General features: G+C 42.9%; 1 protein-coding gene across 4 annotated transcripts; it reads right to left on the bottom strand.

Annotated features, from left to right (window-relative positions):
* Positions 1–44,483: 44,483 nt before the first annotated feature.
* On the bottom strand, positions 44,484–104,397 carry si:ch211-161h7.5 (uncharacterized). 4 transcript variants are annotated; one of them, XM_048529960.2, is made up of 9 exons: positions 103,966–104,397; positions 99,648–99,694; positions 86,372–86,486; positions 81,104–81,248; positions 74,317–74,421; positions 65,192–65,336; positions 61,676–61,824; positions 59,897–60,036; positions 44,484–44,610 (listed from the first exon to the last, which is right to left on the bottom strand). In XM_048529960.2, exons 2-9 carry the CDS (start codon positions 99,669–99,671, stop codon positions 44,543–44,545), a joined length of 891 nt encoding a protein of 296 aa, XP_048385917.1. In that variant the 5' UTR covers positions 99,672–99,694; positions 103,966–104,397; the 3' UTR covers positions 44,484–44,542. The 4 variants fall into 4 exon arrangements, with proteins under 4 accessions (XP_048385917.1, XP_048385915.1, XP_048385919.1 ...); XM_048529958.2 differs by lacking the exon at positions 44,484–44,610 and adding an exon at positions 51,418–53,606 and having other exon boundaries at positions 103,966–104,389; XM_048529962.2 differs by lacking the exons at positions 44,484–44,610; positions 74,317–74,421 and adding an exon at positions 51,418–53,606 and having other exon boundaries at positions 103,966–104,392.
* Positions 104,398–105,884: the final 1,487 nt, after the last annotated feature.

Here is a 105,884-nt window from a genome sequence, read left to right as displayed (position 1 = left end):
TGAATAAAACAGGTGTGAAGATTCCAAAGATGAAGCTGGAAGAGTGGCAGCCTTCGTGATTTCTCAATCAGTTCAATATTATGGCAGCATGGTGGCTCAGTGGTTAGCACCGCTGCCTCACAGTGCCAGGGATCCAGGTTTGATTCCACCCTTGGCTGTCAGTTTGTGTGGAGATTGCACATTCTCCTTATATCTGCGTGGGTTTACTCTGGATGTCCTGGTTTCACCCCACAGTCCAAAGATATGCAGGTTAGGTGGATTGGGCATGCTAAATTGCCCATAGTGTCCTGATATGTACGGTCTAAGTGAGTTAGCTGTGGGACATGTAGGAAGAGGATAGTGAGGTGGGTCTGGATAGGATGCTCTTTAGAGGGTTGGTGTGAATTTGATGGGCTGAATGGCCTGTTTCCACACTATAGGGATTCTATGATTATTTTAACCTGCATGGACAAGAGCAGGGACTCCATGGAGAAAGAGCAATATGACCAAACTCATAATACAGATGCCTTTCAAATGAGGGAGGAGTAAAAAGGAATGCAATTGTAAAGAAAGATTGCATAAACAGTGGGATTGGCACTATTCTCAGCAGCTAGGAATGTGTGTGCTGAAGCATGTGTTGCTTACCCAGAACCAAGACTAAGGACATCACCAGCACGTTGGAGGAGGAATTTGAATTTGGATGGAATAGTTAAAAAAGAAATTCTGTAAATGGAGCATGCGTAGCTGATCAACAAATAAGAATATAGAACAATAAAGGGAATAAACTATTCATTACAGAAGGTGAGTTGACAGTACGGAACTTGAGTATCGTTGAAATAGAAGGCACACTTTGCTGAAGTTTTTCAACCTTCCACTCATCAAGACAATTCTCATGAATTCTAATTCAAGGAAAAAAAACAACATTCATACTACATGAAAAGAGAGTGCTGTTTGGTTGATAAGTGGGCTTTGGTAGAAATATGCCTTTGAAAAACTTTGAAAAAATGTGCCATTTATCAGCAATTATCTCTGGATTACTGCCTGAGCCACAGGCTAATGAACAGAGGGTAAGTAAGATCAGAAAGTTGAATAAGTGTCACAAAAGTGTGTTATGCAAAGAATAGATTTTGATTCATGAGACATTGAGAACAATACTGTGGAAAAAGTGAGCTACACCTTAACACAGCCTTCACTTGAATATGACTGGGACCACTGCCCTGCTGATTTGTACAAATGAGCTTTAGATAGGTCTGAATACCAAAAGGGAAGGAGGGGTCTTTAGAAAGCTAAAGAGAAAAGATAAAGCAACAGTGCAGATTAATGATAAAGGGAAAGATAACCAGAATGTTACAGATAAAAAAGAAAATACATAAATGTGAGAGAGGCACCAGCAAATAGGTTCAAGGAACAGAAAATGGTATAAGAAAAAAAAGCCTTGAATTCTCATGTATCCAGAATTCAAAGCAAGGTGGATGATTGATAGTCTAAACTGACATAAATAGACATGGTAGATATCCATTATAGAAATGTGTTTGCAAAGTGATGAAGGCTAGGACCCACCTGATTATTCAAGGGTACATTTGACATTTCAAAGATGGGAAGAAAGAAAAATAATGTTGGGTAGCTCTGTCATAAAAGATGAAATCTGCATAGCAGTGAGAAAGGATCTTGGCTCAGAAGATCAAGATATAGAATAAGTTGGGTGGAAATATGAAATAGCCAGGGAAAGAAGTCAACTGGGAGCAGTGTGTTTACTGTACACCGTGCTACTCCATCCCCTTACAGTAGCTCCACTAAAGGGAGAAGTTCCGATGAAAAATAATGGGGCTTGTAAGAAAGGGAAGGTGAAAGACTGGCCTCCTTCTCTGGTCCTTGGGATCCTGAATTTCTCTGCAGAATATTGGAAACCACAGGATCACCAGGGAGTTGAATTAGAGAACCAAGGGCTGCATTCCTATATCTTGAGATGTTAATGTGATAACATCCCATTGATTTCTAAACTTCTATAAATTAAAATCTTTTATCTGCATTTGATTCCTATACAGAGACATTAATTTGTAGAAGTAAACTCTTATCTACCTACACATAGGTATGCAGGCACTGCCCTGAAGCTTTCTGCCCAGCTAGGAATTCAGTGTAAAGCTTTTGTAACTCCTTATCTTCTCACACATCGGTTTGCAGACACTGTCTTAAGCTTCCTGACTGAATTAAAATTAGAATCAAACTGTTTCAAATAGGGTTAGGTGGGGAAAATTTGTAAAGGTGTGAAACCTCTAAAGCATGTAACTTCTGTCCCTGACAAAGGGGCCAGGGCACTGACTTTGTTCTAGCCAGACACACTGGCAACTTGAAATCACAATCTGTCCGGGACAACAACTCGAAATCGCCTCCTGCCATTAGCAGCTACTTCATTAGCAATCGATACTATATCCTGGTCTTTTATGTTGTTGATGTAATAATTGTTTGGTATCCTGTTTTTGTCTGTTGTAGTAATTGTTTTATGTATCATGCCATTGTAAATTGTGAAATTGTTTTATGTATCATGTCTTTTGTAAAGTATAAAAAGCGGGGACTGTCCGCTGCTTGGGGAGAATTAATTGCGAGACTCTGCACTCTGTGCCGGATTAAGTACAGTGATTCTCCACAGCTTGTACTTGCTTGGTAATAAAAGGATTTGTGTTTTTCTAAACAGGTCAGTGTCTTGTTATTAGAGATAATGGGAACTGCAGATGCTGGAGAATTCCAAGATAATAAAATGTGAGGCTGGATGAACACAGCAGGCCAAGCAGCATCTCAGGAGCACAAAAGCTGCCGTTTCGGGCCTAGACCCTTCATCAGAGAGGGGGATGGGGAGAGGGAACTGGAATAAATAGGGAAAGAGGGGGAGGCGGACCGAAGATGGAGAGTAAAGAAGATAGGTGGAGAGAGTATAGGTGGGGAGGTAGGGAGGGGATAGGTCAGTCCAGGGAAGACAGACAGGTCAAGGAGGTGGGATGAGGTTAGTAGGTAGATGGGGGTGCGGCTTGGTGTGGGAGGAAGGGATGGGTGAGAGGAAGAACCGGTTAGGGAGGCAGAGACAGGTTGGACTGGTTTTGGGATGCAGTGGGTGGAGGGGAAGAGCTGGGCTGGTTGTGTGGTGCTGTGGGGGGAGGGGACAAACTGGGCTTGTTTAGGGATGCAGTATGGGAAGGGGAGATTTTGAAACTGGTGAAGTCCACATTGATACCATTAGGCTGCAGGGTTCCCAGACGGAATATGAGTTGCTGTTCCTGCAACCTTCGGGTGGCATCATTGTGGCAGTGCAGGAGGCCCATGATGGACATGTCATCTAGAGAATGGGAGGGGGAGTGGAAATGGTTTGCGACTGGGAGGTGCAGTTGTTTGTTGCGAACTGAGCGGAGGTGTTCTGCAAAGTGGTCTCCAAGCCTCCGCTTGGTTTCCCCAATGTAGAGGAAGCCGCACCGGGTACAATGGATGCAGTATACCACATTGGCAGATGTGCAGGTGAACCTCTGCTTAATGTGGAATGTCATCTTGGGGCCTGGGATAGGGGTGAGGGAGGAGGTGTGGGGGCAAGTGTAGCATTTCATGCGGTTGCAGGGGAAGGTGCCGGGTGTGGTGGGGTTGGAGGGCAGTGTGGAGCGAACAAGGGAGTCACGGAGAGAGTGGTCTCTCCGGAAAGCAGACAGGGGTGGGGATGGAAAAATGTCTGGGGTGGTGGATTCGGATTGTAAATGGTGAAAGTGTCGGAGGATGATGCGTTGTATCCGGAGGTTGGTAGGGTGGTGTGTGAGAACGAGGGGAATCCTCTTAGGGCGGTTGTGGCGAGTGCGGGGTGTGAGGGATGTGTTGCGGGAAATACGGGAGACGCGGTCAAGGGCGTTCTCGATCACTGTGGGGGGAAAGTTGCGGTCCTTAAAGAACTTGGACATCTGGGATGTGCGGGAGTGGAATGTCTTATCGTGGGAGCAGATGCGGCGGAGGCGGAGGAATTGGGAATAGGGGATGGAATTTTTGCAGGAGGGTGGGTGGGAGGAGGTGTATTCTAGGTAGCTGTGGGAGTTGGTGGGCTTGAAATGGACATCAGTTACAAGCTGGTTGCCTGAGATGGAGACTGAGAGGTCCAGGAAGGTGAGGGATGTGCTGGAGATGGCCCAGGTGAACTGAAGGTTGGGGTGGAAGGTGTTGGTGAAGTGGATGAACTGTTCGAGCTCCTCTGGGGAGCAAGAGGTGGCGCCGATACAGTCATCAATGTACCGGAGGAAGAGGTGGGGTTTGGGGCCTGTGTAGGTGTGGAAGAGGGACTGTTCCACGTAACCTACAAAGAGGCAGGCATAGCTGGGGCCCATGCGGGTGCCCATGGCCACCCCCTTAGTCTGTAGGAAGTGGGAGGAGTCAAAAGAGAAGTTGTTGAGTGTGAGGACGAGTTCAGCTAGGCGGATGAGAGTGTCGGTGGAGGGGGACTGGTCGGGCCTGCGGGACAGGAAGAAGCGGAGGGCCTTGAGGCCATCTGCATGCGGAATGCAGGTGTATAGGGACTGGACGTCCATGGTGAATATGAGGTGTTGGGGGCCAGGGAATTGGAAGTCCTGGAGGAGGTGGAGGGCGTGGGTGGTGTCACGGACGTAGGTGGGGATTTCCTGGACCAAAGGGGAGAAAATGGAGTCCAGATAGGTGGAGATGAGTTCGGTGGGGCAGGAGCAGGCTGAGACGATGGGTCGACCAGGGCAGGCAGGTTTGTGGATTTTGGGAAGGAGATAGAAACGGGCCGTGCGGGGTTGGGGAACAATGAGGTTGGAGGCTGTGGGTGGGAGGTCCCCTGAGGTGATGAGGTCGTGAATGGTGTTGGAGATGATGGTTTGGTGCTTGGGTGTGGGGTCATGATCGAGGAGGCGGTAGGAGGTGGTGTCGGAGAGTTGGCGTCTGGCCTCGGCGATGTAGAGGTCAGTGCGCCATACTACCACTGCGCCACCCTTGTCTGCGGGTTTTATGGTGAGGTTGGGGTTGGAGCGGAGGGAGCGGAGGGCTGCCCGTTCTGCGGGGGAGAGGTTGGAGTGGGTGAGAGGGGTGGAGAGGTTGAGGCGGTTAATGTCTCGACGGCAGTTGGAGATGAAGAGGCCGAGGGAGGGTAGGAGGCCTGGGGGTGGTGTCCAGGAGGAGGACTTGTGTTGGAAGCGGGTGAAGGGGTCAGTGGAAGGAGAGTTAGGTTCCCGGTTGAAGAAGTAGGCATGGAGGCGAAGACGGCGGAAAAACTGCTCTATGTCCGACCGTGACTGGTATTCGTTGATGTGTGGTTGTAGGGGGACAAAGGTGAGCCCCTTACTAAGGACTGACCGTTCGTCCTCAGTCAGTGGGAGGTCTGGGGGGATGGTGAAGATGCGGCAGGGCTCAGTGTGGCTGTCTTTTCTGGGGTTGCTGGCCGTGGAGGTTGTGGGCGGAGCGATGAGGTCGTCGGCCGTGGGCGGGGTTCCATCGGCCATGGGCGGGGTTCCGTCGGCGTCGGCCATGGGCGGGGTTCCGTCGGCGTCGGCCGTGGGCAGGGTTCCGTCGGCGGTTGGATTATCGGGGTGGGTGGCAGCAGCTGCGGTGAGGGTGGTGTGTGGGGTGTTGTACCTGGACGTGGAGGTGGTGACTGCAGCAGCGGTTCCGGAAGTTCTGTGGCCGGCGGAGGCGGATGTGACGTTATCGGTGGGGTCTCCGGCCGTGTCCTCATGGTCAATGGCGGCGGGTGCATGGTGGGGGAGGGGCAGGGACAGACTCGGGATTTGGGAGGCGCAGGAATCCTCTTGTGGGTGGCAGGGGCCCGTGAGTGGGTTGTACTTACGATTTTTGGTGTCCAGTAAAGCTGAGTGAAACTGGGTATTCAGTCTGTGGATCCTGCGGAGGATAAAAAACAGCAGAGGTCCTTTGCAGGTCTGGGAGAGGGAGGCTCTGAGCTGGGGCAGGCTGGATTGCAGTGTGTGGAGGTGTCGGCGCATGGCTGCAAGTGTCTGTTTCAGGACTCGCAGGGAGAAACGCTTCTGACGGGTCTGAATATTCTGGGTGTAGAGGTGGTCATGGTTGGGGCCAAATTGGGAAGGCTGAAATGTGGACTGTAGTCCCTTGGGGATGATCTGGTTCCGTAGGCAGGTGCTGAGGAAGGTGATGTGGCTGTGGTACCTGGTTTGCTTCAGGACATGGTCGAGCAGTGTCTTGTTATTGCAGCAAGTCCGTGAGGGTCTCCAAAAACGAACCTGACAATCTCACTCTCAATTTCTGAGATCCCTGAAGCTTCAGTGATCAAGGTAGAATTTTGACCCCTATTAGCACTGCTGCTTCACAGCGTCAGGGACTTGGGTTCAATTCCAGCCTCGGGTGACTTGATTTGATTTGATTTGATTTAGTATTGTCACGTGCACCTAAGAACATTGAAATGTATTGTTTTGCATGCAGTACAGACAGATCATAACCTGCAAAGATCATAGGGTGATTAAACAGAGAGAGGAATACAAAGATATGACTGCAAAGAATGTGCTCAAAAAGGAAGATCAACATTAGATTTGATATTTGAGAGGTCCATTCAGCAGTCTAATAACAGCAGGGATGAAGCTGTTCCTGAGTGTGTTGGTATAGGTGTTTAAGCTTTTGCATCTTCTGTCTGATGGAAGAGGTCAGAAGAGATTATAACCAAATTAGGAGGGGTCTTTGATGATGTTGTTTGCCTTTCCAAGGCATCAAGAAGTACAGATACAGTAAATAGGTGGAAGGTTAGCTTGTTTGATGGACTGGGCTGTGTTCACAACATTTTGTAGTTTTTTACAGTCTTGGCGGAGCAGTTGCTATACCAAGCCATGGTACATTCAGATAGAATGCTTTCTAAGGTGCATCTATAAAGATTGGTGACAGTCCTTGTGGACATATTGAATTTCCTTAGACTTGTGAGAAAGAAGAGGTGTTGTTGTACCTTCTTGATGATTGTATCACTGTGGGATGACCAGGACAGTTGTTGGTTATTGTCACTGTTAGGAACTTGATGCTCTTGACTATCTACATCTCAGCCCCATTGATGTATCGGGTGTAGGCACTCCTACTTGCTTTCAAAGTTGATTATCATCTGTTTAGTTTTGCTGATGTTGAGGGAGAGATTGTTATCTTTATACCTCACCACAAGCACTTTATCTCTTTCCTGCATTCTGTCTTAACATTGTTTGATATCCAGCTTTGAACGGTGATGTCAACATCACATGGAGTTCGGACAAAATTTAGACACACTGTCATGAGTGTGCAGGGGGTACAGTAAGGGGCTGAGTATCCATTCCTGTGGGGTCCAGATGTCGAGGATGGTTGTGGAGGAGCTGCTGTTGCCTATCTTCATTGATTACAATCTGAGGGTCAGAAAGTTGTGAATCCAGTTGCAGAGGGCAGAGCAAAAACCCAGGTCTCTGAATTTGAAGATTAGTTTGTTTGGAATTATAGTGGTCCAGGAAATGGCTGATGAAATTCAATGTGAATAAATGTGAGGTTTTGCACTTTGGAAAAAAGAATACAGGCATGGACTATTTTCTAAACGGTGAGAAAATTTGCAAATCAGAAGTGCAAAGGGATCTGGGAGTGTTGGTCCAGGATTCTCTAAAGGTTAACTTGCAGGTAGAGTCCATAATTAAGAAAGCAAATGTAATGTTGTCATTTATCTCAAGAGGGTTGGAATATAAAAGCGGCAATGTGCTTCTGAGGCTTTATAAGGCTCTAGTTATGCCCCATTTAGAATACTGTGTCCAATTTTGGGCCCCACACCTCAGGAAGGTCATACTAGTCCTGGGGCATGTCCAGCGGAGATTCACACGGATGATCCCTGGAATGGTAGGTTTAACGTATGATGAACGGCTAAGGATCCTGGGATTGTACTCATTAGTGTTTAGAAGGTTGAGGGGAGAGCTAATAGAAACTTACAAGATAATGTATGGTTTAGAACGGGTGGACGCTAGGAAGTTGTTTCCGTTAGGCGGGGAGACTAGGACCCGTGGGCACAGCCTTAAAATTAGAGGGGTAAATTTAAAACTGAAATGAGACGACATTTCTTCAGCCAGAGAGTGGTGGGCTTGTGGAATTCATTGCCGCAGAGTGCAGTGGAGGCCGGGACGTTGGATGCCTTCAAGGCAGAGATTGACAATTTCTTGATCTCAAAAGGAATCAAGGGCTAAGGGGATAGTGCAGGGAAGTGGTGTTGAAATGCCCACCAGCCATGATTTAAATGGTGGAGTGGACTTGATGGGCCGAATGGCCTTACTTCCACTCTTATGTCTTATGGTCTTATGGTCTTATGGTGTTGAAGGTTGAGCTGTAGTCAATAAGTGGAAGCCTGACATAGGTATCCATATTACTCGCATGACTATCTCAGTGAAGTTTGCACATTTTCCCTGCGCCTGTGTGGGTTTCCTCCAGGTACTTTTGTTTCTTCCTGCAATCCAAAGATGTGCAGGTTAGATAGATTAGACATGTTAAATTGCCCTTGGTTCCCAGGGACGTGCAGGCTAGATGGATCATGGGAAATGTTGGGTTAAAAGGATAGGGCAGGAGGGGTGGAATGCTCTTTGGAGGGTTGATGTAGACTCAATGGGCCAAATGGGAATTCTATGAGGGACTCCTTCACTAAAATACCCATCATTGCGATATGCTATCATTACACCCACACTGCCAATGACTGGTAGCCTGGAAACAGAATGCCAGTGTTGTGGCTGTATTAAAACCACTTTCCCATCAACACACCGAGCTTTGAGTGGCTCTAATAGTTCAAACTCTCAATGTGTCTTTGAAGTTGTTAAATAGATTTTACATAATAGATAGCGGGTTTCCATTGGTGAAAATTTTTGTCAGAATTGTAATCTGTTTGTTTGCAGTTTGAAGTTATCCTTTTGTTTTATGTCTGTAGATTCTGTGTTTATTTTAACATACAGCAACTGCCCTACCTATGGTTTGTTTTCAAATATCAGACTGCTACTTCAGGTATATTCAGTGCATATCCATCACATCTTCAAGTTTGCTCATGTAAAATAATTATTCTCTTCTCTCCTTTTCAATTAACAAAAAAGTTTATTTCCAATTGCTTGGGATTTCCTTGGATGCTTTAGATGAGAGGCTGGCAAATTAAAATTAGGTATTTAAATTAAGCTAATTTAGAAAGAGTGAGTTATTCATTCAATATGTAAATAATCTTCCTGCAGACCACTAAATCTCCACACTGCTTTTTTAAAGTTTGGAGGAATTGACAGGGACTAGGATACAGCTCTTCAGCTGCTACTGGTGGGGGTGAATAGTTTATTGTAATATTAATTTATTTTTATTTTCTCATTGGATGTGGGCATCACAGGCCAGGACAGCATTTATTATCCATCCCTAACTGCTCTTGGAGACCTGCCTTATTGAACTGCTGGACTCCCTGTGGGTGTAAGTATACACAATGCTTTTAGGGAGGGTGTTCCAGGATTTTGACCCAATGACACTGATGGAATGATATAGTTTCAAAAGACTTACAGTGTTACTTGTAGATGATGGTGTTACAATGTATTTGTTTTCCTTGTCATTTTAGATGGTTTGATTTGATTTATTATTGCCACATGTGCTGGGATCCAGTGAAAAGTATTGTTTTGTGTGCTATCCAGGCAAATCAAACCTTATATGAGTACATCAGGGTAATAGAACAGAATGCAGAATATAGTGTTACAGCTGCAGGGAAGGTGCAGTAAAAGATCAACTCTAATATTAGAGTTCTGTTCATAAGCCTGATAACAACAGGGCAGAAGTTGTTCTTGAATCTGTTGGTATATGTTTTCAAACTTTTGTATCTTCTGCCTAATGGAAGAGGATGGAAATAGGCACAGGTCGTTAATTACGTTGGCTGCTTTCTCGAGGTAGGAGGAAGTGTAGATGGAGTCAATAGAAGGGAAGTGTGACGGACTGGGGTGCATCGACAACTGTCTATTTTCTTGCAGTCTTGGGTACAGCAGTTGATATTCCAAGCTGTGATGCATTTGGATAGGATGCTTTCTACAGTGCACCTATAAAATTTGCTAAGTTTATTGTGGATATGCTGAATTTCCTTAGCCTCCTGAGGAAATAAAGGTGTTGGTGTGGTTTCTTGCCTGTAGCATCAATGTGGTGGACCAGTACAGATTGTTGGTGATATATACTCCTATGAACTTGTAGCTCTCGATTATCTCCATCTCAGCACCATTGATAAGAGAGGGGCATGTCCTCTCCTCCACATCTTGAAGTCAATGGCCACCTCCTTCATTTTGCTGACATTGAGGGGATAAATTGTTGTCTTTATGCCATGCGATTAGACTTTGTATCTCTTTCCTGTACTCTGTCTTATCATTGTTTTGAGATCTGACCTGCTACATTGGAGTTATCAGCAAATTGGTAAATGGAGTTAGAGCTGAATTTGACCACACAGTCATGTGTATAAAGGAGTCTAGTAAGAGGCTGAGTATGCAGCCTTGCGGAGCACTGGTACTGAGGATTGTCATGGAGAACGTGTTCCTATCCTTAGTGATTGTCGTCTGTAGGTCAGGATGTTAAGGGTCTAGTTGCAGATGGGGTCTCAGAGTTTGGAGATGAGCTTGGTTGTAATTGTGGTATTAAAGTCAATAAATAGAACTCTGATGTAGGTGTTTTCTTTTTATCCAGATGTTCCAGAGGTGAGTGTAAGCTTAAGGAGGAGGTGTGTACTATGGACCTATTGCAACAGCAGGCAAATTGTTGTGGATTGAGGTAATCTGGGAGGTGGACTTGATGTGTTCCATTATTAACATCTTGAAACATTTCATAATGATGGATGTCAGTGCCACCTGGTGCTGTCATTAAGATACGTTACCTGATTTTTCTTCGGCACTAGGATGATATTGGTCTTCTTGAAGCAGGTAAAAATCTCACATCGGAGTAAGGAGAGGTTAAAGATGTCTGTGGATATTGCCATCAACTGATCTACTCAGGACTTGAATGCATAGTTGGAGACACCATCTGTGCCAGTCACTTTCTGTAGATTCACTCTCAAGGAGGCTGATTTGACACCTGTGGCAGTGATTGTGTTTACAGTTGTACCCAAGGCTGTTGGGGCATGTGATATCGTTTTACTGACCTTCTGTTCAAAACAAACTTAGAATACATTGGGCTCATCGAGGGAATGCACTATTGTCAGTGATTCTACGAGACTTTACTTTGTAACTAGTTATTTGATGCTTGATGTGTGTCTGGTGGTTAGTCTGGGGCTCTAATTTAGTTGTGGTCATGGCTTTGGAAGGTGTTGTTGGAGGAGCCTTGGTGGGTCACTGCAGCACATCATGTCGATGGTACACACTGCTACTGCTGTTTGTCAGTGGTAGAAGATTCAAATGTTGAAGGTGGTGAATATGGTGGCAATGAAGCAGACTGTTTGCTGATTAAGGGTAATTTTACTATCACAATGATTCTGATCATGTGAAATTAATTGTTCAACAGAGGCACTTGAAAGCACTGCTTAGAAAACTGATGCAAGCTTGCCAGACCAAAAGATTTTCTTTTGCTCCATCACATTTCTAAGATTCTATGAATTCTACTGGCCAAACAGAGTTTATAGTCATGCAGTTATTGTTAGTGAAACCTACAGATAGGAGACATGCCTCTAATAGCCAATGGTTATGCCTTGATTAGGCTACCGGAAAATATTAGAGGTTTCATCTGTCCATCCCACCGCTATACAGGGGAAGCTTCACAAGCATCAAAAGGAAGACTGAACATTGGTAAGTCATTTCGTTCTTTGAAATTTTTAATTTCACTGACAAATTATCATTTGACCATGAGAAGTACTTTAGAATTGGGAATCAAATTTCAGAATCATTACAATTCGTTTTTACCTGCAGTGCTTATTATTTAAAACAGGTTCTCCTGAAGGCTGTCTTGTTACAAGATAAGTGGAAGGCATCCCAGTTATGAAATTTACTCATAATAATAGGAATTGGTAATATTGATTGTCACTGCCTCCTGAACTTAGCTTGTTTGACTTGAACAATCAGAACAGGATCTTTCAGAATTCCCTCATGTTGGTTGAAAATGTTTCTTTTTCATATGGTGAGCAGTGATATGGAGAAAAGACAGGAGTTTGTCTCTAGGTAAATGGAGCCGATGTGGGCAAATGGCCTGAATGGCCTCTTCGTTGAAGCCACATTCGGTTGAATGCAGGCTGGATGACAAGGTTGTCACTCTTACCTCACCTCTGGAATTCAGGTCTGTTTTCCATGTTTGAACCAAAGCTGTATTGAAGTCAGGAGCTGGGTGTCACTGAGCGAGTTATTACTGAGCAAGTGCTGCTTGATTGCATTGTTGATGATAACTTCCATCACTTTGCTGATGATTGAGAGGAGACTAATTGGGCAATAATTTGCTGGGTTGGATTTATCCTATTGTTTATGTACAGGATATACCTGGGCAATTTTCCACATTGTTGGAAAGATGCCAATATTGTAACTATACTGAAATAGCTTGGCTAAATGTGTGGCAAGTTCTGGAGCAGAAGTCTTCAGTACAATTGCCAGAATGTTGAACATCACCAAGTTAGAGTCCAACAGGTTTATTTGGCTCAGCGTCTTGCTCCTTCTTCATGTGTTAATGAGACAGCTGGCAGAATTTATAAGTAAAAATTCAAAGGGTCACAGAACTGAAGTGAATGTATTGAACAAAGCTAAGATGGCTGTTAAATGTTTAATCAGTTAGAGAGGAGATGCAGGTTCCAATTGTTTAATGTGCAAATCCCAGAATTTCTTTCAAATCGCTGCTCTGAGAAAACTAAAGGTTTTATCAGTATACCAGAGGTAACATCTCAGGTCAGATAATGTATTTTAAGGTGTGAGGCAATGTTTAGAATCTGTCTGTGTTTTAACATGGATTCAGACTGATTTTATTTTCTAAGTAGGTAATTAGAAAATGCAACAGATTGTCTATATATAGTGTTCTTTTTGAACAAAATAAAATTGATCTACAACTACAAATCTGCAAATTCAAATTCCAAGTGTGTGTGTGTGTGTGTGTGTGTGTGTGTGTGTGTGTGTGTGTCAAGATCCCAGGTGAAACTGTCACAGGTACAAACATAGCTATAAGCCTCTGTTCAGCACCTCTGCATTGTTGTGTATCCTACTGTCCACCTTGGAGGTTATTTACCTGAAGATCCAAGGCCGGATGTCCTTGGCCAGTAAAGTGTTCCCCCACTGGGAGACAACATCTGTCTGTTGCTTGTAGCACAGTGTCTGTTTGTCCATTATCGCAGTGTCTGCATGGTTTTGCTAATATACCATTCCTCGGGGCATCCTTGCCTGCAGTACATGAGATAGACAATGTTGGCTGAGTCGCATGACTATCAGTCGTGCACATGGTGAATGAAATGCATCCCAAACTGTTGTGTGCGCATGTATGCATGTGTGTGTTTGAGTGTCAGCAAAACACCACATGCATGGCAGATACTCATGTGATTTGGCAAAAATTATTTATCTCATATGCTGCAGGCAAGGATGCTTTTAGGTGTGGTACCCAGGTGAAACCATGCTGACACTATGACAATGGATGAATGGATACCATGCAACAATCACCAGATAGGGATGCTCTCTCCCTGTGGGGGAACACATCAGTGGTTAAGGATGTTCTTCCTCAGATCTTTGGGTAAACGTCCTCCAAGGTGGTCTTTGGATTACACAACAATGCAGAGTCGATGAGCAGAGGCTGATAGCCAAGTATTATACCCATGAGGACGGCTTTAACCAGGATCTTAGGTTCAAGTTGCACTACAAGTGACTCAGTGACTCGCTTGCTTGTCTGTGGCATTTTGGCTCTGTGGTTAGCGCTGCTGCCTCATAGTACTCGGGACCCGGGTTCAATTCCACCCTCAGGTGACTGTCTGTGTGGAGTTTGCATGTTCTCCCCATGTCTGTGTGGGTTTCCTCCCACAATCAAAAGATGTGCTGGTTAGGTGGATTGGCTAAGCTAAATTGCCTGTAGTGTTCAGGGGTCTGTAGATTAGGTGGGTTATAGGGGGATGGATCTAGGTGGGATGCTACAAGGGTTGTTGTGGGCTTGTATGGCTGAAGGGCCTGTTTCCACACTGTAGGGATTCTGAGATAAATACCTACTTTGGAAATAAAACCAGTCTGAGTCCAAGTTAAAACACAGGCCTATTCTAAACAAGACCTCACATTTAAAGTGCATGGTCTGACCTGAGACGTCACCTTGGTGTTTTGTAAAACCTTTAGTTATCTTGGGGCAGTGAGTTAAAAGAAATTCTGGGATTTGCATATTAATCAATTGAAACTTGTATCTCCTTTCTAACTGATTAAAATTTAAACAGCCATTTTAGCTTTGTTCAATACATTTGCATAAATTCTGACCTTTTGCTTATAAATTCTGTGTTTGATGCCACTTCTTTCACTAATACCTGAAGAAGAAGCAAGCTTGTATTTTCAAATCAACCTGTTGGACTATAACCTGGTATTGTGATTTTTTTAAAACCTTGTCCAACATAGCACCTCCACAGATAACAAGGTGTAGAGGTGGATGAACACAGCAGGCCAAGCAGCATCAGAAGAGCAGGAAAGCTGACATTTCAGGCCTAGGCCCTTCATCAGAAAGGGTCTAGGCCCAAAACGTCAGCTTTCCTGCTACTAAGATGCTGCTCGGCCTGCTGTGATCATCCACCTCTATGCCTTGTTATCTCGGATTCTCTAGCATCTGCAGTTCCTATTATTGCAGCACGTCCACATCATTGCCAGAATGTTGCCAGGGTATGTGGCCTTTGCAATGTCCTATGTCTCCAACAACCTCAACAGCCCTCTGCAGTAAAGAATCTTCAGATTCATTACCCACTGAGAGAAGAAGTTCATCATCATCTAGGTCCTATCTGGGCAGCCCCTTACTTTGAGGTTATTCCCTTTGGTTCTAGACTCTCCTACGGGGGAAAAAGTCTTTTCATAATTACCATGTCAAGTTATGTTTCAATAAAGTCACCTCTAATTTTTCTAAACTCCAATGTGTGAAAGCCCAATCTGCTCAAGCACTCTTCATAATAAAGTCCTCCCATAGCCAGGATCAATCTAATGAAACTTCTCTGGTCTGAGTCCAATGTCAATGTTTCTTTCCTAAGATAAGGGGAACAAAACTGCTCACATATCAAAGTGGTCAATTCATACTGGTTAAAAGCCTATTTTTTCCTATTCACATTGCATAGACAAGTTATAATTCAACTCAGTATTCCTCGCAATTAATTTTGGTAAAGACAGCAATTTTTTGTTTAAAAACTTATAAATATGCATTGTATTCATGACAATAGCTTGTATGCGCCTTGGAATGAGGGGATAGTATCATTTTTTAAAATCTTTATCACTAGATGTAAGAATTAATAAGCTGACTTGCAGATTGTACAAGAACAAAAAGTTCTTTAAGTGTAAATTGGCTGTTTGTCCTGGTGTTTTTGAAAAGACCTTGAGTTAATGTAATCACAAAAATATTATTCAAGCATGTATGCTATATTTCAGAAATATTTAGATGAATTGTTGTGTTGCCAAGTCGCACAAGACTATGAGCCAATTAATGGAAAATGGGATCAGAATAAATAGGTAGGTTGTTTTTGACTAATGCAGATGTGGTGGGCCGAAGAGCCTTTTTCTGTGCTGTGAAACTCTATGACTCTATGCAATTCATCCTATCTGAGAACCTTAATTAACTCCACAAAGTATGTTGCACGCATTTGCACTATTCAAGTTCCTGTTTCCTGCTACATGGTTTTGCAATTTCAAGACTCATCAGATATCTGGCACAATGTTTTGCGTGCAGTACACATATGCAACCGATACATCTTTTCCAATAGTCACTCCTTCTGGGTCCCTGTTCAGACCAGCCTGACTCACATACAGGACATTCCATGGGACCCTATATCTACATGACCTCCAGGGATTCTACCAAAGATTGGTCAACCTCAGATCTTTTACAAAATTGGAGTTCACTTATGGTGTCTCCATGGTTCAACGAGATAAGCAAAGTCTGGAAGATTTTCTCAACCAAATCCGAGAAGATTGTCTACATAGCCTTGTTTCCCTGCTTTCTTCTCTGGGAATGCAGCATTTGAGACATATCAGCCTCTGGTTGGTGACTGCTTTTATTTCACAGCATGAATTAGGGTAGTCATGGTGTGAAAGGTTTAGAGGGAGCAGAATTCTTAATGTATCCAGGAGAATGTTTTAAGCTGATACAAGGTCCCACAAGAGAGGGGGTGGTCCTGGATTTAATTTTAGGCAATGAAGTTGAGCAAATGGCTGAAATATCAGTGAGAAAGCATTTTTCAGACAGCGATCATAACTCCATTAGATTCAAGATTGCTGTGGAAAAGGACAAGAATGGGCCTGAACTCAGTTTTGCACTGGACAAGGCCCATTTTAATAAGATTATTTGCTAGAGTGGAATGGGAGCTGATACTTTTAGATAAATCTGTGACAGAGCAGAGGGATGCACTTAAGAAGGAAATACGTACAGCACAGGACTTTAATCGTCGGCCTTCCTTCTCCTCTGATGCTGCTTGGCCTGCTGTGTTCATCCAGCTCTGCACCTTGTTATCTCATATTCTGATATTAGTTTGTTAATAACTTTGCAGCAATGTCTGCCTAGTTTCTTTTCATGCTATTTAAATTCTGTTTTCCACGTTGATTGCACATAGGTTTTGTTCTACTGAACACCTGGAGACTGGTTTGCTCCAAAACAGAGAGCAAGCTGGAGCTCAGAAAGGAACTGCTGAGAAAACCTATAACCCCTGTTGGCCACTTGGATCATCCGCAACGGAAGCCAGTCGGAAAAGATCCTCTGGAAAGTGAGTGCTCTGTGTTTTGGAATGGGACTGCTGTATTTCAAGCAGTCATGTATTTGAAAGCTTACAATGAGGCAACTAGCTCACCAGTGACTGCATCAGATTTTTTTATTTGAGAGTAAATTCCATTTAGTATTGCTGACTGGTAGTAAGGACAGATAAGTGACCAAGAATACTACTCTGACCTGGGCACTGCAAAGTGGCTGAAAGCATTTGGTACAACATAGAACCATAGAAATGATACAACTTAGAAGGGGGCCATTTAGCCCAACTTGTCCACACTGACCCAAGATACTCAGATGTCCTTTCTAATCCCATCTTCCTGCACACAGCCCATAGCCCTGCAGCTTACAGCACCAAAGGTACAGATCCAAGTACCCTTTGAAAGGGCTTTGGATCTGTGCCTCCACCCAGGTGGGTAAGGTTGTTAAGAAAGCATATGGTGTCTTGGCTTTCATTAACAGGGGGATCGAGTTTAAGAGCTGCGAGGTTATGCTGCAGCTCTGCAGGTGTACAAGGTAATGAGAGGCATGGATAGAGTCGATAGCCAGAGACTTTTCCCCAGGGCAGGATTGACTGCCACGAGGCGTCATAGTTTTAAAGTGTTAGGAGGTAGAGGAGAGTCAGAGGGAGGTTCTTCACCCAGAGAGTTCTGAACGCATGAAATAGTTTGCCAGTGGTAGTCATGGAAGCGGAGTCATTAGTGACATTTAAGCAACTGCTGGACATGCACATGGACAGCAGTGAATTGAGGGGAATGTAGGTTAGGTTATTTTATTTCTGGATTAGGATTATTCCACGGCACAACATCGTGGGCCGAAGGGCCTGTACTGTGCTGTACTTTTCTATGTTCTATGTTCTAACATTTTCTAACAAAGATTTAAAGAAGTGACCAACAAATCCAGTGAACCGGATTATTGAGGGATGTACAGGATTAGGTAAAGAGAAAAATGATAGGTTTATGGCAGATACTGAGGGCTCAAAACAGTAGCCGTGGAGGAGTATAGGATGTGCAAGGGAATTTGAAAAGGAAATTAGGACACTAAAATAGAGCATGAAAGGATAATATAGGTCAAATAAAGAAAAATCCCAAGTTATTTTCCAAATATGCTAAAAGTAAAAAGATAACTACTGAAAATAAAACTCTGCTTAAGGACTACAGTAGTAATTTGTGCATGGAGCTGGAGGAATTAGGTGAATACATTGTGTTACTGTTCAGTAATGAGATGCATGATGAAAATATAGAAATCAGGGAGAAGGGCTGTATTATATTTAAAGAAATTAACATAGGCATAGACAGGGAGAAAGTTCTGAAAGGGCTTATAAATTTAAAAGTGGATAAGTCTCTAGGGCCGGATGGAACGTATCCCAAGCTGTTGCGTGAGGCAAGGGAAGAAAAAGCAGAAGTGCTGGCAACAATTGTCAATATCTCTTAAGCCATAGGAGAGATTCCAGTGGGCTGAAGGACAGCCTATGCTGTCCCATTATTCAAGAAGAGATCAAGGGAATAACCAAGAAACTACAGGCCAGTCAATCTAACCTCTGAGGGACAGCAGTAACTTGCATTAGGAGAGGAAGGGATAATCAAGACCAGTCAGTACGGTTTTCTTAAGAGGTGTCATGTCTGATCAACTTGATTGAGGTTTTTTGAAGTGGTGACAAGGTATGTAGATGAAGCAATACATTCAAAGTAGTCTACTTGGACTCCAGCAAAGCTTTTTATAAGGTCCTGCATGGTACACTGATAGCAAAAGCAAGACCTCTTGGGATCCAAGGAAATATGGCTAATTGAGCCCAGAACTGGCTGAGTGGCAGGAAATAGAGGGTAATGACTGAGCATTGCTTTAGTGACTGCAACCATTTGTCCAGTGGGGTTCTATGAGGATCAGTGTTGGGTCTTTGCTATTTGTGGTACATATATGGGAGAATTTGAGTAGTTTGGAGATGATACAAAATTGCTGGGATAGCAAATAGTGAAAATAGCCTTAGATTTGGTAACCAGGAAGGAACATTTCCCCTTGGTGGTAGGATCAATGACTGGCTGCATAGATTGAAGGTATGCAGCAGAAGGTTTCAAGGATAGGAAAATGAAACTGTTTTGATCCAGAGTGGAAATCTGGAACTCACAGCTTGTAAGGGTGGTAGAGGCTGAAATCTTTATAACATTTAAGAAGTATTTAGATGTGCACTTGCATTGCGAAGGCCAATAAAGTTACAGACCAAGTGCTGGGATCATAATAGCTACGTACATTTTTTTTGACTGGTTCAGACTCAATATGTTGAAGGACCTTTTATCTGCACTCAGTGACTTTGTTACGTACTCATTCTGTACTCAATGGCTTCTGATCACATAGATATAGGATTATAACTCTCTCTTCTTTGCCTCCTATCAGCATCTCCCACCATTCCTTATGTCTATCCAGGGAACAAGGGGAGGAACTCAGCTATCCTTTACCATTTCTCTTAAAGCCATCTTGTTCTTGTTGAAAAATATATTGAGTGACCCTTTAGGTCCCCATATTGGCTCTTGATACATCATGGTTTAATATCTTGTCTTGCCCACTCTCAGGCATCTACAGGAAATGGACATCCTCATTTTAGAGTAAAGTCATCGTTTAATTTTCCTGGTTCACCCTAGGAACAATATTACGCCTTGTTTACTCAAGGATCCCTCTTTGGTGCGTTGATCCAACTTTACTTACTCCCTCACAACCCAATCTTTTGTTTGCATCCCTGAATTGATCCATTGGTGTCTCCTAAATGTCATGCACCCTATCTAATGGTGGTGAATTAAACATACTCACCTGAATGTTGATCGTAATGTTTAATCCAGTGCAGGTTTTCAAATCAGGAGATCCTGTGGACTATGCCAATTGTTGTGGTGAGAAGGTCACTGGAGTTGATGGTTCAAAGCAAAGCTGTTATTTGAGCATATATGCAAATAAGGTGGTATTTCCAGTCTGAAAGCTTTATTCAACTCCACAAAATATACAGCTGACATTTATAATGCTCAAAATCCTGCTCCCCGTTACCTTGTTTTGCTATTTCAAGACTCATTATCACCTAGCATGTTCTTTCTGGAGCATTCTATTCTGCTAACATATACAACCTAATAGTACCCTCCCTGATGACCTCTGTTATTACCATAACATTAGAATCTAAAGGAAATTAATATTCAGTTTCTTAAAATTCTCCAATAGAATAAACAAGTTTTTGTTATTAATTTTGTTACTGTAGAATATTAGTGACTCCATCACTATGACCACTAATAAAATAAACATTGTCCTATTATTCCCTGTCATGTAGTTTCGGATTTTTAACAGCAGATGTCAGCCATGTTTTTTAAAAAAAGGGGGCTTGAGTATTAGCTGGGAGAAATACAAACAAATTCTCAAGATGCTTTTAAATTTGTCTTCATGCAATGATTATTATTGTATGACTTGTTAGACTCTAAAAGGGTTTATGCCGAGGAATGCATTAGGATACACACAATATTATTTCAGTGGTTAGCACTGCTGCCTCACAATGTCAGAGACCCCCCAGGCTTGATTCCAGCCTTGGGGAACTGTCTGAGGGGAGTTTGCATGTTGTCACTGGGTCTGCATAGTTTCCTCTGCGTGCTCTGGTTTCCTACTATAGTCTAAAGACGTGCAGGTTAGGTGGATTAACAATGCTGAAATTGTCCTTAGTCTTCAAGGATGTGTAGGCTAGGGGCAGGGGTGCGGTTAGCCATGGTAAATGCGGGATTATGGGATACAGTAAGAGACTTGATCTGGGTGGGATGCAGTTTGGAATGTTAGTGTGGACTCAATGTCCCAAATGGCCTTTTGCATTGTGGGGATTCTGTGGTTCTATGTCATATGACCTTGGATAGGAGGTACAGCTCTGGATCTCAAACAAAACGGACTTATTGTCAAGGTATCCCAACAATCTGTGACAATGTCTTTCGTATCTGATTGCTCTCATGGAATTAGCTACAGCTTAATACTCGAGACTCTTCTCATGAGATTGCTAAAGGCTTTCCTCTACCATGCTAAGCAAAAGGCAATTCCTGTAGGTCCCTTCGTGAAAGGACAATGATGTGGAGGCGCTAGTGTTCGATTGGGGTGACAAAGTCAGAAGTCACATGACACCAGATTACAGTCCAACAGGTTTGTTTGAAATTACAAGCTTTCAAGTATGCTGATCTTTCATTAGGTGGATGATTGCAGTAAATCTACCGCGTGACGATACATAGCCCAGACAGCTCATACGACGTTGTGAGCAGTGGTGAGAATTCAACCTGCAATAATAATAATCCCATTTGCTTGCCATACAGAAGGTTTAAAACTAGGCCAATCCACTTGTGTGAGTTGAATAACAATAGTAGATGTTTAAGCAAATAGTTTATGGCTCACAACAAAGGTACGTCTGAGTGAGAAAGAAGGATTCTCGGAAGGGAGTAAACTAATCATGTTTAACCGGGAAGTTAAGAATAAGACAGTAGTCAAAGTCAACATACATTTCTTAAAGAATGAGGTGGGAGAAGTAATGATGAACTGCGAAATGGTAGAGAAGTTGAATAAATATTTTGTATCAATTTTCAGTGTAGAAGGCACTAATAGCATTCCAAAAACAATCAGCAGGAACAAGGAGAGGAAATATATACAATAGCTTAGATAAATAAAATAAACACACGAGAGAAAGAATTATCACAGAAAATAATGGGACTAATGACTGATAAATCCGTTGCACCTGATGGCATGCATCTTGGGGTATTAAAGGAAGTAGCTACAGATTTAGTGGATGTCTGGATTAGTTTCTTGGAAGATTCCTCTCAACATAGATTAAGGAGAAATGGACGATGTAATATATTTGGATTTTCAGACAGCATTTGATAATGTAGTACAGATTAAGCAACCTAATTAGAGTCTACATGTCAGAGGTAATATATCAGTATGGATGAGAATTGGCTAACTAACAGAAAATAAAGAGTTGGGATAAGGGGAGGCATTTTTAAGATGGCAACCTATAATTAATGGAGTTCCACAGGGATCAGTATTGGTGTCACAATTGTTTACAATATATATTAATTACTTGGATGAGGGATGTGATTACACTATAGCCAGGTTTAACACAAAGTAGGTTGAAAGGCCCACAGTAAAGATATCCCTTAAGGATGAGTCTGCAGAGAGATATAGATGGTTTAAGCAAGTGGGCAAAACAGTGACAGATGTAATATAATAAAATGTGAGGCTGGATGAACACAGCAGGCCAAGCAGCATCTCAGGAGCACAAAAGCTGACGTTTCGGGCCTAGACCCTTCATCAGAGAGGGGGATAGGGGGAGGGAACTGGAATAAATAGGGAGAGAGGGGGCGGCGGACCGAAGATGGAGAGTAAAGAAGATAGGTGGAGAGAGTGTAGGTGGGGAGGTAGGGAGGGGATAGGTCAGTCCAGGGAAGACGGACAGGTCAAGGAGGTGGGATGAGGTTAGTAGGTAGCTGGGGGTGCGACTTGGTGTGGGAGGAAGGGATGGGTGAGAGGAAGAACCGGTTAGGGAGGCAGAGACAGGTTGGACTGGTTTTGGGATGCAGTGGGTGGGGGGGAAGAGCTGGGCTGGTTGTGTGGTGCAGTGGGGGGAGGGGATGAACTGGGCTGGTTTAGGGATGCAGTAGGGGAAGGGGAGATTTTGAAACTGGTGAAGTCCACATTGATACCATATGGCTGCAGGGTTCCCAGGCGGAATATGAGTTGCTGTTCCTGCAACCTTCGGGTGGCATCATTGTGGCACTGCAGGAGGCCCATGATGGACATGTCATCAAGAGAATGGGAGGGGGAGTGGAAATGGTTTGCGACTGGGAGGTGCAGTTGTTTGTTGCGAACTGAGCGGAGGTGTTCTGCAAAGCGGTCCCCAAGCCTCCGCTTGGTTTCCCCAATGTAGAGGAAGCCGCACCGGGTACAGTGGATGCAGTATACCACATTGGCAGATTGGCACATTGATAATGTAATACAGATTAAGCAACCTAAGTCGCAAACCATTTCCACTCCCCCTCCCATTCTCTAGATGACATGTCCATCATGGGCCTCCTGCACTGCCACAATGATGCCACCCGAAGGTTGCAGGAACAGCAACTCATATTCCGCCTGGGAACCCTGCAGCCATATGGTATCAATGTGGACTTCACCAGTTTCAAAATCTCCCCTTCCCCTACTGCATTCCTAAACCAGCCCAGTTCATCCCCTCCCCCCACTGCACCACACAACCAGCCCAGCTCTTCCCCCCCACCCACTGCATCCCAAAACCAGTCCAACCTGTCTCTGCCTCCCTAACCGGTTCTTCCTCTCACCCATCCCTTCCTCCCACCCCAAGCCGCACCCCCAGCTACCTACTAACCTCATCCCACCTCGTTGACCTGTCCGTCTTCCCTGGACTGACCTATCCCCTCCCTACCTCCCCACCTACACTCTCTCCACCTATCTTCTTTACTCTCCGTCTTCGGTCCGCCTCCCCCTCTCTCCCTATTTATTCCAGTTCCCTCCCCCCATCCCCCTCTCTGATGAAGGGTCTAGGCCCGAAACGTCAGCTTTTGTGCTCCTGAGATGCTACTTGGCCTGCTGTGTTCATCCAGCCTCACATTTTATTATCTTGGAATCTCCAGCATCTGCAGTTCCCATTATCACAGATGTAATATAATGTGGGCAAACTTGAGTTTATTGTACTTTGGTGGGAAGAATCGAAGCTTTGAATATTATTTGAATTGAGAAACAGCAGAATAAATGGATTTTTTCATTCATGGATGAATGAAAACAGGATGTGAGCATCACTGGCTAAGGCTGGCATTCATTGTCCAAAGAGTAATTAAGAGTCAATCACATTGGTGTGAGTCTGCAGTCACATATAGGCCAGGTTAGAAAAGGACAGAAATAGTCTTCTTTAAAGCACATTTGTGAACTAAATGGGCTTTCCCTTGACAATTGCTTCATGGTCATCAGTAGACTCTTACAGGTTTTTTAAAAGTTGAATTCAAATTCAACCTGAGATTTGAACCTGGGTGTCCAGAACATTATCTATGTCCCTGGATTAATAGTCTTGCAATAATACTACAAGGCCATCACCTCCATATTTTGGAGTCCTTGAGCAGAAATTACAAAAAAAAATCCAGTATCTAAGTTTGAAGGGTAATAGGGAAGGCAAATGGAATGTTGACCTTTATTTCAAAGATAATGGAGTTTAAAAATAGGAAAGTCTTGCTAAAATTGTACTAGTACTAGCAAAACCACAGCTGGAAGACTGTAAGTTTAGGTCCCCCTATCGAAGGAACAATATATTGGCATTGGAGACAGTCCAGAGAAGATTCATCAAGGATATCCTGAGTATCGAGGAATCTTTTTGAGGAGACGTTGAATAAGCTGGGCTTGTACTCACTGGAGTACGCTGGGATGTGGATTATCAGAACTTGGGGATTTGGCAGCATTTATCCCCAATAATTTCTTGATCCTTTTTATTTCACTAATACTGATTTTTCTTCAATTCTTCCTCTCATGAGACTCTTGGTTCCCCAACATTTCTGGGAAATTATTTCTTTGAAAACAGAGCCAAAGTATGTGTTTAATTCTTCTGCCATTTTTGTTTTTGTTGTAGTTTCTCCATTTCTGACAACAAGCAATTTGCATTTGTCTGCACTAATCTTTTTCTCTTCACACATTTAAGTTTTTACAGCTCATGTTGTAGCTCATGGATACAATTACTAAATATTACCCATTGCCTTTCCACTGCCAAGTTTGAGAGACAAAATTTTGTGCATTCAGGGAATCAAGGATTGTAGGGAAAAGGTAAAAACATGGAATTGAGGATTATCAGATCAGTTGCATCTCATTGAATAGTAGAACAAACAAAAAAACTGAATGGGCTATTTCTGTTCCTATGTCTTATGGTCTTATTGTCGTAACCTAATACATGTTCCTATATGTTTTAAATTCGTTTCCTTGGCCTTAAACTGAATCTTAATATTAGTAATTATAGTGATCACTGGTACTTATACATAATTGTAGATGGCATTGACAACCCTGTATCCCCAGATGGATAGAAGCATAGATCCAGGAAGGAAAGGAGTAATGAATGACTCCTTTAACTGGAAAGGGTTAAAAACAATATCAGATAATCGGAACTGCAGATGCTAGAGAATCCGAGATAATAAGGTGTAGATCTGGATGAACACAGCAGGCCAAGCAGCAGCTTGGGAGCAGGAAAGCTGATGTTTTGGGCCGAGACCCTTTCTGAAGAAGGGTCTAGGCCTGAAATGTCAGCTTTCCTGCTCCTAAGGTGCTGCTTGGCCTGCAGTATTCATCCAGCTCTACACCTTGTTTTCTAGGGTTAAAAATTAGGTTTTCAGCCATTTGCTAAGGAACAAGTTCATCCACCTGCACATTGTGACCAAGGAACTCTGTGTCTGAGTCTGACAAGATAAAAGCTGAGACTGTTTATCTTTAAGAAAGCTTTGCAAGATATGCAGTTGTGGTGTTCTTCCCAGTTGAAGGTTGAAGTTTTGAAAGTCTCGCAAAAACATGTTCAAGATGAGAGAATTACCAGGGAACCACCCCAGATGAGAGGGACATGGATAACTATATGTATGGTCATTGCTTGTCATCCTGAACATGACATACGGAGCACCATATGTATTACGAGCTTGAGTGTCAACATGATTCATTGTCAGGGAAGAGCGGTCTGGTTCACCATGAAGTTACAAAGAGATCTTATTTTTATGCACTCATGGGATGTAGGGCATCACTAGCTGTTCTAACACTTATTGCCCATCCCTAGTTACCCTTGAGAAGCCTTCTTGAACCACTACAATCCATGTGTTGTAGATCCACAATGCTATTAGGGAGAGAGTTCCAGAACACTAACTCAGCTACACTGAAGGAATGGTGACATATTTCCAAGTCAGTGTAGTGAGTGGTTTGGTTAAGAACTTGAAAGTGGCTGTGCTCTCTGTCAGCTTTGTCATTTAAAAGGAAAAAGGCAGCAGATACAGAGGAATACCATCAGGTCAAGTCCCCATCCAAACTACTCACGGTCCTGATTTTCTTTCTCGTTATACAGTCATGGGATGAGGTTGTGTTTGACCAGGCAGCATTTATTGCCTATCCCTATTTGCAGTGGAGAGTCAAACACATTGTGTGGATCTGGAGTTACACGTAGGCTAGAACAGGTAAGGATGACAGATTCCTTCTCTAAAGGACATTAGTGAAGCAGATGGGTCTTTCCTGACAATCGACAATGGGTTCATGGTCATCATTTAAATTCTTAATTCTAGATATGTTATTGAATTTAAATTCCACCATCTGCAATGGCGAGATTCAAACCGGGATCCTCAGAACTTTATCTGGGTCTCTGGATTAACAGTCCAGCAATGATACCACTAGGCTGATATGAAGCTTCGTTGCTGTTACTTTATTGTTGCTGGGTTAAAGCTTTGGAACACCTTTCCTGACAGCACTGCATTGTTCCGTCAGCACAATACCTGTAGAAAGTCATAAAGGCATCGCTGCCGTCCTCTTAAGGGCAGTTAAGGAAGGGCAAGAAGTGCTGGCCTCGACAGTGATGCACCATGAACAAATTTTTAAAAAGGCTGCACAGCCTTAAAGGCTGATAAACACTCCCAGCATTGGCTGCACCTCTCCCCAGTATTTCATTTTGACTTTAGCCATGCCATCTGGAGTGCATAGGGGTGCAATTGGGTTCAAAGGGGTTATTGGATGTTTTTGTGGATCTGGCCAAGGTGGCCATTAATAGAACCAGACAGTGGGCCATTCAACGTGTCACTAGATGTGATCACCGGTCTCTCTTCCATGGTTAAGTTTGCAGTTGAGTCCAGGACTTTCCCAGGAGAGGAATCATGCTCTCCTCTCCAGAGGGTGTTCTCCCTTAACACATAGGAAGAGATGTAGGCCATTCAGCCCATCAGATGATGCTCTGCTTGGGTCCCTCTTCTCATCAGTTCCTTTACCTATTTTCCCTTTTTATTCTCACCTCACCTCTTCTGGGTTTCCCTTTCTGCCCCCCAAACCTACCAGAGTGGACTTGTAGCGTGAATGGAACAAATATCATGGTGTACCAGAGCGAGTGGGCCAAGTCCCATGGTGTGCCGGAATGAGTGGGCCAAATCCTGTGGTGCACGGGAGTGAGCAAGCCGAGTTCCACCGTGTATTGGAACGGGCATGGGCTGAGTCCTGTGGTGGATCGGAGCAGGCACTGGCCAAGTCCTGTGGCAGACCTGAGTGGGCATGGGCTGAGTCCCGTGGTGGACTGAAGTCCTGTGGCAGAACCAGCAAGGGCAGTGTGTCTTTGTACTCTGAGGCCCACAGGCATGTCCCGTGAGCCCCAGACCACTGTGTGAATTGAGCCCGGAGCAGCATGGCAAAGATGCTCTGCAACAGCACATGCAAAAGCAGCCCTGGAGCAGTGCACAGGCAGTGAGTCCTGGATGGAGACCAGTGAGAGGGGACAATCCTTACCCTGGAACTCAACTTAGAACACTGTAATGTTAACCCCTTAATATTTTCCTACTTTTAGCTTATTTTCAATTCTGTAAATAAGCAACTATTTCTATTCCTCTGCTTTATCCAAGAATTGTACTAGGTACTTTACATAAGATGTCGCCATAACAAGGCAGACATCGTAAAAGTTTTTCCCACAATGGAGTACACATAACAATTTAAAAATATTGTTTTAAAAAAAGTATCAGGTTACTCTGCATTCTATATGGTCATGGATGATTCAATAATCTGCAACTCCACCTTCTTGCCTTTTCCCTGTAAACCTTGATTCATTTCGTGATTAAAAATCTGTTTCTCTCAGCCTTGAATATACTTAATGACAAACTTTCAACAGCCCTCTGTGCCAAAGGCTTCCACAGATTCAAAATCTTCAAAGGAAATTTCTCATCTATTTTAAAAATGCAACCCCTTAACCTGAGATTATGATTTCTTGACCTAGACTGCCCCACAACTAGAAACACTTTTCTGCATCTACACTGTCAATTCTTTGTTAAGTCCCACTAAGAGCTACAGATGATCATCTTTTTAATTTAATTTCATAACCTTCCTTTCAAGACTTTGTTGCTGTTTTTGGGCTGGGCATTAGTTAATTAACTTAGATATAGCACAATTTGGAGCTGGAGGAACATAGCAGATCAGGCAGCACCAGAGGAGCAGGAAAGCTGACGTTTCAGGTCGGGACCCCTCTTCAGAAGTAGGGAAGGGGTTAGAGAGCTCTGAAATAAATAGGGAGAGGATTGGGGCTGGGAAATGTAGGTGGGATGGTGATAGGTGGGTGCAGGTAGGGAGTGGTGGGGATAGGCCAGTGAGGTGGGAGGGGCGGCTAGATCAGAGAGAAAATGGACAGGTTGTGTCATGTCAAGGAGGCAGGGATGAGAGGGAGGATTGGTCATGGGATGAGGCGGGGGGTGGGGGGGGGGATGGTGGGAAGATTTTGAAACTGGTAAAATCCACGTTTAGGCCATTGGGCTGTAGGTTCCCAAGGTGGAATATGAGTTGCTGCTCCTCCAGTTTGTGGGTGGCATTGTTGTGACATTGGAGGAGACCCAGGATGGACATGTTACCCAAGGAGTGGGAGGAGAAGTTAAAACGCCTCACAACTGGAAGGTGTTGTCATTGGTCACAAACAGAATGTAGCTGCTCTACAAAATGGTCTCTGAGCTTCCGCTTGGTCTCAAAGATGTACAGGAGGCCACATCAGGAGCAGCGAATGCAGTAAACCATGATGATTGATGTGAACATGAACCCCTGTCTAATGTGGAAGGTTTATTTGGTGCTTTGAATGGAGATGAGGAGGGAGGTATAGAAGCAGGTCTAGCATTTCCTGTGGTTGCGGGGAAAGGTGGTGGGGCCAGTGGGAAGCGTTGAGCGGACAATGGAGTTGCAGAGAGACTGGTCCCTACGAAAGGCAGATAGGAGTGGGGAGGGAAATATTTCTTTGGTTGAGGGGTCGGATTGTAGGTGGCAGAAGTGGTGGATAATGATACATTGGATACGGAGGTTGGTGGGGTGGTATGTGAGGACAAGGGGGATTCTGTCTTTGCTTTTGTTGTGGGGTGTGGATGTGAGTGCAGAGATGTGGGAAATGCAAGAAGTGCAGTTCACGCCATTTTCAACCCCCGAAGCAAGATAGTCGTGGTCCTGAAGTAGGAGGACAACTGGAATGTGTGGGAGTGGAATGCCCCATGTTGGGAGCAGACGTGGCAGAGATGGAGGAATTGGGAGTAGGGGATCGCATTCTTGCAGGAAGGTGGGTGAGAGGAGGTGCAATCTAGGTAGCTGTGGCTCGAAATACATGTCGGTTTCGAGGTGGTTGCCAGAGATGGAGGCAGAGGGGTTCAAGGAGAGGGAAGTATTGGAGATGGTCCAGATGAACTTAAGGTTGTGGCGGAAGGTGTTAGTAAAGCGGATGATCTGTTTCAGCTCGTCATGGGAGCATGAGGCAGCATCGATACAGTCATCAATGTAGCAGACAAAAGAGGAACTGTTCCATGTTAATTGACTTATTCATTTGAGTTTGCAAGAGAGTACATCACCCAGTCTTTCTTTTCCAGCGCTCTACTCATAAGTGTACCTTTTAGTTTATATTATGTCATAAAGCAGAGGTTGACCACCAACCCTGCAGCCCCCCAAAACTAAAATTGAAACATCTTGAGGAGAGGAGCACCTTGCTTTATAATCTGTTAAAAGAGCTCCCAATTTTTCGTAAAGGAGTGGTTAAGTAAAAACTAAACCCCTGACACACACCCTTTATAATCAACAAATAATATTTATCTAACTCTAAAAGTGAACAACTTAACTAAATTATTAACAAACCAAATAAACCCTTCTAACGACTAACTATTCCCAAATAAAACAAGATTATAATGGTGTGCATTTCCAATAAATAAGTGCCGCCGATATAAATTAAACAATTAGAATTTAGTTTCAAAATTACAGCGAGATTGTGTCTTCTGAAATGTTTTCTGTCTTCTCCAATGAATTCTTCTGTCAGGGAAGTCTTCACTGTTGTATTCTTTTGTCTGGAACATTAACTATGTGTACTGTAAATACCTTTAATTTAGATGCAGCTTACTCTAAGGCTTAAAGAATTTTGTGAGAGCCAGTGATTCTTTCTTTTAGAGCTGAGAGCTGTTCTCTAGGTGATGACACTTGGCTCTCGTAACTATCCCCTTCTTTTATGTCCTTCATTACATTTCAATTTCTTACAATAGGATTAGTTCAACGTTGTCAAAACCATCAAATTTAAATTTAACTGGTTTATTTGGGATTTAGGTGCCTGCTTTAAATTAATTGGCTAAATCAAAACTTCTTGTCTTGATAACAAAACAAAACTACGACTTGGCCCGCTACCCATCCAGCCTTTTGATACATAATCTACAATTCAGATGCTGTGTGCAAGCTGCCTAAAAACTTTTTAAAATCTCTGAGCCTAGAAAAAGTGCATCATCTTTTCAAGATACTATTCATTGCTTTCTCCCCTATCATTTTATAAGCATCAATATTTTACTAACATCAAATTCTAATGTCTTGCCTTCCAATCCACAAGTACTCCAACCAACTTCACAACAATTACTTCTCCAGTCCAAAGTGCATTTTGCTGGATTAAAATGTATCTACCATGATCTTTTGCACCTGGGGTCCTTGATCTTGTGAAAGTATTGCTGGTGATATGTTTAATAGCCCGGGGCCTTAAAACCGACCTCCCCAAAGGAATTCCATCAGCAGACAAGGCCCTTGATGTCTCCATAAAATGCAGCCCAATCTGACAATTTCAAATTAGTTCTGCTCCTCATTGGACCAGAAACATACTGACACTATCCATGACAAAACATCCATCTTGATTGGCACCCCATCCACCATTTCCTGAGGTCAGTTTTGCCTCCAGGAAGATATCTCTATTTAAACTGGCATAAAGCAGTTGACGTGCTGTACATGGATTTCAGTAAAGCGTTTGATAAGGTTCCCCACAGTAGGCTATTGCAGAAAATATGGAGACATGGGACTGAGGGTGATTTAGCGGTTTAGATCAGAAATTGGCTAACTGGAAGAACACAGAGGGAGGTGGTTGATGGGAAATGTACATCCTGGAGTTCAGTTACTAGTGGTGTACCACAAGGATATGTTTTGGGGCCACTGCTGTTTGTCATTTTTATAAATGGCCTGGATGAGGGCGTAGAAGGATGGGTTAGTAAATTTGCAGATGACACTATAGTCAGAGTTGTGGATAGTGCGGAAGGATGTTGCAGGTTACAGAGGGACATAGATAGCTGCAGAGCTGGGCTGAGAGGTGGCAAATGGAGTTTAACGTGGAAAAACGTGAGGTGATTCACTTTGGAAGGAGTAACAGGAATACAGAGTACTGGACTAATGATAAGATTCTTGGTAATGTAGATGAGCAGAGGGATCTCATGTGCATAGATACCTGAAAGTTGCCATCCAGGTTGATAGGGATGTTAAGAAGGTGTATGGTGTGTTAGGTTTTATTGATAGAGGGATTGAGTTTCGGAGCCATGAGGTCATGTTGCAATTGTACAAAACTCTGGTCCAGCCGCACCTGGAGTATTGCGTACAGTTCTCGTCGCCTCATTATGGGTAGGATATGGAAGCATTGGAAAAGGTGTAGAGGAGATTTACCAGGATGTTGCCTGGTATGGAGGGAAGGTCTAATGAGGAAAGGCTAAGGGACTTGAGGCTGTTTTCGTTAGAGAGAAGGAGGTTAAGAGATGACTTAATAGAGACATACAAGATGATCAGAGGATTAGATAAGGTGGACAGTGAAAATCTTTTTCCTCAGATGGTGATGGCTGGCATGAGGGGACATAGCTTTAAATTGAGGGGTGATAGATATAGGACAGAAGTCAGAGGTAGGTTCTTTACTCAGTGTAGTAAAGGCATGGAATGCCTGCCTGCAACAGTAGCAGATTTGCCAACTTTAAGGGCATTTAAATGGTCATTGGATAAACATATGAATGGTATTTTTTTTGGATTAGATTCCCTACAGTGTGGAAACAGGCCCTTCAGCCCAACAAGTCCACACTGCCCCTTGAAGCATCCCACCCAGATCTACCCCTCCTACAACCCACACACCCCTGAACACTACAGGCAATTTAGCATGGCCAATCCACATAGCCTGCACATCTTTGGATTATGGGAGGAAACCAGAGCACCCAGAGGAAACCCACGCAGACATGGCGAGAACGTGCAAACTCCACACAGACAGTCACCTGAGGCTGGAATCAAACCTGGGTCCCTGGTGCTGTGAAGCTGCAATGCTAACCACTGAGCCACCATACCGCCCCTACACTAATGGATTAGTGTAGGTTAGATGGGCTTCAGATTGCTTTCATAGGTCGGCACAATATCAAAGGCCGAAGGGCCTGTGCCTGGCCCTCTGAAAGGTCCAGGCCCAAAACGTCAGCTTTTGTGCTCCTGAGATGCTGCTTGGCCTGCTGTGTTCATCCAGCTCCACAATTTGTTATCTTGGATTCTCCAGCATCTGCCATTCCCATTATCACCAAGGTAACACTTTCAATGGCTACTCCCTCCATCATGCCCTGTGGCTCTGACCTCCATAATTATGAAGTGCTTTGAGAGGCTAGTCAGGGTTCACATCAACTCTACCCTCCCAGTCTGCCTCAATCCCTTGCAATTTGCCTAATGGCATAACAGGCCATGGCATATGCCATTTCCCTAGACTTTGACTCATCCCTGGAACATTAGGATAATAAGGATGCCTATATCAGACTTCTAGTCGTCAAACACAGATCTACCCTCAACATTATAATTCCAGCCAAAGTGATCTCCAAATGCTGAGACCTAAGTTTTGGTTCTGCCCTCTGCAACTGGATCCTCAGCTTTCTGACTCAGACTGCAATAAGTGAGGATAGGCACCAGCATCTCCTCCACGATAATCCTCAATTCTGTTGCCCCGCAAGGATGCGTACTCAGCCTCCTACTGTACTCCCTGTTCAGTCATTAATGTTTGGCCAAATTTCACCATCTACAAGTTTGCTAATGACACCACTATTGCAGTCTGGATATCAAACAATAAAGTGACAAAATATAGAAGGAAATGGAATGCTTAGTCATCGTGTTAACATAACAATCTCTCCCTCAATGTCAGCAAAACTAAAGACCTGATCATCAACTACAGGAAGAAAGGAAGAGGACACATCCTTATCTATATCAATGGAACTGAGGTGGAGAGGGTCAACAGCATCAAGTTCCTGGGAGAGATGAATATCAACAATCTGTCTTTTCCCCAGGGCAGGATTGACTGCCACGAGGGGTCATAGTTTTAAGGTGTTAGGAGGAAGGTATAGAGGAGACGTCAGAGGGAGGTTCTTCACCCAGAGAGTTGTGAGCGCATGGAATAGTTTACCAGTGGTAGTCATGGAAGCAGAGTCATTAGTGACATTTAAGCAACTGCTGGACATGCACATGGACAGCAGTGAATTGAGGGGAATGTAGGTTAGGTTATTTTATTTTTGGATTAGGATTATTCCAACATTGTGGGCTGAAGGGCCTGTACTGTGCTGTACTTTTCTATGTTCTATGTTCTAATCTGTCCTGGGCCTCCCATGCATATGCGACGGTCAATAATGCACAACTTGCCTCTTCTTCCTCAGGAGGCTAAGGAAATTCAACATGTCCATAAGGACCCTCACCAAATTTTACAGATGTACCATAGAAAGCATACCATCTGGAAGCAACACAACTTGGTATGGCAACTCCTCTGCCCAGGATCTAAGAAACTACAGAAATTTTTGAACACAGCCCAGACCATCATATAAACCAAACTCTCATCCATTGACTCTATCTACACTTCTCATTGCTGCGGAAAAGCAGCCAACATCATCAAAGACTCCAACCACCCAGTTTATAATCTCTTCCCAACTGTTTCATCAGGCAGGTGATACAAAAGCTTAAACATGTACCAACAGGTTCAAGAACCGCTTTTCCCCCACTATTAATATATTGCTTAATGGGCCTTTCAAATTTCAAATCAAATGTTCATCTTGCTTTTGTACACGTCCTATCCAGCCATAACTCTATATGCAAGTACTGCACATACAACAAAACTTTTCACTGTACTTAGGCATATGTGAAAACAAATCAAATCAAATCACCAACACTTAGTAGCAGCAATGGGTACCCATCCACAAAATGCATTACAGAAATTCCCTAAGGTTCCTTAGACTGCACCTTCCAAAGCTACAACCACCAGGCACATGGGAACACCACCAGCAGCACGTTCCTCTCTGAATCACTCACTATCCTGATTTGGAAAATTTAGGTTTTTTTTTCTTTAGTGTCATTAGGTTAAAATCCTGGAATTCCCTCTCTAAAAGCGTTGTGGGTCTGCCTACAGGCTGCAGCAGTTCAAGAAGGTGGTCCACCACAAACTATTGAAGGCTGACTAGGAAAGAGTCCGCTCCACCATTCAATCATGCCTGATAAATTTCTCAACCCCATTCTCCCACTTTCTCCCTCTAACCCTTGATCCTCTTGACAATCAAGAACATTTCAATCTCTGTCTTAATGACCTGGCCTCCACAGCTTTCTGTGGCAGTGAATTCCATAGATTCACCACTCTCTGGCTGAAGAAGTTTCTCCTTTTCCCCATTCTCAAAGGTCTTCCCTTTATTCTAAGGCTGGACCCTTGGATACCAGTCTCTCCTATCAGCAGAATCATCGTCCCAACATCCACTCTGTTCAGGCCATTCAGCATTCTGTAATTTTCAATTAGATTTCCCCTCATCCTTCTAAACTCCATCAAAAATAGACCCAGTGTCCTCAAATGTTCCTCATATGTTAAGCTTTTCATTCCTGGGATCATTCTTGAGAACTTCTTCTGAACCTGTTCCAGGGCCAATACATCTTTTCTGAGAATGTGGGGGCCAAAACTGCATACAATACTCCAAATGTGGCCTGACCAGAGCCTTATAGAGTCTCAGAAGTACATCCCTGTTTTTATATTCAAATCCTCTCAAAATAAATTGAAAGTTGCATGTGCCTCCCTAACTACTGACTCACCCTGCATGTTTACCTCAAGAGAATCCTAGACTAGAACTCTCAAGTCTCTTTGCACTTCAGACTTCTGAATGTTCTCCCCATTTAGAAAATAGTCCATATGTCTATCCTTCTTACTAAAGCACAAGGCCCTCACATTTTCCCATGTTGTACTCCATCTGCCACTACTTTGCCCACTCTCCTAACCTGTCCAAATCCTTCTGCAGCCTCCTCACATCCTCAATACTACCTGTCCCTCTACCTATCTTTGTATCATCTGCAAACTTAGCCAGAATGCCCTCAGTTCCTTCAGCTCGATCATTAATGTATAAAATGAAAAGTTGTGGACCCAATACTGACCCTTGCGGGACACCACTTGTCACCTATTGCCAACCTGAGAAGGACCCTTTTAACCCCACTCTCTGCCTTCAGCCAGACAGCCAATTTTCTATCCATGCTAGCACCTCTAACACAATGGGCCCTTATCTTACTCAGCAGCCTCCTGTGCAGCACCTTGTCAAAGGCCTTCTTGAAGTCCAGGTAGATAATATCCATTGGCTCTCCTTTGTCTAACCTACTCATTACTTGATTAGATTAGATTAGATTCCCTACAGTATGGAAACAGGCCCTTCGGCCAACAAGTCCACACCACCCCTTGAAGCATCCCACCCAGACCCATTCCCCTATAACCCACACTCCTGAACACTACAGGCAATTTTTTTTAGCAAGGCCGATCCACCTAGCCTGCACATCTTTGGACTGTGGGAAGAAACCGGAGCACCTGGAGGAAACACATGCAGACACGGGGAGAATGTGCAAACTCCACACAGACAGGTGCCCAAGGCTGGAATCGAACCTGGGTCCCTGGTGCTGTGAGGCTGCAGTGCTAACTACTGAGCCACCGTGCCGCCCAAGCCCTTTCTCCTTAGTGAAGGCCACCATATTCAGCACTGTCCCCGACTGTCTCCGATTTTTGGGATATTACTCAGCATGGCCTCCTGACTCTCTCAAATTATTACTCCTGTCTTCTACTTTCAAGATGGATGCAAACTAATTATTTCAGTTCCAAGCCATTTCCTTGTTCACCACTACAATCTGTCCAGCATCATTTTCCAGCTGTCCAATGTCCACTTTTTCCTCTCTTTTGCCCGTAATATATGTAAGGAAACTCTTACTACCCTCCTTTATATTACTGGTTAGCTTACCCTCATATTTAATCTTCTCCCTCCTTGTTTTTTGTTGCCCTCTGTTGGTTTTTGTAAGCTTCCCAATCGTCTGGTTTCCCACTGCCCTTCACTACATTATATACTTTCTCATTTGTTTTTATGTTATCCATAACTTCACTAGTCAGACATGGTTGCCTCATCATCCCTGTATCATGCTTCTTTATCCTATGGATGAATTTTTGCTGTGTCTCCTGAATTACTCCTAGAAACTCCTGCCATTGCTGTAACAACGTCTTTCCTGTTAGACTCCTCTCCCAGTCAATTCTGTCCACCTCCTTCCTCATACGTCTGCAGTTGTCTTTATTCAGCTGTAATACCATTACCTCTGATTCTATCTTCTCCCTCTCAAATTGCAGAGTAAATTCAATCATATTCTGCTCCCTAATCAAACCTGCCTCATTGCACAACACTAAATCCAGTATTGCCTGTTTCCTAGTGGGGTCCACAACAAGCTGCTCCAAAAAGCCATCTCGTAGACATTCCACAAATTACTTTTCTTGCAATCCGCAACCAACCTGATTTTCTCAGTCCACCTGCATATTGAAATCCCCTATGATCAACGTAACTTTGCCTTTCTTACACACCTTTTCTATCTCCTGGTGTACCTTGCACCCCAGTTCCTGAACACTGTTTGGAGGTCTGTGCATAATTCCAGCTCTGGTTCTTTTACCTCTGTGATTCCTCAACTCTACCCACACAGATTCTTAATCTTAATTGGTTTTCCATCTCCAGATTAACAACATAGAAACATTGAAACATAGAAGATAGGAGCAGGAGGAGGACATTCAGCCCTTCAAATCTGCTCCACTATTGATCACGATCATTGCTGATTGTACAACTCAATAGCCTAATCCTGCCTTCTCCCCATAACATTTGATTCCATTTGCCCCATGTATTATATCTAGCCACTTCTTGAATACATTCAATGTTTTGGCACCAACGACTTCCTGTGGTAACGAATTCCAAAGGCTCATCATGCTTTGGGTGAAGAAGTGTCTCCTCACCTCCACCCTAATTGGTCTGCCCCGAATCGTCAGACTGTGACCCCTGGTTCTGGACACACTCACCATCGGGAATGTCCTCCTTGCAGCTACTCCGCCCAGTCCTGTTAGAAATTTATAAGTGTCTATGAGATCCACCCCTTCATCTGAACTCCAGCAAAACCAATCCTAACAAAGTCAATCTCTCCTTATTTGTATTAGTCCCACCATCCTTGCAATCAGCCTGGTAAACCTTTGCTGCACTCTCTTGAGGGCAAGATCATCCTTCCTCAGAAAAGGAGACCAAAACTGCATGCAATATTCTAGGTGTGGCCTCACCAAGGCCCTGTATAACTGCAACAACACATCCCTACTCTTTTACTCAAAACCTCTGACGACGAAGGCCAATATAACATTTGCCTTTACTGCCTGCTGCACCCACATGCTTACCTTCAGCGACTGGTGCCCAATGTATTCTTCATTGATCAATAAATAAAGGCTACACTGCCTTATCAGTTGGTTGAGATACTGACAGAAAAATAAATAAAGAAAGAACAAGTTTCATTTGTTCAATTTAACTTTAAAGAGTTGAGTAGGTAGCAGAACTCAGCAAATATTCAGATGACCACAGTGACAGAGCTCCATTGCCACCTCCTAACTGCAGATGGCAGTCTCAACGAGGTCACTGAGCCTAAGGAAAGGCTGCAACTGATTTCAAACCATGAGATGTATTCCCTCGTTATTCTTCCCACCTCATGTGTTAAACTTTCCTGAAGGACAAAGCTCATAATAGTTAATTAATTCTTCAAAAACATCCTCTCCATTTGATGTAATAAATTTTGGTGAAATAATTTTGACTTGCAGATATTTGTGCCCAGTATGTACTTTTTCATATTATTTCCATAAGTTATACTGTTGTACAGTACAGAAACAGATCCTTTGGTCCAACTTGTTTATTACAACGAGATATGTCAAATTAATCTAGCTCCATTTGACAGTATTTGGCCCATATCCCTGAAAACGTTTCCTCATCACATATCCACCCAGATGCCTTTTAAATGTTGTTTTTGTACCAGCGTCCACCACTTGTTTAGCAGCTCATTCCATATACATGCCACCCTCTGCATGAAAACGTTGTCCCTCAGGTCCTTTTAAATTTTCCTCCTCTTACCTTAAACCTGTGCCCTCTGGTTTTAGACTCAACCATCCCAGGAAAAAGACTTTGGTTATTCACCCCATCCATGCCCCTCAGTTTTGTAAACCTCTATAAGGGTCACCCCACAGCCTATGATGCTCCAGAGAAAATACCCACGGACTTTTCAGCCTCTCCCTATTGCTCAAACCCTCCAACCCTGGCAACATACTTGTAAATCTTTTCTAAATCCTTTCAAGCATCACAATATCTTTCATATAGCAGGGGGACTGGAATTGCATGCTGTATTCCAAATGTGGCCTAACCAATATCCCGAACAACTACAACATGACCTTCCAACTCCTATGCTCAATGTGCTGACCAATAAAGGCAAGCACACCAATACCGTCTTCACTGTGACTCCACTCCACCTGTGACTGCACTCTCAAGGATCCATGAACCTGCACGCCAAGGCCTCTTTGTTCAGCAACACTGTCCAGGACTTTTCTAATAACTGCATAAATCCTGCCCTGATTTGTCTTTATAAAATGCAGACCCTCAAATTTATCTAAATTAAACTCCATCTGCTACTCCTTGACCCATTGACCCAGCTAATCAAGATCCCGTTGTACATTGAGGTAATCTTCTTTGCTGTCCACGATAACTCCAATTTTGGTGTCATCTGCAAGCTTACTAACCATATCTCCTACAGTCACATCCAAATCAATTACATAAATGACAAAAAGCATTGGACCCAACACTGACCCTTGTGGCACACTGCTGCTTACAGGTCTTCAGCCTGAAAAGCAATCCTCTACCGCCATCCTCTGTCTTCTACCTTTGAACCAGTTCTGTATCCAAATAATGGGTTATCCTGGTATTCCAACCTTGCTAACCAGTCTACCATGATGAACATTGTTGAATACCTAACTGAAATCTACACAGATCATGTCCACTGCCCTGCCCTCATCACTCCTCTGCATTATTTCTTTAAAAAAATTCACTCAAGTTAGTATGACACAATTCCTCACACGCAGAGCCATGCTGACAACCCCTAATCAGTCCATGCCTTTTCAAAAACAGTAAATCCTGTATCTTAGGATTCCCTCCAACAACATGCCCAATGTCAGGCTTACTAGTCTACAGTTCCCTGGATTTTCCTCACGACCTTTCTTAAATAGCAACACCATGTTAGCTAACCTCCAACTTACGGCACCTCACCTGTGGCTATCGATGATGCAAATATCCCAGCAAGGGGCCCAACAATCACTTCCCTAGCTTCCCACAAAGCTCTATGCTACATCCGATCTGGTCTCGGGGATTTATCTACCTTTTTGTGTTTTAAGATGTCCAGCACCTCCTGCTCTGTAGCATGGACTTTTCAAGATTTTGCTATTTATTTCTCACATTCTATGCCCTCCAGGGCCTTCTCCACAGTAAACACTGATGTAAAATATTCGTTTAGTATCTCTCCCATCTCCTACAGTTCCATAGATAGGTGGCCTCGCTGATTTTTAAGGGGCCCCATTCTTTCCTTAGTTACTCTTCTTTTTTCCTTAACGTATTTGTAAAATCCCTTTGGATTCTCCTTAACTCTATTTGCTAAAACTTTATCATGTCCTCTTTTTGCCCTCCTGATTTCCCTCTTAAGTATGCTTCCACTGCCTTTATACTCTTCTAGGATTCACTCAATCTCTGCTGTCTAAATCTATACCTGGCATATGCTTCCTTCTTATTCTTGACTAAATCTCAATTTCTCTAGTCATCCAGCATTCTTGTGTTAGGATTAAATATTGAATATCAGAACAGGGAATGATAGTACACTCTGAGTGCAATAACCGTCAACAAAACAAATCAGTTCTTTAAACGTGAGAATTATAATGCTACATTTCCTGTTACGTATCAAAATACCATAGAATTACAGAAGTGTTATTGTGCAGAAGAATATTTGGCCCATTGTGCCTGCACTGGCTAATATCCTTTTTTTTAACCCATAACCTTGTATATCATTTTTATCTAAATAATCATCCATTGCCCTTTTTAATGGCTCAGTTGAACTTAGCTCCACCACATTTCCAAGCATTTCCAAAATGTCAGCTTTTGTGCTCCTGAGATGCTGCTTGGCCTGCTGTGTTCATCCAGCTCCACACTTTGTTACCCCAAGTTTCTCATTGCCTCTTTTCCTGAAATCCATATCTACATTCTCCCTTTCTAGAATGAAGACCAAAAAGAAGTATTCATTCAACACCCTTCCAATATTCTGCAGCTTTGCACAGAGTTTGCCTCCTTGGTCCCTAATAGGCTCTACTCTTTCCCTGGATAATGTCTTCCCTTTAAAGTAGGGCACAAAAGCTGACGTTTCAGCTCTAGACCCTTCACCAGTAAAGGGGGATGGGGAGAGGGTTCTGAAATAAATAGGGAGGGGAGAGGCGGACTGAAGATGGATAGAGGAGAAGATAGGTGAAGAGGAGAGTATAGGTGGAGAGATAGGGAGGGGATAAGTCAGTCTGGGGAGGATGGACAGGTCAAGGGGGCAGGATGAGGTTAGTAGGTAGGAAATGGAGGTGCGGCTTGAGGTGGGAGGAGGGGATAGGTGAGAGGAAGAACAGGTTAGGCAGGCAGGGATGAGCTGGGCTGGTTTTGGGATGCGGTAGGGGGAGGGGAGATTTTGAAGCTTGTGAAGTCCACATTGATAAAATTGGGCTGCAGTGTTCCCAAGCGGAATATGAGTTGCTGTTCCTGCACCCTTCGGGTGGCATCAATATGGCACTGCAGGAGGCCCAGGATGGACATGTTGTCGAGGGAATGGGAGGGGGAGTTGAGACAGATAATGGGAACTGCAGATGCTGGAGAATCCAAGATAATAAAGTGTGAAGCTGGATGAACGCAGCAGGCCAAGCAGCATCTCAGGAGCACAAAAGCTGACGTTTCGGGCCTAGACCCTTCATCAGAGAGGCGGATGGGGTAAAGGTTCTGGAATAAATAGGGAGAGAGGGGGAGGTGGACCGAAGATGGAGAGAAAAAAAGGTAGGTGGAGAGGAGATTATAGGTGGGGTGGTAGGGAGGGGATAGGTCAGTCCAGGGAAGACGGACAAGTCAAGGAGGTGGGATGAGGTCAGTAGGTAGGAAATGGAGGTGTGGCTTGGGGTGGGAGGAAGGGATGGGTGAGAGGAAGAACAGGTTAGGGGAGTTGAAATGGTTTGCGAGTGGGAGGTGCAGTTGTTTATTGCAAACCAAGTGTAGGTGTTCTGCAAACCGGTCCCCAACCCTCCGCTTGGTTTCCCCAATGTAAAGGAAGCCACAACGGGTACAGTGAATGCAGTATACCACATTGGCAGATGTGCAGGTGAACATCTGCTTGATGTGGAAAGTCAAATTGGGGCCTGGGATGGGGGTGAGGGAGGAGGTGTGGGGACAAGTGTCGCACTTCCTGCGGTTGCAAGGGAAAGTGTCGGGTGTGTTGGGGTTGGAAGGGAGTGTGGAGCGGACAAGGGAGTCCTGGAGAGAGTGGTCTCTCCAGAAGGCAGACAAGGGTGGGGATGGAAAAGTGTCTTTGGTGGTGGGGCCGGATTGTAGATGGCAGAAGTGTCGGAGGATGATGTGTTGTATCCGGAGGTTGGTGGGGTGGTATGTGAGGACTAGAGGGATTGTCTTTTGGCGGTTATTGTGGGGGGCAGGGTGTGAGGGATGACTTGCGGGAAATGTGGGAGACACGGTCGAGGGTGTTCTCGACCACTGTTGGGGGGGACATTGCGGTCCTTGAAGGACAAGGACATCTGGGATGTATCGGAGTGAAATGCTTCATCCTGGGAGCAGATGCGGCAGCGGCGAAGGAATTGGGAAGAGGGGATGGAATTTTTGCAGGAAGGTGTGTGGGAGGAGGTGTATTCTGGGTAGCTGTGGGAGTTGGTGGGCTTGAAATGGACATCGGTTTCTAGGTGGTAGCCTGAGATGGAGACAGAGAGGTCCAGGAAGGTGAGGGATGTGTTGGAAATGGTCCAGGTGAACTTGAGGTTGGGGTGGAAGGTTTTGGTGAAGTGGATGAACTGTTTGAGCTCCTCTTGGGAGCACGAGGCGGCGCCGATACATTCATCAATGTAACGGAGGAAGAGGTGGGGTTTAGGGCCAGTGTAGGTGCGGAAGAGGGACTGTTCCACGTAGCCTACAAAGAGGTAGACATAGCTTGGGCCCATGTGGGTACCCATGGCCACCCCCTTTGTCTGTAGGAAGTGGGAGGAATTGAAAGAGAAGTTGTTGAGGGTGAGGACGAGTTCAGCTCGGCAGATGATGATGTCGGTGGAGGGGGACTGGTCGGGTCTGTAGGATAGGAAGAAGCAGAGGGCCTTTAGGCCATCTGCATGGGGAATGCAGGTGTATAGGATCCGGTCGTCCATGGTGAAAATGAGGTGTTGGGAACCGGGGAATTTGAAGTTCCGGAGGAGGTGGAGGGCTTGGCTGGTGTCACAGATGTAGGTAGGGAGTTCTTGAATCAAGAGGGAGAAAATTGAGTCCGGATAGGTGTAAATGAGTTCTGTGGGACAGGGGCAGGCAGAGACAATGGGTCAACCGGGTCACGCATGTTTGTGGATTTTGGGAAGGAGGTAGAAGCGGGTGGTGCGTGTTTGGGGGACAATGAGGTTGGAGGCTGGGGGTGGGAGGTCACCTGAGGTGATGAGGTTGTGGATGATTTGGGAGATGATGGTTTGGTGCTCAGGGGTGGGGTTATGATCCAGGGGATGGTAGGAGATGGTGTCGGAGAGTTAGCGTCTGGCCTCAGCAATGTAGAGGTCAGTGCGCCATACTACAACTGTGCCACCCTTATCTACAGGTGTGATGGTGAGGTTGGGATTGGAGCTGAGGGAGCAGAGGGCTGCACATTCTGCAGGGGAGAGGTTGGAGTGGGTGAGAGGGGTGGAGAGATTGAGGCGATTGATATCTTGATGGCAGTTGGAGATGAAGAGGTCGAGGGAGGGTAGGAGGCCTGGGGGTGGTGTCCAGGAGGAGTTGTGTTGGAGGCGGGTGAATGGGTCAGTGGAGGGAGGGTTAGGCTCACGGTTAGAGAAGTACGTGTGGAGGCAGAGGCAGCGGAAAAACTGCTCGATGTCCAAACAATGAGAAACTTGTACAGTTTGACATAGAAAATAGGGAGGTATTGGAGGCTTAAATACACACAAATTCCAAGGCCTGGATGAATTGCATCCCAGGTTGGAGTGGGAGGCAAGGCAGAAAATTGCAAGGGCTCTGACACAATTTTTAATTCCTCTCTGGCCACTGGAGAAGCGCCAGAGGACTGGAGGATGGTTAATGTGTTTTTACTTTTTGAAGAGGAATTGTGAAGGTGAACAGAAATTACAGACCAGTGAGTCTCACCTCAATGGTAGGGTAACAATTTTTGGAGAAAATTCTGACAGAGTGAATTAATACCCACTTGCACATGCATGGGTTAGTTAGGGACATTCAGCTTTGTTAGAGGATGGTCATACTTGACAAATTTGTTAGAAGATTTTAAAATGTGATCAAGTGTCTGGATGATATAGTTTATATGGATTTTAATGAAGTTTTTGACAAACTTCCACATGAGGGACTGATTGAGAATGTTAATGAACATGGAATTGAGGGAAACCTGATGAGATGGATCTGAAACTGGCTCAATAATAGGATGCAAAGTTTAGTGGTAAAAAGCTGTTTGAGTGACTGGAGGCCGCTGTCCAGTATTGTACCACGAGGATCAATACTGGTACCCTTATTTGCTCAACTGGTCATGGAAACTTCAGCTACCAGTGGATGGTGTCCTTTCTCTCCAGGGACACTCCAGCTAAGAGATGGCAATGGATGAGAGGTTCCCTTACAGAACAGCATGATACAAAGCTCATGATGTGGAACTAATAATAGTTTGTGAGAAATGGTTCAGCAGATCTTCCTTTTGCACCGAATGCAGTCGTACTGTCACTTCCAAGTTTTCTAAAAGGAATAATTTATTTTAGCTTTTTGAGAGGAACAAGTTGTCCAACAAAAAGATATCAAGCTGACCAGGCTGCACTAGGGGAGGTCTAGCTGTATCTGCCAGACTCCACATGTTTATAGCTGCTTAATAGTTGGGCCTGATGGATGGTCCCAGTATACCATTTACCCACTCTCAAGGGAACCCAAGGTAAACACATTCAAGGGCATGGATATGAATTAATTATTATTTTTATATTATTATGATTATTATTTAATATTATTTTATTATTACATTATACTTATTTTTATGAAGAAGGGTCTCGACCCGAAACGTCAGTTTTCCTGCTCCTCTGATGCCGCTTGGCCTGTTGTGTTCATCCAGCTCTACACCTTGTTATCTTGGATATGAATCGAGGTCTGACTAATTTCAGTGTTGACAAAGCTGTTGGGAAGAATTTCAATTGTGTCAGGCTTTCAGAGAAAGCACATGGATGGAACTTTGCTGGAGAGATTAATCACCCACTTAACTCTTGCGAATGATTGATATAATGCAAAAAGCAACAAAAGGCTGCAGTTCAAGAGTACAAATGTTCAAATTTCATTACATTTCATATTCTGTAACAGGATAAAAAAATCAGCAAAAAGCTGTATGCTGCCACAGGTGATAAAGCAGTGAAGACACTTAGATGTAATGCAAGCAAATATTTGAACTGGAGGGAAAAACAATCAAATGTTGGGAACAGGAGAAAGGTACAGCAAAATGAGGAAGAGGAGTCTGCGGGTGTCTGAAGTTGATTCTAGCAATGTTAGTTGCAAATCTTTGTGGTTCAGTAAGAACACAGAAGAACAAATCCTGAGGACTCTTGACTGGGTGGATGTTGAATAGATGTTTCCCCACGTTGAGGTAGATAATGGCCTAGTGGCTATTATTATTAATCCAGACACCCAGGTAGAGTTCTGGGGATCTGGGTTCAAATCCTCCCATAACAGATGGTGGCATTTGAATTCAATAATAATCTGGAAATAAGAGTCTAATGATAAACATGTAACAATTGCCAACTATCAGGAAGAACCCATCTGGTTTACTAATGTCCTTTAGGGAAGGAAACTGCCACCCTTACCTTGTTTAGCCTAAGTGTGACTTCATGCCCAAAGCAATGTGGTTGACTCTTAACTGCCCTCTGGACAATCATGAATGTGCAATAAATACTATCCTAGTTAGTTATGCCCGCATTCCATGAATGTATAAAAAAGAGACTAAAGCTATGGAATATTATTAAGAATAAGGTATCCCCCATTTAAGACACAGACAAGGAGACTTTATTTTCTCCCAGGATGTTGTGATTCTGTGGAATGCCCCTGTCTAAACAAAAGGGCCACTATATATTTTAAGGCAGAAGTAAATAGATTGACAAAACAAGGGACTCAAAGATTATTGGGCAGTAAAATGGAGTTGATGCCACAATCAGATCAACCATGACTATACTGAATGTTGGAGCAGACTACAGGGTATGAATGGTCTACTTCTATTCCTACTTCATACGTTCTTATTTTCTATTGTTTTCTGCTTGAAGTTTAGAGTTTCATAAATCCTCATTCTATTGGGACAATATTTATCTTTCCATAGTCACAAAATCATAAAACTATCACTGCTGTGCAAATTATCATTCAAAGATATTGAAAATAGAAAGAGCTGTCAGGGCTTACAGCAGCTTATAGTCCAATAGGTTTATTTGAAAACACAAGCTCTCAGGGCCTCAGTCCTTCCTCGGGTGTTAGTGAGATAGGTAGTATCAGACACAGAATTTATAAGTAAAAGATCAAAGGTTCACACCACTGATCAGGATGTACTTAACAAACCTAAGATGCTGTTAAATCTTGAATCAGTTAGAAGGTTTTAATTGATTACATATATGTAAATTCCTGAATTCCTTCAAAGTCCTGGTACTGAGAGAACTAAAGGTTTTATCAGTGTAGAGGTTGACATTTTAGGTCAGACAATTATGAGGCGTGAGGCCGTGTCTAGAATCTGTTTGTGTTTTAATTTGGAGTCAGACTGATTTTATTTCTAAAGTAGGAATTTATTAAAAGCTGTATTGACTGACTGCCTATACATTGTGTGCAGACAGCATCTGAGAGGGAGAGGCATTGCTTTGGCACATAAGTTTGAGCCTGAAGGCAGTCACCTGCACTGAAGGGCAGATTGTTTTGGGCCTGGTATCAAGGAGTGCTTAAACCCCAAATATTACATCACTGCAGTGTTTCTCTCTCTTTGTCCTTCACTAGCCAATAAAGGGGGAGAGAGGCATGCTACTGGAAAAATTGTTGGTAGAAGGGTGAGAAATAAGGCATTGGCTCAAGAGGCTTTGCTGAGCAGCATCTCAGGAAAACGTACAAGTCAGGTAAGGTAAAGTATTTTTAACTTTCCTGTTTAGACTCAGAGCATTTGAGATGGTATTTAGGGCAGTGGCATGCTCCTCCTACAGGATGTGAGAGCTTGGGGACACTTCCATTGTCCCTGATGGCTACACCTGTGGGAAGTGTTGTAGTTTCTGGGAAACAGTGTTAGGGAGCTGGAGCTGGATGCACTCAGGATCATCCAAAATGCTGAACAGATCATAGATAGGAGTTTTAGTGAAGTAGTCACACCTAAGGCACTGGTGGCGAGTAGCTGGGTAACCACCAGGAAAGGCAAAGGGTGTAGGCAGAGAGTGCAGGAATCCCCATAGCCATTCCCCTTGCAACAAGTATGCATTTCGGATACTATTGGAAGGATGACTGTTCAGGGGAAAGCAGCAGTAGCCAGATTGGTAACACTTCGACTGATTCTGGGGCACAATGGGAAATGATAAAGGTAAACAGGAACTTCGTGATTGGAGACTTGATAATTAGGGGGACAGACAGGAGATTATGTGGCTGCAAACGGGAATCCAGGATGGTGTGTTGCTTCCTGGGTTCCAGAGTCCAGAATGCCTCAGAGTAGCTGTAGATGGTTCTCAAGGGGGAGAGTGAGCATCCAGAAGTCATTGTGCACTTTGGCACAAATGACATATGTAGAAATAGGGAGGAGGTCCTACTGAGTGATTATAGACAGCTAGGATAAAAAGTTAAAAATTCAGGGCCTCGACAGCAGTAATCTCCAGATTGCTTCCAGTGCCACAGGCTAATGAGGGTCAGAGCAGAGGGTTTGGCAGATGAATGTGTGGCGAAAGAATTGGTGCAGGGGGCAGGGATTCAGATCATCAGGATCTTATCTGGTGCAGAGAAACCTGGCAGGCAGATTTGCTTGTGCTGCAGGGGAGGGTTTAAACTAGATTGGTAAGGGGGTGGATTCTCAACTGCAGGGAGGCAAATGTGAGGCTGGAAGGAGATACGGTAATCAGAAATAGCAAATTGAAGAAACAGGTCAGGCTGGAACATGACAAAGTGAGGAATGCCTGTTGGATTAAATTGTATCAATTTCAACGCAAGAGGGCTGACAGGTAAGGCCAACGAGCATGTTGTTAGATACGTGGGTCTGGGATATTACAGCCATTACAGAAATATGGCTAAGGGAGGTACAGGACTAGCAGATTAATGTGCTAGGGTACAAGTGCCTTAGGCAGGATACAGGTGGAGGAAAGAAGGGAGGAGAAGTTGCATTTTTGATTAAAGGGAGTATCACAGCAGTGTTCAGAGATGAAGTAACTGAGGGATCATCCAGTGAGGCTTTGTGGGTGGAGCCAAGAAATAAGAAGGGGACGGTGATGTTATTGGGTTGTACGATAGACCTTCCAAATAGTCAATGGGAATTAGAGGAACAAATATGCAGGGAGACTTGCAGGAGCAATTGTGTTGTCATAGTGGGGGATTTTAATTTTCCTAAGATAGACTGGGACTGCCATAGTATTAAGGATTTAGATAGGATAGAAATTGTTAAATACGTTGAGGAAAGTTTCCTCAGCTAGTATATGGAGGGACCTACCTGGGAAGGGGCAAAACATGACCTACTCTTGGGAAATAGGGCAGGTCAGGTGACTGAGGTGATAGTAGTGGAACACTTTGGGACTAGTGAGCACAGTTCCATTAATTTCAAAATAGTTATGGAGAAGGACAGAACTAGTCCACAGATTCAAGTTCTAAACTGGGACAAGGCAAATTTTGATGAAGTTAGACAGGAGCTTGCAGGATTGATTGGAGTAGCTTGCAGGCAAAGGACCTCTGGCGAGTGGGAGGCCTTAAAAAATATGATAGCTAAAGTTCAAGGTCTATATGTTCCTGTGAGGGTGAAGAGCAAGGTTGGCAGGAGTAGGGAACCCTGGATGACAAGAGACATTGAGGCTTTGGCAAGAAAAAGGGAGGAGGTTTGGCTTAGGTACTGGCAGCAGGGATCAAGGGAATTCCTGCAGGTATACAGGGAATATAGGAGTTTACTGAAGAAGGAACTCAGGAGGCTGAAAAGGGAGCATGGGATTGCTTTGGCTGAGAAGATTAGGGTGAATCCAAAGAGATTCTTTAAGTATGTTAAAGAAAAAAGAAAAGTGAGAAACAGAATAGGTCCATTCAAGGACCAAAGTGGATACATATGTGTGGAATTCCAGGAGATGGGCGAGGTCCTCAATGAATGTTTTTCTTCAATGTTTACTGTGGGGAGAGACATGAACACTTGGGAACTTGGGGAAGTTAGTGGTGACATCTTGGGGACAGTCCATATCACAGTAGAGGAGGTGTTGGAAGCATTAGAATTTATAAAGGTAGATAAATCTCCTGGTTCTGACCAGATATATCCAAGAACCCTGCAGAAGGCTAGACGATAAATTGCAGGGGCCCTGGCCGATATATTTGTAACATTGTTAGCTATGGGTGAGGTCCCAGAAGACTGGAGTAAAGCAAATATTGTGCCCTTATTCAAGAAAGGCTGAAAAGAAAACCATGGGAATTATTGACCAGTAAGCCTAACATCTATGGCAGGTAAGTTACTTGAGAATATTCTGAGGGATTAGATACACATGTATTTAGAAAGACAGGGTTTAATTAGAAGTAGTCAGCATAGCTTTGAGCATGGGAGGTCACGCATCACGAATTTGTTAAGAGTTCTTTGATGAAGTGACCAGGAATGTTGATGAGGGCAGGGTGATAGACATAGTCTATATGGATTTCAGTAAGACTTTTGATAAGGTTCCACATGGTAGGCTGTTCTGGAAGGTTAAATCGCATGGAATCCAGGGAGAGCTGACAAATTGGATACACAACTGGGTCCATGCTAGGAAGATGCGTGTCAGACTGGAGGCCTGATATTAGCAGTGTGCCTCAGGGGTCAGTGCTGGGCCTATTGTTGTTTGTCATCTATATCAATGATTTGGCTGAGAATGTACAAAGCATAGTAAGTAATTGTGAATGATACTAAAATAGACAGTATCATGGACAGTGAGGAAGGTTATTAGAAATTGCAGCAGGATCTTGATTAATTGGGAAAGTGCACTGAGAAATGACAAATGGAGTTTAATATCGATAAATGTGAATTGTTGTATTTTGGAAGGTCAAATCAAGGTAGGAGTTTCATGGTGAATGGTAGGGCTTTAAGGAATGTAGTGGAACAGAAGGACTTTGGATTTCATGTGTACGGTTCTCTGAAAGTGGAGTCACAGGTAGACAGGGCAAAGAAGAAGGCTTTTGGCTCACTGGCCTTCATCAATCAGGGCACTGAGTATAGTAGTTGGGAAGTTATGTTGCAATTATACAGGACATTAGTGAGTCTGCATTTGGAGTATTGTGTTCAGCTTTGGTCACCTTGCTATAAGACATTTGCAAATTGGAAAACCTGCGGAGGAGAATTATAAGGATGTTGCCAGGACTCAAGGGACTGAGTTATTGGAAGAGGTTGGACAAGCTATATTTTTTAGAGCACAGCAGACTGAGGAGGGATCTTACAGATATGTGTAAGATCATGAGAGACATGGACAGGGTGAATGTTCTCAGTCTTTTTCCTAGGGTTGGGGAATTACGGACTTTAGGACATGAGTTTACGATAAAAGGCAATAATACATGGGAAACTGAGGGGTAACTTTTTTTACACAGCAGCTGGTACACATGTGGAATTAGCTGCAAGTGATGGTGGTTGAGTCGGGTAGATCAACAACATTTAAAAGGCATTTGGATGATTACACGGATAGAGATTTAGATGGGATTGAGCTGAGTGCAGGGAAATGTGGTTAGCATGAATGGACATTTTGGTCCACATGGACCAGTTCGTGCCAAAGGGCCTGTCTACATGCTGCAGACTTTTATGACTTCACTCAGGCAGCTATGTTCTAATTGAAAAATGTTATGCCAATCTAGTTGAATTTTTTTCAACTAATTTTGCCTCTGGTCTCAAGTCTTTCACTACAATGAGTGGTAACTGAACCAGTTGCTTTTCATAACAGACCAGAACTGAAGTTATACTTTTCATCTGTAGGGACTCATGGTTTGGGCTTTCAGCCAGGCCGAGGTCTTATACAAACTTAAGGGTTGGAGTCCAGAGTGAATTTTGTTAAAGACTTGTTCTACAATCATTGATACAACCATGCAGATATTGACTTCCATTAGAACTGAATCACCATTAACCAGATGTTTATTTTTATTAGTTCTGGTTTGGATGTTGCTAAGCAATTTAATTGTTACAAAACAGCTGTTGGCAGGCTTTCCTGGTACACTCTCCTGGGTACCGGCTTATGAGTTCCCTTACTCAATGTAGGTCTAGTGAGGCTCCTGCTGTCACATGTTGCATACCAGCAGCAACTACAATGGCTCGTCAGCTGGGATTCTGAAAAAAAATTAACTATTTGGTGAATGCTTGGCTTTGATTTGGGGTTTTGCCAAGGCCTGACTTAGAATCCATTTGTTCAGGATATGTCTGGAGTGGGCTGGTGAAGTCTGAAGCAGAACTCTTGCTTCTGCATAGTGTGGGCTGGTGTAGTCTGGAGTGGGCCTCTGGCAGTGGCATGGTGAGGGCTGATGTAGCCCAGACTGGGACTCTGGTGGCAGCATTGTGTGGGATGGTGAAACCTGGAGTAGGCCACTTGTTTCTGCATGGAGTGGGCCACTGGTAACTGCATGGTTTGGGCTGGGAAGCCGGGAGCTGGACTCTGGTGTCAGCATGGAGTCGGCTGGTGTAGCCTGGAGTGGGCCTCTGGCAATGGCATGGCGTGGGATAGTGAAGCTTGAAGCAGGACTGTAGCAGCTGAGAAGGAAGCATTGGACTCTAAGTTATCTGGCTTTATTTTTTATTTTAGTTTAAGATTATGTGAAGAGCATCTATGCATGGCAATAGTACATACTTTATTGAATACACGTGACAATAAATGAATCACTTCAATTTGCATGAGGCTATGCAATTCCCTTTATTCAAGTGGTGTTCCCCAAGCTCAGTCAGCCTGGCAAGGGTGTCCACTTCTGTCAGAATAGCCTGCACCTCGTAAGCTTCACTTGCTACATTTTCTACTGATAAAGCCTGTTGTAGTGCCTACTTGAAGTCCAGTTAGGTTTCAGCTAATAGGTAGTATTGCATGGTTATGTCATTAATCCCACAAATGATTTCTCAGCATTTCTCTTAGGTTTAAACCAAAATTACGCGCCTCTCTCAGTTGTCTTAGCCTCGTCAAAAATCCCAATATGGATTCCCCTGGTTCTTGAACTGTCGAATAAAACTAACAGCATCTCATCATTACAGGAGACTTGGGATCATAACATTCTGTAACTAAATTAATTACCTCTTGAAACATTCTAGCATCTGGTGCCTCAGAGAAAGTTTAGACCTAATATCTGAAAAAGCTGTGGGTCTATAAGCTGTCAGGAGAATTACTCATTGTTTTTATGTCTGACCCAAAACCATTTGCCTGGAAAAAAGACTGCATTCTTTCCACATACTGTATTCAGTCTTCAACAGCAGGAATGAAGAAGTCAAACTTCTCACGTACCTGCATGATGCCAGAAATGCTTACTTTAACTCAAAGACGACTGTTGCGAGTGAGTCTCTTCAGGGGCATGTTTCTCTCTCATGTTCATTGAAATAAATCCACAAAAGCCAGTATCCCGTCACCAAGTCACCCTTTATTTCCATGTGCATAGTACATGATACTGACCCAGCTAGCTGAGAGCTGGCTCCCAGTGAGCAGAACTCTTGACACTCCTGTTTATATCTGTCAGCCTGAACTCCCTGATTGGGCCAGGTTAAAAGTCCCAGTTAGATAACTCATATTCTATGAGGTACTTTGCTTTTGACTCTCAGATATTCTGGAATACTGCAAACAGCTTTGGGACACTTATCTAAGAAAAGATATGCTAGCATTGGAGAAAATCCAAAGAAGATTCACTAGGCTGCTGAGTTTTTCCAGCAACTTTGTTTTTGTTCACTCGGCTGATCCTGGGTATGGAGGTGCCGTTTTATGAGAAGCGGGTGAGTAGGTTTGGCCTCACTGGAGTTTGGAAGAATGATAGGAGACCTTTTGAAACACTTAAGCTTCTTAGGGGTCTTGAGGAGATTCCGAGACGTTGCCTCCCCTTTATGACAGTCTAGAGCTAAAGGGCATAATCTCAAAGTAACAGGTTACACATTCAAGAAGAGATGAGGAGAAATTTCTTTCTGAGGGTAGTGAATCTATGAATTTCTTTACCACAGGGTCATCACATATATTTGATGGTGAAACAGACAGATTTTTAATCAAGAAGGGAATTAAGAGATATGGGGAATAGGTAGGACAGTGGAGTTGATGATTATCAGGTCAATCGTGATCTCGTTAAATAGCAAAACTGATGTGTGGACTGAATAGCCTAAATTTGCTCCTATGTTTTACGGTTTTACAGTCATCTGGCTGCTATCATGCGCTCTAATTGGCTACTGATAAACTTTTCACTGTACTCATTGAGTATATGTGACTATAAAGGCTATTCTAAATGTTCAGCTGAGATAAACAGGCTAATTTATTACTACCTAGAACAATCCATCATCAATCATCCAGAGCAAAAATTCGACCAAAATACACAAATCTTCTCAAATGCTAATTTATCCAACTGCAGGATTGAATTACTCCTTTTTTTATGATGAATCATTTCACTGGATGAAGTGGTAACAAACTATAATGGATGAAGTGAGGATCCTGTCTGGGTATGAATGTATATCATCATGACAGCATTACAATGGATAACAGGGTGACTAGCACAAATCATAGATTAGGATTTCAATAAGCAACAATTTTACTGCTGTCTGAAGTATTCTTTAAAACTTGTTAATCAGATACAGTTTAGATTTTCTGCTAGCACTTTGTTTTTGGCAGTGACCCCGTTTATTGTTCACTTGAATCACTTTTCCACAGAAACCTCAATCCTCCATGTTCTGATGTAGAGGACGTTTGAAATGTTTCCAAGTCACAATGACAATGCGTGCTACAAAGGCAGTGCAGGCAACGGCTAACAGTGTAGCTGGGAATAAAAGAAGACCAGTGTTAATGTGTCAAATTTCTATTACACTAGGAATAGCATGCAGACTGGGGAGAACATGATCACTGCACAAAAGCAGTTATTGTTTTATTTTGATCACTATTCATATAACCTCTGGAAACAGGCCGGGGAGATAATCACAGAGGAGGTAATCATTAATCCAGAGGCCTAGGCTTTCAGGAAAATGGTTTGAATTCTACCCCACTACAGCAGCTCATGGGAATATAACTTTGGTTAATAAATCTGGAACAAAACTAATATGAACAAGGAACACAGTAGGCCACTCAGTCCTTCATGCCTGCTCCATCATTCAATAAGATTGTGGCTGACCTAACTTCAACCTCAGCTCTAAATTTCTGCATACCTCCCATAACCTTTCATCCAGAAATCTCAGTGATGGTGACAACAAAATAATATCACTTGTTATAAAAAAACCTTCAACCTTAAAAGATTAACCTTACAAAAGATCCTTAACTACCCCTTGCCTGCCACTTCAATGCACCACCCTGCTCCCTGGCCAACATCTCTAACTCCGGCTTGCTACAGTGTTCCAGTGAAGCCCAATGCAAGCTGGAGGAACAACACCTCATTTTCCACTTGGGGACCCTACAGCCCTCTGGACTCAAAACTGAGTTCAATAAGTTTAGGGCCTAAACCATTTCCCAGCCCCCACCCCACACACCAGGCTTTGTTACCACATAGCCTGCTATTACTACACCCTCCCAGCCTGATCGTTAGCAACTCCTTTGTCTGTCTAACTGTCTTTCTCTCTCTTCGGGCTCTATCCTATTGTTTATTCCTTACCTCACCCACCTCTCTATTTTCCACATTTAAACAGACATTTTCCCAGCCACTATCAGTTCTGAGGAAGGGTCACTGGATCCGAAATATTAACTCTGTTTTCTCCTTCACAGATGCTGCCAGACCTACTGAGCATTTCCAGCAACTTTGTTTTTGTTATAAAAAACCTATCTGGTTTATTAATGTCTAAATGGCCTTACCTGGTCTGGCTGGCATGTGACTCAAGATCCATAGCAATGTGGTTGACTCTTAACAGCACTCTGCTATGGCTCAGCAAGACAACCAATCAAAGGCAATGAGTGATAGGCAACAAATTTTGGCCTTGCCAGTGATTTCCTTGAAAAAAACTTTAAGAAGCACTTTGGGTAGAATCTTTCCCAAGGACATGGTAGTGATGATTGTGTGGCCATTAGCATCACGGAAATTACTATCACCTTCCCGCCACCAAAGGAATCAGGTTCTTCCACTTTTAACCATCAACTGAGACTCTTAAGTGGATCTGTGGCATAAATGGTGGCGGTGGAGGGGTAGGGGGTGCTGGATATTGGAGCCTACTTCCTGACGTTGCTTCTGAACTGCTCTCTTCACAAGCCACCCCCCATGACTCCACCTCTATATCTTCACCCTGAGCAGAAAATTGAACTCTTCTGACCCTGGACTGCTACTTTGTTGTGTTGTGCTGACTGTCGGGAAGTGCAATGGAAGAGGCAAGCAGAAAAGTAAAGCACAGCTAGCTTGGAAGAGGGCCACCATGATAGTCTTGAGAAACAGAAGATTGACTTACTTGACCTAATTTAAATCCTTTCTGAATATTTTTGAGAAGGAATCACAACAGTCTGGTAGACATGTAGGTCTCAATATTGCAATCTCATTTGACCTAAAACAGCTGTAGCTGGGATGAGCAGAAGTGCTACAATTTTTAGATAATTTCAATCAACCTGTTCAGAGATGATTTTATAACTATTGGAGCAGGTGAGACTTGACCCCAAGCCTCCTGGCTCAGAGGTATGAATACTACCACTGTAAGATGGATCGAAATACTTGAAGTGATAGATGGAACTGACCAATATTTGGCTACAAATCATGAATATATTTACATCTGTCATGCTATGAATTGGTTCATAAATCATATTACATGAAGTCTGATTGGCCACGAATATAGTTGCTAGCTTAATCTTTGTCGGAACACATGGATTCAGGGATTCAAAAATAGTGATAGCCAGTTTATCTGTGCCAAACAAGTACTTAAACTGACATGGGTAGAAGATTGAAATAAATAGAGAATGCTAGAGAAACTCAACATGTCTGTCAGATTGGTGGTGAGAGGAGCAGAAATAACATTTTGAGTCAACTCCTCCTCAGAACTTCAAAAGAAGGGTCGTACTACACTCAAAATTTTAACTGGGTTTCTCTCTCCATAGATGTTGCCTGACCTGTTGAGTTTCTTCAGTATTTTCTGTATTTGTCTCAGTTTTCCAGCATCGGCAGTGTTTTGCCTTTGAATAGATAGAAGATTGGCTGGCTAACAAGAAACACAGAGTAGGTATAAATGATTATTTTTCCTGTTGGCAAGATGTAATGAGTGGCGTGCTAAAGGCAACCATGTTGGGATCTCAACTTTTCATAATTTATACAATTACTCAGATAAAGGGACAGAAGGTACAGTTACCAATTTTGCTGATGACACAAGGAAAGGAAAGTGAGTCGTGAAGAGGACAGAAGGATGTTACAAAAAGGTGAGTGGGCAAAGATATGGAAAATAGAGTATAATGTGTAGGAAAACATGGAAGTTTTTTTTGGCAGGAACAATAAAGAAGCTTGTCTTTTAACTAGTGAAAGATTGCAACCCTCTGAGATGCAGAGGGATCTGAGTGTACTCTGCATGATTCATAAATGGCTGCTCTACAAATACAGCTGGGCTTTAGACGAGCTAATAGGATGCTGTTGTTTATCATGAAGACAATTGAATGCAAAAATAAGGAGGTTATGCTTCAATATTACAGGGCACTGGAGAAACTGAATCTGGAGTAAAACGCACAGTATTGCTTGCCTTATTTAAGGAGGGATTTAAATGCATTAGAGACAGTTCAAAGAAGGTTTGCAATATTAATACCTGAAAGGAGTGAGTTGTCTAATGAGGCAGGTTGGACAAGATAGGCTTGTATTTGCTCGAGTTTAAAAGCATGAGAGGTGACTTTATTGAAACATATATGAACCAAAGGGGTCCTAACAGGATGGATGTGGACAGGACATTTTCTCCTACAGGACAATCTAAAAATGAGGTGTCACCATTCAAAACAGAGATGAGGGAATTTTTTTCTCAGAGGATCATGAGCCCTTGGAACTCTCCTCCTGAAAAGGCCTTGAAAGCAGAGTCCTTGAATATTTTTAAGCAGAGATAAATGTGTGGGTTAGCTGGATTGTTCATGCTAAATTGACCAATGGTGTTCAACAATATGCAGACGAGCAGGTTTAACCATGGTTAATGTGGGGTTTCAGGGATAGGGTAGGATGCTCTTCAGAAGACAGGTGTAGACTTGATGGGTCAAATGGCCTCTATCTACACTGTCGGGCTTCTGTGATTGTATGCTGAATTGACTTTTGTTGAGGTAAAAGGTTATCAGGGTAAGCAGGAATGTGAATTTGAGGTTATGCTCAGATCATCCATGATTTCATTGAATGGTGAAACAGGTTTGAGTGGCTGAATGGCTTATTCTTATTCTTGATTTGTATGTTGATAAGTTAAACAGAGTTTAATAGAAGTATCTTATGTCTACTATCATAGAAAACCTATGGCACACAAAGAGGCCATTCAGCCTAATGGATACGGACAGGAGGCCTGTAATTATAGCAGGTCATAAAGCATGTCAAAGATCCAAATAGCTCTATTAAGACACTTGACCACATCAAGGAAACCTCTTCTGATTTTAAGGGGCTATCATAAGGTCAGGGGGTGCAAGACCCATGGGGCGGCATGGTGGCTCAGTAGTTAGCACTGCTGCCTCACAGAGCCAAGGACCCAGTTCGATTCCACCCTCCAGTGACTGTCTATGTGGAGTTTGCACATATCTGTGTGGTTCTCCTCTGGGTGCTCCTGTACAGGCTAGGAGGATTGGCCATGCTAAATTGCCTATTGTGATTATGGATACGTGGATTAAAAAAGTTGTAGGGGGATGGGTCTGGGTGTTATGCTCTGAGGGTCTGTGTTGATTTATTGGGGCAAAGGGCCTGTTTCCACACTGTAGGGATTCTAAGAATCCCTGAAACAATGTGAAGGTGTACTTCGGTGATGCTCTCAACCCAAGTTGTGGAATGGCAGGCCTCCCTAGAAGCCCTACAACAGTCACAAATGACATTTTGAAACTGTTAATAGGGAAATGAGGGATTAACCAATCCCTTTATCATTATAGGGTCTGAACATGTGTACAGAGGTGTCATAAGGAAAGTTAATCTTTCCTTGGTCCCTCACTGCAGAATATGTCATAAGTTACATCTTGTCCTCTGGATGCCCAATCAGTGCTCCAGGTGTGAACAGAGACTGCATATGACTAGCAGGACTGGGTGTTGTGAGTATCATTCAGGGACATGTAACCCTTTGTTCTCCCTTTCTGTATTCATGTACAGGATGTTGCCATCACTGGCAAGGCTGGCATTTGTCACCCAGCTCTATTGCCCTTGAACTGTGTACCTTCCGAAGCCATTTCAGAAGACAGTTAACAGTCAACTCCAACATTGTGGATCTGATGTCACATGTAGGCCAAACCCGGTAAGGACAGAAGATTTCCTGCCCTAAAGGTCATAAACGGAAAAAATGTTTACATCAGCCAGCAGTGGTTATACAGATGCTATTAAACCAGCTTTTAATTCAGATCCTAGTTATATTAGAACTCAGAGCTGGATGCAAGTGGTAACAATTTACGTGGTTACATTTGTGACAGAATGCTTGGGCAAAAGAGATTAGTTGTTTTTCCTCTGTGTTTAAGTAAAGAAATTAGAGGTATCACTGTAGATGATACAGCTTTGAGGTTATAAATGTAGTTATGTGGATGTGTAAAACTTTGAATTCAGTTTAAAGTAAGACAGCAAGCTGGATAAAAGAGGCCAGCTGATCTTTGGTTTAGAAGGTAAACACAAAATGGTCTGGTGCAATTCAGTTTCTGTGGGATATTTATAAAATGAGAACAAAACCGAATGGAAAGAGGTCAGTTTGTGAATTTTGTTTGTTGTTGATGGATTGTGAATAATGTTATTCACCTGTTTAGTGGTGTACTATTCATATCCCCGTGACTCTCATTAAAATTAGTTCAAGAATTTTATAATTCTCTCCATTTTCCAGTATTACTATTTATTCTATTGAGCCCTCAGCTCCCAAAACAGTTCATGTATTAGAACACTGCTGCCATCACAGGTAAGACATAAATATTTCCTCAGAGCCAGACACTTGGCAGAGTGGTGCAAAATCTGCATGGGAGCATTGCTTTAAAGACAATGCAATTTTGCTTCAAAGGAAGTACAGTCTTGGAGGCAGAAACATGGAATAAATACTTATAATAGTACACAGAAAATAGTTGGATAAGTGTTTTTGTTGCTGAAGAGCTGATAGGATGTGTCCTGACGTGCATGCAACATATTTGGGGTTAAGCATAGCACTCCAGTAACAGCATTGGTGCTCACTTCATGGATATTGATACACCAGGTAATGTACACTGTTTCCCTTTCTCTTTTCTCCAACTCACTTCCTCTAAAGATGGAAGAAACAGCTCAGTTGATAGTATCTCTCAATTTTGCTCACATTTCTTCTGTCACAAACCTCACCTGGCGATTCCTGCACCTTCCAAATGTACCAGTTTAAAACTGTATACAATCCTTCACTGGTTTCTTACATGTCGTACATAAACAAAAGTGGTCAAGACCGAAAATTGTCTTTGCATTTACAGCCATGTCCTGTTCATGACGGGTCAATGCTATGAAGTAACGCTTCAAAGAAGGTCACCAAATATTTCTGTCTGTTGCACTGGAGATAAAGACAACATCAAACTTGTCTTATGCTCAACACTGGATATAACATTTCCCGAGAGAAGTATTTCCACCAAGAAATTAATTACTAAATAACTTCCTCAGTAACATTCTCAAGTTATATAATTTTCTCAATAACTTTGGGCAATATCTCACACACCACTCTGGCGAAGGATATTGGGTAGTTGTTCCATTTCAGCTACTGCCTCACAGGCACTATGGACAAGACAATTTCTGATTTCTTCTGCACATTCATTTTCTGGACCTTGGCATATTATGGCTTGGATAAGCTCCTATGAGCACAAATTTTCACTTTTTAATCAACAAGTCAACACCATGAAATTGCAGCCATCAATTTAAGCATATATATTTAACTAGTTCTCTGAAAATAGTGTTCAGAAGGAAATGGAAGTTATTGCTATATTATCAAGAATTATTTTGTCTGTGACACTTACCAATATAGATGTTGTTTCTGGTTGGAGATATGGCATTGTAATTTTTGTCTAAAGATCCTGATAATGCCACAATAACAACTGGATAGACAGTAAGTGTGTAACGCACATATTGATCAAGCACAACATTTTCCAAATAGAACCTGTGGGCAAAAGTGAAAATAGATAATTTATCTGTCTTGCAGTAGTATGGTACACTACTGGTTGCTGGTGAGCCTTACTAGTCGAATCTGGGATTGCAGGGTGCAGTGTCAGCATTGGAGCGATGTTAGGATGGTGACAGTGGCTGCTGAAAGATGGGTGCCAATATCATTAGTGGAAGGGTGCATGTGTCTAGTGCTCATGAATTGTCCCCTGCTATGCAGTTTGGCTGTCGGCAAGTTGGAAGTTATTTAGAGGAGGTGGCGGGCAGAATCCATCAAGAATCCACTTTCATTTCCATGTGGGGTTTTCCTGGTGGATGAGTTTTCTAAAATTGCTGCTTGTGTATGAATGAAGATATTTGGGCAATCAGCAAGGGCTTTAACAAGCATTACTCACCATGCTGCTTGCGTGACGTATATGAGATGGGGGCAAGGTGGTCCTAATGCCAAGATGTGTTTCCACAGGCTTCTCTCCTGATTCTACTACTTGTCACACTATAGCCCATATTGCTCAGATTCCCATATGATACCAGTCACAGACAAGTAAAAAGAATGGAAAAGATTTGGAGTACAATATGGGAAATTGACCATTTTCACAGCAAGATTAAAATAAAAACCTATTATCTAAATGGTACGAGATTGCAGAGCTCTGAGACGCAGGAAGATCTGAATGTTCTAGTGAACCAATGCAGTTGGAATGCAGGTACAGCAAATACTTAAAAAGAAGCTAATATAAAATTATCATTCATCATGGAAAGACTTGAATACAAAAGTAGAGAGGTTACGGTTCAATCATGCAGGACATTGATGAGACCCCACATCTGAAATATTGAGCATGGTATTAATATCCTATTTATAAAAAGATGTTAAAGTATTGAAGCAGTTCAGAGAAAGCTTGCCAGATCAGTAGCTAGGGGTAGATTATCTTACAAGTAAATGTTGGACAGGCTAAACTTGTATTCACTAAAGTTTCAAAAACTAATTGTGTTGTAGCTAAAACAATAAATGTTATGGACAAAGTTAACTCTGCAATCTTACTTTAAAGCAAACAGAGGGTTTTTTAGCTGAAGGTTCAAAACTCATAAAAGGTAATCTTAGCATCTTATCAGGGGCATCTTCTGAATTTAGAGAGTGACCAGCAATGTGGAATGAACCTCTGATGGTGCAAAATGCCTGGTATCTTTTAAGAAGTGGTTAAATCCAACAATGGAGAAGGCGCAAAGGACAGAGGTTTCTTTTATGCTTAATGTATCTTGACACCAGCAAGTCCCTGAAGCATTCTGAATCAGCAAAGGTTATGAAATTTTAAGTCAGAATACAACTGAAAATTATTCATAGCTGGGCTGTCAGGAGTATGTGCCTAATTGGTTAAACGCCCAAACTTTGAAACTTCTTCAACATCAATGTTAAAATTATTATTGGAACCCCAGATTGTTCCTCCTCTTTCCTGAACAGGAAAGCACTGAAATGAATTGTGGCATCATAACTGAGAGCAGTTGAAAAGGAACCTTAAGTCTTCCTGCTTTCTAAGGACCAGAGTTAGTAGCATGGCACTTCCACCTACAAGAACAGATATTTCCAGCAATGAAAATTTTAACACTGGATGGTGAAAATTGATTAAAATCATAACTGTGCATACCATAAAATGACCTCAAAGGCCAGGATGGAAAGTGAAACTGTACCAGAGGTCACATTTGAAACACATCCACTATAAGTTAGTACGACAGCAAAGTTGATCAGTGTTGCTATGGTTGTCCATGTCGCATAAACAGCCACTCCATTCTGTATCTAGAAAAAAGGCATTCATAGAAAGTAGGCAGTCTCAGTAAAACAATTAAATCCTCATGGTACCAAATACTTGTCACGGCTGCTTTTTCAGAAGATCGGCTGAATGGGAAAAGTAAAATCTTATTCTGTGATATTAGTAGGTTGAATGAATTCGATCAAAGCACCTTCTCTTTTTAAAGAAGTCAGGCTGTTGGTGGGAGCCCCTTATGAGAAAAATTCAAAGCCACTTTGCAATTAAATCTGCAACATATTCTGGGAATGAGTCACAGAGTTATATAGCATGGAAACAGACCCTTTGGTCTAATACATCCAAACAGACAGACACCCTGATCTGACCTGGTCCTATTTAACAGCTATTGGCCCAAATGCGTCTAATCCGTTCCTGTTCATACACCCATTCAGATGCTTTTTAAACATTGTGATTGGATTTTCAGGTTTCCTGAATTTGCAACAGTGTTTCCAAGTCCCTTAGCCACCTTCAGGCTAAAATCCAGGTCTAAGTGTCTGTCAAGACTAACTTACACTATCTTAGCTACTGCTTTGAGTTTCCTTTTACGTGTTGATAATTGACATATAAAAATGTTTCATTTAAAATACTTTTGTGGATCATTTTCTTTAGAAACTAACCGTGAATTTCTTTCACTGTGTCGTAATTACCCTAAGACATATAGCACAAGCTCCGAGCTTGATATTTTGATGTTCGTTCAACATTTTAGGTAATTATTCCTCATTTATTGTTCTCAGCACCTCTCCAATAATGAATCACATAATATTTCATAGATTCTAACATTATTCAAGCACTGCCTCAATCTTGCAAATAATCCTCTGGTTCTGATGTAATTCCTGTTGTGAAAAGTCTGGAAACTCAGTGGGGAACTCTAGAACATCAGTCCCTTTGAAGATCAAGCATTTTTAAGAGGGCACTACTGCCAATGACAAAAAGCCATTGGTTTCTGAAGTTGGGTGGACCTCTGAAAATTTCTTCATTTTTATTTTAAAACTATTTGACCTCCAGTCCTCTTAAGAAATACATCTGCATATTTTACAGCTTTTCAGGGTGGTGAGGGATTAGTGGTGTTATTTAAGGTACAGTGGAAACACCAGATCACTGGATTAGTCATCAAGAGGCTCAGAGACATGAGTTTGCATCCCATCATATCAGCTGGTGGCATTTGAATTCAAGTAATAAAATCTTGTATAAAGCTACTCTTAATATTGGTGAAACCATTATTCCATGGTTGTAAAACTCATCTGGTTTAGCCTACATGTGGCTCCAGATCTACAAAAATATAGCTGTATCCCCTGAAATAGTCTAATGAGTTACTCAATCAAAGACAGTTAGGGATAGGAAACAAATGCTGGCTTAGCCAGTGATACCCAAATATTATAAAAATGGGCTATGTGGGCACCTGAGTGTTTAGACCTCTCCCAGTAATAAATAGAACAGACGATCTGTCTGTGACCTCCCTGACTCTGTTCGCCAGTACTGGGATCTTTGTGGGCATGAGGTTCATCCAAAACTCTGCTGCTTAGGTCCTGACTCACACCAAGTCTCATTCAACCATCATGTCTGTGCTCTCTGTTCCTTAAAGGGGTTCCATTTAAGCCATTAATGGCCTGACCACTATTCTCACCCTGTAACCTCCTCCAGCCACAGAAACCTTCCCTAACTCCAACCTCTTGAGCATCCTCAATTTTAATCTTTCCACTGCTGGTAGCTGTGCTTCCAGTTGCCTAGGGCTCCCCAAGCTTGGGAATTCCCTCCATATACCATTCCAGCTTGCTGTCTCTCATTGCTCCTTTCATACTCTCTATAAAGCTCACCTCCTTGATCAGGTTCTTAGATATTTATCAACATAATATCTCCTTTATGTGGTTGAGTTGAAATTTTACTTCATAACTCTTCTGCAAAGGACTTCTGACACTCATCCCACTAACACTATGCACTAAAAAGAATGGTGACCACCAAAAGTTTTACCCAGAAACTCCTCAAGTTTTCCAATGATGCTTTGCATTTCTGAGCAATACACCCATGGACAATGAGCCAAGAGCTATAATGATGGCACTCCCATCTTACTGACATACGATTCCCTGCCTTACCACTCACCCAGCTGTTGGGCTGCTCTTCCCCTGACCTATCTTCCATCTACACTCCACTACTGGAAGCCCCTAAGCATTGTAACAAAAAGCAAAGAGAGCCTCTGTCTAACTTTCCTGAGTTTAGCATCCAGGAATTATTATACTCTAGGTGGCAACAGTCAAGAACTAATCCTTAAAAACACCAAAGGTGTTGGAGAAACCCAGTAGCTGCCAATTCATTCACTGCCACCACTTGACACATATATCTCTCCCCTTCTTTGTCAGCCTTCTGCAAGAACCATTCCCTCCGGGACACTCTGGTCCACTCCTGCTTAATTTTCAAAAACATCCCCTATCCACACAGCACCTTCCCCTGCAACCACAGACGATGTAACAATTGCCCGTTTACTTCCTCCCTCCTCAGTATCCAAGGGCCCAAACATACCTTCCAGGCGAAGTAGCGCCTTACCTGCACTTTACTCAACCTAGTCTACTGCATTCGCTGCTCCCAATGTGGTCTCCTCTACATTGGGAAAATGAATCATAGACTGGGTGATCGCTTTGCAGAACACCTATGTTCTGTATGAAAAAGACCTGAACTTCCAGTTGCCTCCTACTCCAATACACTACTTTGTTCTCTAGCCAACTTCTTTGATTCAGGCTTGCTGCAGTGCTCCAGCGAAGATCTGTGCAAACTGGAAGAAAGTCATCTCATTTTCTATGTGGGAATTCTACAGCCTTCTGGACTCAATATCAAGTTCAACAATTTTAGGGCTGGAGGCACCTTCTCCCATGTCCACATAACCCATTCTTAGCCACTAATACATCCTATTAGTAGATATTCATTCTCCTAGGCTGACCGTTATACATTCCTTTGTCTGTTCAACTGTTTTGCTCTCTCTTTGGGCTCAACCTACATCTATCAGTTACTCCTTAAACATAACCCCACCCTATCTTCTGCATAAAAAACAACTTCTTCCTAGTTACCATCAGTTCTGAGGAAGGGTCACTGGATCCAAAATGTTAATTCTGATTTCTCTCCACAAATGCTGCCAGACCTGCTGAACTTTTCCAGCAATGTCTGTTTGTTTTGTTGGAGAAACTCAGTAGGTCTGGCAGAATCTGTGAAGAGACAAATAGTTCATATTTCAAGTACTGCAGAACTCTTCTTCACCACTCAGCAGATCCTGTTATTTTTTCTGTAGATAAATTAAACTAATAAAAAGTACTTTTCCATTCCACCTTATAAACCTTGTTTCTGTTAAATTGATGTTCCAAAAACACATACCAGTATTCTGACAAGCCACATATCAATCTTTCGGTACTTTTGCATCCATGGGAGCTGAGTATGTAGGGCACGATAGGTAAAGAATAAAGCCACATAACTGGTGAAAGCAATCAAAGCAAGGAAAGCGAGTGCAGGAATAATGTACCTGAAATAAATGGAAATTTGGGTCAAACACAGAGTATGGACAGCAACTGATGAAAACGGAACTCACTTAGAATTAAAATCCACATAGTTGATGCATCATTTTTTAGAAGTAGGTAGATATTCATGCTGTTTCTTTACATAGAGATACTGCTACACTTAATATTACGTTTGTTCCTTACACAAATGGGTTCCAATTTTCCTGCTTCATTTCAAGGAAAAAGAATTAGGTTCATCTCCTCAGTATGCTTGAACACAAATCTTCTGCTATGAAGACTACTTTGCTTAGAGTTCAAACTCATTGCATTGGGATTGGGATAAGAGTTAAAACTTATGTGAAAGAGACCTACAGTAATCTGTTCTTTTCCTTTAAAAAATGAATCTCAGACAAGAAAATTAGTAGTTTGCTCTTAATTAGTTGTTCAAATGTTTTACAGTACTTTCTAAAGACCTGCCCCTGTCCTGGCACATGATGCCACAAGTTCCCCTCTATTGCTTCCAAAGTTAGACTCCAAGAACTGAGTCGAGTTCTGGGAACCACACTTTATGAAGAATACCTTAATTTTTGAAGCCTGTGGAAGAGACTAAATAGACTATCACCAGTGAAGAGTAGCCTCAGTCATGTGGAAAGACTAGAGTTGGGATTAACCTACCCTGCACTAAGTCAGACAAAAACTGATTTCATAAAGATGTTCAAAATTTTCACAGGGTCAATACAACATATAGGACAAAACTGTTTCCATCGGCAAGTGGGTTGGTAACCAGAGAACACAGATTTAAAGAAACTGGTAGGCAGAAAATATGCAGGTATTTACCGCTCCTTCTGAGAACTGATTAAAAAATGCACGCTATGGATCCTCAATTTCTTCAACGCCTGGCTCAATTTATGCAATCATGTTTTCGTCTGTTCTTTGAAACCACTTATAAATTAAAAACAGTGATGGAAATACTCAGCGGGTCTGGTAGTATTGTCAAAGAGAAAAACAAAGTTAATGCTTTGAGTTGGCTATGACTTAGATCTTTTTGTTTATTCATTGTGGGAAATGGGTTTTGCTCATTGGCTAGCGTTTACCACCTGTCCCTAGTTACCCATGAGAAGGTGGTGGTGAGCTGCCGCCTTTATCTGCTGCAATCCACCTGCTGTGGGTTGATCCATACTGTTGTTCAGGAAGGAATTCTAGGATTTTGGTCCAGCGACAATGAAGGAATGGCAATATGTTTCTAAGTCAGGATGATGAGTGGCTTGGAGGAGAACTTGCAGTTGGAGATGTTCCCATGTATTGGCTTATTGGCTCTCCTTGTTCTTCTAAATGGAACTGGTTGCAGGTTTGGAAAGTATTGTCTGAGGATCTTGGGTGAATTTGTGCAGTGCATCTTGTAGATAGTAACACACTGCTGCTACTGAGCGTTGGTAGTGGAGAGAGAGAATGTGTGAGGATGTGGTGTCAATCAAGTGGGTTGGTTAGTCCTGGTTGGTGTGAAACTTCTTGAATCTTGTTGGAACAGCATCCAAACAGACAAGTGGGGAGTATTCTGTTGCACGTTGTGCTTTCTATATGCTGGATAGACTTTGGGGAGTCAGGAAATGTGTTACTCAGCACAGTATCCTGAGCGTCTGAACTGCTATTGTAGCCACTTTGTTTACATGGGGAGTCCAGTTGAGTTTCTGGACAATGGTGACCCCAAGGATGTTGATAGTGAGGGTTTCAGTGAATGGTAACACTATTGAATGTCTGGGATGGTGGTTAGATTGTTTCTTACTGATGATGGATTAGCCTTGCATTTTTGAGACATGAATGTTACTTGCCACTTGTCAGCCCAAGTCTGTAAATTGTCCAGGTCTTGTTGAATTTGTACATGGGCTACTTCAGTACATGAGCAGTCACAAATGGCGCTGAACAATGTGCAATAATCAGTGAACATCCCCATTTCTGATCTTATGACAGAGAGAAGGTAATTGCTGAGCAGCTGGTGATACTACACTGAGGAACTGGTACAAAGATGTTCTGTAGCTGAGATGATTGACCTCCAACCATCAGAATCACCTTGCTTTGTGCCAGGCATGACTGCAACCAGCAGAGAGCTTGACCCCTGATATCCATTGATTTGCTAGCGTTCCTTGATGCTAAACTTGGTCGATTGTAGCCTTGCTATCGAGTGCTGTCACTCTCACCTCACCTCTGGAATTTAACTCTTCTGTCCATATTTAAATCAAGACTGTAATGAGATCAGCAGCTGAGCAGCCCCAGTTTGAACCATTGTTGATGACACCATGCATCACCTCACTGATAAAACTATTATGTCTAAAACTTCCTGTAACATTATCAACTTGAATCACTCCATTCCCCAGCATTAAGTGATTCCTTGGTGGCCTCCATCTACATCTCATCAGAAAGATATCATTTTCAGTGTGCTGAAGTGTCAGCTTGTACTTATGCAGAAGTTTCAACCCACAGCCTTCTGATTCAGGGCCAAGAGCGCTATGATAAGAACATAAGATGAGAACAAAACAAAATCAAAACAAATCAAGGCAATAGTGCAACAAAGTTCAATGTATTGGAATGTCAAGTCTGTAGGAATAAAATGGGGATATTCCAACTGTTAATAGAAGCTATGAAGTTAAGAGTTCTGAAAAAGAGCCAGATTTGATTCATAATGTCGACGCTGTCTCTAATTTTCTGCACACATTGCCAGACCTTCTGAATACTTCCAGCACTTTCTGCTTTCAATTTATCACAGATTTAATAGCACCAATTGCAACTTGAAAATTTGACTGCAAAGGCTGAGTTAGTCCTTGCTGCAGTGGACTCCCCGTATGATCAAAGACTCCTTCCACCTTGGTCAGGCTCTCTTCTACCCTCTTTTGTTTGGCAGAAGATACAAAAGTTTGAAAACATGTAACAACAGATTTCCAGAACAGCTTCTTCCCTGCTGTTATGAGACTTGTGAATGAACCTCTCATATACTACAGTTGATCCTTCTCTGCACCTTTTCTTTATCTGTAACTCTATACTCTGATTTCCCCTCTATTACCCTATGTACTTATGTAAGCCACAAATTGCTTGGATACCACTCAGAACAATACTTTTCATTGTATCTCATTACATGTGACAATAATAAATCAAATCAACTATCTCATTGGTACACCAAATGTCCTAAACTTTTGCCAGTGCCTCTCAGATTGTAATTTTTTCAGAGGTTCGAAGTAGTTGCAGTGTTATGAGGGCAATGAAGAATTAGGATCTCATACACGAGAGTGAATGATGAGGAAGAAAAAAAGAACAGGTTTAATTCAAATCTCATACAGGATGAGAAATAAAGTGAAGACTGGATTTGGGGGGTGGGAGGAGGAAGCAAGGAAAATTAAGTTTGAAATTTGAAATGTTATACTTTTATATCTCCAGCAACTGTCCATACACACCAATAGGATCAAACAATATGAATTTTTCCCAGTTTGAGCTAAAGAGTTTCATCAGAATTGCATTAAATATTATGTCATTCACAGAGCACCTTACATGATAGACCATAGTATTCTGCAGTGAGTTTAATAGCAAATTAACATGCAAATCCAGCAATTATTGAAAAACAAGGAGGTTAAGAATAAGAAGCCAGTTGTGTGGTGTGACGGAAACCGCACAGCATTCGACTGACCAGGAAGTAGAAGACATTTTGAAATCGTGTTTAACTCTTAATCTGAACTTGCTGATTGAATTGCATATTAATAAGAGAATGTTATTACCATATCAACATTTAGTGGAAAAACAGCATCAGCCAGAAATGCTACATTGATGGAAGTGCTTATAGTTTCAATAGAGAGAGCTGTACAAAAAACAATACCGGTTCCTATAGAGTCAAATAGGTGGACATCAAAGATAAGAAGGGATTGACACATTTTTATGGTTGGACCTCGAAGGACTAGAAAAGGCATCAAGGTTTTTGCAAAGATTTGTAGTTTGGATTGTGGGTGAGTTTGTTGACTTGCTTGCTGAGCTGGCTTGTTTTCATTTAGACGTTTCATCACCATGCTAGGTAACATCATCAGTGAGGCCTCTGATGAAGTGATGTTGTTGTACTCCGCTTGGAATTTATACTGTCTAGTTTGTTACGGTGAGCAGTATCATTTCTGGTTCTGTTCTGTATGGGTTTGTATATGGGGTCCAATTCTACATGTTTGTTTAATCCATTATGGGTGGAGAACTATGCCTCTCAGAATTCCTGTGCGTGCCTATGTTTGGCTTAGGCTACTATGGTTACATTTTCCCAGTTAAACCGATGGCCTTCATTGACCGAGCGCACTGATGTCAGGGAAAGTTTGTCATGTCATTTTGTTGCTATCTGATGTTGTGTATTCTGATGGGTCGTTTCCTTCCTGTCTGTCCAGTCAAAGCAGGCTATCTGTTTAATTGGGACAACATAACCATAGTAGCCAAAATCAAACAAGACACGCACGGGAATTCCTAGAGGCATGGTTCTCCACCGTAATGAGATCAACAAACATACAACAAGCCTACTGAGTTTTAATCTACTCTGCAAGGTAATACATATTATTAGCACTGGCCTCAATCCTGAGTATAGCAACTCGCCAACCATCTAAAATTGGTGACCATGACGAAGTGCTGTAAGAGAAGACTGGACAGAAGTCAACCTCCATATTGCAACCAAACAAATTTAGGGCCATTTTTGATTTGGATGGGGAATGGAGTAATTAAAACTTTATGCCCATTCTTGGTATCTTCTAACAAGTAACGCAAAAGGTAAGTCCCAGTAGTACTAAACTGAATTTTCCATGGGTTTCTCCTGTTTTCCCCAGTGATGGTATCTGGGGGAAACGAAAGCCTCAGCTTTCCAAGAAACCCCCATGTGCTTAATGATAGCCCTGTTCAAAGCACAAAGGAACAAGTCTCTATTGCTTTACAAGAAAGCAAGTAAATTAATTCATTTTACTATCAAGCTTTCATCATGCATAACTTGAGAGAGATAGCACTGTATTACCTTACATTGTCATGTAACACAATCACCAGTTAACGTAAATAATCTCAGAGACAATAGGAACTGCAGATGCTGGAGAATTCCAAGATAATAAAATGTGAGGCTGGATGAACACAGCAGGCCAAGCAGCATCTCAGGAGCACAAAAGCTGACGTTTCGGGCCTAGACCCTTCATCAGAGAGGGGGATGGGGAGAGGGAGCTGGAATAAATAGGGAGAGAGGGGGAGGCGGACCGAAGATGGAGAGTAAAGAAGATAGGTGGAGAGAGTATAGGTGGGGAGGTAGGGAGGGGATAGGTCAGTCCAGGGAAGACGGACAGGTCAAGGAGGTGGGATGAGGTTAGTAGGTAGCTGGGGGTGCGGCTTGGTGTGGGAGGAAGGGATGGGTGAGAGGAAGAACCGGTTAGGGAGGCAGAGACAGGTTGGACTGGTTTTGGGATGCAGTGGGTGGGGGGGAAGAGCTGGGCTGGTTGTGTGGTGCAGTGGGGGGAGGGGACGAACTAGGCTGGTTTAGGGATGCAGTAGGGGAAGGGGAGATTTTGAAACTGGTGAAGTCCACATTGATACCATATGGCTGCAGGGTTCCCAGGCGGAATATGAGTTGCTGTTCCTGCAACCTTCGGGTGGCATCATTGTGGCAGTGCAGGAGGCCCATGATGGACATGTCATCTAGAGAATGGGAGGGGGAGTGGAAATGGTTTGCGACTGGGAGGTGCAGTTGTTTGTTGCGAACTGAGCGGAGGTGTTCTGCAAAGCGGTCTCCAAGCCTCCGCTTGGTTTCCCCAATGTAGAGGAAGCCGCACCGGGTACAATGGATGCAGTATACCACATTGGCAGATGTGCAGGTGAACCTCTGCTTAATGTGGAATGTCATCTTGGGGCCTGGGATAGGGGTGAGGGAGGAGGTGTGGGGACAAGTGTAGCATTTCCTGTGGTTGCAGGGGAAGGTGCCGGGTGTGGTGGGGTTGGAGGGCAGTGTGGAGCGAACAAGGGAGTCACAGAGAGAGTGGTCTCTCCGGAAAGCAGACAGGGGAGGGGATGGAAAAATGTCTTGGGTGGTGGGGTCGGATTGTAAATGGCGGAAGTGTCGGAGGATGATGCGTTGTATCCGGAGGTTGCTAGGGTGGTGTGTGAGAACGAGGGGGATCCTCTTAGGGCGGTTGTGGCGGGGGCGGGGTGTGAGGGATGTGTGGACATCAGTTACAAGCTGGTTACAAGAGGCGGCGCCGATACAGTCATCAATGTACCGTAGGAAGAGGTCATCACCTCAGGGGACCTCCCACCCACAGCCTCCAACCTCATTGTTCCCCAACCCCGCACGGCCCATTTCTATCTCCTTCCCAAAATCCACAAACCTGCCTGCCCTGGTCGACCCATCGTCTCAGCCTGCTCCTGCCCCACCGAACTCATCTCCACCTATCTGGACTCCATTCTCTCTTGGGTGGTGGGGTCGGATTGTAAATGGCGGAAGTGTCGGAGGATGATGCGTTGTATCCGGAGGTTGCTAGGGTGGTGTGTGAGAACGAGGGGGATCCTCTTAGGGCGGTTGTGGTGGGGGCGGGATGTGAGGGATGTGTTGCGGGAAATACGGGAGACGCGGTCAAGGGCGTTCTCGATCACTGTGGGGGGAAAGTTGCGGTCCTTAAAGAACTTGGACATCCGGGATGTGCGGGAGTGGAATGTCTTATCGTGGGAGCAGATGCGGCGGAGGCGGAGGAATTGGGAATAGGGGATGGAATTTTTGCAGGAGGGTGGGTGGGAGGAGGTGTATTCAAGGTAGCTGTGGGAGTCGGTGGGCTTGAAATGGACATCAGTTACAAGCTGGTTGCCTGAGATGGAGACTGAGAGGTCCAGGAAGGTGAGGGATGTGCTGGAGATGGCCCAGGTGAACTGAAGGTTGGGGTGGAAGGTGTTGGTGAAGTGGATGAACTGTTCGAGCTCCTCTGGGGAGCAAGAGGCGGCGCCGATACAGTCATCAATGTACCGTAGGAAGAGGTGGGGTTTGGGGCCTGTGTAGGTGCGGAAGAGGGACTGTTCCACGTAACCTACAAAGAGGCAGGCATAGCTGGGGCCCATGCGGGTGCCCATGGCCACCCCCTTAGTCTGTAGGAAGTGGGAGGAGTCAAAAGAGAAGTTGTTAAGTGTGAGGACGAGTTCAGCTAGGCGGATGAGTGTGTCGGTGGAGGGGGACTGGTCGGGCCTGCGGGGCAGGAAGAAGCGGAGGGCCTTGAGGCCATCTCCATGTGGAATGCAGGTGTACAGGGACTGGACGTCCATGGTGAATATGAGGTGTTGGGGGCCAGGGAACTGGAAGTCCTGGAGGAGGTGGAGGGCGTGGGTGGTGTCACGGACGTAGGTGGGGAGTTCCTGGACAAAAGGGGAGAGAATGGAGTCCAGATAGGTGGAGATGAGTTCGGTGGGGCAGGAGCAGGCTGAGACGATGGGTCGACCAGGGCAGGCAGGTTTGTGGATTTTGGGAAGGAGATAGAAATGGGCCGTGCGGGGTTGGGGAACAATGAGGTTGGAGGCTGTGGGTGGGAGGTCCCCTGAGGTGATGACCTCTTCCTACGGTACATTGATGACTGTATCGGCGCCGCCTCTTGTAACCAGCTTGTAACTGATGTCCACACATCCCTCACACCCCGCCCCCGCCACAACCGCCCTAAGAGGATCCCCCTCGTTCTCACACACCACCCTAGCAACCTCCGGATACAACGCATCATCCTCCGACACTTCCGCCATTTACAATCCGACCCCACCACCCAAGACATTTTTCCATCCCCTCCCCTGTCTGCTTTCCGGAGAGACCACTCTCTCCGTGACTCCCTTGTTCGCTCCACACTGCCCTCCAACCCCACCACACCCGGCACCTTCCCCTGCAACCGCAGGAAATGCTACACTTGTCCCCACACCTCCTCCCTCACCCCTATCCCAGGCCCCAAGATGACATTCCACATTAAGCAGAGGTTCACCTGCACATCTGCCAATGTGGTATACTGCATCCATTGTACCCGGTGCGGCTTCCTCTACATTGGGGAAACCAAGCGGAGGCTTGGAGACCGCTTTGCAGAACACCTCCGCTCAGTTCGCAACAAACAACTGCACCTCCCAGTCGCAAACCATTTCCACTCCCCCTCCCATTCTCTAGATGACATGTCCATCATGGGCCTCCTGCACTGCCACAATGATGCCACCCGAAGGTTGCAGGAACAGCAACTCATATTCCGCCTGGGAACCCTGCAGCCATATGGTATCAATGTGGACTTCACCAGTTTCAAAATCTCCCCTTCCCCTACTGCATCCCTAAACCAGCCTAGTTCGTCCCCTCCCCCCACTGCACCACACAACCAGCCCAGCTCTTCCCCCCCACCCACTGCATCCCAAAACCAGTCCAACCTGTCTCTGCCTCCCTAACCGGTTCTTCCTCTCACCCATCCCTTCCTCCCACACCAAGCCGCACCCCCAGCTACCTACTAACCTCATCCCACCTCCTTGACCTGTCCGTCTTCCCTGGACTGACCTATCCCCTCCCTACCTCCCCACCTATACTCTCTCCACCTATCTTCTTTACTCTCCATCTTCGGTCCGCCTCCCCCTCTCTCCCTATTTATTCCAGCTCCCTCTCCCCATCCCCCTCTCTGATGAAGGGTCTAGGCCCGAAACGTCAGCTTTTGTGCTCCTGAGATGCTGCTTGGCCTGCTGTGTTCATCCAGCCTCACATTTTATTAACGTAAATAATCTGTTGTTCTACGTTTCATTTTAGATTACACTTCCCTCCCAACTGGAAATCTTTTCATAGATGGCAACATTTTGCTGTACAAATCGCCTCACCAGAAGTGGGAATTATTATTTCCTGAGGAAGAAAGTAACTATGTAAATTCTTCCATTGTAGCACAATAGTAACAAATTCTGCCATATTCCAAGCAATAGCATTTTCTACAAGAATAGTCATGGCAATCTTACTGATTGTGATTGAAGTAGCTTTCCATCACTTACTCTCTATCCCAAAGAAAAATCCAACTTATATTCAAAAGATTGTTTGTAATCCAAACAACGTAAAAAGGGCAGGACAGTATGGAAGGCATCCATGTAAGGGCACTCCTGTGTGAATAAATATCAAGATAAAACTGGTTAATAACAATACTGCTTTAGTTTGTAGAACTGGCAAAATCAAAATATACAAAGGAATAAATTGTATTTAGGCAGCACCTTATGCATCCACCATAAGACTAGCCTAACTCCTTGCTTTGTACTTGGTACCTTTATTAATGAAGCTCAGTATCCCATGTTTTTTTAAAGGTGTTCAACCTGCCACTTTCACTGATTTTTCACATTAACCCCCTGACCCCACTCATCCCAGTCAGAACTGTAGAATCCCTACAGTGCAGATGGAGACCATTTGCCTCATCAAGTCTGCATACTGAGTTCGCTTTGAAGAGCATCCCACCTGGGTCCAGACCTCCATCCTATCTCTGTAATCCTACATTTACCATGGCTAATCCACTTAGCCTGCACATCCCTGGACGCTGTGGGGCAATTTAGCATGGCCAATCCACTGAACCTGCGCTGTCTTTAGACTGTCGAATGAAACCTGAGACCCAACAGAAACCCAGGGAGATCATGCAGTCTCCACTCAGACAGTCACCCAAGGCTGGAATCAAACCCAGGTCTCAGGCACTGTGTGGCAGCAGTGCTAACCATTGTGCTACCATGCCACCTTTACTCATAACCTTTATTTAAATGACTTCTCCCCATTCTTTCTGTCAAACTGAATCCTCCTTCTTGTCTACATTAAACTTCATCTGCCAATTGTCTGCCCACTCTTTCTGCCTGTGTATGGCCTTTTGAAGACTATCAATATCACCCTGGCAGTTCATTGTACTTCAAAGTTTTGTGTCTATCCACGTTAGCACACAATCAAATTATTATCCAAGTGGACAACTGAATGCATGGCTTTAAGATGGGAAGTGAATTAAATTTGATTACCCTGGTACACATATTCATTCACTTTTAATTCCCATTTAAAACAAAAAATTAATAATGGGTAACAGGTGTCATTGGTTGATGAACATTTCCCAGTTATCTTTGCTGTTCTTGATTTAGCTGTGGACTGCATATGGTCTTGACTTTTGTCTAATATTTAATCGATTTTAATGTTAGTTGATTATAAGGAAACTAAAATATCCAAAATCTACAGCCAATCTACTATTCTATAATTACATTTTACAACTGCGGTTATTTTTATTCCCTTATATTCTTAACAGTTGTAGAAGCGATCTGAACAATTTCCTTATTCTGTAATGCTCAACTGATTAATTAATTTAGGAACATGGGTCTTGGGAGCAGAAGTAAGTCATTTGGCTGTTTAAGCCTGCTCCCCATTCAACCAGGTTATAGTTGATCTAGTTGTGAGCTTAGCTCTACATTCCCATCTAACTTGAACCCCCAGCCTGAATCCCCTGACCGTCATGATCCTGGTCGAACAGAAATCCAAGTCAGCCTTGAATGAATTCAATAGCCCAATCTTCACTGAGGTAAGGAATCTTATTCTAATCTGTAGACTATTATCAGTCTAGACTCTATCACAAGGGGAAACATCCTTTCAGACTGTCAAGTTCCTCAACATATTAGAGACCTCAGTAAAGATGATATCTTATTCCTCTATACTTCCAATAGGTAAAGGTTCAACCTGTTCAACCTTTCTTTGTGAAATAAACTCTTAATTGCAGGAATGAATCAGATGAGTAAGTGTTTGGAAAAACTGTGGACTGAAATGAATGGGTTGGGTTGTATTAAAATCAATGTTTGAGTCTGTGTCTGTTGGTTTTGAAAGCAAGTAATCAGACACCCAATGCAAGCATCGTGTAAACAACTCTTTGAACAAGAGTTAGGTAGAGGTCAAGTTGAAGATGATTTAGGGCTCAGGGGTGCAGTTTTTGTTGATATCACAAAGTTGATTGGTCTATGGACTAGTGGCCAGTTATCAATGATAGAGATCGTTTTACCAATAAACAACAATGTGATTGGGTCTCAGGAAACTAAACAGGTCAGAGCTGGGAATAACAGAGAGAGAGATTGAGATTGAGAATCTTGGCTAGTTCATGAATGGTCTGTTCACTCTGTACAATCAAAGCTCACTGTGAACCTGAAGAAACCAGTTTATCTTTCTGGCAACAGTTCTTGTAAGTTACGGTTGCACAGTAGTTAGCACTCCTGCCTCATAGTGCCAGGTTCAATGCTAGCTTTGGAAGATTATCTGTGTGGAGTTTGTATGTTCTACAGGTCTGTTCTGATTTCTTTCCATAGTCCAAAGATGGGCCAATTAGGTGGATTGGCCATGCTAAATTTCCCATAGTGTGCAAGTTAGGTTGGTTAGCCATGGGAAATGAAAGGTTATAGGGAGAGGGTGGGGCTTTGCCTAGGTTGGATGCTCTTTGGAGGGTCAGTGTAGATTTGATGGGCCAAACGGCCACTTTCTGAACTGCAGGGTATCTATGAGTTTCAATTTATAAATCAGACTCCTTAAATAAGGAAATGACCCACCTGTGTCTCTTACCAACCAGTGGAGGCATCTGAGAAAAAGACTAAAGCAATATGCTGGCCAGCAGGAGTGTCATAAAGATCATCTCAATTATAGAACCTGGGCACAAAGACCACAGAACCAAATTTACAGTTTTTATCCCCTTTGCCCCTAATGTATCAAACTCTGACTGCTTGTGCATAGAGGGAATTTTGTAAAGGGTTTTGGAGTTGTAGTTGGTAGTATTAAATGTCCATGGTTCATAACTACTTATCTGTAGCTACAGTCTAATTACAAATAATAAATAATCATTCTTGTTTGTGCGGAAACCTTCCCATCAACTTGGGTTTACCTGAAAATCCGGTAAATTGGTGAACTTTGCATGCTTTTTAAAATATTTAACTTTTATGATGACTTTGGGAATTGCAGGACTTGATTTCCAGCATGCTATCCCAGTGAGTCGTAACACACAAACCTTCTTTGAACTGCTTCCAACACAATTATCTCTCTTTTTTACAAAATAAGAAGACCAAAACAGTACATTATACTCTGGATTTGAGCTGCAGTCACTCCTCACCAGGTCCTGTTACAGATTTAGTTGCTTGCCAGCCATATAAATCATTGAACGAATCACAAGGTCACAGCATTTTGTGTTGTTTGGTTATTGCTCCAGCTTTGTTGCTTAGAGACAACTAAATAAATCCTCAAAATAGATTAAAGGATTTATGGTGGGATCTAATTGATGGATATTAAATCCTTGGTACCTAAATTGGCCAGCCCCCAAAAGCAGGCTTGCGATGCTTGACTAATCCATGTCCATTCTTACTGATAAAGGCAACACAGTAACTTGATACGAACTTGTACAACTGATCTGTAGAGCCAGAGCTGAATGATTTGCTGAGTAATTTTGTGTCTCAGCAAGAAGCCCAAGTCAAAGCTAGCTATGCTTCTCTTCAGGAAATGCAGCTACTTGTGGAAGGCGGTCTGAACAGGAAGCAAGGCAAATGATATTGCAGTGGAGGAGAGATCATGCTCAAAGGTTCTCTGACACTGCAATGAACAACTTGTGAAGTGGAAGAGATGTCATCTTTTCATATGGAACCAGGAATATTATCAGACAAATTTTCCAAAGGCAATGGGAGCAGACAGCCAAGTTGGTTAATCTCAGAATAGTCATCACAAGGACCTGAGTGCAATGCCACAAATGAGCTCAGATCAGTCACCAAAGTTACTTAGTGTCCGTCAAAGACAACTGCACTTGTCACTTCACACTCGACTCAATGTAATGCACACCCATCCCTCAACTAGCCCAACTGCCATCAATCAAACAGACAATCATACTTTGATAACAAAGTGTGGAGCTGGATGAACACAGCAGGCCAAGCAGCATCTCAGGATCACAAAAGCTGATGTTTCGGGCCTAGATCCTTCATCAGAGAGGGGGATGGGGAGAGGGAACTGGAATAAATAGGGAGAGAGGGGGAGGCGGACCGAAGATGGAGAGAAAACAAGATAGGTAGAGAGGAGAGTATAGGTGAGGAGGTAAGGAGGGGATAGGTCAGTCCAGGGAAGCTGGACAGGTCAAGGAGGCAGGATGAGGTGGTAGGTACTCTCCTCTCTACCTATCTTGTTTTCTCTCCATCTTCGGTCCGCCTCCCCCTCTCTCCCTATTTATTCCAGTTCCCTCTCCCCATCCCCCTCTCTGATGAAGGGTCTAGGCCCGAAACGTCAGCTTTTGTGCTCCTGAGATGCTGCTTGGCCTGCTGTGTTCATCCAGCTCCACACTTTGCTATCTTGGATTCTCCAGCATCTGCAGTTCCCATTATCAATCATACCTTGAGTTCAGGTGACATACACTGAGCACTGCTTCAAGTCTCACACCCATATTTCATATGTTACCAGGTCACTCAAACTTGTGTGTTATACTCACTAACCCCCCTCTTGTGGACAAGTTGGCAGTTTCAAGAGACATCAAGGAATAATGGTAAGATGTTCTTTTTGTTTCGCACTCCACAGATGATGCCAGACCTGGAGAGTTTCTCCAGAATTTTTTGTTTTTGTTTCATATTTCCAGCATCCGCTGTATTTTACTTTTATTTAAGACCACAAGATGTAGGAGCAGAAATAGCCCAAGTAGCCCATTACGTCCACTCTGCCATTCAATGAGATCATTGCCAATCTGATAATTCTCAACTCCATTTTCCTGCCTTTTCCCCAAAATGCTCAATTCCCTTGTTAATTAAATATCTATCTCAGCCTCAAATATGCTGAACAACCCAGCCTCAATAGCTCACCGTAGTAAAATAAAATCCATACATATTCACTACTGCCTGCGAGAAGAAATTCTTCCTCATCTCTGGGCTAACCTGTACTCTGAAATTATACAGTCTGGACTTAACTGGCAGAGAACAAGCATGACTCTGAAGGAGAAGACTATGCTGGTCAAGTTTGCAGCAGCAATCACCAATGCTGTGGCTAGAGATGAAGCTGAAATAATAAAAAGATGACGAAATCACCATACCTAATTCCCTTTCCATTGCCCACTTATCCCTCATTCCATAATTACATCTAATTTACAATCTGTAGATAAGTTTTCATTGTAACAAAATTTCCATGATTCCAAGATTTTCATTTAAATCTGAGTTTCCCAGCATCACCTGGAGTTTGTGAGGCTTCTGTAAATGCCATAATGGAAGCAGAACCATCAACCATCTTGCTGTGCATCATAGTTAGATTTGTCATGGTGCTAATAGCATTAGACACTACTTCCACCTGAATGTGAAGGCTGTAAGCAGGTTCCTCTGCATTTACCTCCTCTCCCACAACCATATTCTTGTACCGTTCTCTTTCAGATACCCCAAGAACTGCCAGCTGACTAGGCAGTGGTGGAAGAACAGCAAAATGAACGAATGGCATCACTCTTACAACAGCCCAGATACTTAAACTGGATGTAACTTAAAGGAGAGTTTGGAGGTGGGATCGCTATGTGGTGAGGATGGTCACAAATGGCCTGCATTCTGGTAAGTGTGGTGTGGGTGTCAGTTTGCTGGAGGCTGAGGTCATATATGGATTCAGCTGCAGAAGACTTTCATAGAGTGGCACACAGAAAAAACTGTGCATGGTAATGATGTACTATCAGACACTAATTTGGCAGAGTTGTCTGTGCTGAGCTTGCAGCCATCCTCTCTGGTGGAAGTGTTGACTAATCTTATTAGCACCATCACAGATCTACTATAATGCACAGCAAGATTATTGATGTTTCAGCTTCCATTAAGACATTAAGGAAGCTCAGATTTAAATCATGCATGGAAATCTTGCTGTAGTGAAAATTCAAACTACTCTCAAACAAGATGATTCTGTCGTACACAGGCTCAGAAACGTGCTGTCAACCTACCACAATTCTTCCAGGAAGACTCCCAGGGCCAGCTGTTTGTGTGTACAGAGTAACTTAAGGATCAGAACACCATTTAGGACAGTGAATTTAACAATTACTTGCAAAGTACTTTAAACTTAACACTCTAGAATTTTCATTTATTTATTTCTCCTCAAAGTGGAGTATGAGTTTTTTTAAGAAAGGACAGAATTATATATTTGCATCATCCAAATTGTCAATAATCTTTGCATCTGCTTTTGAGTAATTTTTTTCAGTAATAAACCAGTTGGAACTGGTTACATTTAAATTTACTCTGACCAGAGAAGGAGTAGGAGCAGGAGAGCAAAGTGAAAGCTCCAACCTCAATTGAATATTTTGTTCAATTTCAGTCATGGGTCCCTCCTCTTTCCTACTTCTTTTTATTTCATCTAAAAGTAGAAGTCACAGATCAGGAAGTAGTGACTAAAGCTGATATGTTTGTGCTGAAATAAAATAACAATTATGATTTAATTAACCTGACTTCGCAGTTTCGTATGTTCCAAATCTGCATATTTTTGCTGTGCCCTTTTGGGTCAAGACTGAACGTTATTCAATGATATTCAATGAGTGATCTTAATACACGGAGTAGGCAATACAGGAAATTCTTCCCAACCGCAAAATAATGAACCGCGAATTCACCTATCAAATTCACCGCCAAAAAGAAACAACAGAAATCAACATCCACAGGCAAAAACTGCAATCCAAGACATTTTAAACCATTTTAACGGTTCTTGACATTTTTTAACAAGCTCCGCACTCATGAATTTCATCATTTGCATAGGTTCTCAGGAACAGAACTCATGCAGATTACAGGAATGAATGTATGTACATTATTTGGAGCACCACATTACCTTCTGCATAATCCAATGCATGCATAGAGAAGCCATACAGCTTGCCAGGTATAAATGACTCCCCAAATAGAGAAGGTCCATCCTGCAGGGGTCAACTCAGTATTGTATTTCTTTGATACGTTTCCAACAGACTGATAAAAAGGACCTAGCAAATTGACAAATGTTACTATTGGACAACTGAAAATCTGTTAAGTCTCATAATATGAAACAAAATAATCTACAGTAAATCTAGACAGAAATCAAATACAGTGGTAACAAGTACTTGAACTGTCTGCTGCAGAATCATGCTAAAGTTTTTTTAAACAATTAGTGGAATTAGGTCAAGCTCATTTTAGAAACTTCAAGAAGGTGGGGCTGGCAAGGTAGGCAATGTTCGGGTTCCTGGGTCAGTCTCCACACTGCCACTTCCTCCCTTCTTTAGTATCCTTTTTGTCTACTTTCTTTTCCATTCTCCTCATCTTCTTCCTGTTTGCAGTGGTGGAGGAGGTGACATCGTAGCGTGGAAATGCTGGAGCAGGACTCTTGGCGAGGCAGGGGTCTGGACTGATGGTGGACCCAGGAACCCCTGGTCATAGTGGTCCTGGAGCAGAGATTCCAGGCAGTGGCAAGGCAGTGGCTGAAGCAGCAGCCAAGGACCCCGGTTGTGTAGGCCTGGAATGGGAATTCCTGGTTATTGGCATGGCAGTGGTTGTAGCTCCTGGTCGTGGTTGGCTCAGAGTCAGGGTCTCCTGGTTGCATGGCAAGTATGGTCATGGGACCAGCACTGGCAGCCCGTTGGCAGGGTGGGCCTAACAACGATGAAATAGCACCTGAAGATTGGCAACTCTGATGTTGGTGGGTCCAGTGCAAGTGGCCGTGGGCCTGTCATTGGTTTTCTGGCTCAGGGTTTCAAGACTCATGGTGGAGGTGGTGGAGCAAAGCTGGGCTTTCTTTCAGCTTTGTATTTTTATTCTGTTTGTTCTTGTAGTATTTGAATGGTACTGGATTGCGGCAACAGTTGAAACTTTTCACAGTATTTTACCATGTTGTTCATTATAGGATACAACTGACAATAAATCGTCATTCGGAAACTAATTTTAAGAATGAAATTCAGAATGTTCTTTCCAACTTGGGTCTTTTCAGAGTCAGAATGCTATTTCTGGTTCTAGTTGGCTTCTCATAAATGTGGAATATCTGAAACAGACAGCTGACTGCAAAGCTAAATAAAGCAACAAACTGAATGGTGCAGAACGGTGCTTCACCTTGGATAGGTTGGAATATGGTTAGATGGTTTTTGCGACGGGGTGACACAGGACTGGACATGGAGTATCACTGGATGTGAGGCTACCATGGATGTCTTTCCAGGCACTTCCTGATCTGTCACTGATCCCACTGCAGTTTTATGCATGCCATGGAAGTGTTGGCAGTCTCATAGCCTGTAACACTAGGACAGGAAGAGGGTAACTCTCTTCAGCACATCCTGGGGCATCTAAGGACCCCCTACATATTTCCGATATAAATGCAAGTCCAACAACATTCAACAAACTCAACGACATCCAAGAAAAAACCTGCTCTCTTGATACCCTGTTCACCACCTTTAACATTCACTCCCTCCATGACTGATGCACAATGGCAACAGTGTGCACCATGTACAAGATGCACTGCAGCTCCTTACCAAGGATCCTTCAATAGCACCTTCTCGACCCGTGACCTCTACCATCCAGAAGGAAAAGAATAGCAGATCCATAGGAAAACAGCTAAATACACGTTCCACTCCAAGCCACTCACCATCCTAACTTGGAAATATATCACTATTCCTTCAGTCTATCTGGGTCAAAATGCTGGAACTCCCTCTTTAACAGCACTATGGGCATACCTACACCTCAAGCACTACAGCGATTCAAGAAAGCAGCTCATCGCTACCTTCTCAAGGACAAAGAGGAATTGTCAATAAATGTTGGCCAGCCAAAAAGATGAACATTTAAAGTATGAGGAAAAAAACTAAATGCCTTAATGACTAGGACTAGGGGACACATTTTTAAGGTGAGGGGTCAGATAATTAGAAAAGAAAGAGAGGCAAAGTTTTTACATAGAGTATAGAATGAACTTCCTGAGGAATTGGTGAATGTGAGTACAATTATAACATTTAAAAGACATTTGGATAAGAACATGAACAGGAAGGCTTTGGAGGGATATGGGTCTGGAACATGCAGGTGGGACTAGTTTAGTTTGGAATTATGTTTAGCATGGACTAGTTGGACCAAAGGGTCTGTTTCTGCACTGTATGACTCTATGACTCTATGACTCTATAGCCAACCCACTCCAGTTTGCAAAGTTCCCCCTAAGAATACTCAGGGATCTGTGCCAAAATTAGGAGAACTGTCCCACTGATTAGTCAAGCAATACTATTTGGCATAATCTTAACTCACTGAATTTCACCTTTCAGCAAATATCCCAGCGTCCTGCCTCTCTAGTTCCTGGGTCTGCCCTTTCTCAGGGCATGGCACATCCACCAGATATGGTGGCACAATGTAAAACAAACAGAAGGGAGTAGCCTCAAGAATCCTCAGCATTGACTCAAGACTACAAAATATTTCACAATATCAAATCAAACAAAGCCCACAACATGTAGTGAAAGAAGTAACACATGGAGTAAAACTCACTTGACCTTATCCTCACCAATCTGCATGGGGCAGATAGAGCTCACCCAGACAGTATAGACAGGAATCACCACTGCATTGGAAACTCCTGACACTGAGAATTTCTGCAGTCATGTTGCAGCCACCAACAGTTAAAATTCAGGTTAGTTCGGGTAACTAAAGACATATCCTTGAACAATGAGAACCATCAGAAGTAACGGAAGTGCATTCCACCACAATCTGTAACTTTATCATCCATCTATCTCCCACTCTATCGATACCAACAGGATAGGGACCAACTTTGGTTCAACAAAGAGGGTAGGAGGACACATCAGAAGCACACTCAAACACACTGAGAACTAAGGTGTTAACTTGAAGCTACAATACAGGTCAACATATATTCCAAATGGCAGAGACAGTGTGCGATATGCAGAGCTAAGCAAATCAACAGATCAGATCTCAACTCTGCACTCCAGTCACATCCAGTCATGAATGGTGGTGGATGATTATAAAACTCACTGGAGGCGAAGTCTCCACAAACAGACTCATCTTCAATGGTGAGGGAGCTCAGGACATCAGTGAGAAAGACAAGGCCAAACCATTTGCAACTCTTTAGCCTGAAGTGCTAAGTGGATGGTCTGTCTTGGCCTACTCCTGATGTCACCAGAGAGACGCCAATCTTCAGCCAATTCAGTTCACTCCACATGATATCCAAGAACTAATGAAGTAACTGGATACTGCAAAAGTTATCTCAGCTTTTATACTGAAGTCTAGTAGTCCATACACAACAACAAAAACAAAGTTTCTGGAAAAGCTGAGCAGCAGGTCTGGTAGCATCTGTGGAGGAGAAAACAGAGTTAACATTTCGGGTACGGTGACACCTCCTCAGAACTGATGGTGGCTGGGAAAATGTCAGTTTATATGCAGAAAATAGGGAGGTGGATGGAGTAGGGAGTAAACGATAAGATAGAGCCCAAAGAGAGAGAAAGACAGTTGGACAGACAAAGGAGTTGCTAATGATCATGTTGGGAGAGTAAATAGTTGTTAATGGGGACTGTTAGTGACTAACAACAGGGAGTGTGTAGTGGCAGGCTATGTGGTATCAAGGCCTGGTGTGTGGAGTGGGGGGCTGGGACATGGGAGAGTTTAGGCCCTAAAATTATTGAACTTAATATTGAGTCCAGAGGGCTGTAGGGTCCCCAAGCGGAAAATGAGGTGTTGTTCCTCCAGGTTATGCTGGGCTTCACGGGAACACCGTAGCAAGCGGAGGCAGAAAGGTCGGCCAGGGAGCAAGGTGATGCATTGAAGTGGCAGGCAACAGGAAGTTCAGGGTCATTTTTGTGAGCAGAATGTAGATGTTCTGTGAGGCTGTCGCCAAGTCTATGCTTCGTTTCCCCACTGTAGAGGAGACCACATTGTGAGCGGTGAAAACAGTGGATTAGATTCTTGGAAGTGCAGGTGAAGTGTTGCTTCACCTGGAAGATATGTTTGAGCCCTCGGATTCTGGGGAGGGAGGAGGTAAATGCACAGGTGTTACGCCTTCGCCGGTTACAGAGGAAGGTGCCGAGGGGCTGCAGGGAGGTGTTGAGGGTGAAGGAAGTGTGGGCCAGGGTGTCCCGGAGGGAACAGTCCCTGCGGAAGGCGGACAAGAGAGGGGAGGGGATTATGTGTCTGGTGGTGGCATCTTGCTGGAGGTGGCGTAAATGGCGTCTGATGATCTTCTGGATGTGGTTGCTCGTGCGATGGTAGGTGAGGATAAGAGGAACCCTATCACTGTTGCAGGAGGGAACAGAAGGGGTGAAAGCAGAAGTGCGTGAGATGGGTCAGACCCAATTGAGGACCCTATTGATAATGGAGCTGGGGGACCCTCGTTTGAGGAAGAATGTGGACATAACTAGTCTCAAGTAGTCTGACTGTTCCAGTATAGCTATAACACGGGTTTCTACTCACAACATGGAAAATTGCCTGATATGTCCTGTCTTCAAAAGGGAGGACAATCCAATTATCCATCAAATAACACAAGGGGTCATTGACAGTGCTCTCAAGTGATATTTGCAAAGGAATATCTTGCTTGCCAGGGCCATACGGCTCCTGACTTCAGTATAGCTTTGATCCAGACAAAGACAAAGCGGCTGGGTTCCACAGATGAGGTGAGAGTCATTGCCCTTGACTTCAAGGCCACATTTGCAGAGTATGCCATCTAGAAGCTCTAATAAATCTGGAATCCACATGAATGGGGTGGGAACTCTCTATTGGTTGGAGTCATATCCAGCACAAAGGAAGGCAGTAAGGGTTGCTGAAGGCCAACCATCACATCACAAAACAGAGCAGAAGGCTTTCCTCAGGGTAGTGTCTTACGTCCAACTTATCCAGATACTTCATGTTGGAGCTGAGAAAGTTTAACTAACTCAGTCAATGTTGGGTTTACCACAAAAAATGAATATTTTAGAATTAATTGACTTAAGTGGTCCTGAATGCAATTCGAACCTTAAGTTTTTGCAAGTAGAAGCAGAAGATTGATCCAGAACAATTTTTAAAAGTTCTATTCATCAATGTGGTGTTTACGTGACCTCACATGGACCAGGATGTTGTGCTCAGGTGTTCTCAAGCTTTGTAAGGTCGAACCATACCAGATTTTGGTAAGCCTTACCTGATTGTGATCCTCGTCCTGCAAGAGCATTCAAAACCAGAGTAATGATGTAGACTACCAATGTAAGGACCAGAAGGCTAATCTTCCAGGGATTCATCTTGGTCATTGGAGAATCCTAAGTAAACATATTCATTAAGTGAGAAGCATGTCAAAAATGCATAAGAGAAAAAGCATTTACAGTTACTTGTTTAAGATAACAAAGTGTGAAGCTGGATGAACACAGCAGGCCAAGCAGCATCACAGGAGCACAAAAGCTGACGTTGCTGGCCTAGACCCTTCATCAGAGAGGGGGATGGGGAGAGGGTTCTGAAATAAATAGGGATAGAGGGGGAGGTGGACCAAAAATGGATAGAGGAGAAGATAGGTGGAGAGGAATGTATAGGTGGGGAGGTGGGGAGGGGATAGGTCAGTCCGGGGCGGACGGGCAGGTCAAGGAGGCGGGATGAGGTTGGTAGGTGGGAAATGGAGGTGTGGCTTGAGGTGGGAGGAGGGGATAGGTGAGAGGAGGAACAGGTTAGGGAGGCAATAGCGATGGAATCAATTTGGGCTTCTTCTAGCTCAGACCTGGCTAAAATCAGATTAGTGATGGATGTTGGGGTATTCTTGACTTTTAGACACTGGTACTATTTCAATAAATTCATGAAGGCAGGAAGGATGTACAAGAATTCAGTGAGAAAAATACTTTAACATGTATTGATTAGCACCTACAACATTTTGTATATAAATGACTTGGATGAGGTTTGGAAGGGTGGGTTAGTATGTTTGCTGATGACACGAAGGTTGGTAGAGTTGTGGACAACATGGAGGGCTGTTGTAGACTGCAACAGGATATTGACAGGATGCAGAGCTGGGCAAAGAGGTGGCAGATGGAATTCAACCCAGAAAAATATGAAGTGATTCATTTTGAAAGGTCAAATTTGAATGCAGATTACATGGTTAATGGCAGGATTCTTGGCAGTGTGGACGAACAGAGGGATCTTGGGGTCCATGTTCATAGATCCCTCAAAGTTGCCATCCAAGTTGATAGGGTTATTAAGAAGGCGTATGGTGTGTTGGCTTTCATTGGCGGGGGATTGAGTTTAAGAGCCGCAAGGTTATGCTACAGCTCTATAAATCCTGATTAGACCACTCTTGGAATATTATGTTCAGTTCTGGTAACCTCATTATAGGAAAGATGTGGAAGCTTTAGAGAGGGTGCAGTGGAGATTTACCAGGATGCTGACTGGAACAAAGGGCAGGTTTTTTGAGGGAAGGCTGAGGGACCTAGGGCATTTTTCATTGGAGCAAAGAAGGATGAGATGTGACTTGATAGAGGTGCACAAGATGATGAGAGGCATAGATACAGCGGAGGGCCAGAGACGTTTTCCCCAGGGCAGAAATGACTATCACGAGGGGGCATAATTTTAGGGTAACTGGAGGAAGGTATAGGGGAGATATCAGAGGTAGATTCTTTACACAGAGAGTGGTAGGTGTTTGGAAGGAACTACCAGCAGTGATAGTAGAATCAGATACATTAGGGATATTTAAGTGACTCTTGGATAGGCACATGGATGATATTAAAATATGGGGTATGCAGGATAAGTTTTTGATCTTAGAGCAGGATAACAGGTTGGTACAACATCATGGGCCAAAGGACCTGCACCGTGCTGTACTGTTTTATGTTTTAATATATTTTAGTACTTAGACCAGTGAGGATGTTGCTGGTGATTTTATCTGGGTGGGTTAAAACTAATCTGTGTCCCATGCACAATATTTTATTGAAATTTCAGTTTAGTCCCATACTTGATTATTATCCAATGGCAATATGATGGAAAATAAAAGCACATACATGGTTTTTAAAATGTATTCATAAGACATGGCCATCACTGGTGAAACCAGCCTTTATTGCCCATTCTCTTTTGCCCTGGAACAGAATTGCTTAACTAGGTCATTTAGGAAATCAACTGCATTGCTGTTGGTCTGGAGTCCCATGTAGGCCAGACCGCATAAGGATTGCAGATAAACATTTCTGAAGGATGTGAACTAGGCCTGTTTTTCCCTAACCATCAGCTCTAGTTAAGTGGACATCATTAGGCTAGCCATTAATCCATTTTTTAAAAATTGAACCTCAATTTCACCATCTACCGTGTGGGTGCACCAACATATCAGACTATCATATGGGGCATCGTCAATCTGTTCAATTTTTTAGCGGATGATAGAGCACAATTTGCAAGGTTTACATCAGGTCGCCATTTACCTAGATGCTGTCCTAATAACAATAGGGAAAACTAACAAGGAACAATAGGAAATAATCCCAGGATATTTTTCTAAGGCCAGTAAATGCTTACGAAGCGAAAAACATGCATCCCAGGCCCCCCCAAGTGACCTATTTGAGCTACTGAGTCAATATGGCCAGATTACACCAATTGGAAAGTAAAGTGAGGACGATCAAAGGTGTCCCGGCTCCCATGTCTGTCCAGGAGCTTAGGTCATTATTATTATGGAATTTCATACATAACCTGGCATCCATCCTGACACCTCTGCATCAACCCTTAAGAAAGGGTCAACCTTGGAAGTGGTACATAGACAAGCCTTAGCTTTCAATGAAGTAAAGAAACAGCTATCATCCTCTATAAATGTCAGCTTTTGTGCTCCTGAGATGCTGCTCGGCCTGCTGTGTTCATCCAGCCTCACAGTTTATTATCTTGGATTCTCCAGCATCTGCAGTTCCCATTATCTCAGCTATCATCCTCTAACTCGTTGGTACACTATGATCCAACTCTCATCACCACTAAAATAAATCCACAGAGGCTAGTCTCCCATCACCAACTCACTCACTATTTACTCAAGAATATTCTTGACTTTGGTACCTGACTTTGAATGACGCAGTACTGAAGTCAAGGATTATTCATGTGAAAATAAAGGGTGAGTTGATGATGGGAGACTGGTTCCTGTGGAATTATTTGAGTGGAACTTGAAACCAAGCCTCCAGCACATTAACCCAGAGCTCTGGATTACAGTCCAGTGACATTACCAACATACCACGACTGCACATCGAAATCAGGCAGCAGAATTACTTTTGACTGTGATATGCTGTTTGTTGAATGCAGCACTAGAAAGCGCTTGGGAAAAATCTCAAAGCCATCACTTTCAGCAAAGGAAGGTAACAGAAAGATACTTACATGATTGAGATATACAGGGAATATTATCACCCCTCCAACGACACTCAAGAATCTTTGTTGCCATTTAGGACAAAACAGCCCGTTTGATTGGCATCACATCGACAAACATACACTTCCTCCACCACTGGCACACAGCATCAGCAGAGCATACCATCCATAGATGCATTACAAAAATTCACCAATGTTCCTTAGACATCACATTCCAAGCCCATGACCACTACCAACCAAAAGGACAAGGGCAGCAGATACATGGGGATACCACCAACTGCAAGTTCTCTTCTAAGCCACTGCCTATCCTGCCTTCAGCGTTGCTGGGTCAAAATCTGAACTCCCTCACAAAATACATTAACCACAATGAACTGCAATGGTTAAGGAATGCAGTTCATCACCACGTCTTCCACGGCAACTAGGAATGGGCAATAAATGCTGACTCAGCCAGCGATGCTCATATCCTACGCACTTCATGGAAAAGTTAAAGATGAATTATGGACTGTGGATCCCAGCAGCAATATGAAGATCTATTTCCAACCCATGGTCTATTGAGATCAAGTCACTTTGCTGGAAATGCTGAGATTTAATCCTTGAAATAACACCAGCGTGTGAACAATGCACACACTTCGAGCAATAAATATGTATTGTTGGAGAAACACAACAGGGTCAGACAACAGCTTGGAAAAAAAACAGCAACAACATTTCAATTCCTGGACCAATTCTTGGGGAGAAAATAGCAATAATATTTCCAGTGACCCTTCTTCAGTTTTATTTTATGTTAAAGCATTAATGATGCACTTCGTGACAGTGTTGATGTGGAATTAGGTTAGGTTAGAAACATAAGAGATGCTGGATTAATTATCAGCCAGCCCAAATTGCTGACTGAATTGTCTCATTAGCTTTGTAAAATCCACACTTCAGGTTTCACATCACAGCTACTTGCAACCAATTGCTAAGTTAGCAAATTAATTGTCCATTAAACTCACACAGAAAGTCATCTTGTAATTAATAGAAGTCAGCTTTTACAATAAGAACATAAGGACTAACGGCAGGAATGGACAAATTCAGCCCCTCGAGCCTGCTCTGTCATTTAATACAATCACAGCTAATGTCATCTTGGCCTCAACTCCACCTAACTACCTCCTCCCCATAACCCATTAATCCATTTTCAATTGTTAATAATTGCCAATTAACCTCCCTTCCAAAAATGATTCTAACTATGCAGTTTGCATGCCACTGGGTTCTGAACTACTTAAGAAAATTTAAAACATACTAAGTTTAAATTTTTACATTTTCCTTGATTTGCCTTTGTGCTTCTTTTTATTTTTGTCTATCTGTCTCTCAATCCAATCTTTGTTTCTGAACATGATTCAACATTGAGTTCACCTACTCAAATTTACGCTCCATCTTGGTTCTCCCTCTGTTTAGCACTCAATCTTTAAATCAACATGCTTAGTAGAGAGCTCATCCCATTATTCATCCAGCTGCCAGATGTCCCATTGCGTAGGTTGTGCGATAGCTCACAATTCCAGCAATGTTCTAGGCAAAACATTTCAAACTTTACATTGTATAAAGAAGTTTGAGTAGTGAAAATCTTTCTGTAAAATGAACTCCTCCAGTAAACCTATAGTTATTTTATTGAATTAAACATTTATTCCAGTGCCATGATTAATTGACCATTTGGTTATTCTAGTAAACTAGCCCACCCACTACTGTTGTGAGCAAAAGCATATGTATTATTCAAAACATGAACAGAATTGCTCAATATTTGCAGGCAGGTGCGAAGGAGTCACTCATACATGTCACAACAGGCCAACTTAGCAATTAGATGCATGAAACTGTGATGTGAAACATGAAGTGTGGATTTTGCAAAGCTAGTGAGGCAATTCAACCAGCAATTTGGGCTGGCTCATAATTAATGCAGTATTTCTTAAGTTTCTAACCTAATTCCACATCGATATTGTCATGAAGTTCATCATTAATGCTCTAATGTAGAATAAAACTGAGGAAGGTTCACTGGAATTGAAACATTATTGCTGTTTTCTTCTCCAAGCTGCCAGACCTGTTGTATTTCTCCAATAATTCACAATACTGCTCCAAGTGTGTCTTTGTTCACACGTTACAACTGTTTAAGGGAATTACATCCCAGCATTTGCAGCAAGGTGGCTTGATCGCGAAAGGTGACTTTGAGTTGCAACATTTGTTATTTAGAGACACCATGAGAGAGCAGAGCAAGCAACATGTCTCTTCAGTCAGATTTAAGGATGCTCACAGAAACTTAAAGAATCTGGATCAGGAAATATGAATTAAAACATAAAATTCCATGCAAAATCATGCCTAGAAAATGAAAGCGAGTGAGAGAAAAATAGGAGGCCTATAGGTAATTTAAAAAAATCAAAGGCCCTTAATAATAACCACTTAAATAACTATAAAATAAAATTTCCAACTACACAACAGTCTCAAAGAATGGACATTAGAAAATTGAATTTTCAGGGCCATAGGGTTTTTTTTAATAACTCATTCACAAGATGTGGCCATTGCTGGCTAGGCCAACATTTATTGTCATCCATAATTGCTCAGAAAACAGTTAAGAGTCAACCACATTGCTACGGATCTGGAATCACATGTAAGCCAGGTCATGTAAGGATGGCAGATTTCCTTCCCTGAAGGACATTAGTGAAACAGATGGGTGTTTCCTGACAATTGTTATTGGTTTCATGGTCAGTTTTAGACTCTTAATTCCAGATTTTTAATTGAATCCAAATTCCAATATAGTAGAGTTTAAACCCAGCTCTCCCAGATCGTTACCAGGGTCTTTGGATTAGTGGTACAGCGATAATATCATCAGGCCATCACCTCCTGTAGTAATTAAGATTTAACGTACTATTAGAACACACTTACACTTGAATGCTCAATGTAAAATGTGCTCTGGTACGTTTAGTGGGCAACTTCACAACTTTGACTTTTGATTTAAGTGATTTAAAATGATTTAATAATAAATCTATCAGTGATATATTACTGTGGCATGGCCAGTTGGAGAGTAATATTCTTCTGTGTTTAACTGCTCATGTGTGAACTTCAGTGCTGTTAGCTTCACCATTATTTCCTTCATAAAATCTGGGACAGTGGGCTGATGCTCTTGGATTACTGCTTCCAGGAATGTATTAACATGTCACGAATTTAGGAAATTTTTAAGTCACTAATAATTAGTAATAAAGGAAATCCACATGGCCTGTATTTCTTCATTTCATTAATCACGTTCAATATTACAATACTCTGGATAAAGCATGGAGGTCCCGTACAACCATCTGAATTTCAGGTACATTTCATCTCTCTAAAAGTCCAGAGTTAATGAATAACTGAGTAGTTATTGCATTAACCAAGTGTGCTAATACTTTGGTTGCAGTTGCACAAGAGTCTGAGTTCTAAAGAGTCGCACTGGGCTTGAAACACTCACTTTGTTTCCCTCTCCACTGCCACCTGCAGTGCCACAGGCCTGCTGAGTTTCTTCAGCACTTTCTGTTTGTATCCCAAGTTTCCTATTCAATTCACCTTAGGAAAGGTTTAGTAGAATAGTTAATTATTATGTGAATTATGCTATGGTTGGATGACATGATCACAAAAGGAGTACAGATGATGAAGGTCAATCTGAACTGTTATAGTTAGTCAGACAACAGGAAAGATATAGAAGTCTATAAATAATTGTCGGCGTCCCATTGAAAACTCTACTCAGTGCCCTGGCATTCCTCCATCTGCTGCTTCTATAAAAATGTCAATCTGCTGAAGCAAACAGAGTTAAAGCACAGAATGAGGAATCTAAATCTAAATGGTACTGTCGAAGCATTCATTTGCTGATACTGGCAACAGTAAATGGCTACATACAACAGCACAGCGCAGCAGTTAAAACTGGAATTTATATTCTGGACTTTAGGTACTTCATCTGTGAGCACCACAAGTGGCAATGGTGTGAAGATATATTCCTGGATGCCTATCTCATGGTTAATTTCTAGTGGTTTGAGTCTATCCTCATTTCTCTGAGACATTGTCAGTATCACAATATTCATAGAGTAGCCTGGTTGCATTTGATTAGTGGCTCAGAGATCACCTTTGAGATAGCTCATGGGTATTCTGATGCTATGCTGGTTTGGAACAAGATAAATGTAACGCTTCAAAGTCACACTGTTTGATCATCATTCAATGTACTCAGGTTAAGAGTGCTTAATTGTTATTTGGTCAGAGTAGCTTTACAACTTGCAATTGAGTGTCAGTTTCAATCCTGCAAATACAGAACCAGCCATTTTTCTGTTCATATTTTCCACGTTGGTGTGATTTCTCTGCTTGCTGCATGACATTTAACTAACATTTGTTGGTCTGTGATGGATTGATGTGAGACATGTACCAGGCATCTGTTCTTGTTAGTTCAATCCTGGGAGGGTAGTTGAATGGTTAGTCCAGAGAGAAGAAAGATCAGCTTTCACATAACATCCTTTACCACATCCCAAACAAACTTCACAGCCAATTAAGTTTAAGAAGTGTTGTCATTGTGAATAAAGTAAACCTGGCAGCCATTTGGTTAATAGCAATGTGATAATGTCCTCCACACTTTTTCAAAATACTGCCATGGGATCTTTTACAACCATCTAACAGATGGAGCCTCAGTTAGTTAGTAAGTTGAAAATTCATCATGGTGACAGGGTTGCATTTTGCAAGAGGAGGCAGCAAGTGGATATGTGGTTTGGAAGCAGATCTGAAAAAGTCTAAGAACTAAAAGAACTGTGGATGCTGTAAATCAGGAACCAAAACAAAGTTGCTGGAAAAGCTCAGCAGGTCTGGCAGCATCTGTGGAGGAGAAAACAGAGTTAATGTTTCGGGTCTGGTGACTCTTCCTCATAACTGATGGTGGCTGGAAAAACATCAGTTTACATGCAGAAAAATAGGGAGGTGGGTGGGATAGGGAGTAAACGATAGGACAGAGCCCAAAGAGAGAGAAAAGGTTTACTTGTCTAATTATAGGAATGAAAAAAATTGCTTTATGAAGAAAGGTTAGATAAGCTAAGAATATATTCCCTGGAGTTTGGAAGAGTCAGAGGTAACTTAATTGGAAGATTAAAGATCCAGCGGGGACTTGATTAGGTGAATGTTGAAAATGAGCTCTCTTCTAAGAGAATCCATAACTAGGAGTTCATAGTTTAAAAATAAGGTGGCACTCATTTAAGACAGAGATGAGGAAACATTTTCTCTCTCTGAGAGTTATGAGTCTTTGGAATTCTCTTCCTCAAAAGGCAGAATCTTCAAATATTTTTAAAACAGTGGGAGATAAATGTTTGATTATATTCAAGAATGTGGAGTTGGCCAGTCATGAGTGGCCGATCCTCATTCCTTCTTTGTATGTTCACATGTTTGTACTTGTAGTGATTGGAAACAGATTGATCTCATTTACTATGTGATCCAAGATTGAGGCTGTTAATCTGGGCCAATCAGGGAACCCTAGCTGACAGCTAAAAACAAAGGATTGCTTCTTTTCATAGCAGCCTACTTTTCCCACAGTTTGTCCCACTGACCCTTGCCAATGCCTGCATTTCTCCCCTTGAGTCTCTGCTATCCATCCAGAAGCAAGCCACTGGTAAAGGAGCAGAAAAGACCCATGGGAAGGAGTGGGAGAAAGGAAGAGATGACAGTATGAGGGTAAGCAAAGAGAAGCAGTAAGGGGACACAGGGGATACAGGAGGTAATAGTGATAGAATGGTCAGGAACTGCAGGAGAATGCGACGGAGTAGCCAGAAGAATTAGAATGGTGGGGGTTTTTTTATTGTTTTGATTCATTTATTGGAGGCAGCCAGCTGACCAAGATGTCATTCTCAGTGATATTACAACTGCAGATACTATAGCTACACATGTGCAAAAAGTTCTTCTGATGTGGTGACATAAATAAATTTATCCTTCATATAATTCTAATTTTATTATTTTTGTTTTCTTTATTCTAATTCTAATTAGAATGGATTATTGGTCATGTCACAAATTATATAAATAAAGCTAAATGCAACTGAAATGAGATATTTAATATGTTGTGGTTCTTTGATGTATTGGCATTATTTTTCCTAAAGACATTTTCCAGGGGCATATATTTAATGCAAGTAAAGTAGAAGAGACAATGTTGCTCAATGCTATTTAATTAAAAACTAAGAAACAGTTTTTGTACTGTAGTGTTACAATTCACCCATAAACAGGGGATTCAGCATGTCTTGTGACTTCAGACACTGATTCAAAGTTAGCTGGTTACAACCAGGGTACTGTGTACAAGTAAATAAAAGGTGACTTGGTGACAGGATACCGACCTCTGACCTTATTTCAGTGGCAGTGGGAGAAAATAGGACGTGCCCGAGGAGCATTCACTCACAACTTTCATCTTTGAGTTAGGGTAAGCATTTCTGGCATCATCCCACTATTTCGAAGCTTGACCCATTCGATCCTGCCATTGAAGACTGGGCCCAGTATGTGGAAAGAATGCAACAACTTTTCCGAGCAAACAGCATTGGGGCAGATGAAAAGCAATGAGTAGACCTGCAGAATTTTCAGTTTCTAAGGGCTTAATTTTCCCAGAGGCACCGGACACTAAAACCTCCCAAGAGTTGATGGATTTGGTTAATGAATATTACAACTCCCAATCTCCTCTAATTCTTAGATGCTATCAGTTTTATTCAGCTATTTGAGAACCAGGTTAATTGTAATGGGATTTTTGAAGAGGTTAGGACAACTAGTAAAGGCATGTGATTTTGAGTTAGCACTGAATGAGATGCTGGGGGAACCATTTGATGTGTGGGATTAATGGTATAACCAAGCACAAGTAGCTACTAGCTGAAGTCCAACTGCACTTCAAACAAATTAGCTTTGTTATAAGAAAATGCAGCATGGAAGCCACAGGGCATCCCAATGGGAATGGACACTGTCATCTCTCTAAGCTTGGGGAATGCTACTGGAGTGTAGGCAATTGCCAAGCTTTATGCAGAGCACATCCTGAGCAGAGGGACTCTAAGCAGTCCACTGCTGAACTCCACAATGAAGCCACACCTCAGTCAAATAACTAAAAAGTTCTTCAGGATCTGGGCCAGCAGGCAAAAGTAGCTGCTGCTGGTATACAGACCTGAGCAAGCAAAGCCTGGCTTAATGGTAAGAACTTTTAGGCTGGTATTTAAGACACTGCACATGCTAGAAAGTGGGGTGGAACAGTTAAATTGACTAGCAACATTCAAATCAGGACCAACTGAAATTAATGTCTGATTAAATAGTTACCTGTTTCCCACAGAAGTTGATACTGACATAACTGTATCAGTGATTGCAGAGACTGTCTTTAATAAGTTTTGCTCTGGACGTCTACTCTTAAGTTTGCAAAAGACCTCGGTGAGAGTGAGAACGTATACCAAGAACCATTACAGATTAAGGGTATGACTACAGTTCTGGTCTCCTATGAGAAGCCGTTGGTGGATTTACCATTGATGGTAGTAAGAGGATCAAAGCCAAGCCTACTCGGGTGGAACTGATCGAGAAAGATTCACCTAGATTGGCTCAATATTTTTTGATTGGAAAATAGCTGCCTGAGTGAGGTCCTAATGAGATATCTAGGGTTTTTCAGGACGGGCTAGGAACATCAAAGGGGCCAAGGCCACTTTACATATTGACCAGGAAGCAATTTCGATTCTGCAAGTCCCACCCAATGTCATTAACCTTATGGAATCAGGAGGTTGGAAAGTGAAGGATTCGTCAAAACTGTGCAATCTGCAGAATGGCCAGCACCAGTCATACCAATTGTGAAGCTTGACAACTCAGTCCACCTTTGTGGGGATTTTAAGCAAATGGTAAAGTGTTTCTCGCAGCTGCATAAATACCCAATTCCTTGTATAGAGGGCTTACATGCAAAATTGCCAGGAAGGTTGTCCTTTATGAGATGGTCATGAGCTATGCCTACCTGCAATTGTGGCTAAATGGGGAGTCCCAGAAGTACTCCACAATTAATACCTATAAGGATTTGTACCAATATATAAGGCTGCCATTTACAGTATCATCAGCCTGTGACTTTTTCTAGGGATGCTGGAGAAATTTTCCAAGGCCTTCCCCAGGTTGAAATTTATCTGAATGACGTGTTAGCAATCGGTAAGACAAATAAGGAGCATTTGGAGTACTTGGACATAGCGTTTAAATGTTTCTTCCAGGTGACATTCGCCTTAGAAGTGAAAAATATGTTCCAGGCACCCCATGGCCTACTTGGCTCCACAGTCAGCAAAACAAGTTTACATTCATTGCAAGATGAAGTGAAGGCAACCAAAGGTGCCCCAACTCTCTCATCTGTACCAGAGTTTAGGTTTTGGGTTGGTGAATTATTATGGAAAATTCATATATATAACCAGGCCTCTATTTTGGCATCCTTACACCTGCTGTTGAAAAAGGGTCAGCCTTGGAAATGGTCATTTAGCCAAGAAGTAGCCTTTAGGGATGTGTGAAAGCAGCTGCCATCATCAAACGCATCAATCCACTATGATTCAAAGCAAAAGGTGGTGCTGACATGCAACGCCTCCCCTTATTGCCACCAGATACTGGCTGAGCTCCACCACGGTCATCCAGGAGTTTCCAAAATGGAACTGTTGACAAGATGTTATGTCTCATGGCCAAAATTGAATGCTAACATAGTTATTGGTGGGGCAGTGCCCAGAGTGCCAGCAAAGACAAGAGTTGCTGCTGCCATGCCCCCACATTCATGGGAATGGCAGGTAAGCCCTGGGCTCAGTTACCAGTTGCCAATGCTGATTCAATGTGCTCAATGTTACTTGTCATTGTGAATGCTAGAGTTCATTCAGCAAACTTATGGATAATGATTGTAAAGATGCGACCACTGTTTGTGAAATATCAGCCAGACAGTGGGACATCATTTACCACCAGAGAACTTGAGTATTTCTTGAGGTCAAGTGGCATTCATCACGTTCGGAAAGCTCATACCATCCAACATCAAATGGTTCGGCTGAAAGACCAGACCAAACATTTGAAGGCAGGCTTAAAGAAATACCCTACAACTTAACTCAACACCAAACTGTCCTGGTTTCTGTTCAATTACAGGATCACCCCTCACGCAACTACAAGAATAGTTGCAGCAGAGTTGCTGATGGGAGAAGGCTCTGTACCAGGTTGAACCTGATACCTGGGGGGGGTGGTTAGTGAGGATGAAATGGCAGCAGGAAAAGTCAATGCCAGCCACATGCTTTCTTCAAGCAAGAGAGACAATTTACCTCAGGGGACGAAGTTTGGTGCTGGAACCATGGAAATCCCTGCACGGGTACAATGCTAGGTCAATATGAGGTCAAGTACCATGGCATACAAAGTTCATGCAGGTGAAGCAGGCCTGAACAAACATATATCATCCAAAAGCTGTTACCCCACAAAAAAGGCAGGAGAAAAACATATCTGGCCCCTCAGAACAGCCAGAAGACCTGCCAAAAACCATGCGTTCTCCCCCTTTTGTGTAGTATTAAGGAAACCTCAGATGGATGCAGCCTCAATACCATTACCATTGAATAAGAGCAGAAATGTCTCCCGAGATGCTGTGAATACAAGAGATGGGCTATGGTCTGGTACATGCCACCCGTGTCTGAGTCCAAGTCAGAGGAACCTGACCTGGGGCGAAAACGCCCCAGGAGAAGCTACCAGTGAAAGACCAGGTCGACATCCCTAGACATAGTGGAGGGATGAGTGGGGTGCAGGGAATGGTGTAGTGAACCAGGAGGATATCATTGACTATGAAATCCTTGGCCCAGGTTAACAACCCCAAACAATCTGGGAGACCTGGCTGACAGACGTAAACAGGGGGTTCAGAGAGCTTCCTGTCTTTAGGTAGTGACTCTGGTCACAGCTAGTGTACCACATGTAAATAAAGGATGACTTGGTGACAGGATACTGGCCTCTATGCAGTTATTTCAGTAATTATTCATATTGAGGCCCAAGATGAGCCTGGCACTTCAACTTCAACTTCAACCCAGGATAGGTGGACTGGTTTATTAGCTGCAACTATGGAAGTTCATCCAATAAAAAAAATGTGGGGTTGACTGGTGGTAAGGATTAACTGAGAAATAACAACTTACCTGAGAGTCACAGAGGGACATCATTCAGCTAATGGCAACAGCCCACACTAGGTTTGAAAAAAAGACAAGAGTGACAACACAGAAAATCTTTAAATTCATTGCTTAGTAAGAAACTGCTGTTAGGGATTTTTATCATATATATATATGTTAGTGCCCATCCCTAAATGCCCATAGGATAGTTAAAAGTCAATCACATTCTTGTGGGTCTGGAGTCAATGTAGGCCAGACCAGGTAAGGACGACAGTTTTCTTCCCTTAAGGACAAAAATGAACCAGATAGGTTTTTCTGGCAATCAACAGTTATCATCATCAGACTCTTGAATCCAGATTTTCATTGAATCCATAATTCAACTGACTGGATTAATAGTCTAATAATAATGCTCCTAACCCATTGCCTCCCCATAGATTGCTATAAAATATTAATGTTTTTGAAATAATTTTGAACTGTTTCTGGGGAAAGTGACATCTGTGCATGTCCAATAGGTTATATTTGAGTCAAAATGAGGTTAACATCTTTGGTTGCTGTGGAGTGGTATGGTTCTAGTAGGGGAAGGGGAATAGTGGTAGACACTGGGAGGTGTGGTGCATGTGGAGCAGTGTGCTGCCTCTTAATCATATTCTGCCCACACCTGGCGTTCTCACTATTGCGGGTTAGCACTCCCACTCTCAACTGATTCCTGGTCACAGCACAATGCACAGTGAGAGCCCTGAGTCTGACTTCTAGCTGGGAAGGGCATTTTGAGACATGGACAGGACCTAGAAGGGCAGGGCAACATTAGTATGCTTGTGAGTGGAGGAGTAAAAAAGGATACAGACTCTTCAAATGAGACTGGAGTGGGTGTGGTGGTTGGTAGGTGGTGTAGTTGAGGAAGGATGATGTTGTAATATTGATCAGTGGAGCACATTTAAAAGAGGAACAGGGAGACTGTAGAACAAACATGTTCCTTTAAAAAGGTGAAGAGTAGGACCAACAAAGTCAGAACCCTGGATGTTAAGGGATGTACAAGATTAGATGAGGAAAGAAAAGGAAGCTTGTCATAATTACTGAGTGCTCAAACAGTAAATTCCCTAGAGGAGCCTATAAATGCAGGGAGTGCTTAAAAAATAAATTTGAGTGAAGAGGGGACATGATAGTAACATCAAGGAAAACACAGAAATTTTGTAAGTATATTTAAGGGTGAAAGAATAACGACGGAAAAAGTAAGGTCCATAAAAGATCAAAGTAGCAATGTGTGTGGAGCCAGAAAACGTAGCTAAGGTTTGAAATGAATTTTTTACTTCTGTATTCACTACAGAGGAGGATGATGTAGGTATAGAAATGAGAGCAGTGCTCTGTGATGGACTTGAACAAATTATCATTGAGAGGGAGGAGGCATTTGTGGTTTAATGGACTTGAAAGTAGATAAATCCTGAGGCCCAGATGAGATATATCCCAGGTTGCTATGAGAGGCAGTGGAGGAGATTTCAGAGACTCTGACATTAATTTTCAAATACTTTTTGGCTACAGGAGAGGTGGTGGAGGATTGGTGAACAGCTAATGTGGTACACTTATTCAAGAAAGGTGACATATAGCAGGAAACTACTGGACAGTGACTTTATTATCAGTGGTAGAGAAACTATTGAAAAAATTCTAGGGACAGAACAAATCTCCACTTGGAGAGGCAAGAATTGATTAAGGATAGTCAACACAGTTTTTGTAAAGTGAGCTCACGTCTGACAGATTTGATTGAATTTTTCAATGAGGGAACGAGGTGAGTAGATGAGGGTTGAGCAGTTTATATCATCTTTTTGGACTTCATAAGGCTTTTGATGAGGTTTTGTATTGCAGACTGGTCAAAGAGCTAAAAATCTATGGGATCCAGGGCAGTTTGGCAAATTGGATCAAAATTGGCTTCACGGCAGGAAGCAGAGGATGGTGGTTGAAGGGTGTTTTTTTTGGACTGGAAGCCTGGTGTAGAGTGATGCACCGCAGTGTTCAATACTGGGTCACCTGTTGTTTGTAGTGGACGTCAATGATCTAGACATGAATGTAAGAGGCATGATCAGTAATTTCACAGAAGCCAAGGAAATTTTTGGTGTAAATAGTGAGGAGGAAATCCTTCGGTACAGTTTGATATAGACTGGTCAGATGGGCTAAACAGTGGCAAAAAGAATTTAATCCTGGAAATGAGAGGAGATGCATTTTGGAAGGACGAACAAGGAAAGGGAGTACAAATTGAATGGTAGGACCTTGGGAAATACAAAGGATTAGGAAGATAATAGTATGCATGTTCATAGATCCTTGAAGGCGGTAGATGGTTAAGTAGGTATATTGTATACTTTTATTTATTACTCAAGACCTTGAGTACAACAACAAAGAGGTTATAATAGACCTGTTGATAACATGATTTAAACCAGATCTGGAGTGTACTCTATGGTGTTCTCATTGTCACATTATAGAAAGGGTGTGTTTGCACTACAGCAGATTCACTGAAAAAGATTTTCTGAAGAAGGGTCTCGGCCCAAAACGTCAGCCTTCCTATTCTGATGCTGCTTGGCCTGCTGTGTTCATCCAGTTCTACACCTTATTATCTCCCCAGAACACTTCCTGGGTTGTAGCAATTTCACTATGAAGAGAGACTAGACAGACATAGGTTTTTTTCCTGTCAGCAAAGAAGGTTGGTGGGGTGACGAAGTGGTGGGGGGGTGGGGGGGGGAAATATCTGATTGAGATGAACAAAATTCTGAGGGGCAATTATAGAGATGGTGAGAAACGTTTTCCCCTTAGTCGGGGATCAATAACCAGAAAGTGCATTTTAAGGCAAGGAACAGGAAGTATAGAGATGAATTTCTTTACCTAGAAAGTTTGGGTATCTGAAAGGCCGACAGAGGTGGGAACTCTCAAGACATTTAAGAACTATTTAGATGAACACTTGAAATGCCATAGAATTCAGGGTTACAGGTCAATTGCTGGAAAATAGGATTAGAATATGAGTGACTCTTAGTGAGGGACTCTAAGACAATGCCAGTTGAATCTAATGTCAATCAGGCATTCATCTGGAATTGAGATCATAAGGGTGAAAGTCCCATACTGCAAGAGCTTTTGGCTAATATACAGAAGGCCATGGCTGTGATTGGAACTGGATATGAACATAGAACATAGAATATAAAATATAGAATATTACAGCACAGTACAGGCCCTTCGGCCCTCAATGTTGTGCCGACCTGTCATACCAATCTCAAGCCCATCTAACCTACACTATTCCATGTACATCCATATACTTATCCAATGATGACTTAAAAGTACCTAAAGTTGGCAAATCTACTACCGTTGCAGGCAAAGCGTTCCATTCCCTTACTACTATGAGGCAAGTGATTACTTTTGGAGGGGCAGAGAGGAGAATGTGTTTCAAGGTTGAGGGTTATTAGGGTAGGGAGGGTAGTTTGTTGCAAGGGTGGGGAATATCTGTTCTAACACACCATCTCCCACACAATGTCCAGTCCCTCAATCATGCACTTACCACCTTTTTACTGAGAGAATCTTCCATCTCCTGAACTCCAGCCAATAAGTTGCCTGCCAGGAATGCTGCAGTTGGATCACTAAGAGGTACTCCAGTGGTCTTTAAAAGACTACACAAAGGCTTCTATTGACAGCAAAGTGGGATGGTTTACCGGGAGCGTTCCTATGTTCAATTTAGGCCACTCGAGATAGGAACGGAGGCCAGGTTTGGGTGTAATACCACACTATCGAATTAAGTACTCGTCCTTCCTCGAAGTTTAAGGAACACAGCAGGCCAGGCAGCATCAGAGGAGCAGGGAAGCTGATGTTTCGGGTCGGGATCCTTCTTCAGACATGGAAGAGGGGTCCCGACCCGAAACGTCAGCTTTCCTGCTCCTCTAATGCTGCCTGGCCTGCTGTGTTCCTCCAGCTCCCCACTGTGTTACCTCTGACTCCAGTATCGGCAGTTCTTACTATCTCTGAGTGAGTTGCCTCAAAGTTTACTGCTTCCTGGAGAATAGTGGATAGCTGACTTTTTGAGATGTTGAAATTGAGCTTGTTAAAGGTAAAAGGTTTGTTTCGTGAGGCGGGGAGAAGGACGGAGAAGAGGAAAGTACTCAAGATAGTGTCCCAAAGAGAATAGAGGAATTTTAAAATGGGTAGATTTTGTTTGGGATTTACTGGGCCCGTATCTGATTTATGAACGTTATAAGAAATTTGCCTAAAAGTCAATGCTTAATAAACTAAGAGGGATGCACGTACGGCAGTGTAAGCGAAATTGGACACTTCATTTTGGCAACGGAGACATATTTAGAGGCTTTAAACGAAAAGTAATACTCACTGGAATAGATACAGGTCAGTTGAATATCCTTCGCCAGGAGACTTTACAGAAAATGCGAACTGTTAATACACTTTACAATGATTTCTGTGGGAGAGTTAAATGTTTAAAACAAAAACAAACAAAATAACTGCTGACGTTGCATAAGATTTTTTTCACAAGCTACTCGCTTTTATTACAGGCTGCTCTCCGCCTTCAGCTACATGCAGTTACACAACGCCGAATGGGGCGGCTTCTACAGGCTGTAACATGATACTGATTTTGCAGCAACTCAACTCGGTCAGCAGAGTACAATTTTCTCTATGTGCAACTAAACATAGCGTAGCTTCATCAAATCATCATCCAACGAGACAATTTCTGTACGCCGCACCACTGCAGCCCAGTCTACCATACTTTCATATTCTTGAGTACAGCGTGCGAATGTAGAGTATGTTGTAAGATTTTCTCTCTACAGTGATACTATTTCAATATTATATAGCTTGTGGATTTCACAATGAAGGGCAAACAGCCGTGTAGGGTGTTCAGTGAAAGAGTCAGGTAAAACTGCTGAATGAAAGGTTAATGCATCAGCAAACAAAACCAATTTTGAAGAATAGACAGATAAATACATAACTTTTTAAAATCAATGAGTTGAAAAATTAACAACTGGGCAACAGGTCACATTCCCAACCGGGAAGTCAAGTGGCATTGCATAACAACATACCTCCACCAAATGAACGCCTGAAAGTGAGAAGTGAAGATGTCGGGCATTGACACAGATGGTCGGTAAACTGTTATTGATGGCTGTGAACTCTGGAGGCTGACTATTTGGGGATTGGGAGAAGCAAACAGAAACAAAAAGCTTATTAGATTGAAAAGGAGACCTAGAGAAGAGATCATCTAATTATTGTATCTTCTCTGCCCACTGCTTCCCACTACATAATGTTGCAGAGACTGCTATTTCAGAGCAGGGCTCCTGAGACTTCGGCGACACTCAGCACAGAGTCGACCGCGACAAGACCAACCATCGTTTTATGACCTAGAAGGGTGCCACTACAATAATTGGACATGGTGGCGTAAAAATTCATTATAATTAAAAGATGATTGTGCAATGCAAGAAAAGATGATTCTCATTCATTACACCATAACACGAATTTGTATTCAAGTCTGTCAAATCTCTGCCAGTCTTTGCACTGGTATGATGCCACTCAGGGTTGAATAATTAGTTTTATTTGATAGCCATGAGATTCAAAACATGAAAAGCAGCCATTCAGAACTGTCAGAAAAGAATTCTTAAAGTATGAGACTGGAGAGTGTTGTCCTGTTTTTAAACTGTGTGGAAACCTCAACCAACTTCATCCACTCACGTTTACCAACAAATCCCATACATACATACACACACACACAGGCTCAATCGCCAGTAATGTTTTATATGTTACCAGCAAAACTTTGAGCCATGAAATATGCCATATGCATTCAGATTAACCGCATTCCCTTACTTTTTGTGCTGTGAAAAATACCAAAAAAGATATCTTTAACATTATGAGCAGGGGTTTGAATGAAAGCTCTCAGTGTGAATGTTAATTTAAAATAAAAAAATTAGAAACACTAAGTACATTTACAAAATCAAACTTGATGAAGTTGAATTTATTTTTTAAAAATTTCAGTTTTACACATTTCCTGCCCCTTCCTGAACTAAAGCAGATACTCACAACGAGGTTAAATATAACTTAGGGACAGTCACAGTGCCGTGAGGGAGAGTTTCAGGATTTTGACCCAGCGACACTGAAGGAACAGCAATGTATTTCCTGTTCAGGATGGTGAGTGTGTTGGAGGGGAAATTGTGAGTGGTGGTGTTCCCATGTACCTGCTGCTTTTGTAGATCTGACTGGTAGAGAACGCAAGTTGGAAGTTACAGTCAGAGGGGTCTTGGTGAATTAATG

Source organism: Stegostoma tigrinum, chromosome 5, assembly GCF_030684315.1.
Source record: "Stegostoma tigrinum isolate sSteTig4 chromosome 5, sSteTig4.hap1, whole genome shotgun sequence".
Lineage (NCBI taxonomy): Eukaryota > Metazoa > Chordata > Chondrichthyes > Orectolobiformes > Stegostomatidae > Stegostoma > Stegostoma tigrinum.
The sequence above is the reverse complement of the archived record's forward strand: the minus strand, read 5'-3'. Positions and strand labels throughout refer to the sequence as shown.

Coding starts and splice junctions, on each gene's coding strand:
- si:ch211-161h7.5 (XM_048529958.2), bottom strand. CDS start 99,671: ATGATGTCCCTCTGTGACTCTCAG. Junction 65,337..74,316: donor ATTTTTCTTTGGGATAGAGA/GTAAGTGATGGA, acceptor CATTTATTTCAG/GTACATTATTCCTGCACTCG. Junction 53,607..59,896: donor CAGAAACAACATCTATATTG/GTAAGTGTCACA, acceptor TTTTATTCCCAG/CTACACTGTTAGCCGTTGCC.